Consider the following 138,149-nt stretch of genomic DNA (forward strand, 5'->3'; position numbering starts at 1 on the left):
ACAGAACTTCCTTATCCGAGCTTTTGACCTGAGACAGAAGATTTTGTTTGCCTCCCAAGAAGCTGAGTCAGGTCTCAAATATGATCCATGCTTAGTGCAGAACATGTTCCTTCACACTGTGTTAACTGGTCTCCAGAGTGATAATGTAAAACGTGATCTCCAACCATACCTTGAGCAGACAGTTCTCTGATGAACTGTTACTAGAGCGGATGAATGCAGCTTGTGAGCAAGAGACGCAGAGTAAAAGAAAATTGTTAGGACAACAACGCCCTGTCATGATACATGCAGCTCAGTCCAATGATGCTCCTGTTGAAAAGATAGAAAAGCAGTGTGCTCAGAAAAACATAGATACAATTCCCCCAATGGTACTCTCCCAGCTTAAAGAGATAAGATCTGAGATGGCTCTACTGAAAGATCTTAGAGCAGAAGTGTCTCAAATCAGAGAGTCTATACAGCAACAGCCACCAGCACAAGGGCCAGATCCCACATCAGTTCAGCAATTTCCAGGTCAGCAGAGGCAGGGACTGCCACAGGGACATTGGTTCACTCCTGGTCCGGGACACAGAGAAGAAAATGCACAATATCATCAGAGCTTTGACACACAGCGCAGCGTTCCACCACCAAACCGTGGGCGTATGAGGAGATGTTTTGGCTGTCAACAGCGTGGAACTGAACATTACTGCACGCACTGTTACAGATGTGGCAGCAGCGTACACTTTCTTGCTGGCTGTCGAGCTCCAGGGCAGAGACAGGTTGGATATAATCCTTTAAACGGGGAAGGGTCGCTCGCACAGGACAGGGAGTGACCACTGACACAGTAATGTCTCAACAATGCACACATTGTGGGAAAAAGGATGAAAAAGTTACATTTAAACAATGTGCCTCATGTAAATATGTACTTTACTGTTCTAAACTATGTCAAGTGAATGACTGGGCTGTGCATCGAGAAAAATGTGCCCCGTCCCATTGCATGACCATGAACTCCGCCCCTAAAAGAGAAAAACAGACTAAAATGATTCCGTTAGTTGGAAAAAAATACCTGATCGACTGCTACATCCAAGGTAAATTGGTTCAAGCCTTATGGGACTCAGGCTCCCAGGTCACAATTATTGATGAGATGTGGAAAGAAGTACACTTACCTGACATGAGACTAAGAGACATTTCTGAGATTTTGGATACGGCAGACAAACTTGACATAGTGGCAGCAAATGGGGAGAACATGCCATATGCAGGTTGGGTGGAAGTCACCTTTAAACTAGCTCCAGAGAATGCACCTTCATTAGAAGTTGCTGTCCCCACACTGGTAATGAGAGGTAACAAGCTTGTTCGACCAATAATAGGCTCCAATGTCATTGAGCTCATCATAGGCAGCGAGCTGAAACAGTCAAACACTACTGACAGTGAACAGCTAGGTGATGCAGTAAGGGCAGTATTCCCTGACCTGGAGCCAACTCAAGCAAAAGCCTTTGTGAAACAGATCAGTGCTGAACAAACAGATGAATATGTTGTCAAGACAAAGAAACAGAGGATCAGCATACCAAAACATACATCTGTCCAAGTTCAGTGCCAGGTGCAGATGCAGTCACCACAAGATGATATAACGCTAGTGTTTGAGCCGGATGTGAACCCCTCGCTGGGCAGAAGGGCTCGAATTCTGCGACACGCTCGTAAAGGTGAGAAAAGGCACCAAACCATCCATTATTGTGAGTGTGCAGAACCCTACTGACCATGAAATAGTGTTGGCAGGTAGAACTGTGATTGGAACTGTCCAGCAAATTCAGGCAGTGTACCCAGCCTCAATACTAGAGGGGTCTCGCCCTGCACCAAGCACGATAAATCACATCAGAGTTGAAGAGAACCAAGTTGCTAATGATGTATGGGATCCGCCTGTGAAGCTGAGCCACCTTAGTGAGCTAGAGCAAGAGAAAGTCCACCAGATGTTGAGAGAGGAGTCTTCCTCCTTTTCACAAACAGATGATGACATTGGCTGCATCGAGAACCTGCAACTAAGTATATCGCTGAAAGACACTGAACCTGTGGCAAAAAGATACATTTCTGTGCCTAAGCCATTATACAGAGAAATGAAGGACTACTTGCATGATCTGATTGCACAAGGCTGGGTTAAGAAGTCCAACTCGCCATATGCATCACCAGTCGTTTGTGTTCGGAAAAAAGATGGGAGTTTGAGACTCTGTATTGACTTCCGGGAACTGAACAGAAAAACTCTCCCCGACCGCCAACCTATTCCCAGAGTGCAGGACATCATGGATGGCCTTGGAGGAAACTCCTGGTTTTCGCTATTGGATCAAGGGAAAGCCTATCATCAGGGCTTCATGGCCAAAGAGAGCAGACCCATGACTGCTTTTGTGACTCCCTGGGGTCTTTATGAATGGATCAGGATTCCCTTCGGACTAATGAACGCCCCAGCTGCCTTCCAGCGCTGCATGGAAGAATGTTTGGTAGGGCTGAGAGATGAGATATGTATCCCGTATCTGGATGACACCCTAGTCTTTAGCAGATCATTCGACGACCATGTAGAACATGTGAGGACAGTGCTACAACGACTACGGCAGCATGGAATAAAACTGAAGCCCAGTAAGTGCGAAGTGTTCAAGAATGAGGTTCGCTACCTCGGGCGAATTGTGTCTGCTGAGGGAAGTAAAATGGACCCTGCTGATACGCTTGCTGTGAGAGTTTTAAAGGAGAAGAGACCAAAGACTGTGGGAGAGCTGAGGGCAGTCATGGGACTACTGAGTTACTATCAACAGTATACTAGGGACTTCTCTCAAATAGCTGGACCCCTCTATGCCCTACTTGAAGCAGGCCCTGGAACGGCTCACAAAAAAGACAACAACACGAGAACAAAGACAGGAAAAATGAAGAACGGAGGAGCCAGCTCACATTAGCTGATAACGTGGACTGACAAACATCAGCAGATACTGGAACAATTGATTGACTGTCTGATTGAGCCACCAATACTTGGATTCCCAGACTTCAACAAACCTTTTATCTTGCACACGGATGCGTCAAACCAAGGGTTAGGTGCAGTGTTGTATCAAGAACAGGGGGGGAAGCTATGTGTAATAGCTTATGCATCTCGCACACTGACCAGAGCTGAGAAAAACTACCATCTTCATTCAGGGAAATTAGAATTCCTCGCTTTAAAGTGGGCGGTCACTGAGAGATTTCGAGACTACCTGATCAGCTCACCTTGCACTGTGTTCACGGATAACAATCCCCTTATCTATGTGTTGTCAACAGCCAAACTCAACGCCACAGGATATAGGTGGGTCGCTGAGCTAGCAGATTTCCATCTTACCCTCAGATATCGTCCGGGCAGAGAAAATAGTGATGCTGATGGCCTTTCAAGAATGCCTTGTGACATTGAAACGATGATGCAAGAATGTACAGAGGAAATGTTGTCTCCTTCAATCGAAGCTACAGTGCAAGGAGTGGAAGCAAGAGATACGAACACAGTGTGGTCCGTGATGGCTATTGAGTGTGAGACAGATGAGAGGACACCGACACCTCTTCCAAAGTCAACCATATGTCAAGCTCAACAGGATGATCAAAACATTGGCCCTGTGATACAGTCCAAACAGCTAGGTAAGAGGCCTGCAGGACAAGAGCTGAAATCATTCAATGCTCAGAGTAAATGCTTACTCCGCGACTGGGAAAAACTCAGCCTTGATGAAGATGGCATACTTCACAGAAAGACTGCTTTCAGGACACAACTGGTCCTACCAGAAAAGTACAAAAAAACTGTTCTGAGACAACTCCACGATGAAATGGGGCATCAAGGTGGGGAACGCACAACATCACTTGTACGAGACCGTTTCTTCTGGCCACATATGCAGCAGGAAATAGAGCACTACGTGTCTCAGAGCTGTGCTTGTCTCAAACAGAAGAAGCCCTACAGAGAGACAAGAGCTCCTCTCACCTCCATTGTCACCACACAGCCATTCGAATTGGTATCAATTGACTTTCTGCATTTAGATAAATGTAAGGGTGGATATGAATACATTTTGGTAATAGTCGATCATTACACACGCTTTGCACAAGCCTACGCCACAATGTCAAAATCCGCCAAGACAGTGGCAGATAAGGTGTTCAATGATTATGCACTGAAGTTCGGATTTCCTCTGAGAATCCACCACGATCAGGGAGGTGAATTTGAAAATCAATTATTTGCACAGCTGAAGAAAAACTGTGGAGTGATGGGCTCAAGAACCACGCCCTACCACCCGCAAGGGAATGGTCAAGTTGAAAGGTTCAACAGAACGCTGCTGCAAATGCTAAAGACGCTTCCTGAAAGGCAGAAGTCAAATTGGAAAGAGTCACTGCCTAAGCTCATTTATGCATACAACAGCACTCGCTGTGATGTTACAGGCTTCTCCCCATTCTATCTCCTGTTTGGGAGGTCACCAAGACTGCCTGTTGACTTATTGTTTGGCTTGACCCCTGAGACAGGAAATGCAGACCACCAAGAGTATATGAGAAAATGGAAACAACAGATGCAAGAGGCATATGAGATCACAGCAGAAAATGCAAAGAAATGTGCTGAGAGGAGCAAGAGAACCTACGACAGCAAAGTAAGGAGTTCTGTTCTACACGAGGGTGATCGTGTCCTCGTCAGGAATCTGACACCCAGAGGGGGAACAGGTAAACTTCGGAGCCACTGGGAAGATTGTATCCACAGAGTCATCCGTCAGGTTGGGAAAGACATGCCCATCTATGAAGTTCTGCCGGAGCAAGGGAATGGTAGAGGAAGCCGGATACTACACCGTAATCTCCTGTTGCCATGTGACCATCTGCCCTTAGAGATACAGCTACAACCTGCAAAGTCAAAAAGAGAAATTACAACTAGGACAAGTAGGGACAAAGAACAACCACATCAGGACGACGATGGAAGTGACAGCGATGATGACTGTGAATATTATCACATGCCCAGGGTCCAACCTCTGCCTGTAATGCAGCCTCAGGTAAATACCCACAGAGAGGATCCCGAAGTGGAAATTACAGAAACCTCCCAGGATGTAGAACATCGGCAACAAGGCATACCCCAGCTACAAGAGGCTCAGGGCGGAGGTGATGTTCTGAATGAGGAGGACATGTCAGGCAAAGGGGCTCAAGAGGAGATTGCTTTGGGAGAGAGAACACCGGCACCACTTTCACCTGTTCAAAATGAAGATAACAATGACACTGACATTGGATTTCAGCGACCTGTGAGAGACAGACGACCTACGACATTCTTCACATACGATCAGCTAGGTAATCCAGTTTGTTGCAGTGCTAACATCGTATACTGGTACCCGCCACTGCCCTATGCTACAGTGCCAGCCATAGGTACATGGATGACGCAGTTTAACTACCAGCCTGTTGTTCCTGGGTACTGAAAGATATGCCTATACACAGACACACACACACCAGACATACTCATGGACTTTTGAAGAGGCTGAGTGATCACATACACACATATACACTTCAGACACCTATGGACTGAGGAAGGAAAGCTTGGTAGACACAACCATATACACCACACACAATGATGAACTTTTGAAGAAGTAGAGTGCTCACACACACAACATACATTCATGGACTGTAAAGAAAAAAACGGAGAGCTTATGAACATATGTTTGTCATACAATGATGGACTTTCTACTAAGCCAAGGGCTTAAATGTGTAAATTGAGTGTGTACACTTTTGCCAAACTGAGCAGTGAGCGTGGTATGTGTTTAATAAATGTTTATAGGTGTTGCTGACATGTAGGCCTAATATTGTGGATTATAATGTCGGGACGACATCTGTTTTGAAGGGGAGTGTGTAATAGATATGACAAGTCATGGTTGATGACCTTCCGGGTCTGTCCAGCAGAGGGCGCTTGTTGTTTGCCACTGGTGCATAATACATTAGACTTGAAGCAAACGAACAACGTCTCTGTTTCCTTGTCTGATATTTTCCCCATATTAGGTGAGTTCATCCGTGATAAATGTTATATATGTAGACTGACTGTGTGTAATATTAATGTGAAAAGCACACTGTTGGTGTGATAGTTGTTAGAGGGTATTTTTGGAGGGTTTTTCTGGGTTCTGTAATTGTTGAAGCTAGCGCCATTAGCTTTGCTGGCGCCATTAGCTATGCTAGCGCCGCTAGCTATGATAGTGCAGTTTAGCTCCAAGAAGGGGATTTTGTGTGTTAATTTGGATATGTATGTTTGTAGTGTGCATTTAAAAAGGGACATTTTGTGTGTTAAATTGGATGTATGTTTGCAGTACGTGCATTGTTAGTGTTTGTTTTATGTCAAGAATCTATGTTTTGTATTATACAGTGTGCTATGTGTACCATGTGGTTGGTTGCATAATACATTAGACTTGAAGCAAACGAACAACGTCTCTGTTTCCTTGTCTGATATTTTCCCCATATTAGGGGCTTAACATTAAGCGTTAAGTGGGATAATACTGTAGAACAAAAGGCTTCTGTTTGAGGTTGATAAAATAAGGTCATCCTTGTAACTTAGAGAGATATTTTATTATGTAGGTAGGAACTTTATGCATCGCTAAGGTTAATTTAAATTGGCTATGCTCGAGTATGTCGACAAGCTAATGTCGAAGTAGTGTATGTGAAATTAACCTTACAATAAGATGTGTGTATATTACAATTATTAATGTCATATTTCAAGATGATTACTTAGATATTACAATATGGTTGGTTGAGCTGGAGTTCATTATTGAGCTTACACGTTAACGTCAGTCATATCTGAAGAACGAACCCAAATCTTGTTGTTTTTATTAATTGTATTACCAAATTGGTATCAAATGAACAGTAAGCATTGGTAACACAACTTCCAAAGTTACAGTAAAATAAAAAGGACCCTGACTCGGACAATACACAATCCAACATGTTCAACAGAAGAGAATAAGTTATATTGTTTGTACACATGGTACTTACATATATATCTGTTTATTTAAAGTGTCCAGGTGATGCAGACAGACTGGACTCCTCACAGCAGTGAACTTCAGCACAGGTATAAAGACTATTTTTTTCATACTGTACAAAGAATCAAGAAAGAAATTGGTTTAAATAAATGAAGTATTGACTTTAATACACTGATATACATTCCATTGAACAATACTAAATACTAGATCACCTACACATCAGTTAAAGGTGGGGTAGGTAAGTTTGAGAAACCGGCTCGAGATACACTTTTTGTTATATTCCATGGAATGCTCTTAACATCCCGATAGCAATGAATATCGTAAGTGCTTTGACAAAAAATCCATAAAAAAATGTCATCTGTGGAAGCTGTAGTACTGTAAAAAGCACGACCAATCATTTTAGCCGGCCCGGCTAAAATAACTGGATGGCCTACCTGCCTGTCAGCCTTCCATCTGTGCACAAACTTATCTCGTGCCCTCATTGGTCATGTGCGCGTTTCTGTGTGTTGGAGGAGGGGCTCTGTAAGGAAGTGGCAGATTTTTTCCGGCTGTGTGTTTTCAAATTCTAGCGATCTCGAGCTGGTTTCTCCAAAATGACCTACCCCACCTTTAAGTTGAGGGTTTTTTCCATGCAAAAGGTTACATTTAGATGTTAACAAGCAATATGACTTTGTCAGCTTTCTAATTTAATGTATTGAAGGCAAAGCTATTTAACTCATAGTGAGAACTGCTACTATTTATCTCTCAATATTGTCTGTAAAAAACGTGGTAAAAGTGATTCTTTCAGTGAGACAACAGAGCAAGCTTCTACAGTTGCACTACGTTTTGATAACAGTTAAATATTATTTTGATAATAAAATATATTTAAATGTTGATGAATTTCATACTGTTCATTCATAATCTGATTGTCTTTGTAGCTCACTGTTGAAATAAAAAAAAAACATACAAAACATATAAAATAATTATATCTACAGCCCCTAAACACACAAACACACCGCTTTCATAAATAACACAATCATGTTTTGTTTCCTGTAATTTTTGTTAGGAAAGGACATGCCTGAAAGACACGACTCAACATTTTCTCCTTCTCTGAGGGTCAAGAAGAACATCAAAGAGGGAAATTAAAAGCTGATGTTATGAGATTTTAAGACCAGTACAGGACATTCACTAAGAAACTACTTTTATTGTGAAAACACAGTCAGCTGATTGAAGGCACCCATTTCCACATCTACACTCCATCAGTTGATTATTTCTATTTGCCTCACTTTATGAGCTTCACAACACCTGTGCCTTGTACCGCAGAGTTTGCAACGTCACAAATAAATGGGGCCAATCTTCAGTCAGATGTGAATGTGTAATCTAACATTTTCAGTAAGAATAATGGACAAAAGGAGTGCAAATACAAATACAATTTATTGAAATGTGAACCAAAAGTTAATCAAACATGTTTTAAATAAAAAAGCACATATGGACAGAAGGTGTAAACCTATTAAATGTATAAGTAAACACATTTAGTCAAATAAAGTGACAGACTAGGCCTGTGCATGGGCTCCTCCATCAGGCCTGGTCCTCCTCGCAGAGGAAAGACCCTCAGTCCTCTCCCAACCAACAGACAGGACGTCCATCACACAGAGGTTTCTCCCAGAAGTCTCTGCAGCTCTCGAGTCTCAATCCGTCCACACTGAATATGAGAGGAAAAATGAAAATAATTAATGCTTTAGACCAGCGGTTTTCAAAGTGTGAGGCGCGCCTCCCTGGGGGGGCGCCAGAGAGCTTCAGGGGAGGCGCAGCATGAGAAAAAAATAACAAGAACAAGATGAGTAAAGTGTCACTTGCACACTTTTGGCTGTCTGTGGAGACCGAGTTCCCCCACCTCGCCAAAAAGGTTGTAAAAGTGCTCATTCCCTTCACCTCCACCTACCTGTGTGAGTGCGGGTTTTCCGCATTGACTTTGATCAAAAGCAAGTACCGGTCAAGGCTGCAGCCAGAGGATGATCTGCGTTTATTCCTGTCTACATTGCATCCCCGCCAGAGTCCTGCACGGGTCTGATTTTCAAGACCCGCTCACGCCCCGCACCTGCAACGTGCAATACCGAACCCGCCCCGCCACCCGCACATATTGCCAATTAGTTCCGCAAACCGACCCGACCCGTCGGCACAAGATCAGCAAACCGACCCGAACCCGCATATCCTAGGAGCACTGAAAACATGCAATTATTAACACACGCAGTTGCGTATTTGGCTCAAAAAGCGTGGGATGTTGCTGGTTATTTTCTCTATCCAGGATGACACCAAAAGCCTCCTAGATGTTGGATTTCGCTCTTGAGGAAGAGTTATTTACAATGCTGTATTCTCCGCTAGAGCTTCACCTCAGCCATTTCGAATGTGGCGCGCTCAGCAGCAGATTGATGCGGTGCAGAGGTTATGATTATGTGCGGTCCCGCGGGGAGAGGTCTGAGGAATCTTACCACCCGCGAATCACTTTTTTTGCGGGTCACCCGTCGGGTACCGACCCAATGCAGGACTCTGATCCCCGCAGGACTCTGATCCCCGCATCATCCACCTGTGCGCATCAAAGACGCAGACTAATTGTTCCCAGCACTAAAGTAGGGGTGAGTGTAATAAGGAGGCAAAGTTGATGTTCAGTGTGTTGCCGGGAGCATATAAGGATTCATCCACGATGTTGAAAATGTAAAAAATGTTTAAAACAAATATTTAAAACAAAAAGATAAAAAGGTTTTAAAAAGTTATTTTTTAATGTTTTTAGGAGGTGATGCTACTCAGCCAATCAAATCGGTGCTGTCAGTGAGTCAGCACGATAGATTCAAACACACAGAGACGAGACAAGAAGAGAGAAACAGTTGGAGTAACTTCAAAGGGCGTGCTCAAAAAAGAGAAAGGTAGACAGCGAAAACAGAGCATTTAATGACATTTGCTCTTACTGGACCTCTTTGAAATGCAATTGAATACCCCTGCATTATAGCAACAACAACAATAATAATAGCAATAATAATTGGGAGGGGGGGGCGCGGCTGTTCTCATGTTCTCTGAGGGGAGGCTCACCTTCCCAGACTTTGAAAACCCCTGCTTTAGACAATAGGAAATATAAAGTTGACTGTTGAGTTGCTCAGTTTTTGTAGATTGTCAATACTATTACTGTATAACTAATATCTCAGGTTAAGAGGCACATTCAAATAAAGATTGGTCTTTAAATACATTTTGTCTTTTGAATTGTTTGTCTAAAGTCAAGGATCTAGAACTGGTACTTATAGTTTTAATGATACAGTCTGGTTATAATGCTGTTTGGAGGAGGCCTCACAGGTAAGAGCACTAACTAGCTACCATCACATGTACCTTAGCTTGACTTAAATGTATTAAACGTATAATTAAGTGATTATTTGGAGCAGGCTGGAGCAGGCGGGAGTTAGACTCTGACGTCAATGTCGAGCCGTTAGTGGCCGACAGGCTTCTCGGCAACTCTGCAGAATCCTATGGGTGACGTCACGGACCCTACGTCCATTTATATATACAGTCTATGGTTCAAGCGTATTATGAGTATGATCCCGAATCTGACACTGAAGAAGACGAGGTTTCGGTGGAAGTGCAAACATCTCGGTTGCAGCAGGACATTTCTGAATGGTTAGTTGACAAGCTGTTGTCCCTATTTATTTTACGTTAACTCTGTTTGTTGTTACGATGCTTGCTACTTATTCCGTTTCCGTTCATATTTTGGCTAATTAGCAAGAATGAAATGTGTTTGTAACGTAGAGTTTGTAATGCAAAAACAGCGGTACATATATATATTTATATAGGGGGACATTAATCTTTTCAGCATATATACAATGCAGTGGCGGCCGGCCCATAGGGGCGCTAGGGGCGCCGCCCCCCCTCTTCCCACATTAAAAAAAAAATATATATATATATATATATTTAACCTGTTAAGCACCAAGCCTGTTTTTCATGTTTCAGGCTCGAAAATGACATGCCCAAAACAAATGACTACAACTTAACTTCTAAAAGGGTTATATGAATAATTTCTTTTATCAAAGCAAGGTTACATCTGTGAGTTGGATGTAGAAGTGTCAGAATCAATATAAATGTTTTTTATTTTAAAGAAAATTCAGATTTTACATAGTAAAAAACTGTAAATTATAGTGTCCGTCCAAAAATTATTTTTTACAGATAGTGAAAACTACCCTTGGATGATGGGTTAGTAGACTAAAAGCTTTAGGAATCCAAAGTACAACATATAATAAGTACCCTGTATCAAGATTGATGCAAAACAAGTGACATTTGACCTTTTTAGAGAGCCAAAACCACCCCACCTCTGAGGTGATTTGGGTGAAAATGTTTTTTTTTCCATATCTCTGGCCCCCCTTGCTCAATTTTGATGGTTGACACCTCTTTCTGACCGTTAGAGCCAATAGAATCGAAGGGGGAAGCTCACACACACACACATTGTGAAGAGAAAAGGTGGGGGCTGCGCGCATGTAAATGTAAAGCAGAGTGGAGCTACATTCTAGCTCTGGCATTTGGAAACGAAAAAGCAGTTTTATTGCTTATGGATTATCAGAAATAATTTCAAAGAGGGCACAGATACATTGGATGAACCTATGGATTAACTGCAGCATCGTTTTTTTATCGTTTTAATGCCATTGAAGACCAGTTTTGACCAAGGTAAGCCATGTTAGCGTTTCTAGCTACCTAGCTCCACATGTTATGATGTACGCTTTCGTTTATAGCGTCGCAAATGTTTATCACTGAGTGTTGAGGTTTTTTACACAGATTCTGTGTCTCCAGGACACCAAAAACGAGTGGTTGGCTGTGCATCTAGGATAAGTAATAAGGGAGTTATTGTGAGTTTAAGTGCCGTTTTAGGTTACATTTTTTAGCTCGTGACTAATTCAGAGGCTGAGTGTTAGCAGTGTGGTTTTTTTTTGGAAAAGAAAATAAAAAAGATCAGTTAGCTGAGTTTCTTCCCGTTACATGGATATAAAACATTCATAGTTTATTAAATATTAAGATCCCTTAGACGTTGTTTCCTGCAAATGACGCGTTTATCCGCCCGGTACCGGGGGGATGGTGCGTAACAGGTTAAAAAAAATATTTTTTATTTTTATTTTTATTTTTAATAAACAAGGTAAATATTATATAATCGGTATCAGTAAAATGTATAATCTACAATAAAATCTCGTTTAAAATTGTGTTACGATGTCTAAAGTTACTGATAAGTCACATGTTTCCTGCCTGGCCTTGCCCGTGAATCATTACTCCCTCTCGTCTGGGCGGTATGCACAGCGCCCAGACGAGAGTGCAGCAAGTGCAGCAGAAGCCAACTGTTGCTATCTTTAAACTATGCCGCCGAAACATAATTTCAGCCAATCAGCGTCGTCAAATCTGATGGTCACAGGGCTCCTACGTGAGCGCCCGGCGCAATCTGTGAGTTGTTTGGACTCGTATCCAAGGAGACAAAACAGGAAGCTGTCATACACTCTGGAAGCTACCATTAGCAGCTAATGAAAACTCAGTTTTTGACATAAAAATGGAATTATGGATCATCAATCATTTTTCAAAGTGACAGACAGATTGGATTAACCTTCAGCTGCGTTTTTCTCGTTTTTGATCAGAATTGTTATTCTGCAAAAGGTGAGCATATCTCCGTGTTTTGCTACCTAAAGCTACATCGTGTGATGTCTGTATTTGCTTCCCCTGTCGCGAGTTCTGATCGCTCAGTGATGATACTTATATTTCTAGAATCTGTGGAATCTCAGTTTGTAAGCTTGTTTGTGCATATCCGATAAGTATATCGATTGAATTATACCTAGAGTGCGTTAGCATTTTTTCGCTCAGGGCTCATTTATGGCGCGTTTCCACTACAGCCCGCAGCCCGGTTTAAGAGGGCTGTGACGTCAGCGGCCCGTCTTTGGTTGCGTTTCCACTTGGCCTAGTACCGGCCGGCGGGTCCTAATTCACAGTTTTTCTGGCCTCATAAAATCGTGGGGCCAGGGCCAGAGACAACGAGGCTGAGTCGGGCTGAGTATGCTAAACTAGAGAGAGCGTCGCTGGCAAGGGGGCAACAACTACAACAAGATGGACATATTTGACCGTGATTTAATTGTAATACACGTTTCAAAGTGATGCCGAAGTAACAACATACTGATACCGGTTAGTAAAAACCATGAATTAATGCTTTGTCAAGTCTGCAGACAGACGGCAGGGGAAAAACCTTTTAAAATGCTTGTTTTCTAAATGGAGATTGGCTAAGCTAACGCAGTATATGCCCCGACCGTCCACACTCACAACAACGGCCTATACAGACATAAATAAAGCAGCGACTGTATTCACCATGACACAGGCAGTCTGTGGTTTGTACTTGTTTAACTTTTGTCTAGTTTCTGAACATATATGAGGAGCTGTGAGCTCTGAGTGCTAACAGCTAACGGCTGTGTTGTTTTTCTGGGGTCCTCTGAAGATCACGTCACGGCTCCGCCTACACTGCGTTACTATAGATACTGCCCCAGTTCCTAAACTGTAATGGAAATGCGCCATAAAGTGAGCCAGTCCTAACGAGGCCCAGCCATACCGAGCGGGGCCGAGCGAGGCCGTGTAGTGGAAACGCGGCATTAGACGCTTCTTGTGAGACTTGTGTTTTGTTTCGGTAAACATGCTTCATATCATCAGTTAGATGCGTTTCCTCTGAGTAGGACACATGAATAGTTTATTACATTTTAAGAAGCCCTGAGACACAGTTTCGTGAGAAAAAAAACGGGGGAAAAAAGCCCCTTAACAGGTTAAATGGGAATTAAATCAGTGTTCCCAAAGCCCCGGTGTTCTGCAGTTTGTGTGGGCCTACTGTACTGTTGCACAGTTTATGCTGTAGAAACTATTTCCAGGACAAGGTGTTTGGAAGTTTTGGAAGATTCATAGCTAACCACACTGAAGTTATGGAGGTATTGATCAGTCTTCTCATATTTTTAAGCCTCAAATTGTCCTTCCCCCCACCCCCCCCCTCTAACATCACCAGAAGTCATAATTTAAGGGGTCTTTTCTCAAAAAATGTTACCGGGGGAGCATCCCCCCGGACCCCCCTAGTATTGTTTGATCACCATTTCCACAGCCCCACCTAAAATATTTTCCACCAGCCGCCACTGATACAATGGCCGCATTGCGTTGATTAGTTTACAGTCCTTTTCTTCCAACATTCCAAGTGTTACTGTTGGAAAGTTCAATAATTTTGGGTCATAAAAAGTATGACTCCAGATGCTTAACCTGTTAAGCACCAAGCCTGTTTTTCATGTTTCAGGCTCGAAAATGACATGCCCAAAACAAATGACTACAACTTAACTTCTAAAAGGGTTATATGAATAATTTCTTTTATCAAAGCAAGCAGTGGCGGCTGGTGGAAAATATTTTTGGTGGGGCTATGGAAGTGGTGACCAAACCATACTAGGGCGGTCCGGGGGGATCCTCCCCCGGAAGACATTTTTGAGAAATGACCCCTTAAATGATGACTTCTGGTGATGTTAGAGCCCCCCTCTAGGACAAATTGAGGCTTAAAAATACGAGATAATCCATAATCTTCAGTGTGGTTAGCTATGAATCTTCCAAAACTCTGCAACAGTACAGTAGGCCCTAGGGCTGTGCATCTTCACTGGTCTCACGATTCGATTCGATTACGATTATCCTGTCAACGATTCGATTCAATTCGATATCCCGATGCATCACGATGCATCACGATTCATACCAATGCGTTGCATCCTCAATTTTCTATATTACTGCACATGGCTTATTTTTCATCAATGCATACATGCAGTAAATACATATGAACTCTCTTTTTATTATTTAGAAAGTGCTTCAGAAATCAATAACATAAATGTCTTGACATTAATTTATAAACCAAAATAAATTAATTGTATATGTCTAGCCTCCCTATATCTGTGTGTGAAGTTGTTCCATCCTCAAAAACAAAAAACTAATGCTTCTGCAGTCTAGCTGCAGTTTCTAGCAACGGTCTTCTGTTAAAGAAAGGACACTGAATGTCCTGAATGTGGCATCACACACAGGACTTGAGTCTGAACACAGCAGACAACAGGAGTATTTACAATAGCATATACAAACAAAATTACTGCATGTGGGTGCACACTTACATTCTCTGTCTTACTGTTACATAAATCCCATGAATGTATGAGATTAAGTTAGCTTCATTATATCTCAATCAGTGATTAACGGACCGTCTCCACAGCAGCGTTAAAAAAATCTTGGAGGTGGGTGTATCTGAGGCTTGGGGATTTTTTTGCGATCAACCAATCACATGAATCTCCCGCCCGCGACATACGAAGCCAAAAAGCCCGAAGTAAACTGGATATAAACTCCCCAAAACAGGCGAAAACATACCACTGTCTCTGCCACCTCCCTCCATGCCTGGCTCCTCCGGTTTATATCCCGGTAGGTCTGGTCATAAAGCACCGGGTGATTGATTCGCTACCGCTAATTTCTCCTCCATTTTTTGGAATATGAGGAAATGATCTGCGGTATGTCTCTCCCAGCATACACGCCGTTTGATTGGCTAGAGCTTGAACTGCCAGATTTGCGTACACGGGATTTGATTGGCTGCCGCTTCCACCTCAGCTTCAAAAGTTGAACATTGTTCAACTTTGAATCTTGAAAATCCTGAGAATCTCCGCTCGCCTGCCCACAATGCATTCCGGCGAAAAGTGAGGGAAAGTGACGTCACCCCATTCAAAGTGAATGGGCAGAAGCGTTTCAAGATTTTTTAACGCTGCTGTGGAGACGGCCCGTAAGTGAATAATAAAGTTTCTATCGGGTCACTATCAGCCTGTCACTCATTATTTTCAGGGAGGGGGCGGGGTTTGGAGGAACGGAGAGGAGACGGTGATCGCGGAAGCTTTTTTCCTCCTGCCTTCACAAACTTTACACACGTATATAATAATATCGTCTGAAAATTGCTAGAGGACATTCATACTCTGCAATCCAAGACTTAATTAAATCCACCAAAAACCTGACATGATTGTAGCGCGATTATTTTTGAAAAACATAAATCCTTGTGTCTCTGAGCCGCAGCGACACGGAGTGATTCAGAGCGGGTCCTTCTGCTGTTGGTTCTGGACTGGTGTTCTTCTGTTGGTGGATAAAGCAGACTGCTCCGTGTTTGGTGCTGCTGTGCCGCTGTCACGTCTGTTCCCTGATCTCTGCGTCACCGACCGATTTGATATTAAAGTGACAGAAAAAAAAACATTATAGTAAAGCCGCGGCCGGAAAATCAGGAAGCAACGTTACTACGCTATAACCGGTTATCTTCCGTCACTGCATCGAGACCGAATCGTCCACGTCCGCATCGCAATGCATCGTAGAAACGATTATTTTCAACACCCCTAGTAGGCCCACACAAACTGCAGAACACTGGTGCTTTGGGAACACTCAAATTATTTAATTCCCATTTAAAATCAGGAGACTAAATACGAACATTGTCTGTGTGTGTGTGTGTGTGTGTGTGTGTGTGTGTGTGTGTGTGTGTGTGTGTGTGTGTGTGTCATACTCGCCAACCCTCCCGATTTTCGCGGGAGACTCCCGATTTCATTGCCCTCTCCCGGTTTCCTCCCGGGGTCATATTTCTCCCGCATTTCTCCCGATTTCTCACAAAATCTGATTTACTCACAACTGTTTCCACTCGGACTTTAATACAGCTACACCATTGTTTGGTTTCCATGGTAGCACGTCTCTTTAGCAGCGCGCGCAACTCAAAGTCTGAGAGGGTGAGGAAGATGAAAACTGAACAAGAATCGACAACTCAACCCTCTGCTCACTCCTTTCCTGTAAAATACAGGTCCAGCCCACACATATGCTCCATGGTGCTACAGGCATTGCCCTTACAACTACAATAAGCATGTAAATGTTAATCTACAGCTCCGGCGATTCACTAGCACCGGAGTCTCCACCTGCAGACGCAGCCATCCTCGACAACTACTGTAGCGTCACCTTGGAGACGAGTCCAAACAACTCACAGACACACAGGCCAGGGAGCTGACAGGGCGCCCTATGACCATCAGATCTGACCTCGCTGATTGGCTGAAATTATGTTTCGGTGGCATAGTTTACAGATAGCAACAGTCAGCTTGTTGGCTGCTGATGCTCTGGCTGAGGGCTCCTTTCTTACCGCCCGGACGAGAGAGGGTAATGATACACGCTGCGGACAGGCACGAAACATGTGACTTATCAGTAACTTTAGACATTGTAAAACAATTTTAAACGAGATTTTATTGTAGATTATACATTTGACTGATACCAACTATATAATATTTACCTTGTTCATTAAAAAGAAAAAGAAAAAGAAAAAGAATATATATTTTTTTAAATATATTTTTTTATTTATTTTTCATTTTTAATGACAATCAAACATGTGGGAAGAGGGGGGGCGGCGCCCCTAGCGCCCCTAAGGGCCGACCGCCACTGAAAGCAAGGTTACATCTGTGAGTTGGATGTAGAAGTGTCAGAATCAATATAGATGTTTTTTATTTTAAAGAAAATTCAGATTTTACATAGTAAAAAACTGTAAATTATAGTGTCCATCCAAAAATTATTTTTTACAGATAGTGAAAACTACCCTTTGATGATGGGTTAGTAGACTAAAAGCTTTAGGAATCCAAAGTACAACATATAATAAGTACCCTGTATCAAGATTGATGCAAAACAAGTGACAGTTGACCTTTTTAGAGAGGTTTAGCCAAAACCACCCCACCTCTGAGGTGATTTGGGTGAAAATGTTTTTTTTTCCATATCTCTGGCCCTCCTTGGTCGATTTGGATGGTTGACACCTCTTTCTGACCGTTAGAGCCAATAGAATCGAAGGGGGAGGCCCCCACACACCCACAAAGAGAAGAGGTGGAGGCTTCGCGCATGTAATTTTGCAGCAGAGTGGACCGATCTCTCGCTCTGACATTTGGAAACGAAAAAGCAGTTTTATTGCTTATGGATTATCAGAAATCATTTCAAAGAGGACACAGACACATTGGATTAACCTATGGATTAACTGCAGCATCGTTTTTTTATCGTTTTAATGCCATTGAAGACCAGTTTTGACCAAGGTAAGCCATGTTAGCGTTTCTAGCTACCTAGCTCCACATGTTATGATGTACGCTTTCGTTTATAGCGTCGCAAATGTTTATCACTGAGTGTTGAGGTGGGCACCCCCAGATTCTGTGTCTCCAGGAGATGCAAAACGAGGGGTTGGCTGTGCATCTAGGATAAGTAATAAGGGAGTTAGGAGTGAGTTTAGGTGCAGAGATAGGTTACATTTTTTCGCTCGTGGCTAATTCAGAGGCTGAATTATGTTTTTTTTTGTGTTTTTTTTGGAAAGAAAAATTAAAAAGAGTTTCTTCCCGTTACATGGATATAAAACATTCATAGTTTATTAAATATTAAGATTCCTTAGACGTTGTTTCCTGCAAATGACGCGTTTATCCGCCCGGTACCGGGGGGGCGGTGCGTAACAGGTTAAACACCTCAGGTGCCTAAATGTGTTCTCCCTGAAGAATGCATTAACCTGTTTAGCCCCGAGCCTGTTTTTCAGGTCTCAGGCTCGAAAATGACATTTCCAGAACAAATGACCATATCTTCCCTTCTAAAAGGGGAAAATTAATAATCTTTTTTCTCAAAGTAATGATAAACCTGTGAGTTGGATGTAGAAAAGTCAGAATCAATATAGATGTTTTTTATTTAAAAAAAAAATTCAGATTGAACATAGTAAAAAACTGTAAATTATAGTGTCCGTCCAAAAATTCTTTTTTACTTATAGTGAAAACTACCCTTGGATGATGGGTTAGTAGACTAAAAGCTTTAGGAATCCAAAGTACAACATATAATAAGTACCCTGTATCAAGTTCGATGCAAAACAAGTGACATGTGACCTTTTTAGAGAGGTTTAGCAAAAAAACTCCACCTCTGGGGTGATTTGGGTGGAAATGGGCGTTTTTGCCGTTTCTCTGGAACCCATTGGTCGATTTTGATGATTGACATCTCTTTTGAACCGTTAGAGCCAATATAATCGAAGGGGAATCTCCACATACACACCAACGTTACCAAAAAAAAGTGGGGGCTATGCGCATGCAGTTTGCCTAAAGCGAAACCTATCTCACGCTCTGAAATCTGAAAATGGAACAGTAGGTTTATTTCTTATGGATTATCAGAAATAATTTCAAAGTGACACAGACACATTGGATTAACCTATGGATTAACTTCAGCAGCGTTTTTATCGTTTTAATGCCATTGAAGACAACTTTTGTGAGTTGGGATCTATTTTGTCGTACTTACAGTTATTGGTGGACAGAGGGCTTGCTCATTCCACAGTGAAAGTATGGCCCAATCCCAAACTGCCCCCTACACCCTACCCCTACACACTACCCCTCCGTTTGCGCGTTAAGTGCTGTCCCAAACCAACGAGTGTGGAGCGGTGTGGAGGGGGAGTGGGCTATCAAGCCCTCAAACAGCGAGTCTGCAGCAGTGCTGACTGGAGACCGGTCTCTACCTGACCGGTCTCAACGCTGTGTGTGTCCGTCAGGAAACACGCTGTTTACAAGTAGTTCCAGCAAACATCCACTGATAAATTGCGATGTTAACAACCTCATGATAACCTCATATTTTTTTAACTTAGGATCATACCTGTGTTTAGTCTAGAAAAAGGTAAATGTGTGCATTTTATTATAAAGTTGTGTATATTTACAGACTGTTGCAAAAACTAAGAAGCTTATAAACATCAGGTTTAAAACTAAACCTGATGTGGGCCCATTTTAATTATATTCATTTTCTTCAAATGTGCAGAGGACTCCCCAAGTGCTGTGTTGATTTATTAGTAGGCCTGTGTATTTTTTTTAATTCTCCTTATAAGAGTTCTTTGTTTATTATTAGAGGTAGGCCTAAACAGTTTTCTATATTGTAATACATAATAAATGCAAAAAAACTGTAGTTTTTGTTAATGATGTAACAATATATACAACTTTATAAGCTATCAAGCTATCAAATATGTTTTGCGGCTCCAGACAAAAAAAATTGGTGGAAAAGGGGGCAAAATGGCTCTTTTGGTCAAAAAGGTTGCAGACCCCTGTACTAGGGGGTGGGTTTTCTTCGTGTTGTTTTTTATGTAAACTAAAGCTGAGCCTGATATACTCTTGCAGACACTCTCAGGACGAGGTGTCATGTATGCACACATCAAAGATCTTGTTAAGGACTTTAGTACGAATATTGTGTTTCTTTGCCTAAGCAACAACAGCTGATGTTAAGTTGCGACAACAAAAGGAAATGGAAATTAAAACTAAATGAGAAAAATGAACATCACCAGTATCACTAAATGTGTCCATTTAATAATATTCTGTTGAGTGTTTGACATATTTAAATGTAAACATACCTGCAGGATTTGCCTCCTCAACTTCTACTGCCTCAGTCAGGAGTGTGCTGTCATCGACCTCACTGGACACAGCCGGGTGTGTGAGGGTGGATGCTGGAGGCGGGTGTGTGAGGGTGGATGCTGGAGGCGGGTGTGTGAGGGTGGATGCTGGAGGCGGGTGTGTGAGGGTGGATGCTGGAGGCGGGTGTGTGAGGGTGGATGCTGGGGCCTGTGTTGCCTCGAAGGACACAGGCAGTTGGATGAGGTGGGGTGTTGGCCGTGCACGTGCATGGACCAAAGCTAAGGACAAATTAAGGACAAACAGGTAAACATAAAAAGTATTGAAGATGACTAAACATAAAATAAAAGTGTTATTGAATAAATGTTTGCTTACAAGGTTTGGTTTTGAGAGGGGAAACCAGCTGTTTCACTGCGTTGGTCAGGCTCCTACTGACCAACGCAGTGAAACGGCTGGTTTCGGCTGGTTTCCCAACAAAATGTGATTCAAACACAGCAGTAATCTAGCTACCAGTACACAACAGAGAGCTGTCACCATATATAATGTATAGTATGTGCTAATGCAGGCAATGCAAATCTGTTTAATATGTAATTACATATTGAATCAAAGAAAAACTGATGACCACATACAATACAAATTAAAAATGAATAAAAACAAGTATAAATGCAGATTATGCATTGAAATGTAAATCAATCAATCAAAATGTAAAAACAGCATATATTTTTGTATGAAAAACTCGACCTTCATAGTAACTATTTAATAATTTCGTATCAATTGTAGTGTATTAAAGTACCTTACAAGGAAACAGGCCTGCCTACTCAAGTAGAGTACAAGTATTTCATAATAAAAGGTGGTGTTAACTGCATTGTAACTTCCCTTCACTGTCCCCCCCAGACTTTCATTGTTTACAAGTGAGGTTTGTATTTAAATGAATGGTAAAATAAAAACGGGTGTCCGGTTACAGTCAAGGGCAAGATTTGTTTTGCTCTTGTTTTATTTGTATCTCATGCTGTTAAAGCTCGCTTAAAGACTAAATTAACTCCGTCAGTCGCTGCACCGCTGACGGAGAAAAAAAAGACAAGCTCCGCTCGCTCCCATCCGAGATTCTCTCTAGCTCATACCGTAGTTATGTTAGTCCTAAACTTTAGCTGGGTAATGTCATAAACAGGCATGTTATTTAGCCAGATATGTCAACATTAAATTGTACATAATAATCCGCTACCGGTAAACAAGCATACAGTGATGTTGACGGGACATGTCCGGTTCGCTAGTCATTAGTAAAATGTCCCTGTGCAACATGTTGTTTACTTAAAATATATCTATACATCTATTATGACAGTTTATAAGCGTTGACAACATAGTTAAAGGATGATGTACTTACTTTCGTGATGTTTGGAAGAAGTGAATCTCTTGCTCGCGGTGTCCGCAGAGTAAACCCCGCCTACGGAGACGCTGATTGGTCAATTCTTGGTTGCTGCGGGGACAATTCTTGGTAGCAATACGGGCGCTGATTGGCCAGAGCTCTCAAATCTTGGTAGAATCTTGGTAGCAGACGTGAACGTGATTGGCTGTCACTACCAAGAATGAGCTCGACTCACAAGTGACAGGGAGCGCCATCCAGGCTTCGAGAAGACCACCTCCTTGAGGAACTGATCAAGTGAGTCCCAAACTGAGTGGAATCCGGAAGACTCAGTTCATCATTAGACCTGTTTGTGTCAAGACATCTGTGGCTAAGTTTAAATGAAGGTGTCCCAATAGAGAGGGCCTTAAGAACTTTTAAATTATGTGGATATTCCCATGGATTCTAGTTACAAACAGGCTTGAACCAAATGCCTGTCTCATTAAGGGCAGAAGGAGACTGTGGAGCTCCCTCAGACCACTGTTAGCCTTTGGTGAACAGAGGATTTCAATGAAGATGTAAGTAACATTACACAATAGACTTCTCGCCTGAACAGGAACTTGAACCCTGGACCCTCAGATCAAAAGTCTGATGGTCTACCGTCTGAGCTATCCAGGCTTCAAAAAGTCCACCTCCTGGAGGAACCGTTCATGTGAGGCCCAACCGGATTGGAATCCCGAAGACCCTGATTTTCATGTAACATTTGAGATAATGACAGATTATCATTAAACCTGTTTGTGTCAGGAACTGATCAAGTGAGTCCCAAACTGAGTGGAATCCTGAAGACTAATTTTATCATTATACCTGTTTGTATAACAGATATCTGTGGCTAAGTTTAAATGAAGATATCCCAATTAAGAGGGCCCTAAGAACTTTTAAAGTAACGTGGAAGTTCCCAGGGATTCGAGTTACAAACAGGCTTGAGCAAATGCCTGTCTCATTAAGGGCAGAAGGAGACTGTGGAGCTCCCTCAGCCCACCGTTGCCTTTGGTGCAGTGAGGATTTCAATGAAGATGTCAGTAACATTACTCAATAGACTTTTCGCTTGAACAGGGACTTGAACCCTGGACCCTCAGATTAAAAGTCTGATGCTCTACCGACTGAGCTATCCAGGCTTCGAGAAGACCACCTCCTTGAGTGGACTGAGTGGAATCCCGAAGACTCAGTTCATCATTACACCTGTTTGTGTAAAGACATCTGTGGCTACATTTAAACAAAGGTGTCCCAATAGAGGGGGCCTTAAGAACTTTTAAATAATGTGGATATAAATGCCTGTCTCAGTAAGGGCAGAAGGAGACTGTGGAGCTCCCTCAGACCACCGTTAGCCTTTGGTGAAGGGAGGATTTCAATGAAGACTTCTGTCACTTTAGACAATTGACTTTTCGCCTGAACAGGGACTTGAACCCTGGACCCTCAGATTAAAAGTCTGATGCTCTACCATCTGAGCTATCCAGGCATTAAAAAGACAACTTCCTGGAGGAACCGTTCATGTGAAGTCCAACCGGATTGGAATCCCGAAGACCCTGATTTTCCTGTAGCATTTGAGATAATGACAGATTATCATTAGACCTGTTTGTGTCAGGAACTGATCAAGTGACTCCCAAACTGAGTGGAATCTCGAAGACTACGTTTGTCATTATACCTGTTTGTATAACAGATATCTGTGGCTAAGTTTAAATGAAGATATCCCAATTAAGAGGGCCCTAAGAACTTTTAAAGTAACGTGGAAGTTCCCAGGGATTCGAGTTACAAACTGGCTTGAGCAAATGCCTGTCTCATTAAGGGCAGAAGGAGACTGTGGAGCTCCCTCAGACCACCGTTAGCCTTTGGTGCAGTGAGGATTTCAATGAAGATGTCAGTCACTTTAGACAATTGACTTTTCGCCTGAACAGGGACTTGAACCCTGGACCCTCAGATTAAAAGTCTGATGCTCTACCATCTGAGCTATCCAGGCTTCGAGAAGACCACCTCCTTGAGTGGACTGAGTGGAATCCCGAAGACTCAGTTCATCATTACACCTGTTTGTGTAAAGACATCTGTGGCTAGATTTAAACAAAGGTGTCCCAATAGAGGGGGCCTTAAGAACTTTTAAATAATGTGGATATAAATGCCTGTCTCATTAAGGGCAAAAGGAGACTGTGGAGCTCCCTCAGACCACCGTTAGCCTTTGGTGAAGGGAGGATTTCAATGAAGACTTCAGTCTCTTTACACAATTGACTTTTCACCTGAACAGGGACTTAAACCCTGGACCCTCAGATTAAAAGTCTGATGCTCTACCGACTGAGCTATCCAGGCTTTGAGAAGACCACCTCCTTGAGGAACTGATGAAGTGAGTTCCAAACTGAGTGGAATCCGGAAGACTCAGTTCATCATTAGACCTGTTTGTGTCAAGACATCTGTGGCTAAGTTTAAACGAAGGTGTCCCAATAGAGGGGGCCTTAAGAACTTTTAAATTATGTGGATATTCCCAGGGATTCTAGTTACAAACAGGCTTGAACCAAATGCCTGTCTCATTAAGGGCAGAAGGAGACTGTGGAGCTCCCTCAGACCACCGTTAGCCTTTGGTGAAGGGAGGATTTCAATGAAGACTTCAGTCTCTTTACACAATTGACTTTTCGCCTGAACAGGGACTTGAACCCTGGACCCTCAGATTAAAAGTCTGATGCTCTACCATCTGAGCTATCCAGGCTTCGAGAAGACCACCTCCTTGAGTGGACTGAGTGGAATCCCGAAGACTCAGTTCATCATTACACCTGTTTGTGTAAAGACATCTGTGCCAAAACTTAAACGATGGTGTCCGAATAGAGGGGGCCTTAAGAACTTTTAAATAATGTGGATATAAATGCCTGTCTCATTAAGGGCAAAAGGAGACTGTGGAGCTCCCTCAGACCACCGTTAGCCTTTGGTGAAGGGAGGATTTCAATGAAGACTTCAGTCTCTTTACTCAATAGACTTTTTGCTTGAACAGGGACTTGAACCCTGGACCCTCAGATTAAAAGTCTGATGCTCTACCGACTGAGCTATCCAGGCTTCGAGAAGACCACCTCCTTGAGTGGACTGAGTGGAATCCCGAAGACTCAGTTCATCATTACACCTGTTTGTGTAAAGACATCTGTGGCTACATTTAAACAAAGGTGTCCCAATAGAGGGGGCCTTAAGAACTTTTAAATAATGTGGATATAAATGCCTGTCTCATTAAGGGCAAAAGGAGACTGTGGAGCTCCCTCAGACCACCGTTAGCCTTTGGTGCAGTGAGGATTTCAATGAAGATGTCAGTCACTTTAGACAATTGACTTTTCGCCTGAACAGGGACTTGAACCCTGGACCCTCAGATTAAAAGTCTGATGCTCTACCATCTGAGCTATCCAGGCTTCGAGAAGACCACCTCCTTGAGTGGACTGAGTGGAATCCCGAAGACTCAGTTCATCATTACACCTGTTTGTGTAAAGACATCTGTGGCTAGATTTAAACAAAGGTGTCCCAATAGAGGGGGCCTTAAGAACTTTTAAATAATGTGGATATAAATGCCTGTCTCATTAAGGGCAAAAGGAGACTGTGGAGCTCCCTCAGACCACCGTTAGCCTTTGGTGAAGGGAGGATTTCAATGAAGACTTCAGTCTCTTTACACAATTGACTTTTCACCTGAACAGGGACTTAAACCCTGGACCCTCAGATTAAAAGTCTGATGCTCTACCGACTGAGCTATCCAGGCTTTGAGAAGACCACCTCCTTGAGGAACTGATGAAGTGAGTTCCAAACTGAGTGGAATCCGGAAGACTCAGTTCATCATTAGACCTGTTTGTGTCAAGACATCTGTGGCTAAGTTTAAACGAAGGTGTCCCAATAGAGGGGGCCTTAAGAACTTTTAAATTATGTGGATATTCCCAGGGATTCTAGTTACAAACAGGCTTGAACCAAATGCCTGTCTCATTAAGGGCAGAAGGAGACTGTGGAGCTCCCTCAGACCACCGTTAGCCTTTGGTGAAGGGAGGATTTCAATGAAGACTTCAGTCTCTTTACACAATTGACTTTTCACCTGAACAGGGACTTGAACCCTGGACCCTCAGATTAAAAGTCTGATGCTCTACCATCTGAGCTATCCAGGCTTCGAGAAGACCACCTCCTTGAGTGGACTGAGTGGAATCCCGAAGACTCAGTTCATCATTACACCTGTTTGTGTAAAGACATCTGTGCCAAAACTTAAACGATGGTGTCCGAATAGAGGGGGCCTTAAGAACTTTTAAATAATGTGGATATAAATGCCTGTCTCATTAAGGGCAAAAGGAGACTGTGGAGCTCCCTCAGACCACCGTTAGCCTTTGGTGAAGGGAGGATTTCAATGAAGACTTCAGTCTCTTTACTCAATAGACTTTTTGCTTGAACAGGGACTTGAACCCTGGACCCTCAGATTAAAAGTCTGATGCTCTACCGACTGAGCTATCCAGGCTTCGAGAAGACCACCTCCTTGAGTGGACTGAGTGGAATCCCGAAGACTCAGTTCATCATTACACCTGTTTGTGTAAAGACATCTGTGGCTACATTTAAACAAAGGTGTCCCAATAGAGGGGGCCTTAAGAACTTTTAAATAATGTGGATATAAATGCCTGTCTCATTAAGGGCAAAAGGAGACTGTGGAGCTCCCTCAGACCACTGTTAGCCTTTGGTGAAGGGAGGATTTCAATGAAGACTTCAGTCTCTTTACTCAATAGACTTTTCGCTTGAACAGGGACTTGAACCCTGGACCCTCAGATTAAAAGTCTGATGCTCTACCGACTGAGCTATCCAGGCTTCGAGAAGACCACCTCCTTGAATGGACTGAGTGGAATCCCGAAGACTCAGTTCATCATTACACCTGTTTGTGTAAAGACATCTGTGGCTAGATTTAAACAAAGGTGTCCCAATAGAGGGGGCCTTAAGAACTTTTAAATAATGTGGATATAAATGCCTGTCTCAGTAAAGGCAGAAGGAGACTGTGGAGCTCCCTCAGACCACCGTTAGCCTTTGGTGAAGGGAGGATTTCAATGAAGACTTCAGTCACTTTAGACAATTGACTTTTCGCCTGAACAGGGACTTGAACCCTGGACCCTCAGATTCAAAGTCTGATGCTCGACCGACTGAGCTATCCAGGCTTTGAGAAGACCACCTTGAGGAACTGATGAAGTGAGTTCCAAACTGAGTGGAATCTGGAAGACTCAGTTCATCATTGGACCTGTTTGTGTCAAGACATCTGTGGCTGAGTTTAAACGAAGGTGTCCCAATAGAGGGGGCCTTAAGAACTTTTAAATTATGTGGATATTCCCAGGGATTCTAGTTACAAACAGGCTTGAACTTAACTCAAAGTCTGATGCTCTACCGTCTGAGCTATCCAGGCATCAAAAAGACCACCTCCTGGAGGAACCGTTCATGTGAGGTCCAACCGGATTGGAATCCCGAAGACCCTGATTTTCCTGTAGCATTTGAGATAATGACAGATTAGGCGCGTTCACACGAAGTACTTTTCCCACAGTAGTTCCTGAGAACTTTAGTTCATGAGAGTTCTTTTAGTTCTGATGAACTAAAGCAGATCGCGTTCACACCAAAATGAGTTCCTGGGGGTGGATTAGGCAAATGAGCCGCTGACGTCACTTCTTCTGCTTAGCTTTTCCTGGCAGGCCGCAAACAACTTCACGGCGAGTACAGTAGATGGCGGTATGCACCTTAAAGTTGCAATCCGCCAAAAAACCGAGAGAAGAAGAAAAAAAACTTCCGCTTCCGCTGTATGCTTGTGTTTACCTTCCGACCTCAGTCAGACACGCTATGGAGTTGACTGAAGTTGTGGTTTTGGTGCTGAGTTATTTAAGCCAATAACTCAGCCACAAATACAGATCGCGGTTAAGAAGCCTTAACAAAAGGACTGGACGGCGACAAGCACACGCTATGGACATGTTTCGTCAGCTGAGGATGATGACCGTTATCACGCCCAAAGAACAGCAATGGTACGTTCAGTAAATCACATTAATACTATCTAATGTAGGATTTATGGAGTTATGTCGGGCTAATTTGTGTCTTTGTATGTGTTCCAGATATGCGGTGCTTGAAGCGAAACGACTGCATCATGGACAATATCAAAATCCAGGTGGCAGCATGTTGCGTATTGCATAACCTGTGTGAGCGTCGTGGTGATGAGTACAGGGAGGAATGGACTGCCTTACCGGCGACCCAGCTTGATGACAACCATTCATATTTTTTTGTTTATTACAAATTAAAGTAAAATATACACAAGTGTCTTGATTAAATGATTGTAGAATAAGGATTTTGGACGTTTGCCCTGCAGCCATGAATTGCATTAAAAGCAGCAAGAAACTTTGAATTGATTTCATTTTATACACATTTATATCTGAGTAGGCAATATCAATATAATCAATTACTGTAGTACATGTCATTCATTTATTTGTGATATAAAGTCTGTGCCTAGGTGGTGCATATTCTGGAAAATCAATTGAGAAACAAAAAGAACAATCTGAAATTGTTTAAATGACTTCTGATTTGTCTGACCATAGGAAAGAGTTAGATAAGAAATAATACCACTAACATGTCTGTAGTATTGCACAGTAAATAGGCTCAGCAGTTAACACCTTTATTATATATCCTCCTATGTTCCCTTACTATAATTAATTAAAATATTGAACTCACAACACTGTTAATTACAAACTTAACCATTTCTCTTTCTATAAATAGTGTTTGTGTTGATGGACGCCATTTTGAAATACAATTGAATGATCTTTTTCAAAGACACATATGGGGTGGGACACAATAAATAAAGCTTCGCCAGTTTCATGGTGTCATGATGGTATCAGAATAATCACTTACATGTGATGTATAGGATGCTACACAGGTCACCATAAAGTGTCAGGAGAAATAAGCAAGATACATTTTCTGTTTAATCGCAATGTAGGTTCTCTTTTATTTATCAGCAGCAGATCAATAAGTGTCAGTAGTATCAAAACAATATAATAACAGGGACACAACGACATCCTGACTGCAGTGGGGCTTGAACCTGTGCTCCCCTGATCCGAACACCAACGCACCAGACCACTGCACCACACGCCTCCCAACAAGTCATTGTACAGTTTATCAACGACGACAAGTTTTTCTTAATTTTTGTATTGAAGGCCTGTTGGATTTAATCAGCTCGCTTAGCACTGCCAGAAGCCCAGCCTGAAAGGTATTTTGTTGCTCCACCTGGCGCGCCGACACCTCCACCTGGCGCCGCCGAGTCAGCATGGCGCTGCATCAACATGAGCAGCTGGTCGTCCGATTCCTGGGCCTTGTGTGAATGCAGCAGCCGTTCGTCGTGCATCTCCTTGGCACGCAGGTCCTCATTCTCCTTGCTGACCATGGCACGGCAGTCCATGGTGTCAAGGAAGCTGTCATCGCGTGCCCACTTTCCTAAGGTGAAATATGCAAGATACAAGATCAGTTTAATCGCAACAACGACACAACATTGTCCAAATACCAGAAGGGGAGCAGCCCATAACAGAGAGCCCCCCACGTCAGAGTCATCACTGTGGGCGATCTCCACCTCTGAGGCCCAATCCCAAACCAGTGAACTCCGTCTGTAGCCACACTCGCAGCTCAACGAGGCTCCCTCCTGTCAGATGGAGGGAGTAAATACAGCGGCAAGCTTTGGGACAGACTCCCCTCTCTCCGGCAGAAACAGGAAATGCCGTAACTGTATGTAACAACGGTTTCAAATCAGCTTCTCTTAGACAAAAAATGTAAATTAATAACTCAAATAAAACTCCAAACATCTTTCATTGTGTTACTTTTTTGTAAAGCTCTTTTAGTTTTAAACCTGATGTTTATAAGCTTCTTAGTTTTTGCAACAGTCTGTAAATATACACAACTTTATAATAAAATGCACACATTTACCTTTTTCTAGACTAAACACAGGTATGATCCTAAGTTAAAAAAATATGAGGTTATCATGAGGTTGTTAACATCGCAATTTATCAGTGGATGTTTGCTGGAACTACTTTTTAACAGCGTGTTTCCTGACGGACACACACAGCGTGACTCCGGTCAGGTAGAGACCGGTCTCAAGTCAGCACCGATGCAGACTCGCTGTTTGAGGGCTTGATAGCCCACTCCCCCTCCACACTCGTTGGTTTGGAACAGCACTTAATGTGGCGGACCCTCCGCGCGAACGTGCAAACGGAGGGGTAGTGTGTAGGGGTAGGGTGTAGCATGTCGTTGTGTCCCCGAGACACTTCACCCCAAAGTGCTCCTGTGGGGATTGCCCACAGTATTGAGTAGGTAAACTTTGGATAAAAGCGTCTAACAAGTGACATGTAATGATTCAAAAAGCTTTTGGTGGCCATATTGAATAACAAACCAATGTGGTTTACTTGTTATCCACAGTTTAGCTGCTAAATGTTACCTTTACAAAGCTACGCTGAAAACACAGCAAAGTTCATATAACGGTATTAGGTTAGTTGAAACTAATATTTTTATAGTTAAACTCAACACTTTTCTTTGTGCTCCACATATCTAAATGTATAAAGTGTGTTTTCACCTCCGTTCCCTCCTGTTTGCTGCAGTATGGCAGCAGCGGTCAGGATGGGATCCTCTGTGATCAGATAGTGGTCCTGATGGTGTCCGCTGACCGGGCGCAGGCTGCCTACTCTCAGCGGGGGGGAACTGAACGTGGAAACTGTGTTTCTCTGAGGGATCCTCCATGTAGTCTGAGAAGCCTTCTGAGGAAACAAGGTCAAACTATTTAGGATAATACTATGAGAAGGAACAATGTTAAGCCAGTAAATAGAATTTCAATTACATTTCTACTTAAATGTGCAAAAATATTAGAACATCAGTCTTTGTGGCATGCAGGTAATCAACTGTTTAAGCTTTTACCATTAACATGTAGAATGAATGTTGCAAATTACTTGAAATTACTTCAACTACAATCTATTGTTTACCTCTATGCATTAGCCACAGAGGTAGCATTATGTCCAGCTAGCATGCTAATTGCTAACGATATATTCTCGTTTTATCCCGGAAGGGAAAACTAGTTTCTAATCCTGAGAGAAACACCTCGCCTGAAACACACGATTAGTGCCATGAGTTAGTGAAGCAAATTACAGAACATTGCACTTATTCACAAGTCAAAACGTGTTCATAGCGGGCATGGATGAGAATAGCTAGCTAGCTAGATGTTATTAGCCAGCTTGGACCTAACGTTAGCTAGTTCTACCATGGCTAGCTCGATCTACTGAGCAAATAAAAGTACATCTAAGACCAGTATTGTGCAGATTAAAACAGTGCAGTGCATGTATTTTATTTTACTTTGGTAGTCGTCCCGACATGACTTTGCCAGGTCTGCTAACTTTGCAGAGCCAGAGAAACTGCATTCAGTAGAAGCTTCGGAATGTGGCGCTTCGCGTCCTCCGAGTCAATCGCCAGAAGCGCAGACACATCCTCATCCTCATCACTCCACCGCTCCAATTGATTTATTTAGTGTTGCTATAATAACTGCTTTCACAAAAGGAATCTCTTCGTGTGTGCTGCGAAGCGAGGAAATACAATGGCCGCTTACAACAAAAAATTCTGAGTCAAACGGGCGTGGTTTGCATTCCGCACAGCCAATCAGACGTAGGAACTACTTTCTCCCACGAGAGACCCTGCTCTGTAGCAGGGACTGAAAAGCGAGTCTCGCGAACTAAGTTGAGCTACTTTAGTTCCTGGGGCTTTTTGGTGTGAACGCAAATATATCGTAGTTCTGATGAACTATTGTGGGAAAAGTACACCAAAGTACTCCGGTGTGAACGCACCTATTATCATTAGACCTGTTTGTGTCAGGAACTGATCAAGTGACTCCCAAACTGAGTGGAATCCCGAAGACTACGTTTATCATTATACCTGTTTGTATAACAGATATCTGTGGCTAAGTTTAAATGAAGATATCCCAATTAAGAGGGCCCTAAGAAATGTTAAAGTAACGTGGAAGTTCCCAGGGATTCGAGTTACAAACAGGCTTGAGCAAATGCCTGTCTCATTAAGGGCAGAAGGAGACTGTGGAGCTCCCTCAGCCCACCGTTGCCTTTGGTGCAGTGAGGATTTCAAAGAAGATGTCAGTAACATTACTCAATAGACTTTTCGCCTGAACAGGGACTTGAACCCTTGACCCTCAGATTAAAAGTCTGATGCTCTACCGATTGAGCTATCCAGGCTTTGAGAATACCACCTCCTTGAGGAACTGATGAAGTGAGTTCCAAACTGAGTGGAATCCGGAAGACTCAGTTCATCATTTGACCTGTTTGTGTCAAGACATCTGTGGCTAAGTTTAAACGAAGGTGTCCCAATAGAGGGGGCCTTAAGAACTTTTAAATTATGTGGATATTCCCAGGGATTCTAGTTACAAACAGGCTTGAACCAAATGCCTGTCTCATTAAGGGCAGAAGGAGACTGTGGAGCACCCTCAGACCACCGTTAGACTTTGGTGAAGGGAGGATTTCAATGAAGACTTCAGCCACTTTAGACAATTGACTTTTCGCCTGGACCCTCAAATTAAAAGTCTGATGCTCTACCGACTGAGCTATCCAGGCTTCGAGAAGACCACCTCCTTGAGTGGACTGAGTGGAATCCCAAAGACTCAGTTCATCATTACACCTGTTTGTGTAAAGACATCTGTGGCTACATTTAAACAAAGGTGTCCCAATAGAGGGGGCCTTAAGAACTTTTAAATAATGTGGATATAAATGCCTGTCTCATTAAGGGCAAAAGGAGACTGTGGAGCTCCCTCAGACCACCGTTAGCCTTTGGTGAAGGGTGGATTTCAATGAAGACTTCAGTCACTTTAGACAATTGACTTTTCGCCTGAAGAGGGACTTGAACCCTGGACCCTCAGATTAAAAGTCTGTTGCTCTACCGTCTGAGCTATCCAGGCATCAAAAAGACCACCTCCTGGAGGAACCGTTCATGTGAGGTCCAACCGGATTGGAATCCCGAAGACCCTGATTTTCCTGTAGCATTTGAGATGATGACAGATTATCATTAGACCTGTTTGTGTCAGGAACTGATCAAGTGACTCCCAAACTGAGTGGAATCCCGAAGACTACGTTTATCAGTATACCTGTTTGTATAACAGATATCTGTGGCTAAGTTTAAATGAAGATATCCCAATTAAGAGGGCCCTAAGAACTTTTAAAGTAACGTGGAAGTTCCCAGGGATTCGAGTTACAAACAGGCTTGAACCAAATGCCTGTCTCAGTAAGGGCAGAAGGAGACTGTGGAGCTCCCTCAGCCCACCGTTGCCTTTGGTGCAGTGAGGATTTCAATGAAGATGTCAGTAACATTACTCAATAGACTTTTCGCCTGAACAGGGACTTGAACCCTTGACCCTCAGATTAAAAGTCTGATGCTCTAACGACTGAGCTATCCAGGCTTTGAGAATACCACCTCCTTGAGGAACTGATGAAGTGAGTTCCAAACTGAGTGGAATCCGGAAGACTCAGTTTATCATTTGACCTGTTTGTGTCAAGACATCTGTGGCTAAGTTTAAACGAAGGTGTCCCAATAGAGGGGGCCTTAAGAACTTTTAAATTATGTGGATATTCCCAGGGATTCTAGTTACAAACAGGCTTGAACCAAATGCCTGTCTCATTAAGGGCAGAAGGAGACTGTGGAGCTCCCTCAGACCACCGTTAGCCTTTGGTGAAGGGAGGATTTCAATGAAGACTTCAGTCACTTTAGACAATTGACTTTTCGCCTGAACAGGGACTTGAACCCTGGACCCTCAGATTAAAAGTCTGATGCTCTACCGACTGAGCTATCCAGGCTTCGAGAAGACCACCTCCTTGAGTGGACTGAGTGGAATCCCAAAGACTCAGTTCATCATTAGACCTGTTTGTGTCAAGACATCTGTGGCTAAGTTTAAACAAAGGTGTCCGAATAGAGGGGGCCTTAAGAACTTTTAAATAATGTGGATATAAATGCCTGTCTCAGTAAGGGCAGAAGGAGACTGTGGAGCTCCCTCAGACTACCGTTAGCCTTTGGTGAAGGGAGGATTTCAATGAAGACTTCAGTCTCTTTACTCAATAGACTTTTCGCCTGAACAGGGACTTGAACCCTGGACCCTCAGATTAAAAGTCTGATGCTCTACCGACTGAGCTATCCAGGCTTTGAGAAGACCACCTCCTTGAGGAACTGATTAAGTGAGTTTCAAACTGAGTGGAATCCGGAAGACTCAGTTCATCATTAGACCTGTTTGTGTCAAGACTTCTGTGGCTAAGTTTAAACGAAGGTGTCCCAATAGAGGGGGCCTTAAGAACTTTTAAATTATGTGGATATTCCCAGGGATTCTAGTTACAAACGGGCTTGAACCAAATGCCTGTCTCATTAAGGGCAGAAGGAGACTGTGGAGCTCCCTCAGACCACCGTTAGCCTTTGGTGAAGGGAGGATTTCAATGAAGACTTCAGTCACTTTAGACAATTGACTTTTCACCTGAACAGGGACTTGAACCCTGGACCCTCAGATTAAAAGTCTGATGCTCTAACGACTGAGCTATCCAGGCTTCGAGAAGACCTCCTCCTTGAGTGGACTGAGTGGAATCCCGAAGACTCAGTTCATCATTAGACCTGTTTGTGTAAAGACATCTGTGCCAAAACTTAAACGATGGTGTCCGAATAGATGGGGCCTTAAGAACTTTTAAATAATGTGGATATAATGCCTGTCTCATTAAGGGCAAAAGGAGACTGTGGAGCTCCCTCAGACTACCGTTAGCCTTTGGTGAAGGGAGGATTTCAATGAAGACTTCAGTCTCTTTACTCAATAGACTTTTCGCCTGAACAGGGACTTGAACCCTGGACCCTCAGATTAAAAGTCTGATGCTCTACCGACTGCGCTATCCAGGCTTCGAGAAGACCACCTCCTTGAGTGGACTGAGTGGAATCCCGAAGACTCAGTTCATCATTACACCTGTTTGTGTCAAGACATCTGTGGCTACATTTAAACAAATGTGTCCCAATAGAGGGGGCCTTAAGAACTTTTAAATAATGTGGATATAAATGCCTGTCTCAGTAAGGGCAGAAGGAGACTGTGGAGCTCCCCAGACCACCGTTAGCCTTTGGTGAAGGGAGGATTTCAATGAAGACTTCAGTCACTTTAGACAATTGACTTTTCGCCTGAACAGGGACTTGAACCCTGGACCCTCAGATTAAAAGTCTGATGCTCTACCGTCTGAGCTATCCAGGCTTCAAAAAGACCACCTCCTGGAGGAACCGTTCATGTAAGGTCCAACCGGATTGGAATCCCGAAGACCCTGATTTTTCTGTAGCATTTGAGATAATGACAGATTATCATTAGACCTGTTTGTGTCAGGAACTGATCAAGTGACTCCCAAACTGAGTGGAATCCCGAAGACTACGTTTATCATTATACCTGTTTGTGTAACAGATATCTGTGGCTATGTTTAAATGAAGATATCCCAATTAAGAGGGCCCTAAGAACTTTTAAAGTAACGTGGAAGTTCCCAGGGATTCGAGTTACAAACAGGCTTGAACCAAATGCCTGTCTCATTAAGGGCAGAAGGAGACTGTGGAGCTCCCTCAGCCCACCGTTGCCTTTGGTGCAGTGAGGATTTCAATGAAGATGTCAGTAACATTACTCAATAGACTTTTCGCCTGAACAGGGACTTGAACCCTGGACCCTGAGATTAAAAGTCTGATGCTCTACCGACTGAGCTATCCAGGCTTCGAGAAGACCACCTCCTTGAGTGGACTGAGTGGAATCCCGAAGACTCAGTTCATCATTACACCTGTTTGTGTAAAGACATCTGTGGCTACATTTAAACAAAGGTGTCCGAATAGAGGGGGCCTTAAGAACTTTTAAATAATGTGGATATAAATGCCTGTCTCATTAAGGGCAAAAGGAGACTGTGGAGCTCCCTCAGACTACCGTTAGCCTTTGGTGAAGGGAGGATTTCAATGAAGACTTCAGTCTCTTTACTCAATAGACTTTTCGCCTGAACAGGGACTTGAACCCTGGACCCTCAGATTAAAAGTCTGATGCTCTACCGACTGAGCTATCCAGGCTTTGAGAAGACCACCTCCTTGAGGAACTGATTAAGTGAGTTTCAAACTGAGTGGAATCCGGAAGACTCAGTTCATCATTAGACCTGTTTGTGTCAAGACTTCTGTGGCTAAGTTTAAACGAAGGTGTCCCAATAGAGGGGGCCTTAAGAACTTTTAAATTATGTGGATATTCCCAGGGATTCTAGTTACAAACGGGCTTGAACCAAATGCCTGTCTCATTAAGGGCAGAAGGAGACTGTGGAGCTCCCTCAGACCACCGTTAGCCTTTGGTGAAGGGAGGATTTCAATGAAGACTTCAGTCACTTTAGACAATTGACTTTTCGCCTGAACAGGGACTTGAACCCTGGACCCTCAGATTAAAAGTCTGATGCTCTAACGACTGAGCTATCCAGGCTTCGAGAAGACCTCCTCCTTGAGTGGACTGAGTGGAATCCCGAAGACTCAGTTCATCATTAGACCTGTTTGTGTAAAGACATCTGTGCCAAAACTTAAACGATGGTGTCCGAATAGATGGGGCCTTAAGAACTTTTAAATAATGTGGATATAAATGCCTGTCTCATTAAGGGCAAAAGGAGACTGTGGAGCTCCCTCAGACTACCGTTAGCCTTTGGTGAAGGGAGGATTTCAATGAAGACTTCAGTCTCTTTACTCAATAGACTTATCGCCTGAACAGGGACTTGAACCCTGGACCCTCAGATTAAAAGTCTGATGCTCTACCGACTGCGCTATCCAGGCTTCGAGAAGACCACCTCCTTGAGTGGACTGAGTGGAATCCCGAAGACTCAGTTCATCATTACACCTGTTTGTGTCAAGACATCTGTGGCTACATTTAACAAATGTGTCCCAATAGAGGGGGCCTTAAGAACTTTTAAATAATGTGGATATAAATGCCTGTCTCAGTAAGGGCAGAAGGAGACTGTGGAGCTCCCCAGACCACCGTTAGCCTTTGGTGAAGGGTGGATTTCAATGAAGACTTCAGTCACTTTAGACAATTGACTTTTCGCCTGAACAGGGACTTGAACCCTGGACCCTCAGATTAAAAGTCTGATGCTCTACCGTCTGAGCTATCCAGGCTTCAAAAAGACCACCTCCTGGAGGAACCGTTCATGTGAGGTCCAACCGGATTGGAATCCCGAAGACCCTGATTTTCTGTAGCATTTGAGATAATGACAGATTATCATTAGACCTGTTTGTGTCAGGAACTGATCAAGTGACTCCCAAACTGAGTGGAATCCCGAAGACTACGTTTATCATTATACCTGTTTGTATAACAGATATCTGTGGCTATGTTTAAATGAAGATATCCCAATTAAGAGGGCCCTAAGAACTTTTAAAGTAACGTGGAAGTTCCCAGGGATTCGAGTTACAAACAGGCTTGAACCAAATGCCTGTCTCATTAAGGGCAGAAGGAGACTGTGGAGCTCCCTCAGCCCACCGTTGCCTTTGGTGCAGTGAGGATTTCAATGAAGATGTCAGTAACATTACTCAATAGACTTTTCGCCTGAACAGGGACTTGAACCCTGGACCCTCAGATTAAAAGTCTGATGCTCTACCGACTGAGCTATCCAGGCTTCGAGAAGACCACCTCCTTGAGTGGACTGAGTGGAATCCCGAAGACTCAGTTCATCATTACACCTGTTTGTGTAAAGACATCTGTGGCTAAGTTTAAACGAAGGTGTCCCAATAGAGGGGGCCTTAAGAACTTTTAAATAATGTGGATATAAATGCCTGTCTCATTAAGGGCAAAAGGAGACTGTGGAGCTCCCTCAGACTACCGTTAGCCTTTGGTGAAGGGAGGATTTCAATGAAGACTTCAGTCTCTTTACTCAATAGACTTTTCGCCTGAACAGGGACTTGAACCCTGGACCCTCAGATTAAAAGTCTGATGCTCTACCGACTGAGCTATCCAGGCTTCGAGAAGACCACCTCCTTGAGTGGACTGAGTGGAATCCCGAAGACTCAGTTCATCATTACACCTGTTTGTGTAAAGACATCTGTGGCTACATTTAAACAAAGGTGTCCGAATAGAGGGGGCCTTAAGAACTTTTAAATAATGTGGATATAAATGCCTGTCTCATTAAGGGCAAAAGGAGACTGTGGAGCTCCCTCAGACTACCGTTAGCCTTTGGTGAAGGGAGGATTTCAATGAAGACTTCAGTCTCTTTACTCAATAGACTTTTCGCCTGAACAGGGACTTGAACCCTGGACCCTCAGATTAAAAGTCTGATGCTCTACCGACTGAGCTATCCAGGCTTTGAGAAGACCACCTCCTTGAGGAACTGATTAAGTGAGTTTCAAACTGAGTGGAATCCGGAAGACTCAGTTCATCATTAGACCTGTTTGTGTCAAGACTTCTGTGGCTAAGTTTAAACGAAGGTGTCCCAATAGAGGGGGCCTTAAGAACTTTTAAATTATGTGGATATTCCCAGGGATTCTAGTTACAAACGGGCTTGAACCAAATGCCTGTCTCATTAAGGGCAGAAGGAGACTGTGGAGCTCCCTCAGACCACCGTTAGCCTTTGGTGAAGGGAGGATTTCAATGAAGACTTCAGTCACTTTAGACAATTGACTTTTCGCCTGAACAGGGACTTGAACCCTGGACCCTCAGATTAAAAGTCTGATGCTCTAACGACTGAGCTATCCAGGCTTCGAGAAGACCTCCTCCTTGAGTGGACTGAGTGGAATCCCGAAGACTCAGTTCATCATTAGACTTGTTTGTGTAAAGACATCTGTGGCTACATTTAAACAAATGTGTCCCAATAGAGGGGGCCTTAAGAACTTTTAAATAATGTGGATATAAATGCCTGTCTCAGTAAGGGCAGAAGGAGACTGTGGAGCTCCCCAGACCACCGTTAGCCTTTGGTGAAGGGTGGATTTCAATGAAGACTTCAGTCACTTTAGACAATAGACTTTTCGCCTGAACAGGGACTTGAACCCTGGACCCTCAGATTAAAAGTCTGATGCTCTACCGTCTGAACTATCCAGGCTTCAAAAAGACCACCTCCTGGAGGAACCGTTCATGTGAGGTCCAACCGGATTGGAATCCCGAAGACCCTGATTTTCCTGTAGCATTTGAGATAATGACAGATTATCATTAGACCTGTTTGTGTCAGGAACTGATCAAGTGACTCCCAAACTGAGTGGAATCCCGAAGACTACGTTTATCATTATACCTGTTTGTATAACAGATATCTGTGGCTAAGTTTAAATGAAGATATCCCAATTAAGAGGGCCCTAAGAACTTTTAAAGTAACGTGGAAGTTCCCAGGGATTCGAGTTACAAACAGGCTTGAACCAAATGCCTGTCTCATTAAGGGCAGAAGGAGACTGTGGAGCTCCCTCAGCCCACCGTTGCCTTTGGTGCAGTGAGGATTTCAATGAAGATGTCAGTAACATTACTCAATAGACTTTTCGCCTGAACAGGGACTTGAACCCTGGACCCTGAGATTAAAAGTCTGATGCTCTACCGACTGAGCTATCCAGGCTTCGAGAAGACCACCTCCTTGAGTGGACTGAGTGGAATCCCGAAGACTCAGTTCATCATTACACCTGTTTGTGTAAAGACATCTGTGGCTACATTTAAACAAAGGTGTCCGAATAGAGGGGGCCTTAAGAACTTTTAAATAATGTGGATATAAATGCCTGTCTCATTAAGGGCAAAAGGAGACTGTGGAGCTCCCTCAGACTACCGTTAGCCTTTGGTGAAGGGAGGATTTCAATGAAGACTTCAGTCTCTTTACTCAATAGACTTTTCGCCTGAACAGGGACTTGAACCCTGGACCCTCAGATTAAAAGTCTGATGCTCTACCGACTGAGCTATCCAGGCTTTGAGAAGACCACCTCCTTGAGGAACTGATTAAGTGAGTTTCAAACTGAGTGGAATCCGGAAGACTCAGTTCATCATTAGACCTGTTTGTGTCAAGACTTCTGTGGCTAAGTTTAAACGAAGGTGTCCCAATAGAGGGGGCCTTAAGAACTTTTAAATTATGTGGATATTCCCAGGGATTCTAGTTACAAACGGGCTTGAACCAAATGCCTGTCTCATTAAGGGCAGAAGGAGACTGTGGAGCTCCCTCAGACCACCGTTAGCCTTTGGTGAAGGGAGGATTTCAATGAAGACTTCAGTCACTTTAGACAATTGACTTTTCGCCTGAACAGGGACTTGAACCCTGGACCCTCAGATTAAAAGTCTGATGCTCTAACGACTGAGCTATCCAGGCTTCGAGAAGACCTCCTCCTTGAGTGGACTGAGTGGAATCCCGAAGACTCAGTTCATCATTAGACCTGTTTGTGTAAAGACATCTGTGCCAAAACTTAAACGATGGTGTCCGAATAGATGGGGCCTTAAGAACTTTTAAATAATGTGGATATAAATGCCTGTCTCATTAAGGGCAAAAGGAGACTGTGGAGCTCCCTCAGACTACCGTTAGCCTTTGGTGAAGGGAGGATTTCAATGAAGACTTCAGTCTCTTTACTCAATAGACTTTTCGCCTGAACAGGGACTTGAACCCTGGACCCTCAGATTAAAAGTCTGATGCTCTACCGACTGCGCTATCCAGGCTTCGAGAAGACCACCTCCTTGAGTGGACTGAGTGGAATCCCGAAGACTCAGTTCATCATTACACCTGTTTGTGTCAAGACATCTGTGGCTACATTTAACAAATGTGTCCCAATAGAGGGGGCCTTAAGAACTTTTAAATAATGTGGATATAAATGCCTGTCTCAGTAAGGGCAGAAGGAGACTGTGGAGCTCCCCAGACCACCGTTAGCCTTTGGTGAAGGGTGGATTTCAATGAAGACTTCAGTCACTTTAGACAATTGACTTTTCGCCTGAACAGGGACTTGAACCCTGGACCCTCAGATTAAAAGTCTGATGCTCTACCGTCTGAGCTATCCAGGCTTCAAAAAGACCACCTCCTGGAGGAACCGTTCATGTGAGGTCCAACCGGATTGGAATCCCGAAGACCCTGATTTTTCTGTAGCATTTGAGATAATGACAGATTATCATTAGACCTGTTTGTGTCAGGAACTGATCAAGTGACTCCCAAACTGAGTGGAATCCCGAAGACTACGTTTATCATTATACCTGTTTGTATAACAGATATCTGTGGCTATGTTTAAATGAAGATATCCCAATTAAGAGGGCCCTAAGAACTTTTAAAGTAACGTGGAAGTTCCCAGGGATTCGAGTTACAAACAGGCTTGAACCAAATGCCTGTCTCATTAAGGGCAGAAGGAGACTGTGGAGCTCCCTCAGCCCACCGTTGCCTTTGGTGCAGTGAGGATTTCAATGAAGATGTCAGTAACATTACTCAATAGACTTTTCGCCTGAACAGGGACTTGAACCCTGGACCCTCAGATTAAAAGTCTGATGCTCTACCGACTGAGCTATCCAGGCTTCGAGAAGACCACCTCCTTGAGTGGACTGAGTGGAATCCCGAAGACTCAGTTCATCATTACACCTGTTTGTGTAAAGACATCTGTGGCTAAGTTTAAACGAAGGTGTCCCAATAGAGGGGGCCTTAAGAACTTTTAAATAATGTGGATATAAATGCCTGTCTCATTAAGGGCAAAAGGAGACTGTGGAGCTCCCTCAGACTACCGTTAGCCTTTGGTGAAGGGAGGATTTCAATGAAGACTTCAGTCTCTTTACTCAATAGAGTTTTCGCCTGAACAGGGACTTGAACCCTGGACCCTCAGATTAAAAGTCTGATGCTCTACCGACTGAGCTATCCAGGCTTTGAGAAGACCACCTCCTTGAGGAACTGATTAAGTGAGTTTCAAACTGAGTGCAATCCGGAAGACTCAGTTCATCATTAGACCTGTTTGTGTCAAGACTTCTGTGGCTAAGTTTAAACGAAGGTGTCCCAATAGAGGGGGCCTTAAGAACTTTTAAATTATGTGGATATTCCCAGGGATTCTAGTTACAAACAGGGCTTGAACCAAATGCCTGTCTCATTAAGGGCAGAAGGAGACTGTGGAGCTCCCTCAGACCACCGTTAGCCTTTGGTGAAGGGAGGATTTCAATGAAGACTTCAGTCACTTTAGACAATTGACTTTTCGCCTGAACAGGGACTTGAACCCTGGACCCTCAGATTAAAAGTCTGATGCTCTAACGACTGAGCTATCCAGGCTTCGAGAAGACCTCCTCCTTGAGTGGACTGAGTGGAATCCCGAAGACTCAGTTCATCATTAGACCTGTTTGTGTAAAGACATCTGTGCCAAAACTTAAACGATGGTGTCCGAATAGATGGGGCCTTAAGAACTTTTAAATAATGTGGATATAAATGCCTGTCTCATTAAGGGCAGAAGGAGACTGTGGAGCTCCCTCAGACCACCGTTAGCCTTTGGTGAAGGGAGGATTTCAATGAAGACTTCAGTCACTTTAGACAATTGACTTTTCGCCTGAACAGGGACTTGAACCCTGGACCCTCAGATTAAAAGTCTGATGCTCTAACGACTGAGCTATCCAGGCTTCGAGAAGACCTCCTCCTTGAGTGGACTGAGTGGAATCCCGAAGACTCAGTTCATCATTAGACTTGTTTGTGTAAAGACATCTGTGGCTACATTTAAACAAATGTGTCCCAATAGAGGGGGCCTTAAGAACTTTTAAATAATGTGGATATAAATGCCTGTCTCATTAAGGGCAGAAGGAGACTGTGGAGCTCCCCAGACCACCGTTAGCCTTTGGTGAAGGGTGGATTTCAATGAAGACTTCAGTCACTTTAGACAATAGACTTTTCACCTGAACAGGGACTTGAACCCTGGACCCTCAGATTAAAAGTCTGATGCTCTACCGTCTGAACTATCCAGGCTTCAAAAAGACCACCTCCTGGAGGAACAGTTCATGTGAGGTCCAACCGGATTGGAATCCCGAAGACCCTGATTTTCCTGTAGCATTTGAGATAATGACAGATTATCATTAGACCTGTTTGTGTCAGGAACTGATCAAGTGACTCCCAAACTGAGTGGAATCCCGAAGACTACGTTTATCATTATACCTGTTTGTGTAACAGATATCTGTGGCTATGTTTAAATGAAGATATCCCAATTAAGAGGGCCCTAAGAACTTTTAAAGTAACGTGGAAGTTCCCAGGGATTCGAGTTACAAACAGGCTTGAACCAAATGCCTGTCTCATTAAGGGCAGAAGGAGACTGTGGAGCTCCCTCAGCTCACCGTTGCCTTTGGTACAGTGAGGATTTCAATGAAGATGTCAGTAACATTACTCAATAGACTTTTCGCCTGAACAGGGACTTGAACCCTGGACCCTCAGATTAAAAGTCTGATGCTCTACCAACTGAGCTATCCAGGCTTCGAGAAGACCACCTCCTTGAGTGGACTGAGTGAATCCCGAAGACTCAGTTCATCATTAGACCTGTTTGTGTAAAGACATCTGTGGCTAAGTTTAAACAAAGGTGTCCCAATAGAGGGGGCCTTAAGAACTTTTAAATAATGTGGATATAAATGCCTGTCTCATTAAGGGCAAAAGGAGACTGTGGAGCTCCCTCAGACTACCGTTAGCCTTTGGTGAAGGGAGGATTTCAATGAAGACTTCAGTCACTTTAGACAATAGACTTTTCGCCTGAACAGGGACTTGAACCCTGGACCCTCAGATTAAAAGTCTGATGCTCTACCGACTGAGCTATCCAGGCATCAAAAAGACCGCCTCCTGGAGGAACCGTTCATGTGAGGTCCAACCGGATTGGAATCCCGAAGACCCTGATTTTCCTGTAGCATTTGAGATAATGACAGATTATCATTATACCTGTTTGTGTCAGGAACTGATCAAGTGAGTCCCAAACTGAGTGGAATCCCGAAGACTAAGTTTATCATTATACCTGTTTGTATAACAGATATCTGTGGCTAAGTTTAAATGAAGATATCCCAATTAAGAGGGCCCTAAGAACTTTTAAAGTAACGTGGAAGTTCCCAGGGATTCGAGTTACAAACAGGCTTGAACAAAATGCCTGTCTCATTAAGGGCAGAAGGAGACTGTGGAGCTCCCTCAGCCCACCGTTGCCTTTGGTGCAGTGAGGATTTCAATGAAGATGTCAGTAACATTACTCAATAGACTTTTTGCCTGAACAGGGACTTGAACCCTGGACCCTCAGATTAAAAGTCTGATGCTCTACCGACTGAGCTATCCAGGCTTCGAGAAGACCACCTCCTTGAGTGGACTGAGTGGAATCCCGAAGACTCAGTTCATCATTACACCTGTTTGTGTAAAGACATCTGTGGCTAAGTTTAAACGAAGGGTGTCCCAATAGAGGGGGCCTTAAGAACTTTTAAATAATGTGGATATAAATGCCTGTCTCATTAAGGGCAAAAGGAGACTGTGGAGCTCCCTCAGACTACCGTTAGCCTTTGGTGAAGGGAGGATTTCAATGAAGACTTCAGTCTCTTTACTCAATAGACTTTTCGCCTGAACAGGGACTTGAACCCTGGACCCTCAGATTAAAAGTCTGATGCTCTACCGACTGAGCTATCCAGGCTTCGAGAAGACCACCTCCTTGAGGAACTGATTAAGTGAGTTTCAAACTGAGTGGAATCCGGAAGACTCAGTTCATCATTAGACCTGTTTGTGTCAAGACATCTGTGCCTAAGTTTAAACGAAGGTGTCCCAATAGAGGGGGCCTTAAGAACTTTTAAATTAATGTGGATATTCCCAGGGATTCTAGTTACAAACGGGCTTGAAAACCAAATGCCTGTCTCATTAAGGGCAAAAGGAGACTGTGGAGCTCCCTCAGACCACCGTTAGCCTTTGGTGAAGGGAAGGATTTCAATGAAGACTTCAGTCACTTTAGACAATTGACTTTTCGCCTGAACAGGGACTTGAACCCTGGACCCTCAGATTAAAAGTCTGATGCTCTAACGACTGAGCTATCCAGGCTTCGAGAAGACCTCCTCCTTGAGTGGACTGAGTGGAATCCCGAAGACTCAGTTCATCATTAGACCTGTTTGTGTAAAGACATCTGTGCCAAAACTTAAACGATGGTGTCCGAATAGATGGGGCCTTAAGAACTTTTAAATAATGTGGATATAAATGCCTGTCTCATTAAGGGCAAAAGGAGACTGTGGAGCTCCCTCAGACTACCGTTAGCCTTTGGTGAAGGGAGGATTTCAATGAAGACTTTTGTCACTTTAGACAATTGACTTTTCGCCTGAACAGGGACTTGAACCCTGGACCCTCAGATTAAAATTCTGATGCTCTACCGACTGAGCTATCCAGGCTTCGAGAAGACCACCTCCTTGAGGAACTGATTAAGTGAGTTTCAAACTGAGTGGAATCCGGAAGACTCAGTTCATCATTAGACCTGTTTGTGTCAAGACTTCTGTGGCTAAGTTTAAACGAAGGTGTCCCAATAGAGGGGGCCTTAAGAACTTTTAAATAATGTGGATATAAATGCCTGTCTCATTAAGGGCAAAAGGAGACTGTGGAGCTCCCTCAGACTACCGTTAGCCTTTGGTGAAGGGAGGATTTCAATGAAGACTTCAGTCTCTTTACTCAATAGACTTTTCGCCTGAACAGGGACTTGAACCCTGGACCCTCAGATTAAAAGTCTGATGCTCTACCGACTGCGCTATACAGGCTTCGAGAAGACCACCTCCTTGAGTGGACTGAGTGGAATCCCGAAGACTCAGTTCATCATTAGACCTGTTTGTGTCAAGACATCTGTGGCTACATTTAAACAAATGTGTCCCAATAGAGGGGGCCTTAAGAACTTTTAAATAATGTGGATATAAATGCCTGTCTCAGTAAGGGCAGAAGGAGACTGTGGAGCTCCCTCAGACCACCGTTAGCCTTTGGTGAAGGGTGGATTTCAATGAAGACTTCAGTCACTTTAGACAATTGACTTTTCGCCTGAACTGGGACTTGAACCCTGGACCCTCAGATTAAAAGTCTGATGCTCTACCGACTGAGCTATCCAGGCACCACAAAGACCACCTCCTGGAGGAACCGTTCATGTGAGGTCCAACCGGATTGGAATCCCGAAGACCCTGATTTTCCTGTAGCATTTGAGATAATGACAGATTATCATTAGACCTGTTTGTGTCAGGAACTGATCAAGTGACTCCCAAACTGAGTGGAATCCCGAAGACTACGTTTATCATTATACCTGTTTGTATAACAGATATCTGTGGCTAAGTTTAAATGAAGATATCCCAATTAAGAGGGCCCTAAGAACTTTTAAAGTAACGTGGAAGTTCCCAGGGATTCGAGTTACAAACAGGCTTGAACCAAATGCCTGTCTCATTAAGGGCAGAAGGAGACTGTGGAGCTCCCTCAGACCACCGTTAGCCTTTGGTGAAGGGAGGATTTCAATGAAGACTTCAGTCACTTTAGACAATTGACTTTTCGCCTGAACTGGGACTTGAACCCTGGACCCTCAGATTAAAAGTCTGATGCTCTACCGACTGAGCTATCCAGGCATCAAAAAGACCACCTCCTGGAGGAACCATTCATGTGAGGTCCAACCGGATTGGAATCCCGAAGACCCTGATTTTCCTGTAGCATTTGAGATAATGACAGATTATCATTATACCTGTTTGTGTCAGGAACTGATCAAGTGAGTCCCAAACTGAGTGGAATCCCGAAGACTAAGTTTATCATTATACCTGTTTGTATAACAGATATCTGTGGCTAAGTTTAAATGAAGATATCCCAATTAAGAGGGCCCTAAGAACTTTTAAAGTAACGTGGAAGTTCCCAGGGATTCGAGTTACAAACAGGCTTGAACAAAATGCCTGTCTCATTAAGGGCAGAAGGAGACTGTGGAGCTCCCTCAGCCCACCGTTGCCTTTGGTGCAGTGAGGATTTCAATGAAGATGTCAGTAACATTACTCAATAGACTTTTCGCCTGAACAGGGACTTGAACCCTGGACCCTCAGATTAAAAGTCTGATGCTCTACCGACTGAGCTATCCAGGCTTCGAGAAGACCACCTCCTTGAGTGGACTGAGTGGAATCCCGAAGACTCAGTTCATCATTACACCTGTTTGTGTAAAGACATCTGTGGCTAAGTTTAAACGAAGGTGTCCCAATAGAGGGGGCCTTAAGAACTTTTAAATAATGTGGATATAAATGCCTGTCTCATTAAGGGCAAAAGGAGACTGTGGAGCTCCCTCAGACTACCGTTAGCCTTTGGTGAAGGGAGGATTTCAATGAAGACTTCAGTCTCTTTACTCAATAGACTTTTCGCCTGAACAGGGACTTGAACCCTGGACCCTCAGATTAAAAGTCTGATGCTCTACCGACTGAGCTATCCAGGCTTTGAGAAGATCACCTCCTTGAGGAACTGATTAAGTGAGTTTCAAACTGAGTGGAATCCGGAAGACTCAGTTCATCATTAGACCTGTTTGTGTCAAGACTTCTGTGGCTAAGTTTAAACGAAGGTGTCCCAATAGAGGGGGCCTTAAGAACTTTTAAATTATGTGGATATTCCCAGGGATTCTAGTTACAAACGGGCTTGAACCAAATGCCTGTCTCATTAAGGGCAGAAGGAGACTGTGGAGCTCCCTCAGACCACCGTTAGCCTTTGGTGAAGGGAGGATTTCAATGAAGACTTCAGTCACTTTAGACAATTGACTTTTCGCCTGAACAGGGACTTGAACCCTGGACCCTCAGATTAAAAGTCTGATGCTCTAACGACTGAGCTATCCAGGCTTCGAGAAGACCTCCTCCTTGAGTGGACTGAGTGGAATCCCGAAGACTCAGTTCATCATTAGACCTGTTTGTGTAAAGACATCTGTGCCAAAACTTAAACGATGGTGTCCGAATAGATGGGGCCTTAAGAACTTTTAAATAATGTGGATATAAATGCCTGTCTCATTAAGGGCAAAAGGAGACTGTGGAGCTCCCTCAGACCACCGTTAGCCTTTGGTGAAGGGAGGATTTCAATGAAGACTTTTGTCACTTTAGACAATTGACTTTTCGCCTGAACAGGGACTTGAACCCTGGACCCTCAGATTAAAAGTCTGATGCTCTACCGACTGAGCTATCCAGGCTTCGAGAAGACCACCTCCTTGAGGAACTGATTAAGTGAGTTTCAAACTGAGTGGAATCCGGAAGACTCAGTTCATCATTAGACCTGTTTGTGTCAAGACATCTGTGCCAAAACTTAAACGATGGTGTCCGAATAGATGGGGCCTTAAGAACTTTTAAATAATGTGGATATAAATGCCTGTCTCATTAAGGGCAAAAGGAGACTGTGGAGCTCCCTCAGACTACCGTTAGCCTTTGGTGAAGGGAGGATTTCAATGAAGACTTCAGTCTCTTTACTCAAAAGACTTTTCGCCTGAACAGGGACTTGAACCCTGGACCCTCAGATTAAAAGTCTGATGCTCTAACGACTGAGCTATCCAGGCTTCGAGAAGACCTCCTCCTTGAGTGGACTGAGTGGAATCCCGAAGACTCAGTTCATCATTAGACCTGTTTGTGTAAAGACATCTGTGCCAAAACTTAAACGATGGTGTGCGAATAGATGGGGCCTTAAGAACTTTTAAATAATGTGGATATAAATGCCTGTCTCATTAAGGGCAAAAGGAGACTGTGGAGCTCCCTCAGACTACCGTTAGCCTTTGGTGAAGGGAGGATTTCAATGAAGACTTTTGTCACTTTAGACAATTGACTTTTCACCTGAACAGGGACTTGAACCCTGGACCCTCAGATTAAAATTCTGATGCTCTACCGACTGAGCTATCCAGGCTTCGAGAAGACCACCTCCTTGAGGAACTGATTAAGTGAGTTTCAAACTGAGTGGAATCCGGAAGACTCAGTTCATCATTAGACCTGTTTGTGTCAAGACTTCTGTGGCTAAGTTTAAACGAAGGTGTCCCAATAGAGGGGGCCTTAAGAACTTTTAAATAATGTGGATATAAATGCCTGTCTCATTAAGGGCAAAAGGAGACTGTGGAGCTCCCTCAGACTACCGTTAGCCTTTGGTGAAGGGAGGATTTCAATGAAGACTTCAGTCTCTTTACTCAATAGACTTTTCGCCCTGAACAGGGACTTGAACCCTGGACCCTCAGATTAAAAGTCTGATGCTCTACCGACTGCGCTATACAGGCTTCGAGAAGACCACCTCCTTGAGTGGACTGAGTGGAATCCCGAAGACTCAGTTCATCATTAGACCTGTTTGTGTCAAGACATCTGTGGCTACATTTAAACAAATGTGTCCCAATAGAGGGGGCCTTAAGAACTTTTAAATAATGTGGATATAAATGCCTGTCTCAGTAAGGGCAGAAGGAGACTGTGGAGCTCCCTCAGACCACCGTTAGCCTTTGGTGAAGGGTGGATTTCAATGAAGACTTCAGTCACTTTAGACAATTGACTTTTCGCCTGAACTGGGACTTGAACCCTGGACCCTCAGATTAAAAGTCTGATGCTCTACCGACTGAGCTATCCAGGCACCACAAAGACCACCTCCTGGAGGAACCGTTCATGTGAGGTCCAACCGGATTGGAATCCCGAAGACCCTGATTTTCCTGTAGCATTTGAGATAATGACAGATTATCATTATACCTGTTTGTGTCAGGAACTGATCAAGTGAGTCCCAAACTGAGTGGAATCCCGAAGACTAAGTTTATCATTATACCTGTTTGTATAACAGATATCTGTGGCTAAGTTTAAATGAAGATATCCCAATTAAGAGGGCCCTAAGAACTTTTAAAGTAACGTGGAAGTTGCCAGGGATTTGAGTTACAAACAGGCTTGAACCAAATGCCTGTCTCATTAAGGGCAGAAGGAGACTGTGGAGCTCCCTCAGCCCACCGTTGCCTTTGGTGCAGTGAGGATTTCAATGAAGATTTCAGTAACATTACTCAATAGACTTTTCGCCTGAACAGGGACTTGAACCCTGGACCCTCAGATTAAAAGTCTGGTGCTCTACCGACTGAGCTATCCAGGCTTCGAGAAGACCACCTCCTTGAGGAACTGATTAAGTGAGTTTCAAACTGAGTGGAATCCGGAAGACTCAGTTCATCATTAGACCTGTTTGTGTCAAGACTTCTGTGGCTAAGTTTAAACGAAGGTGTCCCAATAGAGGGGGCCTTAAGAACTTTTAAATAATGTGGATATAAATGCCTGTCTCATTAAGGGCAGAAGGAGACTGTGGAGCTCCCTCAGACTACCGTTAGCCTTTGGTGAAGGGAGGATTTCAATGAAGACTTCAGTCTCTTTACTCAATAGACTTTTCACCTGAACAGGGACTTGAACCCTGGACCCTCAGATTAAAAGTCTGATGCTCTACCGACTGCGCTATACAGGCTTCGAGAAGACCACCTCCTTGAGTGGACTGAGTGGAATCCCGAAGACTCAGTTCATCATTACACCTGTTTGTGTCAAGACATCTGTGGCTACATTTAAACAAATGTGTCCCAATAGAGGGGGCCTTAAGAACTTTTAAATAATGTGGATATAAATGCCTGTCTCAGTAAGGGCAGAAGGAGACTGTGGAGCTCCCTCAGACCACCGTTAGCCTTTGGTGAAGGGTGGATTTCAATGAAGACTTCAGTCACTTTAGACAATTGACTTTTCGCCTGAACTGGGACTTGAACCCTGGACCCTCAGATTAAAAGTCTGATGCTCTACCGACTGAGCTATCCAGGCACCACAAAGACCACCTCCTGGAGGAACCGTTCATGTGAGGTCCAACCGGATTGGAATCCCGAAGACCCTGATTTTCCTGTAGCATTTGAGATAATGACAGATTATCATTATACCTGTTTGTGTCAGGAACTGATCAAGTGAGTCCCAAACTGAGTGGAATCCCGAAGACTAAGTTTATCATTATACCTGTTTGTATAACAGATATCTGTGGCTAAGTTTAAATGAAGATATCCCAATTAAGAGGGCCCTAAGAACTTTTAAAGTAACGTGGAAGTTCCCAGGGATTCGAGTTACAAACAGGCTTGAACCAAATGCCTGTCTCATTAAGGGCAGAAGGAGACTGTGGAGCTCCCTCAGACCACCGTTAGCCTTTGGTGAAGGGAGGATTTCAATGAAGACTTCAGTCACTTTAGACAATTGACTTTTCGCCTGAACTGGGACTTGAACCCTGGACCCTCAGATTAAAAGTCTGATGCTCTACCGACTGAGCTATCCAGGCATCACAAAGACCACCTCCTGGAGGAACCGTTCATGTGAGGTCCAACCGGATTGGAATCCCGAAGACCCTGATTTTCCTGTAGCATTTGAGATAATGACAGATTATCATTATACCTGTTTGTGTCAGGAACTGATCAAGTGAGTCCCAAACTGAGTGGAATCCCGAAGACTAAGTTTATCATTATACCTGTTTGTATAACAGATATCTGTGGCTAAGTTTAAATGAAGATATCCCAATTAAGAGGGCCCTAAGAACTTTTAAAGTAACGTGGAAGTTCCCAGGGATTCGAGTTACAAACAGCCTTGAACTAAATGCCTGTCTCATTAAGGGCAGAAGGAGACTATGGAGCTCCCTCAGCCCACCGTTGCCTTTGGTGCAGTGAGGATTTCAATGAAGATGTCAGTAACATTACTCAATAGACTTTTCGCCTGAACAGGGACTTGAACCCTGGACCCTCAGATTAAAAGTCTGATGCTCTACCGACTGAGCTATCCAGGCTTCGAGAAGACCACCTCCTTGAGTGGACTGAGTGGAATCCCGAATACTCAGTTCATCATTACACCTGTTTGTGTAAAGACATCTGTGGCTAAGTTTAAACGAAGGTGTCCCAATAGAGGGGGCCTTAAGAACTTTTAAATAATGTGGATATAAATGCCTGTCTCATTAAGGGCAAAAGGAGACTGTGGAGCTCCCTCAGACCACCATTAGCCTTTGGTGAAGGGAGGATTTCAATGAAGACTTTTGTCACTTTAGACAATTGACTTTTCGCCTGAACAGGGACTTGAACCCTGGACCCTCAGATTAAAATTCTGATGCTCTACCGACTGAGCTATCCAGGCTTCGAGAAGACCACCTCCTTGAGTGGACTGAGTGGAATCCCGAAGACTCAGTTCATCATTACACCTGTTTGTGTAAAGACATCTGTGGCTAAGTTTAAACGAAGGTGTCCCAATAGAGGGGGCCTTAAGAACTTTTAAATAATGTGGATATAAATGCCTGTCTCATTAAGGGCAAAAGGAGACTGTGGATCTCCCTCAGACTACCGTTAGCCTTTGGTGAAGGGAGGATTTCAATGAAGACTTCAGTCTCTTTACTCAATAGACTTTTCGCCTGAACAGGGACTTGAACCCTGGACCCTCAGATTAAAAGTCTGATGCTCTACCGACTGAGCTATCCAGGCTTTGAGAAGACCACCTCCTTGAGGAACTGATTAAGTGAGTTTCAAACTGAGTGGAATCCGGAAGACTCAGTTCATCATTAGACCTGTTTGTGTCAAGACTTCTGTGGCTAAGTTTAAACGAAGGTGTCCCAATAGAGGGGGCCTTAAGAAATTTTAAATTATGTGGATATTCCCAGGGATTCTAGTTACAAACGGGCTTGAACCAAATGCCTGTCTCATTAAGGGCAGAAGGAGACTGTGGAGCTCCCTCAGACCACCGTTAGCCTTTGGTGAAGGGAGGATTTCAATGAAGACTTCAGTCACTTTAGACAATTGACTTTTCGCCTGAACAGGGACTTGAACCCTGGACCCTCAGATTAAAAGTCTGATGCTCTAACGACTGAGCTATCCAGGCTTCGAGAAGACCTCCTCCTTGAGTGGACTGAGTGGAATCCCGAAGACTCAGTTCATCATTAGACCTGTTTGTGTAAAGACATCTGTGCCAAAACTTAAACGATGGTGTCCGAATAGATGGGGCCTTAAGAACTTTTAAATAATGTGGATATAAATGCCTGTCTCATTAAGGGCAAAAGGAGACTGTGGAGCTCCCTCAGACCACCGTTAGCCTTTGGTGAAGGGAGGATTTCAATGAAGACTTTTGTCACTTTAGACAATTGACTTTTCGCCTGAACAGGGACTTGAACCCTGGACCCTCAGATTAAAAGTCTGATGCTCTACTGACTGAGCTATCCAGGCTTCGAGAAGACCACCTCCTTGAGGAACTGATTAAGTGAGTTTCAAACTGAGTGGAATCCGGAAGACTCAGTTCATCATTAGACCTGTTTGTGTCAAGACTTCTGTGGCTAAGTTTAAACGAAGGTGTCCCAATAGAGGGGGCCTTAAGAACTTTTAAATAATGTGGATATAAATGCCTGTCTCATTAAGGGCAAAAGGAGACTGTGGAGCTCCCTCAGACTACCGTTAGCCTTTGGTGAAGGGAGGATTTCAATGAAGACTTCAGTCTCTTTACTCAATAGACTTTTCGCCTGAACAGGGACTTGAACCCTGGACCCTCAGATTAAAAGTCTGATGCTCTACCGACTGCGCTATACAGGCTTCGAGAAGACCACCTCCTTGAGTGGACTGAGTGGAATCCTGAAGACTCAGTTCATCATTACACCTGTTTGTGTCAAGACATCTGTGGCTACATTTAAACAAATGTGTCCCAATAGAGGGGGCCTTAAGAACTTTTAAATAATGTGGATATAAATGCCTGTCTCAGTAAGGGCAGAAGGAGACTGTGGAGCTCCCTCAGACCACCGTTAGCCTTTGGTGAAGGGTGGATTTCAATGAAGACTTCAGTCACTTTAGACAATTGACTTTTCGCCTGAACTGGGACTTGAACCCTGGACCCTCAGATTAAAAGTCTGATGCTCTACCGACTGAGCTATCCAGGCACCACAAAGACCACCTCCTGGAGGAACCGTTCATGTGAGGTCCAACCGGATTGGAATCCCGAAGACCCTGATTTTCCTGTAGCATTTGAGATAATGACAGATTATCATTATACCTGTTTGTGTCAGGAACTGATCAAGTGAGTCCCAAACTGAGTGGAATCCCGAAGACTAAGTTTATCATTATACCTGTTTGTATAACAGATATCTGTGGCTAAGTTTAAATGAAGATATCCCAATTAAGAGGGCCCTAAGAACTTTTAAAGTAACGTGGAAGTTCCCAGGGATTCGAGTTACAAACAGGCTTGAACCAAATGCCTGTCTCATTAAGGGCAGAAGGAGACTGTGGAGCTCCCTCAGCCCACCGTTGCCTTTGGTGCAGTGAGGATTTCAATGAAGATGTCAGTAACATTACTCAATAGACTTTTCGCCTGAACAGGGACTTGAACCCTGGACCCTCAGATTAAAAGTCTGATGCTCTACCGACTGAGCTATCCAGGCTTCGAGAAGACCACCTCCTTGAGTGGACTGAGTGGAATCCCGAATACTCAGTTCATCATTACACCTGTTTGTGTAAAGACATCTGTGGCTAAGTTTAAACGAAGGTGTCCCAATAGAGGGGGCCTTAAGAACTTTTAAATAATGTGGATATAAATGCCTGTCTCATTAAGGGCAAAAGGAGACTGTGGAGCTCCCTCAGACCACCATTAGCCTTTGGTGAAGGGAGGATTTCAATGAAGACTTTTGTCACTTTAGACAATTGACTTTTCGCCTGAACAGGGACTTGAACCCTGGACCCTCAGATTAAAATTCTGATGCTCTACCGACTGAGCTATCCAGGCTTCGAGAAGACCACCTCCTTGAGTGGACTGAGTGGAATCCCGAAGACTCAGTTCATCATTACACCTGTTTGTGTAAAGACATCTGTGGCTAAGTTTAAACGAAGGTGTCCCAATAGAGGGGGCCTTAAGAACTTTTAAATAATGTGGATATAAATGCCTGTCTCATTAAGGGCAAAAGGAGACTGTGGATCTCCCTCAGACTACCGTTAGCCTTTGGTGAAGGGAGGATTTCAATGAAGACTTCAGTCTCTTTACTCAATAGACTTTTCGCCTGAACAGGGACTTGAACCCTGGACCCTCAGATTAAAAGTCTGATGCTCTACCGACTGAGCTATCCAGGCTTTGAGAAGACCACCTCCTTGAGGAACTGATTAAGTGAGTTTCAAACTGAGTGGAATCCGGAAGACTCAGTTCATCATTAGACCTGTTTGTGTCAAGACTTCTGTGGCTAAGTTTAAACGAAGGTGTCCCAATAGAGGGGGCCTTAAGAAATTTTAAATTATGTGGATATTCCCAGGGATTCTAGTTACAAACGGGCTTGAACCAAATGCCTGTCTCATTAAGGGCAGAAGGAGACTGTGGAGCTCCCTCAGACCACCGTTAGCCTTTGGTGAAGGGAGGATTTCAATGAAGACTTCAGTCACTTTAGACAATTGACTTTTCGCCTGAACAGGGACTTGAACCCTGGACCCTCAGATTAAAAGTCTGATGCTCTAACGACTGAGCTATCCAGGCTTCGAGAAGACCTCCTCCTTGAGTGGACTGAGTGGAATCCCGAAGACTCAGTTCATCATTAGACCTGTTTGTGTAAAGACATCTGTGCCAAAACTTAAACGATGGTGTCCGAATAGATGGGGCCTTAAGAACTTTTAAATAATGTGGATATAAATGCCTGTCTCATTAAGGGCAAAAGGAGACTGTGGAGCTCCCTCAGACCACCGTTAGCCTTTGGTGAAGGGAGGATTTCAATGAAGACTTTTGTCACTTTAGACAATTGACTTTTCGCCTGAACAGGGACTTGAACCCTGGACCCTCAGATTAAAAGTCTGATGCTCTACTGACTGAGCTATCCAGGCTTCGAGAAGACCACCTCCTTGAGGAACTGATTAAGTGAGTTTCAAACTGAGTGGAATCCGGAAGACTCAGTTCATCATTAGACCTGTTTGTGTCAAGACTTCTGTGGCTAAGTTTAAACGAAGGTGTCCCAATAGAGGGGGCCTTAAGAACTTTTAAATAATGTGGATATAAATGCCTGTCTCATTAAGGGCAAAAGGAGACTGTGGAGCTCCCTCAGACTACCGTTAGCCTTTGGTGAAGGGAGGATTTCAATGAAGACTTCAGTCTCTTTACTCAATAGACTTTTCGCCTGAACAGGGACTTGAACACTGGACCCTCAGATTAAAAGTCTGATGCTCTACCGACTGCGCTATACAGGCTTCGAGAAGACCACCTCCTTGAGTGGACTGAGTGGAATCCCGAAGACTCAGTTCATCATTACACCTGTTTGTGTCAAGACATCTGTGGCTACATTTAAACAAATGTGTCCCAATAGAGGGGGCCTTAAGAACTTTTAAATAATGTGGATATAAATGCCTGTCTCAGTAAGGGCAGAAGGAGACTGTGGAGCTCCCTCAGACCACCGTTAGCCTTTGGTGAAGGGTGGATTTCAATGAAGACTTCAGTCACTTTAGACAATTGACTTTTCGCCTGAACTGGGACTTGAACCCTGGACCCTCAGATTAAAAGTCTGATGCTCTACCGACTGAGCTATCCAGGCACCACAAAGACCACCTCCTGGAGGAACCGTTCATGTGAGGTCCAACCGGATTGGAATCCCGAAGACCCTGATTTTCCTGTAGCATTTGAGATAATGACAGATTATCATTATACCTGTTTGTGTCAGGAACTGATCAAGTGAGTCCCAAACTGAGTGGAATCCCGAAGACTAAGTTTATCATTATACCTGTTTGTATAACAGATATCTGTGGCTAAGTTTAAATGAAGATATCCCAATTAAGAGGGCCCTAAGAACTTTTAAAGTAACGTGGAAGTTCCCAGGGATTCGAGTTACAAACAGGCTTGAACCAAATGCCTGTCTCATTAAGGGCAGAAGGAGACTGTGGAGCTCCCTCAGCCCACCGTTGCCTTTGGTGCAGTGAGGATTTCAATGAAGATTTCAGTAACATTACTCAATAGACTTTTCGCCTGAACAGGGACTTGAACCCTGGACCCTCAGATTACAAGTCTGATGCTCTACCGACTGAGCTATCCAGGCTTCGAGAAGACCACCTCCTTGAGGAATTGATTAAGTGAGTTTCAAACTGAGTGGAATCCGGAAGACTCAGTTCATCATTAGACCTGTTTGTGTCAAGACTTCTGTGGCTAAGTTTAAACGAAGGTGTCCCAATAGAGGGGGCCTTAAGAACTTTTAAATAATGTGGATATAAATGCCTGTCTCATTAAGGGCAAAAGGAGACTGTGGAGCTCCCTCAGACTACCGTTAGCCTTTGGTGAAGGGAGGATTTCAATGAAGACTTCAGTCTCTTTACTCAATAGACTTTTCGCCTGAACAGGGACTTGAACCCTGGACCCTCAGATTAAAAGTCTGATGCTCTACCGACTGCGCTATACAGGCTTCGAGAAGACCACCTCCTTGAGTGGACTGAGTGGAATCCCGAAGACTCAGTTCATCATTACACCTGTTTGTGTCAAGACATCTGTGGCTACATTTAAACAAATGTGTCCCAATAGAGGGGGCCTTAAGAACTTTTAAATAATGTGGATATAAATGCCTGTCTCAGTAAGGGCAGAAGGAGACTGTGGAGCTCCCTCAGACCACCGTTAGCCTTTGGTGAAGGGTGGATTTCAATGAAGACTTCAGTCACTTTAGACAATTGACTTTTCGCCTGAACTGGGACTTGAACCCTGGACCCTCAGATTAAAAGTCTGATGCTCTACCGACTGAGCTATCCAGGCACCACAAAGACCACCTCCTGGAGGAACCGTTCATGTGAGGTCCAACCGGATTGGAATCCCGAAGACCCTGATTTTCCTGTAGCATTTGAGATAATGACAGATTATCATTATACCTGTTTGTGTCAGGAACTGATCAAGTGAGTCCCAAACTGAGTGGAATCCCGAAGACTAAGTTTATCATTATACCTGTTTGTATAACAGATATCTGTGGCTAAGTTTAAATGAAGATATCCCAATTAAGAGGGCCCTAAGAACTTTTAAAGTAACGTGGAAGTTGCCAGGGATTTGAGTTACAAACAGGCTTGAACCAAATGCCTGTCTCATTAAGGGCAGAAGGAGACTGTGGAGCTCCCTCAGCCCACCGTTGCCTTTGGTGCAGTGAGGATTTCAATGAAGATTTCAGTAACATTACTCAATAGACTTTTCGCCTGAACAGGGACTTGAACCCTGGACCCTCAGATTAAAAGTCTGATGCTCTACCGACTGCGCTATACAGGCTTCGAGAAGACCACCTCCTTGAGTGGACTGAGTGGAATCCCGAATACTCAGTTCATCATTACACCTGTTTGTGTAAAGACATCTGTGGCTAAGTTTAAACGAAGGTGTCCCAATAGAGGGGGCCTTAAGAACTTTTAAATAATGTGGATATAAATGCCTGTCTCATTAAGGGCAAAAGGAGACTGTGGAGCTCCCTCAGACCACCATTAGCCTTTGGTGAAGGGAGGATTTCAATGAAGACTTTTGTCACTTTAGACAATTGACTTTTCGCCTGAACAGGGACTTGAACCCTGGACCCTCAGATTAAAATTCTGATGCTCTACCGACTGAGCTATCCAGGCTTCGAGAAGACCACCTCCTTGAGTGGACTGAGTGGAATCCCGAAGACTCAGTTCATCATTACACCTGTTTGTGTAAAGACATCTGTGGCTAAGTTTAAACGAAGGTGTCCCAATAGAGGGGGCCTTAAGAACTTTTAAATAATGTGGATATAAATGCCTGTCTCATTAAGGGCAAAAGGAGACTGTGGAGCTCCCTCAGACTACCGTTAGCCTTTGGTGAAGGGAGGATTTCAATGAAGACTTCAGTCTCTTTACTCAATAGACTTTTCGCCTGAACAGGGACTTGAACCCTGGACCCTCACATTAAAAGTCTGATGCTCTACCGACTGAGCTATCCAGGCTTTGAGAAGACCACCTCCTTGAGGAACTGATTAAGTGAGTTTCAAACTGAGTGGAATCCGGAAGACTCAGTTCATCATTAGACCTGTTTGTGTCAAGACTTCTGTGGCTAAGTTTAAACGAAGGTGTCCCAATAGAGGGGGCCTTAAGAACTTTTAAATTATGTGGATATTCCCAGGGATTCTAGTTACAAACGGGCTTGAACCAAATGCCTGTCTCATTAAGGGCAGAAGGAGACTGTGGAGCTCCCTCAGACCACCGTTAGCCTTTGGTGAAGGGAGGATTTCAATGAAGACTTCAGTCACTTTAGACAATTGACTTTTCGCCTGAACAGGGACTTGAACCCTGGACCCTCAGATTAAAAGTCTGATGCTCTAACGACTGAGCTATCCAGGCTTCGAGAAGACCTCCTCCTTGAGTGGACTGAGTGGAATCCCGAAGACTCAGTTCATCATTAGACCTGTTTGTGTAAAGACATCTGTGCCAAAACTTAAACGATGGTGTCCGAATAGATGGGGCCTTAAGAACTTTTAAATAATGTGGATATAAATGCCTGTCTCATTAAGGGCAAAAGGAGACTGTGGAGCTCCCTCAGACTACCGTTAGCCTTTGGTGAAGGGAGGATTTCAATGAAGACTTCGGTCTCTTTACTCAATAGACTTTTCGCCTGAACAGGGACTTGAACCCTGGACCCTCAGATTAAAAGTCTGATGCTCTACCGTCTGAGCTATCCAGGCTTCAAAAAGACCACCTCCTGGAGGAACCGTTCATGTGAGGTCCAACCGGATTGGAATCCCGAAGACCCTGATTTTCCTGTAGCATTTGAGATAATGACAGATTATCATTAGACCTGTTTGTGTCAGGAACTGATCAAGTGACTCCCAAACTGAGTGGAATCCCGAAGACTACGTTTATCATTATACCTGTTTGTATAACAGATATCTGTGGCTAAGTTTAAATGAAGATATCCCAATTAAGAGGGCCCTAAGAACTTTTAAAGTAACGTGGAAGTTCCCAGGGATTCGAGTTACAAACAGGCTTGAACCAAATGCCTGTCTCATTAAGGGCAGAAGGACACTGTGGAGCTCCCTCAGCCCACCATTGCCTTTGGTGCAGTGAGGATTTCAATGAAGATGTCAGTAACATTACTCAATAGACTTTTCGCCTGAACAGGGACTTGAACCCTGGACCCTCAGATTAAAAGTCTGATGCTCTACCGACTGAGCTATCCAGGCTTCGAGAAGACCACCTCCTTGAGTGGACTGAGTGGAATCCCGAAGACTCAGTTCATCATTACACCTGTTTGTGTAAAGACATCTGTGGCTAAGTTTAAACGAAGGTGTCCCAATAGAGGGGGCCTTAAGAACTTTTAAATAATGTGGATATAAATGCCTGTCTCATTAAGGGCAAAAGGAGACTGTGGAGCTCCCTCAGACTACCGTTAGCCTTTGGTGAAGGGAGGATTTCAATGAAGACTTCAGTCTCTTTACTCAATAGACTTTTTGCCTGAACAGGGACTTGAACCCTGGACCCTCAGATTAAAAGTCTGATGCTCTACCGTCTGAGCTATCCAGGCTTCAAAAAGACCACCTCCTGGAGGAACCGTTCATGTGAGGTCCAACCAGATTGGAATCCCGAAGACCCTGATTTTCCTGTAGCATTTGAGATAATGACAGATTATCATTAGACCTGTTTGTGTCAGGAACTGATCAAGTGACTCCCAAACTGAGTGGAATCCCGAAGACTACGTTTATCATTATACCTGTTTGTATAACAGATATCTGTGGCTAAGTTTAAATGAAGATATCCCAATTAAGAGGGCCCTAAGAACTTTTAAAGTAACGTGGAAGTTCCCAGGGATTCGAGTTACAAACAGGCTTGAACCAAATGCCTGTCTCATTAAGGGCAGAAGGAGACTGTGGAGCTCCCTCAGACCACCGTTAGCCTTTGGTGAAGGGAGGTTTTCAATGACGACTTCAGTCACTTTAGACAATTGACTTTTCGCCTGAACTGGGACTTGAACCCTGGACCCTCAGATTAAAAGTCTGATGCTCTACCGACTGAGCTATCCAGGCATCACAAAGACCATCTCCTGGAGGAACCGTTCATGTGAGGTCCAACCGGATTGGAATCCCGAAGACCCTGATTTTCCTGTAGCATTTGAGATAATGACAGATTATCATTATACCTGTTTGTGTCAGGAACTGATCAAGTGAGTCCCAAACTGAGTGGAATCCCGAAGACTAAGTTTATCATTATACCTGTTTGTATAACAGATATCTGTGGCTAAGTTTAAATGAAGATATCCCAATTAAGAGGGCCCTAAGAACTTTTAAAGTAACGTGGAAGTTCCCAGGGATTCGAGTTACAAACAGGCTTGAACCAAATGCCTGTCTCATTAAGGGCAGAAGGAGACTGTGGAGCTCCCTCAGCCCACCGTTGCCTTTGGTGCAGTGAGGATTTCAATGAAGATGTCAGTAACATTACTCAATAGACTCTTCGCCTGAACAGGGACTTGAACCCTGGACCCTCAGATTAAAAGTCTGATGCTCTACCGACTGAGCTATCCAGGCTTCGAGAAGACCACCTCCTTGAGTGGACTGAGTGGAATCCCGAAGACTCAGTTCATCATTAGACCTGTTTGTGTAAAGACATCTGTGCCAAAACTTAAACGATGGTGTCCGAATAGATGGGGCCTTAAGAACTTTTAAATAATGTGGATATAAATGCCTGTCTCATTAAGGGCAAAAGGAGACTGTGGAGCTCCCTCAGACCACCGTTAGCCTTTGGTGAAGGGAGGATTTCAATGAAGACTTTTGTCACTTTAGACAATTGACTTTTCGCCTGAACAGGGACTTGAACCCTGGACCCTCAGATTAAAAGTCTGATGCTCTACCGACTGAGCTATCCAGGCTTCGAGAAGGCCACCTCCTTGAGGAACTGATTAAGTGAGTTTCAAACTGAGTGGAATCCGGAAGACTCAGTTCATCATTAGACCTGTTTGTGTCAAGACTTCTGTGGCTAAGTTTAAACGAAGGTGTCCCAATAGAGGGGGCCTTAAGAACTTTTAAATAATGTGGATATAAATGCCTGTCTCATTAAGGGCAAAAGGAGACTGTGGAGCTCCCTCAGACTACCGTTAGCCTTTGGTGAAGGGAGGATTTCAATGAAGACTTCAGTCTCTTTACTCAATAGTCTTTTCGCCTGAACAGGGACTTGAACCCTGGACCCTCAGATTAAAAGTCTGATGCTCTACCGACTGCGCTATACAGGCTTCGAGAAGACCACCTCCTTGAGTGGACTGAGTGGAATCCCGAAGACTCAGTTCATCATTACACCTGTTTGTGTCAAGACATCTGTGGCTACATTTAAACAAATGTGTCCCAATAGAGGGGGCCTTAAGAACTTTTAAATAATGTGGATATAAATGCCTGTCTCAGTAAGGGCAGAAGGAGACTGTGGAGCTCCCTCAGACCACCGTTAGCCTTTGGTGAAGGGTGGATTTCAATGAAGACTTCAGTCACTTTAGACAATTGACTTTTCGCCTGAACAGGGACTTGAACCCTGGACCCTCAGATTAAAAGTCTGATGCTCTACCGTCTGAGCTATCCAGGCTTCAAAAAGACCACCTCCTGGAGGAACCGTTCATGTGAGGTCCAACCGGATTGGAATCCCGAAGACCCTGATTTTCCTGTAGCATTTGAGATAATGACAGATTATCATTAGACCTGTTTGTGTCAGGAACTGATCAAGTGACTCCCAAACTGAGTGGAATCCCGAAGACTACGTTTATCATTATACCTGTTTGTATAACAGATATCTGTGGCTAAGTTTAAATGAAGATATCCCAATTAAGAGGGCCCTAAGAACTTTTAAAGTAACGTGGAAGTTCCCAGGGATTCGAGTTACAAACAGGCTTGAACCAAATGCCTGTCTCATTAAGGGCAGAAGGAGACTGTGGAGCTCCCTCAGCCCACCGTTGCCTTTGGTGCAGTGAGGATTTCAATGAAGATGTCAGTAACATTACTCAATAGACTTTTCGCCTGAACAGGGACTTGAACCCTGGACCCTCAGATTAAAAGTCTGATGCTCTACCGACTGAGCTATCCAGGCTTCGAGAAGACCACCTCCTTGAGTGGACTGAGTGGAATCCCGAAGACTCAGTTCATCATTACACCTGTTTGTGTAAAGACATCTGTGGCTAAGTTTAAACGAAGGTGTCCCAATAGAGGGGGCCTTAAGAACTTTTAAATAATGTGGATATAAATGCCTGTCTCATTAAGGGCAAAAGGAGACTGTGGAGCTCCCTCAGACTACCGTTAGCCTTTGGTGAAGGGAGGATTTCAATGAAGACTTCAGTCTCTTTACTCAATAGACTTTTCGCCTGAACAGGGACTTGAACCCTGGACCCTCAGATTAAAAGTCTGATGCTCTACCGTCTGAGCTATCCAGGCTTCAAAAAGACCACCTCCTGGAGGAACCGTTCATGTGAGGTCCAACCGGATTGGAATCCTGAAGACCCTGATTTTCCTGTAGCATTTGAGATAATGACAGATTATCATTAGACCTGTTTGTGTCAGGAACTGATCAAGTGACTCCCAAACTGAGTGGAATCCCGAAGACTACGTTTATCATTATACCTGTTTGTATAACAGATATCTGTGGCTAAGTTTAAATGAAGATATCCCAATTAAGAGGGCCCTAAGAACTTTTAAAGTAACGTGGAAGTTCCTAGGGATTCGAGTTACAAACAGGCTTGAACCAAATGCCTGTCTCATTAAGGGCAGAAGGAGACTGTGGAGCTCCCTCAGACCACCGTTAGCCTTTGGTGAAGGGAGGATTTCATTGAAGACTTCAGTCACTTTAGACAATTGACTTTTCGCCTGAACTGGGACTTGAACCCTGGACCCTCAGATTAAAAGTCTGATGCTCTACCGACTGAGCTATCCAGGCATCACAAAGACCACCTCCTGGAGGAACCGTTCATGTGAGGTCCAACCGGATTGGAATCCCGAAGACCCTGATTTTCCTGTAGCATTTGAGATAATGACAGATTATCATTATACCTGTTTGTGTCAGGAACTGATCAAGTGAGTCCCAAACTGAGTGGAATCCCGAAGACTAAGTTTATCATTATACCTGTTTGTATAACAGATATCTGTGGCTAAGTTTAAATGAAGATATCCCAATTAAGAGGGCCCTAAGAACTTTTAAAGTAACGTGGAAGTTCCCAGGGATTCGAGTTACAAACAGGCTTGAACCAAATGCCTGTCTCATTAAGGGCAGAAGGAGACTGTGGAGCTCCCTCAGCCCACCGTTGCCTTTGGTGCAGTGAGGATTTCAATGAAGATGTCAGTAACATTACTCAATAGACTTTTCGCCTGAACAGGGACTTGAACCCTGGACCCTCAGATTAAAAGTCTGATGCTCTACCGACTGAGCTATCCAGGCTTCGAGAAGACCACCTCCTTGAGTGGACTGAGTGGAATCCCGAAGACTCAGTTCATCATTAGACCTGTTTGTGTAAAGACATCTGTGCCAAAACTTAAACGATGGTGTGCGAATAGATGGGGCCTTAAGAACTTTTAAATAATGTGGATATAAATGCCTGTCTCATTAAGGGCAAAAGGAGACTGTGGAGCTCCCTCAGACCACCATTAGCCTTTGGTGAAGGGAGGATTTCAATGAAGACTTTTGTCACTTTAGACAATTGACTTTTCACCTGAACAGGGACTTGAACCCTGGACCCTCAGATTAAAATTCTGATGCTCTACCGACTGAGCTATCCAGGCTTCGAGAAGACCACCTCCTTGAGTGGACTGAGTGGAATCCCGAAGACTCAGTTCATCATTACACCTGTTTGTGTAAAGACATCTGTGGCTAAGTTTAAACGAAGGTGTCCCAATAGAGGGGGCCTTAAGAACTTTTAAATAATGTGGATATAAATGCCTGTCTCATTAAGGGCAAAAGGAGACTGTGGAGCTCCCTCAGACTACCGTTAGCCTTTGGTGAAGGGAGGATTTCAATGAAGACTTCAGTCTCTTTACTCAATAGACTTTTCGCCTGAACAGGGACTTGAACCCTGGACCCTCAGATTAAAAGTCTGATGCTCTACCGACTGAGCTATCCAGGCTTTGAGAAGACCACCTCCTTGAGGAACTGATTAAGTGAGTTTCAAACTGAGTGGAATCCGGAAGACTCAGTTCATCATTAGACCTGTTTGTGTCAAGACTTCTGTGGCTAAGTTTAAACGAAGGTGTCCCAATAGAGGGGGCCTTAAGAACTTTTAAATTATGTGGATATTCCCAGGGATTCTAGTTACAAACGGGCTTGAACCAAATGCCTGTCTCATTAAGGGCAGAAGGAGACTGTGGAGCTCCCTCAGACCACCGTTAGCCTTTGGTGAAGGGAGGATTTCAATGAAGACTTCAGTCACTGTAGACAATTGACTTTTCGCCTGAACAGGGACTTGAACCCTGGACCCTCAGATTAAAAGTCTGATACTCTAACGACTGAGCTATCCAGGCTTCGAGAAGACCTCCTCCTTGAGTGGACTGAGTGGAATCCCGAAGACTCAGTTCATCATTAGACCTGTTTGTGTAACGACATCTGTGCCAAAACTTAAACGATGGTGTCCGAATAGATGGGGCCTTAAGAACTTTTAAATAATGTGGATATAAATGCCTGTCTCATTAAGGGCAAAAGGAGACTGTGGAGCTCCCTCAGACCACCGTTAGCCTTTGGTGAAGGGAGGATTTCAATGAAGACTTTTGTCACTTTAGACAATTGACTTTTCGCCTGAACAGGGACTTGAACCCTGGACCCTCAGATTAAAAGTCTGATGCTCTACCGACTGAGCTATCCAGGCTTCGAGAAGGCCACCTCCTTGAGGAACTGATTAAGTGAGTTTCAAACTGAGTGGAATCCGGAAGACTCAGTTCATCATTAGACCTGTTTGTGTCAAGACTTCTGTGGCTAAGTTTAAACGAAGGTGTCCCAATAGAGGGGGCCTTAAGAACTTTTAAATAATGTGGATATAAATGCCTGTCTCATTAAGGGCAAAAGGAGACTGTGGAGCTCCCTCAGACTACCGTTAGCCTTTGGTGAAGGGAGGATTTCAATGAAGACTTCAGTCTCTTTACTCAATAGTCTTTTCGCCTGAACAGGGACTTGAACCCTGGACCCTCAGATTAAAAGTCTGATGCTCTACCGACTGCGCTATACAGGCTTCGAGAAGACCACCTCCTTGAGTGTACTGAGTGGAATCCCGAAGACTCAGTTCATCATTACACCTGTTTGTGTCAAGACATCTGTGGCTACATTTAAACAAATGTGTCCCAATAGAGGGGGCCTTAAGAACTTTTAAATAATGTGGATATAAATGCCTGTCTCAGTAAGGGCAGAAGGAGACTGTGGAGCTCCCTCAGACCACCGTTAGCCTTTGGTGAAGGGTGGATTTCAATGAAGACTTCAGTCACTTTAGACAATTGACTTTTCGCCTGAACAGGGACTTGAACCCTGGACCCTCAGATTAAAAGTCTGATGCTCTACCGTCTGAGCTATCCAGGCTTCAAAAAGACCACCTCCTGGAGGAACCGTTCATGTGAGGTCCAACCGGATTGGAATCCCGAAGACCCTGATTTTCCTGTAGCATTTGAGATAATGACAGATTATCATTAGACCTGTTTGTGTCAGGAACTGATCAAGTGACTCCCAAACTGAGTGGAATCCCGAAGACTACGTTTATCATTATACCTGTTTGTATAACAGATATCTGTGGCTAAGTTTAAATGAAGATATCCCAATTAAGAGGGCCCTAAGAACTTTTAAAGTAACGTGGAAGTTCCCAGGGATTCGAGTTACAAACAGGCTTGAACCAAATGCCTGTCTCATTAAGGGCAGAAGGAGACTGTGGAGCTCCCTCAGACCACCGTTAGCCTTTGGTGAAGGGAGGATTTCAATGAAGACTTCAGTCACTTTAGACAATTGACTTTTCGCCTGAACTGGGACTTGAACCCTGGACCCTCAGATTAAAAGTCTGATGCTCTACCGACTGAGCTATCCAGGCACCACAAAGACCACCTCCTGGAGGAACCGTTCATGTGAGGTCCAACCGGATTGGAATCCCGAAGACCCTGATTTTCCTGTAGCATTTGAGATAATGACAGATTATCATTATACCTGTTTGTGTCAGGAACTGATCAAGTGAGTCCCAAACTGAGTGGAATCCCGAAGACTAAGTTTATCATTATACCTGTTTGTATAACAGATATCTGTGGCTAAGTTTAAATGAAGATATCCCAATTAAGAGGGCCCTAAGAACTTTTAAAGTAACGTGGAAGTTCCCAGGGATTCGAGTTACAAACAGGCTTGAACCAAATGCCTGTCTCATTAAGGGCAGAAGGAGACTGTGGAGCTCCCTCAGCCCACCGTTGCCTTTGGTGCAGTGAGGATTTCAATGAAGATGTCAGTAACATTACTCAATAGACTTTTCGCCTGAACAGGGACTTGAACCCTGGACCCTCAGATTAAAAGTCTGATGCTCTACCGACTGAGCTATCCAGGCTTCGAGAAGACCACCTCCTTGAGTGGACTGAGTGGAATCCCGAAGACTCAGTTCATCATTACACCTGTTTGTGTAAAGACATCTGTGGCTAAGTTTAAACGAAGGTGTCCCAATAGAGGGGGCCTTAAGAACTTTTAAATAATGTGGATATAAATGCCTGTCTCATTAAGGGCAAAAGGAGACTGTGGAGCTCCCTCAGACTACCGTTAGCCTTTGGTGAAGGGAGGATTTCAATGAAGACTTCAGTCTCTTTACTCAATAGACTTTTCGCCTGAACAGGGACTTGAACCCTGGACCCTCAGATTAAAAGTCTGATGCTCTACCGACTGAGCTATCCAGGCTTTGAGAAGACCACCTCCTTGAGGAACTGATTAAGTGAGTTTCAAACTGAGTGGAATCCGGAAGACTCAGTTCATCATTAGACCTGTTTGTGTCAAGACTTCTGTGGCTAAGTTTAAACGAAGGTGTCCCAATAGAGGGGGCCTTAAGAACTTTTAAATTATGTGGATATTCCCAGGGATTCTAGTTACAAACGGGCTTGAACCAAATGCCTGTCTCATTAAGGGCAGAAGGAGACTGTGGAGCTCCCTCAGACCACCGTTAGCCTTTGGTGAAGGGAGGATTTCAATGAAGACTTCAGTCACTGTAGACAATTGACTTTTCGCCTGAACAGGGACTTGAACCCTGGACCCTCAGATTAAAAGTCTGATGCTCTAACGACTGAGCTATCCAGGCTTCGAGAAGACCTCCTCCTTGAGTGGACTGAGTGGAATCCCGAAGACTCAGTTCATCATTAGACCTGTTTGTGTAAAGACATCTGTGCCAAAACTTAAACGATGGTGTCCGAATAGATGGGGCCTTAAGAACTTTTAAATAATGTGGATATAAATGCCTGTCTCATTAAGGGCAAAAGGAGACTGTGGAGCTCCCTCAGACCACCGTTAGCCTTTGGTGAAGGGAGGATTTCAATGAAGACTTTTGTCACTTTAGACAATTGACTTTTCGCCTGAACAGGGACTTGAACCCTGGACCCTCAGATTAAAAGTCTGATGCTCTACCGACTGAGCTATCCAGGCTTCGAGAAGGCCACCTCCTTGAGGAACTGATTAAGTGAGTTTCAAACTGAGTGGAATCCGGAAGACTCAGTTCATCATTAGACCTGTTTGTGTCAAGACTTCTGTGGCTAAGTTTAAACGAAGGTGTCCCAATAGAGGGGGCCTTAAGAACTTTTAAATAATGTGGATATAAATGCCTGTCTCATTAAGGGCAAAAGGAGACTGTGGAGCTCCCTCAGACCACCATTAGCCTTTGGTGAAGGGAGGATTTCAATGAAGACTTTTGTCACTTTAGACAATTGACTTTTCACCTGAACAGGGACTTGAACCCTGGACCCTCAGACTAAAATTCTGATGCTCTACCGACTGAGCTATCCAGGCTTCGAGAAGACCACCTCCTTGAGTGGACTGAGTGGAATCCCGAAGACTCAGTTCATCATTACACCTGTTTGTGTCAAGACTTCTGTGGCTAAGTTTAAACGAAGGTGTCCCAATAGAGGGGGCCTTAAGAACTTTTAAATTATGTGGATATAAATGCCTGTCTCATTAAGGACAGAAGGAGACTGTGGAGCTCCCTCAGACCACCGTTAGCCTTTGGTGAAGGGAGGATTTCAATGAAGACTTCAGTCACTTTAGACAATTGACTTTTCGCCTGAACAGGGACTTGAACCCTGGACCCTCAGATTAAAAGTCTGATGCTCTAACGACTGAGCTATCCAGGCTTCGAGAAGACCTCCTCCTTGAGTGGACTGAGTGGAATCCCGAAGACTCAGTTCATCATTACACCTGTTTGTGTAAAGACATCTGTGGCTACATTTAAACAAAGGTGTCCGAATAGAGGGGGCCTTAAGAACTTTTAAATAATGTGGATATAAATGCCTGTCTCATTAAGGGCAAAAGGAGACTGTGGAGCTCCCTCAGACTACCGTTAGCCTTTGGTGAAGGGAGGATTTCAATGAAGACTTCAGTCTCTTTACTCAATAGACTTTTCGCCTGAACAGGGACTTGAACCCTGGACCCTCAGATTAAAAGTCTGATGCTCTACCGACTGCGCTATCCAGGCTTCGAGAAGACCACCTCCTTGAGTGGACTGAGTGGAATCCCGAAGACTCAGTTCATCATTACACCTGTTTGTGTAAAGACATCTGTGGCTACATTTAAACAAAGGTGTCTGAATAGAGGGGGCCTTAAGAACTTTTAAATAATGTGGATATAAATGCCTGTCTCAGTAAGGGCAGAAGGAGACTGTGGATCTCCCTCAGACCACCGTTAGCCTTTGGTGAAGGGTGGATTTCAATGAAGACTTCAGTCACTTTAGACAATTGACTTTTCGCCTGAACAGGGACTTGAACCCTGGACCCTCAGATTAAAAGTCTGATGCTCTACCGACTGAGCTATCCAGGCTTCGAGAAGACCACCTCCTTGAGTGGACTGAGTGGAATCCCGAAGACTGAGTTCATCATTACACCTGTTTGTGTAAAGACATCTGTGGCTACATTTAAACAAAGGTGTCCGAATAGAGGGGGCCTTAAGAACTTTTAAATAATGTGGATATAAATGCCTGTCTCATTAAGGGCAAAAGGAGACTGTGGAGCTCCCTCAGACTACCGTTAGCCTTTGGTGAAGGGAGGATTTCAATGAAGACTTCAGTCTCTTTACTCAATAGTCTTTTCGCCTGAACAGGGACTTGAACCCTGGACCCTCAGATTAAAAGTCTGATGCTCTACCGACTGCGCTATACAGGCTTCGAGAAGACCACCTCCTGGAGGAACCGTTCATGTGAGGTCCAACCGGATTGGAATCCCGAAGACCCTGATTTTCCTGTAGCATTTGAGATAATGACAGATTATCATTAGACCTGTTTGTGTCAGGAACTGATCAAGTGACTCCCAAACTGAGTGGAATCCCGAAGACTACGTTTATCATTATACCTGTTTGTATAACAGATATCTGTGGCTAAGTTTAAATGAAGATATCCCAATTAAGAGGGCCCTAAGAACTTTTAAAGTAACGTGGAAGTTCCCAGGGATTCGAGTTACAAACAGGCTTGAACCAAATGCCTGTCTCATTAAGGGCAGAAGGAGACTGTGGAGCTCCCTCAGACCACCGTTGCCTTTGGTGCAGTGAGGATTTCAATGAAGATGTCAGTAACATTACTCAATAGACTTTTCGCCTGAACAGGGACTTGAACCCTGGACCCTCAGATTAAAAGTCTGATGCTCTACCGACTGAGCTATCCAGGCTTCGAGAAGACCACCTCCTTGAGTGGACTGAGTGGAATCCCGAAGACTCAGTTCATCATTACACCTGTTTGTGTAAAGACATCTGTGGCTACATTTAAACAAAGGTGTCCGAATAGAGGGGGCCTTAAGAACTTTTAAATAATGTGGATATAAATGCCTGTCTCATTAAGGGCAAAAGGAGACTGTGGAGCTCCCTCAGACTACCGTTAGCCTTTGGTGAAGGGAGGATTTCAATGAAGACTTCAGTCTCTTTACTCAATAGACTTTTCGCCTGAACAGGGACTTGAACCCTGGACCCTCAGATTAAAAGTCTGATGCTCTACCGACTGAGCTATCCAGGCTTTGAGAAGACCACCTCCTTGAGGAACTGATTAAGTGAGTTTCAAACTGAGTGGAATCCGGAAGACTCAGTTCATCATTAGACCTGTTTGTGTCAAGACTTCTGTGGCTAAGTTTAAACGAAGGTGTCCCAATAGAGGGGGCCTTAAGAACTTTTAAATTATGTGGATATTCCCAGGGATTCTAGTTACAAACGGGCTTGAACCAAATGCCTGTCTCATTAAGGGCAGAAGGAGACTGTGGAGCTCCCTCAGACCACCGTTAGCCTTTGGTGAAGGGAGGATTTCAATGAAGACTTCAGTCACTTTAGACAATTGACTTTTCGCCTGAACAGGGACTTGAACCCTGGACCCTCAGATTAAAAGTCTGATGCTCTAACGACTGAGCTATCCAGGCTTCGAGAAGACCTCCTCCTTGAGTGGACTGAGTGGAATCCCGAAGACTCAGTTCATCATTACACCTGTTTGTGTAAAGACATCTGTGGCTACATTTAAACAAAGGTGTCCGAATAGAGGGGGCCTTAAGAACTTTTAAATAATGTGGATATAAATGCCTGTCTCATTAAGGGCAGAAGGAGACTGTGGAGCTCCCTCAGACCACCGTTAGCCTTTGGTGAAGGGTGGATTTCAATGAAGACTTCAGTCACTTTAGACAATTGACTTTTCGCCTGAACAGGGACTTGAACCCTGGACCCTCAGATTAAAAGTCTGATGCTCTACCGACTGAGCTATCCAGGCTTCGAGAAGACCTCCTCCTTGAGTGGACTGAGTGGAATCCCGCAGACTCAGTTCATCATTAGACCTGTTTGTGTAAAGACATCTGTGCCAAAACTTAAACGATGGTGTCCGAATAGATGGGGCCTTAAGAACTTTTAAATAATGTGGATATAAATGCCTGTCTCATTAAGGGCAAAAGGAGACTGTGGAGCTCCCTCAGACCACCGTTAGCCTTTGGTAAAGGGAGGATTTCAATGAAGACTTTTGTCACTTTAGACAATTGACTTTTCGCCTGAACAGGGACTTGAACCCTGGACCCTCAGATTAAAAGTCTGATGCTCTACCGACTGAGCTATCCAGGCTTCGAGAAGACCACCTCCTTGAGTGGACTGAGTGGAATCCCGAAGACTCAGTTCATCATTACACCTGTTTGTGTAAAGACATCTGTGGCTACATTTAAACAAAGGTGTCCGAATAGAGGGGGCCTTAAGAACTTTTAAATAATGTGGATATAAATGCCTGTCTCATTAAGGGCAAAAGGAGACTGTGGAGCTCCCTCAGACTACCGTTAGCCTTTGATGAAGGGAGGATTTCAATGAAGACTTCAGTCTCTTTACTCAATAGACTTTTTGCCTGAACAGGGACTTGAACCCTGGACCCTCAGATTGAAAGTCTGACGCTCTACCGACTGCGCTATCCAGGCTTCGAGAAGACCACCACCTTGAGTGGACTGAGTGGAATCCCGAAGACTCAGTTCATCATTACACCTGTTTGTGTCAAGACATCTGTGGCTACATTTAAACAAATGTGTCCCAATAGAGGGGGCCTTAAGAACTTTTAAATAATGTGGATATAAATGCCTGTCTCAGTAAGGGCAGAAGGAGACTGTGGAGCTCCCTCAGACCACCGTTAGCCTTTGGTGAAGGGTGGATTTCAATGAAGACTTCAGTCACTTTAGACAATTGACTTTTCGCCTGAACAGGGACTTGAACCCTGGACCCCCAGATTAAAAGTCTGATGCTCTACCGTCTGAGCTATCCAGGCTTCAATAAGACCACCTCCTGGAGGAACCGTTCATGTGAGGTCCAACCGGATTGGAATCCCGAAGACCCTGATTTTCCTGTAGCATTTGAGATAATGACAGATTATCATTAGACCTGTTTGTGTCAGGAACTGATCAAGTGACTCCCAAACTGAGTGGAATCCCGAAGACTACGTTTATCATTATACCTGTTTGTATAACAGATATCTGTGGCTAAGTTTAAATGAAGATATCCCAATTAAGAGGGCCCTAAGAACTTTTAAAGTAACGTGGAAGTTCCCAGGGATTCGAGTTACAAACAGGCTTGAACCAAATGCCTGTCTCATTAAGGGCAGAAGGAGACTGTGGAGCTCCCTCAGACCACCGTTAGCCTTTGGTGCAGTGAGGATTTCAATGAAGACTTCAGTCTCTTTACACAATTGACTTTTCGCCTGAACAGGGACTTGAACCCAGGACCCTCAGATTAAAAGTCTGATGCTCTACCGACTGAGCTATCCAGGCTTCGAGAAGACCACCTCCTTGAGTGGACTGAGTGGAATCCCGAAGACTCAGTTCATCATTACACCTGTTTCTGTAAAGACATCTGTGCCAAAATGTAAACGATGGTGTCCCAATAGAGGGGGCCTTAAGAACTTTTAAATCATGTGGATATTCCCAGGGATTCTAGTTACAAACAGGCTTGAACCAAATGCCTGTCTCATTAAGGGCAGAAGGAGACTGTGGAACTGTGGGACTCACTGTGGAACTGATCAAGTGAGTCCCAAACTGAGTGGAATCCGGAAGACTCAGTTCATCATTAGACCAGGGGGGTATACTACGAATCTAGTTCAACATATCCTGGATATGTTTTGAGTTATCCGGCTGACTAAATCCAAAAAAAAAAAACGCTCTCGCTAAACTGTCCTACGACGCTGGCTATCACCTCGACCGCAAGCCAGCCGTGTCCTATCTAGTTAGGTGCGCGTTCACATAAAGGGGTGGTATTTGGAGCATTCGACCAATCACAAACATGGACAAGCCGTGTACTGACAGCGCAGCGCGTCATATATTTCCTGAATGAAAAGTCAACTAATATTAGACAAATATGAAGACGTTAAACTTTAAACATCCATGACTTAAACACTTTATCCAGGATAAAAGCCACATAGTTGCAGCTGCAAGGTGAATACTGCTGGTAAAAGAAAAAGTGTTTGAATACGTTCATTAACAGTTTTATGATATCACTGCTGTCCCGTCCAAGACACGAGTGGATCTGACTTTAATTACATTTGACTCGAGTGTCAACTTAATGTGTTGCTTAAAATAATACTTCTGCATACAGTATGTGACACTGTGAGTGTTGCACGGCCAGATACGGCTCAAGAAGCTGACTCAGATCAGGAAATATATGATACATTATGATGTGATATCATGTGATATGAATGATAATGGGGTACGTCTGCACTCACAGTGCCGCGGACTGTAGGTTACTTATGTTGTGGCAGATATTTAAGTAAGCTTTCTTAACGCTAATGTTATAATAGTCAGATTGCTCTGAAGATGGGAGGTGATATTCTATTCATTTTCACGTTCACACAGTCGGTGATTTTGGCCGGCTGTCTTTCCTGCAACGGCAGTTTAAACTGTATTTCCTTTCTCCTCCTGTCATATGAATTGATCGCTTTAAACTCTGCACACTGAGCTCTGATTGGTCAGCAGGCAGTGCTTTTATCCTGGAACCTATCCTGCTCCGGAGGATAGCCGTTCAGAATAAGTTATCTAGCCCGCTAAAAAGTGAACCAGCTTCGTAGGACCGGAAACCCCTGAAGTTAGCTTGCTAAACGAAAATCTTGATTCGTAGTATAGCCCCCTGTTTGTGTCAAGACATCTGTGGCTAAGTTTAAACAAAGGTGTCCCACTAGAGGGCGGGACTTAAGAACTTTTAAATCATGTGGATATTCCCAGTGATTCTAGTTACAAACAGACTTGAACCAAATGCCTGTCTCATTAAGGGCAGAAGGAGACTGTGGAGCTCCCTCAGACCACCGTTAGCCGTTATTGTAATTCAATAATATATAGTCTTTATATATTAAATAATCATAATAATGTAAATGTTTACACTTCTTTATTTTTTATGCTCATACTTTTACCTTTACAATAGTTTGCTTTATGCAGTATATTTTTTGTAATATTGTTTTGGTGTTTTTACACAGTACAGTCGATCGAAGTAAATCAACTTATACATTAAAGTGGACCTATCATGCAAAATGCACTTTTGTACGTCTTTTATACATGAATATGTGTCCCCGGTGTTCCAGGGAACTCACCAAGTGTCAGAAAACACAACCCTCTCTATTTTCCTCCATACCCAAATCTCTAAAAAAGGGCCTGCAACGGATCTGATAAAAACTGATCCAGATTTGCGCTACGGCTATTGGGGCAACTCCACCAATCAGGAGGAGACAGCCACGGCCATTGCCGTTCGAAAGCGCTGGAGACGCTGTAGTACATATGCCAGGCCAGTAGATGGTGCTGTTCTCACAGAATCAGCCCTTGCAAAAACAGAGCTAACATTTTTCAAATTGAGCGAAATGAGGCATGGCTAAAATGCATGATCTGTTTGGTATTTTGAAAAAAAAAAAGTATAAATATGCCTTATATAGGTATATAGTGGTAGGTCCTACACTATATTATTCAAATATAGCATGATAGGTCCACTTTAAGATAAGATAAGATAAGATGGACCTTTATTAATCCCCGTGGTGAAATTCAGTAGTTCAAACAGGATAGCACAGATTCACACAGATTAATAAAATCAAAAATAAGATCAGCGATAAAAATAAAAATAATAATAATAATAATGAGAAACTATGAAATAAGAAATTAATACAATTAAAATGTAATTATCATATCATATATTATAATGTATTGTATTATTAAGTAATATCATACATTAACCCCATTATAACACTTTGCTCAGCGCTACTGCTTGTAGGCAGGCATGACGAGACTCTTCAGTCAACCCATGTTGAGGGGAGGTGGGCTTAGTTTCCTGCACGCCTCGACGTAAGAGAGACGTAAGTGACGCCGCCTCTTAGCTCCGGAGTCTTGCTTCTAGACCGACAATTTTTTGGAGCTGGAAACTAACTGGATTCCGGAACTAAGAGGCGGCGCCGCTGCGGTGTGAAGAGGAAAAACCGGTACTTTTCAGGCTCTAGCTCCGAGCCGGCCCTGAAAACGCGTTGGTATGAAAGGGGCATCAGACTGTTTAAAAAAAAACAACGGACTGATTTTAACAACTCAATGTGTGATTGTTATAGCAGTAATATTAAACACTAATAATACAGTAAACTATTAACACTGTACATATTATTGTTTGCCCGTGGGGAGATGACGAGGCTCCATTAAAATATAAACCTATTTTTAGTGAATTACTGAGTTTAGGCACGTTAATAACGTTTTAATGAAGTTGACTACAGTATATTCATATTTGTCAGTGCTTTCTTGTCAATTCGGCAAACATAAACATTATTTGATCGTGGTGAAGATGATGATTAAATTAGGATTATCGGTAGTGAGAGCCGTGCTGCATTTTCCTCCGGTCGGATGTGATATAAAAACAAACCGATTATTTTTGTAGTTGTAAACTCAAGTGGATTAAACTACATGTATTAGTGCTTTCATGTCAATTCGGCGAACATATGATACATTAAATGATCGTGAGGATGATGATTAAAAATCGTTTGTATAAGCCGGTCTGCATTTCCTGATGAAAAAACATAGCGATGGTTTTGTATTTACGCCAACGTGGATTAAACAACATTATTTTGTTAAATAAAAACATGGTGATATTTTGTAAATGATTACATGTCTCTTATTTTGCACAGAATATGATCCTATCCGTGACATATGGATCTTAACAAATATCCGCTATATCAGATACCTCTACTGCAGTGACGTGCGGTGAGGTTCATGGCTTGTGAGGCACTGACTCTTTCAGAGTCAGATTTACAAATATTATAGCCTATTTTGACCTTAATCGAAATATTCTGTTATTTTCAAAAGCTTTTTTAGTCTGATGCTATGATTAATTTTAAACAGACCGATCAACAAAAGGATACCCAAAATCTAAATATTGGATTGTTCTTTCTAAGTAAGATCCCATTTTCATTACAGTTGTGGTCTTACCTTGACTTGAAGATGAATATAAGTCCATGCTATCCTTCTGGACAACAATCTCTATTACTGTTTTGTAAAAGTCCTCCTTATCTTCCTGTAGTTTCAAAAGTCTAGTTTGTTGTTTGCGGTAGAATAACAGTAGCAACAAGAACCTGTGGGCTCACGTGCGCCCCCTTCAGTGCAGCAGAGGTTATGGCTGCCTCTCCTGGTGATTTTTTCATTGCCGTTGTACGATGAGACCAGCGAGCCTAAATATCATATATACGTGAAATAAGTTATTTAGAGACTATGGATGGCGAGGATAAATGTAATAAAGGGATCTACAAACATTACATTGGTGACCTACAGTGAGATGGGAACAGGCATGCGCTTAGGACCCGCTTTCCAGCCAATTTCTGTGGGGTGACGCATTCTGAAGTGAGGCAGAGCTGATCTGTGCCTCACCTCACCCCACAGTAAATGGCTTGAGCACGCTCACAAAATAAGTGGCCGCGCTAAATTAGTGCCCGTGCTCCAGCAAGTTACTGTGGGCTTACGTGAGGCAGTGCTCGTCCCTGCCTCACTTCTCATCGCTCCCGTAGCGGAGCTCGGCAAATTTGCTGATTTTGACAATAAAATGCGATTGGAATCATACAGAAATCACATTTACACAAGATCAGTGGAGACATTTTATTATTATTATTATTTAGTTTTTCTTTAATTGTTTTTCCGTTACATTGGAGTATGACAGGTGAGGCTCTGCCTCCCCTGCCTCCACTGACTGCATGTCGCTGCTCTACTGTAGATCTATCAGCTGTTTATTTTTTATTTCACAAGAGTTCCACTGTGGCAGCTTTTTAATCACTGCACCCCCTGGTGGATCCATGATCCATTGCAGGGGGGCGTATCAAGTCCTGCGGGGGGTTTTCCTTTTCAGCAGGGGCCCGCCCCGTGCAGATCACGGACCCGCACGGGACTTGAACGGGTCTTGCTAACCCTAACCTGACTTTAACTGGTGACCTTCCAGTTGCTAAGCCAACTCCCTATCGACTTCGCCACCCTGCAATAATAATAATGTATAGTTAATCTACTATAATTAGTTTGTTTAATATCAAATCATATCAATTTGTTTTAAAGCTCAATAAATAACAAAGAAGACCTTTGACGGGCACTTTTCTAATTTTGTCCGGAAGATTTAAACTTTAACGGACATTTTGACCGGCAAAATAATATTCTAACGGGAACTCTGTAGCACACGTACCCCCCACTTACACAGCAGCCCATGCACCATCACCCCCACCTACACAGCAGCCAGACCCACTGTCTTGGGAGACAGACAAAGACCTTGACACTGTCTTTACATTTATAATGAATAGTTGGTTGAAAGTTCTGATGTTCAATATTCAAAATAGAGAGATTTTCCAGTTTCTTATATTTATATAAATAGTTGGTTGAAAAAAACATATTTATAATAAATTGTTGGTTGAAAAAAAAAGTTTGATTGCTCAATTTGTATTTGTACACATCACATGAACCTTGGTATGTAATATGAAGTCATTATTCAGTCCTAACGTATCTCAGTCCCTGCTGTGGTGAAATAACATATACATAACATAATAATAAGTGATAAACACAACCTGGTCTCACCAGAATGCGTGACTCCACCACGACTCCTTAACACCGCAGTGCTTGGTGGAGTCACGAACTTTGCTACATTTACGTGTCTGCACCACGCAAACAACCCCAATGTAAAGTGAATGAGGCTCCTTTGTCGTGGTGCACACACGCATTTCTACAACGTCCAGCAGTGAGCTTTTATTCTATAAAACGTCTTTAAAAAACAGTGCATTGTGTGTAATACAACTGTGATTTTTATTAAATTAGTTAGTTTTTAAGGAAGGCCAGAGCTTCAGCTGTGTCAAATAGATTGTTCCCTTTAGTAAACGTTATTTAAAAGATAATTATATTCCTATTTGATCATGTCCCCTTTATTGTATTACGGACGCAGAGAGCAATGTGAGCGTCCATTCCCGCTTACCCGGAAGTAAGTATTCTCCTTACTGTCGATTGATTTTACAGTGATATCTGCACTACTCATCAACTCAAAAACACCAGATTATCCTTGTTAATTACACAACATTGATTGGTTTAAATTGTGTACAATGCTTTTGTATTTTCCCCTTTCGATTCGGAGAAACAAATATTTTTTCGGAGTTTTTGGATGGCAGAAGACACTACACTACCCAGAATCCTCAGCTATGGGACTACACCATGTGCTTAGAACGTGTCCTACCCCCCCCCCTTAGGTCACAAGCTCCTCCAACAGTGCAACACAATAAAACAGATACACAGAAAAAATAGTGCAAGTAAATACAAAAAGAAAAATAGTAAAATAGCAAAAAGTGAAATAGTGCAATAAGAGTCTATATACAAGTGATTGGAATATGATATATTAGATAAATAATTTCTAAGTAGCAGCCAGATGAATGTTATGGATGTTGTTTCTAAATTCAGGTGTTTAATAGTCTTGTGGCCTGTGGGATGAAACTGTCCCTGAGTCTGGTGGTTTTAGTCCGGATACTGCGGTACCCAGTTGCGGCTCCAGAGTATTTTTGTTGGGTAATCTATGGTAGGGCTAACCCATACAGTGGTGGGGCTCAAGTCAGTATTTGCAATGTAATTACATACACGCTACTGTATATCGCCCCCCTTGACAGTGAAACGCCACGCGTGAGGTTTAGATTATTTCCCTGTCCCTGAAAAATAAATAAATCTATTACTACACATTTAAAAAAATGAATGCCATTTTTGTTTTGTGTTACTTTGTTCTGAAAGCTGAACCTGCTGCTCCTCACAGAGAGAAGAGGGAAGAGGCTGTGTGAATTACTTTACATTGTGGATAAGGGTGGATAGCCCCCATTGTTCTGTGTGTCAAAATGAAAGACAGCCCACACACCTATCAATCATCAAACCGTGGGGTCTTATTTCATTACGTGTTGATTTCTATCAACACGTAATGTTGTATCGATGTAGCCAGATGTACTACAGCAAAAGTATTCTCCGTCGGGACTTCCTGCAACAACACCACATCGTTATCGTGATTCTGATTGGCCAGAAGACATTATCAAAGATGTTTTATTGAGAAGACGATCACTACGTGACAAAAGTTTTCAAAACCGTTTCTAGTCTTCGGTATTTCCAGACAAGTGGCTACTGAAATCAATCTTACTAACTGCTGTCTGTGCAATTTACTCCGCGCGAGTTGGCGGACTTTATTTTGCTTACTTTAAAGGGCCCATGTCATGGCCATTTCCACTGATCATAATTACATTGTTGAGGTATACTAAAATAGATTTATACTGTGCAATTTTCCAAACTCACATTGGTTTCGCATACAGCATCTCTGTCAAGCATGTGTATTCAGCAGTCATTTCATTTCATTTCAAACCTTTATTTATCCAGGTTGTATCCCATTGAGATCATTGACCTCTTTTTCAAGGGAGACCTGCTCAAGTAGGTTCCACATGAAACATTAAAAACATAAACAGAACAACAAAAGGACATCATACATTAGCATTACAGGGATTACAATTTACATAACTATCCACATGCACAGGTACCAACAGCTTCCGATTCAGTAGCATCCAACCGAGCTTTAAAAACATTTAGTGGCACCAGATTGCTCAGTTTCCATTTTAATTGCAGACTATTCCAGGACAGTGGAGCTGCGCATCTAAATGCTATCTTCCCTAAGACAGTCCTAGCAGTTGGCACATTTAATAAAACCACAGCATGCGATCTCAGGCAGTAGCCACTTACAATTCGCCGTGAGATCAGGGAGCAGATGTAGGATGGAAGTTTCCCTAACATGGCTTTATATATAAAAATGTACCAGTGACTGAGCCTCCGTGCAGTTAGTGAAGGCAGACCAGTCCTTGCATACAGGGTACAGTGATGGGTTAATGCTTTACAGTTTGTCACAAATCTCAGTGCACTGTGATACGCAGCATCTAACTTGACCAGGCAATTGGCAGGTGCATTCATATAAATCAAATCACCATAGTCCAGCACAGGTAAAAAGGTCACAGTGACTAGCCTTTTTCTGGCCTCGAGCGAGAAACAGGACTTGTTCCTGTAGAAGAAACCTAGCCTAACCCTCAGTTTTTTAAGCAGGTTATTGACATGACATTTAAAAGTGAGACAATCATCAAGCCAGATACCAAGGTATTTGTAACAGGCAACCACTTCAAGTTTTATTCCTTGCGTAGTTAAAATATCTAAAACAGGCTCTGGTGTCTTTTTAGCTTTTGAAAAGAGCATTACCTTGGTTTTATCCACATTTAAAAGAAGCTTAAGCGCTGAGAGCTGAGTCTGAATAATGTTAAAAGCAGCTTGCAATTCAACAACAGCCTCCTTAATGGAGGGACGTGCACAGTACATAACGGTATCGTCCGCATAAAAATGTAAGGTTGCTCCATCGACATTTTCACCTAAACTATTGATGTAGATGGAGAATAAAAGTGGACCTAAAACAGAACCTTGAGGAACACCATTAGTAATGTTTAACCACTCAGAAGACAGCCCATCAAAATGAACACATTGGGACCTTTCAGAGAGGTAGTTCACAAACCACCCCACTGCATGGCTGGATATGCCAATACTGAGTAGCCTCTGCTTTAAGATGCGATGATCGACGGTATCAAACGCTTTGGAAAGGTCAATAAATAGAGCTGCACAACTCTGCTTATTATCTAAAATACTCGCCACATCATTCACCACTTTCATTGTGGCAGTGATGGTGCTATGTTGCTTTCTGAAGCCTGACTGATGTTTAGACAGGATGTCATTTGTACATAAAAACACCTTTACCTGCTCACTCACTAGGCGTTCAAGAACCTTAGCCAGAACTGATAATTTCGAGATGGGCCTATAATTATTTAAAACAGTTGCCTCCCCTCCTTTCAGCAAAGGCAGGACATACGCTGACTTCCACAATTTTGGAATTGTGTTTGTGCTGAGGGAGAGGTTAAAAAGAGTAGTGAGAGGTGGAGCAATAAAATCTGCAGCTATCTTTAAAAAGAAAGGTTCTACGTTGTCCGGGCCAGCCGGTTTCTTAGGATCTAACTTGGTTAAAGCTTCACGAACAACATCAACAGTAAAAGGAGTAAAACTAAAAGGGTTTTCCAAAACACGTTTTTCAGAGTCACAGACTGTGGTGTTCACAGAAGCAGAGTTTGTCACAGAATCAAACAGAGAGCCACAGGACACAAAATGCTCATTAAAACAATTTAACATAGTTTGCCCTGTCCGATATAGTGCCAGATGCTGTGGTAATGCACGGAGGTAGCTCATTACGGATATCACCGGTGGATATCGATTTTATGGCTTTCCAAAATTTTCCAGGATTATTCAGGTTCTTTGTGGTAACTGACAGATAATACTTAGACTTAGCACTTTTTATTTGTGATGTGAAGCTATTTCTGAGCTGCCTAAAGCGTAGCCATTTTAGTAGCAGTATTCACTCTCTCCACTAAACGACTCGTTGGAGCTCTTGCCCCCCCCTCCCTGTGAGCCTAGTGTGCTCCGATTGGTCAGCTCGGCCACTCTGTTCTGATTAGTCAACCACCAGAGAGGCTGCGCCCATGTCTAAACGGCTGCTCTCAGCCGAACATCAGTCTTATCATGGCGTCGGTACAGCCGTATATTTTATATACATATATTTTTAACTGTTGTTATAGAAGAGTGTGACGGCCCCAGGGCCTTTGTCTTACGATGGGGTGGAGCTGAAGAGGCTAATCAGCGCGATCACGGACACCTGGCCGGAGCCGAGGTGCTAGCCAGCTGCCCGGAGTCAAACTGCAGCCCCTCTCTCCCTCCATGCAGCACAGCGATCCTCTTCCCTGACCACGTATCTCTGCATTTACCACAATAAATGTGCCGTGGTTTTGTAAACTCGTGTATGTCTCCTTGTCTTTCCGTTGTGGCCTACGAGCCGGTCATAACAAAGAGTAAGTTATTTTTACCCGTTATAAACTACTACTGTTTGATGAGAAATCAAATCATGGTTTGCTATATATGAATGATAAGTTATAGGAGCAAATAATTCAGGGAAGAAAGGATAGGCCTACTAAGTATTTCCATTAAACTTTATTTTTAGAAATGTACAAAATGAACGTAAATATACATATATACACGGTATATCGTCAATTACTCCCCGTTGTCGGCATCTTGCTTATAGCAGCCGGGGCTTTTTGAGACGATGCCTCAGTGTGGTCGTCCAGTCATGTATTGTCCGGCAGGATCTACCTGGACGAAATAAAATGCAAATCACAAAATATTAGAGAAACGTAGTTGTTTTAGATTTGTTAGTAGTAGTTGTGGTAGGAGTGTGGATCTATATAATGAACAGCTTGCCTGCTAATATGCTAACCTAGCTTTGTTTACCTTGGTAGCTAACACGATATGAACGTTAGCTTGGAGGAAGCAACTATAATGTAGTGTAATAAAACTACTATGAACAAAAGCTAGTGGTTCATATTAGGCTAGCAATAACGTGTTTATAATTGCAATATTATACGGGTATTCTGCTACGTTCGGTCATACATTGTAACTTGCATGAATACACTGTTTTGCGCTAGCATACAGCTAGCCTCGTTAGCTATACATGCAGTATGTACTGTCACAATGTACGGTAAATCACCCGGAGTATACTGTATGAGTATTCCGTGTGTGTGACTGCAGACATTCTCCTGCCATGACAAACATGTAAGGCCATCTGCTGACATTGTAGTTGATATATTTAAACGCTAGCAACGTAGCATAACAAAAATGTTTTTCCTACCAAACCTAGGTCTAGCTCCGTGGGTTAGATCGGTAGCATACACGCTACGCCAGCTATAATGTAATTACGTTTCGCGACTGACCGCACGGCAAATCACCCGGAGTATACTGTCAATAGGTATTTTGTGTGTGAATGCAGACATTCTCCTGCTATGAGATACATGTATGCAAGGCCATCTGCTGATATTAGAGTTGATATATGGAAACGCTAGCAACTTAGTTAGCACAGTTAGCACTGTGTCAATGGCTTAGCAGTCCAACACAGTTTATACATTTAAACAGTCTTGTTTGATAAATACACAAATAACAATGCAAACTTACAGGTTGTGTACCCAAATCTTCCCCTGCTCCAAACGGTCCAAACAAGCTGTGCATATCCGGCCTCAAACTGGGCAATGTTTTGGAAGCTTTCGTCTGTGAAATGCCGGTTCTTCGAACCTCTGAAGGAACAGTGTTAAAAAGAAATTTCAACCACTGACTTCGTCGTGGTTCTTCCGTCGGTAGGACAAACAGCTCAGATTTCTCCTCACATTTCAGGAAACAGGTCCTTGGCAGTGGCATGACTGGATCGATTGTGAACTGAACCAGAGCTTCCAACAGTAAATGTTAGGCTGGCAGAGGGTGCGGCCAGCGCCGCTGGGTGTGGCCATAGCTCTTCGGGATTGGTCCATTTCGTTCCGGGTACCGCATGACATCAGGCGGTACCCGGAAGAATCAAATGGGCAGTGACGTATCTCCAACGAGGCGTTTTGGGGAGGTATTTTCTGTGTTAGAGTTTTACTCGCTACAGGGTGTACTTTGAGGGTTTTGACTCTGCACACCGTTTACATGCATAAAAACCTTCATAACACACAAGGGGACGGGTAATAACCGGAAAAGCATGACATGGGAGCTTTAACATCATTTTTCATGGTGGGGCTAAGGTGGGGCTAAGCCATTTCTTGGTATGGCTGTAGCCTACCCCAGCCATACCCTGGCGGTACCGCCTGCCAGACGGCAACAGACAGAACAGTTTGTGGCTGGGGTGATGGGGGTCTTTTATAATCCTGAGGGCTTTCTTTAAGGTTAACCTGGTATTTTTACTCCACTACATTTATTTTAGTTACTTTACAGATTTGGATTAAAGCTCCCATGTCATGCTTTTCCGGTTATTACCCGTCCCCTTGTGTGTTATGAAGGTTTTTATGCATGTAAACGGTGTGCAGAGTCAAAACCCTCAAAGTACACCCTGTAGCGAGTAAAACTCTAACACAGAAAATACCTCCCCAAAACGCCTCGTTGGAGATACGTCACTGCCCATTTGAGTCTTCCATTTAGTTCCGGGTACCGCCTGATGTCATGCGGTACCCGGAACGAAATGGACCAATCCCGAAGAGCTATGGCCACACCAGCAGCGTCGTGTTCCTCCTCCAGAGGTTCGAAGAACCGGCATTTCACAGACGAAAGCTTCCAAAACATTGCCCAGTTTGAGGCCGGATATGCACAGCTTGTTTGGACCGTTTGGAGCAGGGGAAGATCTGGGTATACAACCTGTAAGTTTGCATTGTTATTTGTGTATTTATCAAACAAGACTGTTTAAATGTGTAAACTGTGTTGGACTGCTAAGCCATTGACACAGTGCTAACTAAGTTGCTAGAGTTTCCATATATCAACTCTAATATCAGCAGATGGCCTTGCATACATGTATCTCATAGCAGGAGAATGTCTGCATTCACACACAAAATACCTATTGACAGTATACTCCGGGTGATTTGCCGGTCAGTCGCGAAACGTAATTACATTATAGCTGGCGTAGCGATCTAACACACGGAGCTAGAGCTAGTTTCGGTCAGAAAAACATTTTTGTGATGCTACGTTGCTAGCGTTTAAATATATCAACTACAATGTCAGCAGATGGCCTTACATGTTTGTCATGGCAGGAGAATGTCTGCAGTCACACACACGGAATACTCATACAGTATACTGTACTGTGATTTACCGTACATTGTGACCGTACATATACTGCATGTAGCTAACGAGGCTAGCTGTATGCTAGCGCAAAACAATGTATTCATGCAAGTTACATTGTATGACCGAACGTAGCAGAATAGCCGTATACGATTGCAATTATAAACACGTTATTGCTAGCCTAATATGAACCACTAGCTTTTGTTCATAGTAGTTTTATTACACTGCATTATAGTTGCCTTTCCTCCAAGCTAACGTTCATATCGTGTTAGCTACCAAGGTAAACAAAGCTAGGTTAGCATATTAGCAGGCAAGCTGTTCATTACACAACTACTACTAACGAATCTAAAACAACTAAGTTTCTCTAATATTTTGTGATTTGCATTTGATTTCGTCCAGCCAGATCCTGGCGGACAATCCATGACGGGGAAGGGATTCTACTACTACTGAGGGTGCTAAAAGGCACCGCACCGACTGTGCGCAGGCAAGATGCGAGGAGGAGGAATGGATGATATACCGTGTATATATGTATATTTATGTTCATTTTGTACATTTCTAAAAATAAAGTTTAATGGAAATACTTAGTAGGCCTATCCTTTCTTCCCTGAATTCATATATAGCAAACCATGATTTGATTTCTCATCAAACAGTAGTAGTTTATAACGGGTAAAAATAACTTACTCTTTGTTATGAGAGTAGCTCGTAGGCCACAACGGAAATACAAGGAGACATACACGAGTTTACAAAACCACGGCACATTTATTGTAGTAAATGCAGAGACAGGTGGTCGAGGGGAGAGGGTCGCTCAGTTCGTCCTTCTGCAGCCGCTTTGGAGAGAGACTCCGGGCCGCTGGGATTAATAGCACCGGCTACGGAGGTGTCCGTGATCGCGCTGATTACCCTCTTCAGCTCCACCCCACCGTAAGACAAAGGCCCTGAGGCCGTCACACTCTTCTATAACAACAGTTAAAAATATATATGTATATAAAATATACCGCTGTACCGACGCCATGATAAGACTGATGTTACGCTGAGAGCAGCCGGGAAAAGCACTGACATGGGCGCAGCCTCTCTGGTGGTTGACTAATCAGAACGAGTGGCCGAGCTGACCAATCGGAGCACACTAGGCTCACAGGGAGGGGGGGGCAAGAGCTCCAACGAGTCGTTTAGTGGAGAAAGTGAATACTGCTGAATACACATGCTTGACAGAGATGCTGTATGCGAAACCAATGTGAGTTTGGAAAATTGCACAGTATAAATCTATTTTAGTATACCTCAACAATGTAATTATGATCAGTGGAAATGGCCATGACATGGGCCCTTTAATGATGTAAAATATAAACAACCCTTAAATCAGACTTTAGTTACACCTGAGTAAAATTCAGTGAAGGTGATTGTCAAGTGCCAACAATCAGGCGAGATATTTGGTAGTGGGTGCTTGAGAAGACTAAATATTTATCTGCAGATCCCTATAAAGTATATTCATTACTCGTTATTCTCTACTAATAGTTAATTAAAGACTGTATATAATGGCTATTTTGCACATCCCTTTCAAGATTTCAACATTTTCTAAGGTTTATTGACATATCATATACACAACTACGGTGTAGTTATGCAATGAATGAAAAACTTAGGTCACAGGTTCCTCAACAGTGCATTAAAAGACATCTATCGATATCTGTGTACCTCCACCATTAAACATATTCTGCACATTTCTTATACTATCTACATACATCTTATAAGAGTATAATTAATATGTATAATATCAGTTAAAATAAGTGCTTCAACATAGTTAACATTGCAGGAAAGTTGTTTGTCAAGTTCCAAAACAAACCATGTAATATATTAGACGTTAAGTACTTTGTCAGGCTTAATATCTGTAGATACCCCCAAAGCTTTTTTCTTATTTAAAAGAAGACCTTAACCTAAAGTATTCTTTAATGTTTAAATAAAGCCTTATTAGTTTGTCTGTTTTGCACATCCTCCTATCAGGCACTAAACTGTTTTATTGTAGAGATCACTTACAGTATCTTCTTGATATTTTCTATTCTATATTATTTATATCATTGACCTTCCACTTTCCCACCATATTAAGAGTATGTACTCTTAATATTTAAATGTTTTCATCAAATATAACACATTCAAAAGTGCTTTACAAAAATGAAAGACATTAAGAAAAAGGCATTTTAAAACAGTCATTAAAAAGCAACACAATCTACCTGCATTGCAATTACTCTAAACGTGTAATAACGTGCTTTAACCAGTAGGAGGTGCGGGTTAAAAAGCTGTCAAGTTTACAGTGTTAACAAAATAAAATATACTGCTGTTTCTGGTTTAGTTTACGACGGATATATTCTGTTATTGTTTTGATATTTGTAACACAAAAGCGATGTAAAAAACCCACAGCAACACAGAAAAGATGGTCTTAACATGACCCAGCGGTCTAGTAGTTAATAAAAAACAATAATATCAAAACAAATTATTACTACTAACTTTATTGTGAAATTAAATCAGAACGGTAAAAGAATAGTTTCCGGTCTATTCTGAGGCCCGATCTCTGTAGATAAATAAAGAACTACGACAGATGTGTAATGTTTAATGCAGCCAAACCATTCATTACAATGCATTCATGTGATGACTTTTAACCTCTTAAGCCCTGAGCCTGTTTTTCAGGTCTCAGGCTCGAAAATGACATTCCCAGAACAAATGACCATATCTTCCCTTCTAAAAGGGTTAAATTAATAATCTTTATTCTCAAAGTAATGATAAACCTGTGAGTTGGATGTAGAAAAGTCAGAATCAATATAGATGTTTTTTATTTTAAAGAAAATTCAGATTTTACATAGTAAAAAACTGTAAATTATAGTGTCCGTCCAAAAATAATTTTTTACTTATAGTGAAAACTACCCTTGGATGATGGGTTAGTAGACTAAAAGCTTTAGGAATCCAAAGTACAACATATAATAAGTACCCTGTATCAAGATTGATGCAAAACAAGTGAAATTTGACCTTTTTAGAGAGATTTAGCCAAAAACCCCCACTTCTGGAGTCATTAGCCGCGTTCACACCAAGTACTTTCCTGTACTTAGTTCCGGCACTAAGAGCCCTGGCGCTTTTAACCCCAGGGCACTTAGTACAGATCGCGTTCACACCGGAGTACTTTTCCCTGAGGGAAGATTACAAGTACAGTAGGTGGCGGTAAGCACCTTAAAGTTGTTTGCAATCCGCTACAAAACAAGAGAAGAAGAAGAAGAAAAACTTCCCGCGTATACTGTCTGTTGTTTACCTTCCGACCTCAGACATGATGGAGATGGAGTCGACTGAAGTTGTGCTGTTTGTGCTCATGTTATACAGCTTTGTAACTTCGTTAATGCGGCCAGAGCCTGAGCCTATTAGGCGTCCGACAAAAATCCGGAGCCGCCACACGTCGAATGCTATAATCGCAAAGTTTCTTCAGCATCAAAGGCAGTTCAAAAGCTTTAGGAAAAGGATTGGCCGACGGAAAGCACACATGATTGCCATTATTGCACTCTCAAGACATAACATTAAATAGAAATATTTTAAATGTAACTAAAGTGTCAGTTGTACATGTCAGTAAACATTGTCAATATAAAATAAAGTGTCAGTTGTACTATATAATAACAGTAATAACAATATAAAATAAACTCCCAGGTGTAGGGATAGTCTCAGCAGCAAACCCACCTTTATTATATATCTTCCTGAGACCCACTGCATCCGTCTGCCATAAACACTATGCAAACATACATGTTAGTTTTGGCCCATAGTGGACTCCATGTTGTGTTGTGTGAAATGGGGGGGAATTAAAAGTTTAGGTCAAATAATATTTAAAATGATATAAATTGTCATATTTGTGTATGCCATTCCCCCACAAGGTTGCAACATTGATGATAAATAAATGACAAATAAAGCTTTGCCAGTTTATAACCGATGAAACATGATGGTATCAGAATAATCACTTACATGTGATGTATAGGATGCTACACAGGTCACAAAAGATAAAGTGTCAGGAGAAATAAGCTTAATCGCCATGTCGGTTTTCTTTATTGCACTCTCAAGACATAACATTAAATAGAACAATTTTAAATGTAAATAAAGTGTCAGTTGTACATGTCAGTAAACATTATATATAAAATAAAGTCATAACAGTAATAACAATATAAAATAAACTGTCCCAGGTGTAGGGATATTCTCAGCAGCATACACACCTTAGTGCAACGTTGTGTGTCGTGTGTCAGTATTTACAAAAACTATACCAAATAAACTGTTATTAAATGCAGTTTGTCGCTCATCCTGCCGCTGCGCCGACGCTTCCTCATGGCGCAGCGCCCACACTTCATCCTGGTGCTGCTGGCGCTCCATCTGCTGCTTGAACACTTCTGCCTGGCGCTCCATCGAGGTGAGCATCTTGTCCTCCGTTTCCTGGGCCTTGGTGAACAGCACCATCTGATCTCCACGCAGCGACTCATTCACCACGGCACGCCGGTCCTCCAACGCCTGGGCGGTGTCAAAGAAATTCGCATCCCGTGTCCGCTTTCCTAAGAGGGGAAAATAAGCAATATACAAGATCTGTTTAGTCGCCATGTAGTTTTACAACATACTAGGAATGTGTTTTTTGTATTTTCACAAATAGAATTAAGGTTTCACAAACCTGAAACTGTGTTATAAAGAATCTTTTGACTCTCTGGGATAATCCAGTCCAGATTTGATGAGTCTAGGTATAGTGGTTTTAGATCAGGACCTGGTCTAATGTGGTCTACATGTAAAAAAAGCACTGAAATCTCCCTTTTTTGTATTTTCACAAATAGAATTAAGGTTTCACAAATCTGAAACTGTGTTATAAAGAATGTTTGGCCTCTCTGGGATAATCCAGTCCAAATAAATCGGCTATGCAGCGATTTAAGAGGTTCAAACACGGAGGATTGTTCCTTTTTGAAGAGTGCTTCATGTATGCTTGAACTTTGTTTAATGTTGTTGAGGCAAGTTAAACATAAAATATGATGAATATTATGAAATAAACATGATTGTGAACATCAGTTCGATGCGTAACGTTCTTTCAAGACAAAGTTACAGTGTGTGTACCTTTTGCGTTTGGTTGCTGGTAAGGAGGCCGGGGCCGGTGTTAGCCTATTATGGCTAGCAAGCATGGCTAGCTTGATCTACTGAGCAAATAAAAGTACATCTGAGACCATTATTGTGCAGATTAAAACCCCAGTGCATGTAGTTGATTTTACCTTCGTCGTGGTAGTCATCGTTGGCCACTGAATCCGCCGTTTGTAGTCCTGAGTTTCTTTATATTTAGCCGGCTGTGCACAATTCCCAGGTCGAGTGAAAGCTACCGAACTGGCTTCAGTAGCATTCCCTGGGTCGCCTCCTCGGCGTAGATCTCCAGAAGCGCCGACACCTCCTCATCATTTCTTGATGCTTGCCATAACTGCTTTCAAAAACAAACACAACGCACGGAGCGTTGTGTTTTTGTAGCGAGGAAAAACAATGGCGTCTCCACACAACATTTTCAGAGTTGTACGGGCGTGGTTTGCAATTCGCCCAGCCAATCAGCACTGGGGCACTTTTGCAGCACTTTTCACCCACAGAAAAGTACGCTCTCTGAGCTGGCTCTAAAAATGGGGGTAAAAGTACCCGAGATTAAGTACGATTTTTGGTGTGAACGCGACATAAGGGGTACTCACGGAACTAAAACGCGAAAAGTACGGTGAAAGTACTCCGGTGTGAACGCGGCTATTTGGGTGGATTTGACCTATCTCTGGCCCCCCTTGCTCAATTTTCATGAATGAAATCTCTTTATAACCGCTAGAGCCAATGGAATCGAGGGAAAGTTATATACACACCAACACGTTAACAAATAAGGAGTGAGAGTGACGCGTTACCAAAACCGGAAGCTGCATACACTCTGGTGGCTACCATTAGCAGCTAACTTTTCCGCTCCGATTTTTACATAAAAAATGGAATTATGGATTATAAATAATTTTTTAAAAGGTACAGGTACATTATCAACCTATGGATCAACAGTTGTAGACATTTTCTTTTTCGTTTTAATGCCATTGAACACGTCTTTTGACCTAATTGACAGCTACGGTGAGACGATCTGCCGTAAAAGCTCCGTAAAGGTACGTGTTGTGATGTCTGTGTTTGCTTCCCCTGTCGCAAGTTCGGATCGCTCAGTGATGATACTATACCTAAATTATCAGTGGAGTCTCAGCTTTAATAGGCTATATTGTATGTGCAGCTACGATAAGTAATAAGGGTATCTTTATCTTGAATTGTGTGCCGCAGTGCGTTAGAATTTTTTCGCTCAGGGGTCATTTAGACCCTTCTTATGAGACTTGTGTTTTGTTTTGGTAAAAATGGTTCATATCTTCAGTTAGCTGAGATTCTTCCCGTTAATCTGGTGCTACACATTAATAGTTTCATAAATGTTAAGAAGCCCTGAGACATTATCTTGAAAACAAAAAGGTGGGAGGGGTCCAATGGGGGGACCGCCGTGCTTAAGACGTTAAAGAGTAAAGCAAGCACTGCTGAATAAAGTATGATTTTATCTTTTACGAAACGTTTTTTTTCATATGGAATGAAGTTGGAGGTCAACCAATCACAGAGCTTGAGGCAAAGCGGAACAATAGCTGAGGATTCTGGGTAGTGTAGTGTCTTCGGCCAACCTAAACTCTGAACAAATATTTGTTTCTCCGAATCGAAGGGGAAAATTACAAAAGCATTGTACACAATTTAAACCAATCAATGTTGTGTAATTAACAAGGATAATCTGGTGTTTTTGAGTTGATGAGTAGTGCAGATATCACTGTAAAATCAATCGACAGTAAGGAGAATACTTACTTCCGGGTGTAAAATCCTCCGTTATCCAATGGGAATGGACGCTCACATTGCTCTCTGCGTCCGTAATACAATAAAGGGGACATGATCAAATAGGAATATAATTATCTTTTCAATAACGTTAACTAAAGGGAACAATCTATTTGACACAGCTGAAGCTCTGGCCTTCCTTAAAAACTAACTAATTTAATAAAAATCACAGTTGTATTACACACAATGCACTGTTTTTTGAGAACAAAAATTCGTAACTAATGCACCATAATACATTCTGACGAAAAATAAAAATGATTATGAATACAAATAAAATAAAAGAAGCCTCCCGTGAGTTACTACAAGCTATAAAGTAGATTTTAAAAACGTTTTATAGAATAAAAGCTCACTGCGGGACGTTGTAGAAATGTGTGTGTGCACCACGACAAAGGAGCCTCATTCACTTTACATTGGGGTTGTATTTTACTCAAAATTCGAATTTAATTTGTTTCATTTTATTCATGAATTACACATTTATATACAGTGTAATTCAAATATTTCACTACTTTTGTGATCCTAAGACTTTGGTAACCAAATCTAAAACACCAAAACATTTGGATGACATGAGTACATTTGTGTTTTCACAAGAGTTTTGAAGATTTTCCGAATATCGAATGTCAAATGTTAAGCTTTAGAGCTACTTATCTCATCACACAGTGCTCTAAACTGAGTAATTTGCATTAATAGCAAGACCAGAGATTGTCCAGGACATTTTGATATGTAACACATGGGGTGCCATGTTATAAGAAGTACATTTAAAAGGTGATTTAAGGAAACATCTACAAATCGAGAAAATACCCTTACGGAGCGTCCACACAGCAGCGTTAAAAAAATCTTGAAACGCTTCTGCCCATTCACTTTGAATGGGGTGACGTCACTTTCCCTCACTTTTCGCCGAACTGCATTGTGGGCAGGCGAGCGGAGATTTTCAGGATTTTCAGGATTCAAAGTTGAGCAATGTTCAACTTTTGAGGCTGAGGTGGAAGCGTCAGCCAATCAAATCCCGTGTACGCAAATCTGACAGTTCAAGCTCTAGCCAATCAAACGGCGTGTATGCTGGGAGAGACATACCGCAGGTCATTTCCTCATATTCCAAAAAATGGAGGAGAAATTAGCGGTAGGGAATCACCCGGTGCTTTATGACCAGTCCCTATTTACCTACCGGGATATAAACCGGAGGAGCCAGACATGGAGGGAGGTGGCAGAGACAGTGGTATGTTTTCGCCTGTTTGGGGAGTTTATATCCAGTTTACTTCAAACTTTTTTGCTTCGTATGTCGCGGGCGGGAGATTCATGTGATTGGTTGTTGGTGCCTTGCTCGCAAAAAATCCCCAAGCTTCAGATACGCCCACCTCCAAGATTTTTTGAACGCTGCTGTGTGGACGGTCCGTTACGGCCCGTCCGTTACGGCCCGTCCACACGGCGGCGTGCGTTGAAGCTTCAACGCTTCTGCCCATTCACTTTGAATGGGGTGACGTCATGTTTCGCCGAACTGCATTGTGGGAGCGAAGCGTAGATTTGCTCGCGTTGCTCGAGACGAAAGTTGAGCAATATTCAACTTTTGAAGCTTCGGCGGAAGCGTCAGCCAATCGAATCATATGCCAGTACAAGCTCTAGCCAATCAAACCGCGTGCTTGTGTGTCCGGGGCGGGAGATTCATGTGATTGGTTGCTGGTCGAGTTTCAGCCCCCCCCGTCGACAAGCTTCAACGCACGCCGCCGTGTGGACGGGCCGTTAGACATTCCAGAGGGTTGAGTACATTCTTAGAATAAGTGAGAAATTGATTTAAAGGACATTGTGTGTTTGTTGTCCTCAGAATAAATGCTAGATGACATAGGAGATGCTTCGCTGTCCATCCTTCCACATAATATAGTGATAACGAGTCAGCTGCCGTTGTGACCCGGTACACAAGGTTGTTAAGAAGGGGGTATTAGCTTTAGAGAGAATAATTAGTTTTGAGTCAGGCTGTAAACACAGAGCCGTCCCTCCCTACAGGCCGATCACGCAGACTGCGTGGGGCCTCACCTTGCGGAGGGGGCCTCATCTTGCGGAGGGGGCCTGATCTTGCAGAGGGTGCCTCAACTGAGCCAAAAATGCAGCGCAATTAGTGTGGTGTGGCACGGTTTCGCCGCTGCGAGGCTCCCCCCCCCCGTCGACGCTCGCGAAACAGAGGGCCTCATCATATAACTTTGCGTGGGGCCTCATGTTGACCAGGGACTGCCCTGTGTAAACACGTTTATTTCTGCTGTAAAAGTGAGCATTTTAACATTGGGGTCTATGGAAATTGCTCCGTCCTGCAGCCAGCCTCAAGCACCCTCAAGCAGCCTCTCGATTTTCAGCAGCTTTTTGGCCCTCTGGTCTCACTGACCTGCAGGAGATTACAACTTGCTAAAATATTCTGCAGCCTCTAGACAAGCAGAGGGATACTGAGTATCACTTCTTTCTAACTCCATAACTCATACATTTTTTTATTTAAGTGATCCATTCCTGTGAGTGAAATGCATTTCACACAACTCCCGCCCAGTAACACCAAAGACGTTATAATAATTAAAAAACATATGCATTACAAATACCTTATCCCTAATGGAAACACGTGCTGATGAGAAAAAATGTCTATTCATGTCAGGCTTTAATTTCTTGTGAAAATATTTTCAGCAGTTATGTTTTATTATTTTTCTGTAATATCGTCATGATACAGTGGTTTTAATTATTTAGGCACTTTGAGAGATAAAGTTACTTTTGAAAATTGAAGAGGGTGGAATCAGGGCCGGCGAACCGCCCTCTGATTGGCTGCAGAGGTACTATGATAATGAGGAGGGCGTGGCGTGGGACCGAGCCGCGGTGCTGCTCAGACGCCTCATTGTGTCGTCTGGAGCCTGAGCGGACACTCAGACTGTTTCTGTCTGTCCCGGTCTGTCCGTCCAGGACTGTCTCTCTGTCTCGCTGTGGATTTATAACGGAGCGGTGCCGGAGGAGGCTTTATTCCCGTTTGGTCCCATCTTTATGGAAATAAAAGAAGCTGTTGTGGATTCATGTGTGTTCGGGCGGCACATCCTGTCTGGTGTTCTGGAGGAGCAGCAGAGCCACAAAGGTGAGTGTGTTCTTCTGCCGTTTAATGCAGGAAACCCCGAGTGTCTGCTCCTCCCGGTTTGACTGTGTGCGCGTGCAGCTCCTCCCGGTGATGACTGTGTGCGCGCGTGCAGGTCCTCCCGGTGTTGACTGTGTGCGCATGCAGCTCCTCCCGGTGATGACTGTGTGTGCGCGTGCAGCTCCTCCCGTTGATGACTTTGTGTGCGCGTGCAGCTCCTCCCGGTGATGACTGTGTGTGCGCGTGCTTGCAGTTTAATGTACGCCCGTGCGTCCACGAAGTGTGCGCGTGTGAATGGGTTAAGATGCATCGAGCATCTGTTTGATGATTGTGCTTTTTTTCATGCGTCATGGGACGCAGGTTGACTGATCTGATTGATGGCTGTCAATCACCCGGTCATCAGCACGCGCAGCAACAACAACAAACTGGTGTGTGTGTGTGTGTGTGTGTGTGTGTGTGTGTGTGTGTGTGTGTGTGTGTGTGTGTGTGTGTGTGTGTGTGTGTGTGTGTGTGTGTGTGTGTGTGTGTGTGTGTGTGTGTGTGTGTGTGTGTGTGTGTGTGTGTGTGTGTGTGTGTGTGAGGCTTCATTAACTCCAGTCACCTTCCTCCCTTCATCCTATGCTCGAGCTTTCTGAATGGGATGACGGGGGTCTGCAGAGGGATCAGGGTCTGCAGACACAAAATGAGCCCTCTAAATATCCTAAGCTTAAAAAAAGAGGCATTTCCTATTTGAAATGGAAGTTGATATGTATGGATTGTTCAGTAAATCGAGGTTTCCGGTTAGTCAATCCTGATCCTTCAAATTCAGTATTTGGGTTTATCCAGTATTTGGGTTACACAATTTGTGTTTTACTTGTTAACCTGTTAAGCCCAGCGGCTGCGGGCTTTTTTTCTTCATGAAACTGTGTCTCAGGGCTTCTTAACATTTAACAACCTATTAATGTGTCATACCCACTTAACGGGAAGAAACTCAGCTAACTGACGATACGAATCATTTTTACCGAAACAAAACAAGTCTCACAAGAAGCGTCTAAATGAGCCCTGAGCGTAAAAATGCTAACGCACTTGGCACAGAACTCATGGTAGAAATTAGGGCTGTGCGATTATGGCAAAAATCATAATCACGATTATTTGGGTCAATAATTGATATCACGATTATTAAATACGATTATTCATTGACTTTGAAAAAATCAATTTATTGAACTTTAAAACAAATACAAATAATAATTTGAACAGTATCTTTTTAACTGTTGATTACCCTGAACGTATAATTCAACTGAAAAACCAATACAAAAATAAATGATACATTTAAATAAATAATATCAAAATAATAAATACTAATAAACAAGATCAACAACATTTTTTGGAGCGCACTTCCACAAGCTACTAAACATATATAAATATGATAAATACAAATAAATGAGACCAAAATTAATTAGATCAAATATGTTGCAGTGCACTGTCACAACCTAGCAAAGCAAAATAATTGTTTTTTTCGATTATGTTGTTTTCGTAATTGTGGCAGGCCAAAATCGTAATTGCGATTAAAATACGATTAATTGCCCAGCCCTAGTAGAAATACTTTATTACTTATCGGATCTGCACAAAGAAGATATCAGCTATATAGCTGAGATTCCACAGATTCTAGAGGTATAAGTATCATCACTGTGCGACCAAAACTCACGGCAGCTCAGGCAAACGCAGACAACACACAACGTAGCTTTACGGAGCAAAAACTGTAAATAGTCTTACCTTTGCTGTTTTTCTGATCAAAAGTTGTGTTCAATGGCATTACAACGATAAAAACGCTGTTGAAGGTTAATCCATAGGTTAATCCAGTGGTTCTCAAACCTTTTCTGTCAGGCCCCCCCCTTTGGGGGTGCTGTGGGGTAGCTTGACGTTTCATAGAGGGTGCTCAAACATTTAGGGTTTCCCATTAATGTACCGGTCGCTACAGTGGAATTTTCTACTGCAACACTCCCCAGGCATATACACAATGTACCCGCGACCCGTTACAATGAAGGCTCGATAATCAGCTCACGGCATATAGGTGTAAGCAGGGGTAAAGTGCTATATCTATAGGTGGTGTGTGGACCTCACATAGGGGGGTCCGGGGGCAAGCTCCCCCGGGAAGATTTATTTTTAAATATTGAAGTTAAAAGCATCAATCTGGTGCACTTTGAGAGCAAAATGAAGAGATCTATGGATACCTCTCTCAACACCCATATGAAACAGAACTGTAAACAGATTTACTTTTTCTTTATGGATATTTTACAAATCACCCTTTTAAACTTTATTCTTTTTTTACTGTCATATAGTATTTCATACCTGTTTTTCATTTATTTTTTATAACTATAATGATCATATAAACGTGTGCCTCGGAAATAATTGTTTACATTAATCGTGACCAAAACGTTTGAGACCCACTGAGATAACTTAGACTAAAGTTAACTATCTAAACACTGAGAGAGTCCTTTAGCTCACTGAGTCTCTCAGCCTGACAGGAGAGGACTCTCCTCCACTTTGTTGTTGAAAAAACTCAGAGAGTGTATGACAGCTTCCGGTTTTGGGCATTCTGGCTACGCATCACTCATTCACCAATGGGTAATGTTTAGATGGATTTGAGGAACTTCCCTCTCGATTCTATTGGCTCTAATGGTTAAAAAGAGGTGTCAATCATCAAAATCGACCGATCGTTTTTCTTTTGGACGGACACTATAATCTATGTTCAATCTGAATTTACTTTAAAATAAAAAAATTCTATATTGATTCTGACTTTTCTACATCCAACTCACAGGTTTATCATTACTTTGAGAAAAAAGATTATTAATTGACCCCTTTTAGAAGTGAAGATAATAGTCATTTGTTCTGGGAATGTCATTTTCGAGCCTGAGACCTGAAAAACAGGCTCAGGGCTTAACAGGTTAACACAGTTGGGAGATTGTTACAGCTGGTGTACTCGTGAGTAGGGCTTTGTTCATTTTTGATTAATTTGGTATTTCTGCAGAGGTGGAAGAAGTACTCAGATCCATGGGCGTAGGAAGCATCCTGAATGTGGGGGGGACATTTTTAACGGGGGGTGTGAGGGCGAAAAAAAATATAGATTTCCTGTATTCTGGTGCATTTTAACAGGTGGTTTGATACTTTTATGTGGCTATACTAGCATGAGGAAAATGATGGGTACATTTTGTAATTTCATCCAGTAGTAAAGAAAGGAAACATATTTGATTATTAATTCAGAGCCGTCTTTGAATTAATAAAAAGCAGTTTAAATGCCCATTTTTTGTACATTTATATACAACAATAATTATTTGTGAGTGCATTGAGAGATATTGTTGTGGAGAGTCATTTATATATAAATCGCAAAATACATTTGTGAATCCTTCTGTGAGCATTTATTAATATTGAGACTGATCTGACTCCATATGGATGTTAAGTTCACCTAGGAATGGTATCATTGACTTAAATGTTCAAATAAATGTTGCTCTTCTGTCTATATTGGTCATATGATGCCCCTTGACTGAAATGTTTCCTGTTCAATATCCCCACTGATTTCCTTAAAATCCTGGGATGAGAGTCCACATCACAATTTACTCTCAACTGTCATTTCCCTTTCATCACTCACCTCAGCAATGGACCTCTCTCCACTGTCCCTGTATTCTGCCTCTGACTCACTCTCAAGCGCCTAGATGTCAAGAGAGGTGGTGAAGTGATAATTATTTATTGAGCAGTATACTCTTTCACATTGAATCATAACAAGTCATACTGAATGTAAATACAACTGACTCTAAAGTAAGTCCCAGTCTGTGACATTGGACATTTTGAAGACTCAAAGTCCCAAGCAGTAGGTAGATTATTAGCTAGTCTATGTAATGTGCACAGAAAATAAATAGTTAACTGAATACTAGGATGGAAATAGCCTATAAGCACTCAGTAAAACATAAACACACACAAAAAGCTTCTGAATGATAAGAAGTATAATTAAAACATAATGCACATTACCATTTTGAGAGAGAGTACCTAAGTTAAAGAACTCAGAAAATAATCTCTTATCGAACTGAGGCTCCAGTAAAACACACTGACTGCGTCTCTACATGGACATCAGTAAGCCGTTTATGAGTATTATCCTGGTTATGATCATATTGGGGATATGGTGTTTACATGAGCACAGAGAGATCGGGTTATTCATGTTCCCTGTTTACATGATAAATACTAGTAACCTGGCATTTCGATGCCTTTTTCTCATCTAAACTATTCAGTATTTGTATTTCTCTATCATGACATAAAGACGAAACTCCTCTCCAGAATTGAGACGCCGCCATCACTGTTAACTGATTAACTGCTACCAGCTGATGACTTATTTTCCTCTTCTTTGAAAAAAATGTTCTTATGTCCATGTTGTCTGGGGGAGAAAACATATCAAACCAAGAGATCGTCAGCTTTGATTTTCGCTGTATTAACCATTTCCTGAACATTTGGTGTGTGTGCCTTACCTCCGCTACCGGCATCGCTTCATACAACAGATCTGAGCTGTCCAACTATGACAACACTCCTTGAACATGCGCGCGCTATGTGAGAATCTGCCTTGGAACAAAGTAGCAGTGAAAACATGGTACGGAGTTTCATTGATTTGGGCATTCTCTCAATAAGCAAGTGGAATGGATTTCATTTGATAGTGAAGCACTGACACAGCGCTCTACAAAGTGCGGCGAGTGGATAGACCGATTCACGGACTTTCCGCATAGTAGAAGTGGGGGGGTCTAAACTAACCATTTGAAAAAGTGGGGGGGACTTGTCCCACCCTCATATAATGGCTGCGACGCCCATGCTCAGATCTAGTACTTAAAGGTGGGGTAGGTCATTTTGGAGAAACCAGCTCGAGTGCGCTAGAATTTGAAAATACACAGCCGGAAGAAATCTGCTACTTCCTTAGAGAGCCCCTCCTCCAACACACACAAACGCGCACATGACCAATGAGGGCACGAGATAAGTTTGTGCACAGATGGAAGGCTGACAGGCAGGTAGGCCATCCAGTTATTTTAGCCGGGCCGGCTAAAATGATTGGTCGTGCTTTTTACAGTACTACGGCTTCCACAGATGACATTTTTTAATGGATTTTTTGTCAAAGCACTTAAGATATTCATTGCTATCGGGATGTTAAGAGCATTCCATGGAATATAACAAAAAGTGTATCTCGAGCCGATTTCTCAAACTTACCTACCCCACCTTTAAAGGAAACCTATCATGCTATATTTAAATGATATATTGTAGGGCCATACCTATATAAGGTATATTTATTAGGGCTGTCAAGTTAACGCGTTAATAACGCGTTAACGCAACAAAAAAAACGCCACTAATTATTTTAACGCGATTAACGCATGTGTATTTTTTGTCCTCGGCCGCCGTAGTTTCAGAGCGCATCGAGTGTAAAATACCATCGACAAGCTGATGCTGACAGCCCCGCTCCTGCTGCCCGCTTGTGGCAGACCACACTTCCACGCTCACTGGCAGGCCCGGACTGGCCATCGGGAGGACCGGGAGGGAGTGTGTATGTGTGGCGCGACTCGCGCGAGCGAGGCACACCTTACGTGTTGTTGTTGTTAGCATCTGGGGCTAGCTAGCTGCGCTAACGGATATAAGGAGCTGTTTCAATGACATTTCGCCGACAACTGCGCCGAGCACTTGACTTTATGCAGGTAGCCAGACAGTGGGACATTGTACGAAAAGTCAGCACACTCAGCACGGATAGTACGCGCAACATGATTGCAGCGTCCAGGCAGCTCCCATTCGAGCATATATGCCTTGAGCTGCACATAGCTCCAACGCTCCAACGAGCCATCACAGTGTCCACACACACACACACACACACACACACACACACACACACACACACACACACACACACACACACACACACACACACACACACACACACACACACACACACACACACACACACACACACACACACACACACACACAGTATTATTGTATGAGAGGTTCCAGGTTGAATTGAGGCGAATATTTGTAATGTTCAGAGGTTGTTGTGTTTAATATTCATGAGAATATTTGTCATTGTTCAAATGATAATAAACAAACATATAAAGCATATTTGTCCACTCATATGTTGATAAGAGTATTAAAAACTTGAAAGATATCCCTCTAAGGTACATTTAGAACAGATAAAAAATGTGCGATTAATTTGCAATTAATCGCGATTAACTATGGACAATCATGCGATTAATCGCGATTAAATATTTTAATCGACTGACAGCCCTAATATTTATATGTTTCTGTTTTCGAAATACCAAACAGATCATGCATTTTAGCCATGCCTCATTTCGCTCTATGTGTTGTTTGCTGTCTACGGGTCTGATTTTGTGAGCTGCATTTGACCACGCCCCCCTGCAGGAGAGGGGAGCCGCTCTGATCAGCTGCTGGGCTGTCAGAAGAGGGGGAGAAAAAGAGATCTCCGTCCTCCATGTTTTATTATAGCCTATATAGAGTCGTTATTCATTTGTTTTAAAGCTCAATAAATAACAAAGAAGACCTTTGACTGGCACTTTTCTAATTTTGTCCGGAAGATTTAAACTTTAACGGACATCTTGACCGGCGAAAGAAACTGAAACTGAAACTCTGCCGCACGGTCCCCTCGTTCCTTGGAAGAGGCGGAGAGGTGGGTGTTTGTCATCTGCTGGTGGACTAACCGGAGATAATTACAGTGCTTGCCTCGACGGGGAGGGATTGCATTGAATTAAAGCAGAAGGAGCAAACGCTTGCCTCGGGGAGGGAGAAAGAAAGCCACAGCGGAGAATAAACAGAAGGGTAACCATGGTAACCAAGTCTTCTTCGCTGCTTTTGTGGCAGACTACAGCACTACTTACAGGCCTGGCATATGTACTACAGCGTCTCCAGCGCTTTCGAGCGGCAATGGCCGGCCGTGGCCCAACCCCACATTCCCCTGATAGGTGGAGAGTTGGCCCAATAGCCGTAGCGCCACTTTCCTGACGTCAGGACAGTGTTCAAATCTGGATCAGTTTTTATCAGATCCGTTGCAGCCCCTTTGTAGAGATTTGGGTATGGAGGAAAATAGAGAGGGTTGTGTTTTCTGACACTTCGTGAGTTCCCTGGAACACCGGGGACACATATTCATGTATAAAAGACGTACAAAAGTGCATTTTACATGATAGGTCCCCTTTAAAGGGGACCGATCATGCAAAAAAGGGGCTAGACTTCACGTGCATGGTTGCCATGGTTACCCTTCTGTTTATTCTCCGCTGTGGCTTTTTTTCTCCCTCCCCGAGGCAAGCGTTTGCTCCTTCTGCTGCTTTAATTCAATGCAATCCCTCCCCGTCGAGGCAAGCACTGTAATTCTCTCCGGTTAGTCCACCAGCAGATGACAAACACCCACCTCTCCGCCTCTGTGTGTTCGGGTTGCACATCCTGTCTGGTGTTCTGGAGGAGCAGCAGAGCCACAAAGGTGAGTGTGTTCTTCTGGAACTCCCAAGGAACATTCAAAATGTTACTAGAGTAAAAGTAGAAAAGTATTATCATCAAAATATAGTTAAAATAGCAAAAGTAAAAGTATTCATTTTCAGAATAATATATATGATATCTTTTATAATTATTGATCATTAAAGTGTTATACAAACTGTGAAGTCCACTGAGACAAATGTAACATTTGTGATATTGGGCTATATAAATAAACATTGATTGATTGATTGATCAAAGCTGGTAAAGGTGCAGCTAGTTTCAATGACTTTGTATACTACAGGGTAGCTTGTGAATTTACTCCAGGTGGAACTAAAGTCTGATTTAAGAGTTGATTATATTTTACATTACATTACATGTTACTTGTTAGACGCTTTTATCCAAAGCGACTCACATACTTAATACTGTGGACAATCCCCACAGGAGCAATTTGGGGTGAAGTGTCTTGCCCAGGGACACAACGACATGCTGACTGCAGTGGGACTCGAACCTGCTACCCCCTGATTCGAAGTCCAGCATTCATCCAAATCTGTAAAGTAACTAAAGGTATTAAATAAATGTAGTGGAGTAAAAGTACACCATTTACCTCTGAATTGTAGTGGAGTAGAAGTAAGTGTAAAACTTGAAATACTCAAGTAAAGTACAATTACCTCAAAATTGTACTTAAAGGTGGGGTATGTAATTTATTTCAGAAACACTTTTTGTTATATTGCATGGAATGCTCTTAACATCCTGATAGCAATGAATATATGAAATGCTTTGACAATAAATACATAAAAAAATTTCATCTGTGGAAGCCGTAGCGCTGTAAAAAGCACGACCAATCATTTTAGCCGGCCCGGCCAAAATAACTGGATGGCCTACCTGCCTGTCAGCCTTCCATCTGTGCACAAACTTATCTCGTGCCCTCATTGGTCATGTGCGCGTTCGTGTGTGTTGGAGGAGGGGCTCTGTAAGGAAGTGGCAGATTTTTTCCGGCTGTGTATTTTCAAATTCTAGCGCACTCGAGCTGGTTTCTCCAAAATTACATACCCCACCTTTAAGAGTACTTGAGTAAGTGTACTTAATTACTTTACACCACATTTACTTTACAACACTGTATTTCTGATCAGTCAACCATTAAATGTATGAAAACACTGCAAAAAAACTAAAGTCTTAAATTGCTCTTCAAAGTTCCTAAAGTCCAAATGATGCCTCCAGGTTGCTTATTTTGTATGACCAGGGGCCTCATTTATAAAGCCTTGCGTAGGATTGACGTGGGAAGGTTGCTTACGTAGGACAAAGCAAATAAATACGCACAGACATTTTCGCATTCATAAAAGACCGGCGCAGGACTTGCGTGCGGCACTTCCTCCGCCTGTTTCCCTTTATAAATCACAATCAACTCAAAATGCGGCGCAGCTTTTACGGGCTTCACGTAACGCCCATATTTGCCTATAAAAAGTCAAAGAAACGCCCATTCATTCATTCATTTTGACTGACTGCATGAAGAAGATCGCAGGAAATGACGACAGAACAGCTAAAAAAGACATCTCACACCGTGTCAGATTTTGGTTATTTTGGGGAGGTGGAGATAAATCATATTGTTTGGTGGATGCAGTTTGAACCAGAGTAGCAGCATGGAGGTCGGATCGTCACCAAAATAAATAAATAAGTGGTCCGAAAAAAGTTAATGACAAAAAAAATACACATAGCCTAACCTTCCCCAGGCAGTGTGTTTGCACCGGGGACAGGAGACCCCCCCTTGATGAGAAACTGCAAGAAATGATCGGGGAATCCCTCCGGAGTGGAGTCATGACGACTGGATCTGAATAATTTTTTTGTATTTGGTGGTTTGTGTTCCAGCTGTCGATCAGCAACTATATATCCATAATCCACCAGTTAAAGGAAATACAACTAATGTGTTGTGTTATATTAGCTGTACAATTTACCACATATGGTGTTCTTAGTTTCCATACCTCCTGTGTTTTACGAGTGACTTATCAAGTATTGGCGAACGGCATAAAACATGATTAAACATGATAGTATATAAAACCATGCTCGTATCTACAACCTATAGAATGCAAAACGGCGTCAGTTTAAAGTAATTCTGTCCTTCTGTTTACCGCATCATTTATGAGAATACATTTCTTAACAAGAGAACATAATCGAGGGATGATCAATAACATTTGCGTATTTATTTATTTCTCCAAGTTATGTTTTTGTGTGCACTGAGGAGTCTCAAACAGGCGTTTGTTTAATCATTTTAAAATTGGCTTTAATCAATTTGTGAAAATTAATTCTTCATACAGTATATGATACATGAGAGGTAACATTTTATTTATGGTATTATTTCAACATATTTCTCTCCATTCTTCCTTCTGCCAACGGTCTCGCAGTTTCTCGTCTCCAGTTTTTGTGCGTAGTGCGTACGAATGGGTCAGAGTTTGCGTGGAGGACCGCACATTTCAGGGCTGCACGATTAATCGAATCGCAATCGCGATATCAGCTTGTGTGATAACATAACCGCAATAGGCTGTGATTTAATTAAATAAAAAAATGTGCGTGGTGTAGAGCCGATGAATGGGAGTCGGAGGCGGTGTGTTTAATATGGAACTCCACACTTTATTTTTCATTTAACTAAACACACAAGAACGTACTAGCTGCATGCTACTGTGAAGCTGGAATGCTAACAACAGGAAACCGGAACACCAAGTTTAGCATATCCTGCCGAAAGATGGTCGTACACTTGTGGCGCTTTTCCACTGCAGGACCTAGCACGGCTTAGCTTAGTTTGGCCTTGGTAGGCCAGGCTCACTTTAAGCTCCATTACAGTTAGTAACTGGGGTAGTAACTATAGTAACGACGCAGTGTAGGCGGAGCGACGCTGCGTAAAACTGCCGTGATGTCCTCTTCAATGCGACACAACTCACAAACACCATAACAATGGAGGATATGGAAGCTTTTTTCTTGATTTTTATCACAGCAAGGAGGCAAACTTTGTTTCGGAAAAAGCTGCGTATAGCAAGACGAAATACAGAAGAAGCTAACGGGAGAGTTTGGGCAATCATACAACGCAGCAGAGACGACAAGACGACTGATCACTACAAAACGACAACACTACTTGGTAAGCTAACGTTCGCTAACTAGCAATTTGTTTAGGGTCACGCTCACTATACGACCAGTGTTTCAAGTATTTAATACATTTTAGCTACCACTTATACGTATTAAAATATTTTTTATGTGTATTTCAGAAGTTATACCATTTGCAAAGTCGCCGCCGCAGACAATGTGTTTGGACGTTCAACCGAGCTACCGAGTGGTGGGGTGTGATTATTCCATCTTTCACACACACTCAGTGGGTGCAGAACTTCAGGACGTCTGAAGAAACCTACACCTATCTGTGAAACACATTCATTGTACTGATTGTAAATTGTATTGAACATAAATAAATATTTTTTACTCTTTCACATATACATATTTGTCAAATGATTTACATTTTTTTTTATCAGAATTGACTATTTAGTAAATATTTGAATTTCAAGCACCTGTAAGTACTGCCCCATAATAAGAACATTTGAGAAAATAACAGATCATGAAAAGAAAATCTTTCTAATAAATTAAGAAAGTTGTTTTGTGGTCTGTTTTGTTTGTTTAGATCTAATATTTACTCAGAGGAAATCACGATAAAAATACTTGTTACAAACAAACAGTTTAATCATCAAACAAGTGCAAATAACAAAGCAAACTATAAACATAAGTACAAAAGTGTAAAACACAGCAAAACTATATACATAAATGCAAGTGTAAAAGGCCACTACGGCCAGCTGCAGGTGCCGTTCCTGCTGGGCCAGATCTGCACTGTGCATCTCCCTCAGGACTGTGAGGTGCTCCTCTCCTCGTTTCCTCTTGCCTGGAAGACAATAAGATAAGATAAACCTTTTTTAATCACCGTAGGGAAATTCAGGTGTTATAGCAGCAACAGCAATAAGAATGAAAAACACAGGACAGGTACAGGTCACATAAGGATATAAGAATACAATAAGTATAAACAGAACAACAGTAAGGATGAACTGAAGACAGTTCTGGCCCTAGATGTTTACAATGATTGTGAACGTGAATTACTCTATGTCCAGCCTGTTGGTAATGAATATAAATATATGTATACATATGTATGTACAAATATACAGTCATGAAGTAAATGGATAATTACAAATGAATATAAGTATGAATAAATATGAGACGAGTTTAAAGTGCAAAAATCAAAACAAAGCACAGTCCAAAATAAGTGGAAAGCAGTGCAGGTCCATGTGTCTGCTGCACAATACTTAACAATGAACAATATACAAGAATATATTAGGATGTCAAACACAATTTTACTAGCTGCAACATTAATAGTGATTCTTACTACTTTTACTTTTGGTACGTTACTTTACTTGTAACAGAGCATTTCCACACAGTGGTATTGCTTATTTTACTTACTGACGATGATCTTACAGATGTAGCACTCCAGATAGGACTCCAGCTTACAGCTTCCTGCCTGCTTCCTGCCTAAGACCTGCCTAAAACCAGCATCTGGGAATGTTAAGCCCTCCCACTATTTTCCAAGAGGGCGTTGCCAGATTTTCAATTTCAGGATTTAACCAGGAGATGGCGCTTCATTCACAAATACAGAAAGACAACTTTTCATGGACTTTCAGTTTTGTTTAGAAGAGCATTTGAACACATCAATATTTTAGATCAAATAAAGTATATCTAATCTTGTAATTCAATAATATATAGTCTTTATATATTAAATAATCATAATAATAATGTAAATGTTTACATTACACTTCTTTATTTGTCATGCGGTCTACCTACGCTGTAAAATGTATTATCTCTTCGATTTACACACGGCATCTATTGCACTTCTGTCCATCCTGGGAGAGGGATCCCTCCTCTGTTGCTCTCCCCGAGGTTTCTCCCATTTTTCCCTTTGAACTGTGGGTTTTTCTCTGGAAGTCTTTCCTTGTACGATGTGAGGGTCTAAGGACAGAGGGTGTCGTTTTCTCATACTGATATTCTGAACAAACTGTGCTGTTGTATTTTTATTATATGTACAGCACTTTGGCTCGACCAAAAATCGTTTAAAAATGTGCTATATAAATAAAACTTGATTTGATTTGATGCTCATACTTTTACCTTTACAATCGTTTGCTTTAATATGCAGTATATTTTTTGTATGTGTTTGCTTCCTCCTGCTCCCTTTCGGACACATATTGTATGATTTATTATTATTATTAATATGAAGATATTATTAAGATAAGATAAGATGTTACTTTATTGATTGAACATTTTAGTTTAGAATGTGCTATCCCACGGTAATTCAGAAGGCTCACAGGTCACATTCCGACCATTATTTAAAACAATAGGTGCTTTCATAATAATGATGAGAAACTATGAAATAAGAAATTAATCAAATTCAAATGTAATTATCATATCATATATTATATAGTGTATTGTATTATTAAGTAATATCATGCATTAACCCCATTATAGCAGATGCCACATTGAATGGATGAACACATTTATGCATCAATAATTACAACAGAGTATTTTAAAGTTGTAATCTAATCCTCTTATTTTACACAATTGACAGACAGTGTTATTTGTCCGTCAATAGTCATATATTGTCATAACCTTTTTGTGTGAAATAATTAATATTATTATTATTTCCGCCCACTGTTTGGCGAGCTGCATGAGAAACTTACGGGCTGTCAGGAGAGAGAGAGGAAAAGAGAGGATCCGTTTCTCCCGTGTTATTATCCAAAGTTAATGTAAACTTTTGAATAATGTACTTATTATTATAGTGATGAACATTAAAAACAAAGCACGTTGGCTGATTTTGGACCCCCTCACTATTTGTTTTCACTACTTTAATTAAATGTTTGATAAGTGCATGCAGATCACAGTACAGTATGCTCGTTCAGTGAAACACGTACACAGATAAATTATTTTGTATTCCAAAAATCAGGAAGTAAAGTCCCCTGGTTTGTGACATTAGCCGCGTTCACACCGGAGTACTTTCACCGTACTTTTCGCGTTTTAGTTCCGTGAGTACCCCTTATGTCGCGTTCACACCAAAAATCGTACTTAATCTCGGGTACTTTTACCCCCATTTTTAGAGCCAGCTCAGAGAGCGTACTTTTCTGTGGGTGAAAAGAGCTCCAAAAGTGCCCCAGTGCTGATTGGCTGGGCGAATTGCAAACCACGCCCGTACAACTCTGAAAATGTTGTGTGAAGACGCCATTGTTTTTCCTCGCTACAAAAACACAACGCTCCGTGCGTTGTGTTTGTTTTTGAAAGCAGTTATGGCAAGCATCAAGAAATGATGAGGAGGTGTCGGCGCTTCTGGAGATCTACGCAGAGGACGCGACCCAGGGAATGCACTGAAGCCAGTTCAGTAGCTTTCACTCGACCTGGGAATGTGCACAGCCCCACGGCACACACCGGCTAAAAATAAAGAAACTCGGGCAGGACTACAAACGGCGGATTCAGTGGCCAACGATGACGACCACGACGAAGGTAAAATCAACTACATGCACTGGGGTTTTAATCTGCACAATAATGGTCTCAGATGTACTTTTATTTGCTCAGTAGATCAAGCTAGCCATGCTAGCCATAATAGGCTAACACCGGCCCCGAGCACACAGTACACACACACTGTAACTTTGTCTTGAAAGAACGTTACGCATCGAACTGATGTTCACAATCATGTTTATTTCATAATATTCATCATATTTTATGTTTAACTTGCCTCAACAACATTAAACAAAGTTCAAGCATACATGAAGCACTCTTCAAAAAGGAACAATCCTCCGTGTTTGAACCTCTTAAATCGCTGCATAGCCGATTTATTTGGACTGGATTATCCCAGAGAGGCCAAACATTCTTTATAACACAGTTTCAGATTTGTGAAACCTTAATTCTATTTGTGAAAATACAAAAAACACATTCCTAGTATGTTGTAAAACTACATGGCGACTAAACTTGTATATTGTATATTGCTTATTTTCCCCTCTTAGGAAAGCGGACACGGGATGCGAATTTCTTTGACACCGCCCAGGCGTTGGAGGACCGGCGTGCCGTGGTGAATGAGTCGCTGCGTGGAGATCAGATGGTGCTGTTCACCAAGGCCCAGGAAACGGAGGACAAGATGCTCACCTCGATGGAGCGCCAGGCAGAAGTGTTCAAGCAGCAGATGGAGCGCCAGCAGCACCAGGATGAAGTGTGGGCGCTGCGCCATGAGGAAGCGTCGGCGCAGCGGCAGGATGAGCGACAAACTGCATTTAATAACAGTTTATTTGGTATAGTTTTTGTAAATACTGACACACGACACACAACGTTGCACTAAGGTGTGCATGCTGCTGAGAATATCCCTACACCTGGGACAGTTTATTTTATATTGTTATTACTGTTATGACTTTATTTTATATATAATGTTTACTGACATGTACAACTGACACTTTATTTACATTTAAAATTGTTCTATTTAATGTTATGTCTTGAGAGTGCAATAAAGAAAACCGACATGGCGATTAAGCTTATTTCTCCTGACACTTTATCTTTTGTGACCTGTGTAGCATCCTATACATCACATGTAAGTGATTATTCTGATACCATCATGTTTCATCGGTTATAAACTGGCAAAGCTTTATTTGTCATTTATTTATCATCAATGTTGCAACCTTGTGGGGGAATGGCAGGGGCACATACACAAATATGACAATTTATATCATTTTAAATATTATTTGACCTAAACTTTTAATTCCCCCCCATTTCACACAACACAACATGGAGTCCACTATGGGCCAAAACTAACATGTATGTTTGCATAGTGTTTATGGCAGACGGATGCAGTGGGTCTCAGGAAGATATATAATAAAGGTGGGTTTGCTGCTGAGACTCCCTACACCTGGGAGTTTATTTTATATTGTTATTACTGTTATTATATAGTACAACTGACACTTTATTTTATATTGACAATGTTTACTGACATGTACAACTGACACTTTAGTTACATTTAAAATATTTCTATTTAATGTTATGTCTTGAGAGTGCAATAAAGAAAACCGACATGGCGATTAAACAGATCCTGTATCAGTTTTTCTTCTTCTCTTGTTTTGTAGCGGGTTGCAAACAACTTTAAGGTGCTTACCGCCACCTACTGTACTTGTAATCTTCCCTCAGGGAAAAGTACTCCGGTGTGAACGCGATCTGTACTAAGTACCCTGGGGTTAAAAGCGCCAGGGCTCTTAGTGCCGGAACTAAGTACAGGAAAGTACTTGGTGTGAACGCGGCTAAGATGTGAAGTCAACAGAGGGGGGTACTATTTATTTTCAAATGCATATAGGCTATGCCACCATTTACCCCTTCCAGTCAAGAATTTGAATTTGAATGGGATGGGGAGACGTGTGTGATTAAAAATGAGTGGCCAAACTAAGATTTAGTTTTTCAAAAGAGAAAATGCAGATATTACACTCAGAAAAGAAATGGTACACATATCAGTACTCTAATGGCGCATTTCCATTGCAGCGCGTAGCTCGCTTTAAGCGTGCCGTGTCGTGCCGTCCCCTTTTTTGGTTGTGCTTCCACTAGGCCTCGTTCCGGCGCGGCACGGCGCGGGGCCACTTTTTCCCCTCTTTTCTGGCCCTAGAAAATTGTGGTTCTATCGGGGCCAACAAACAGGGCTGAGTCGGGCTGAGTATGCTAAACTAGAGAGAGGAGCGCTGGCAAGAGGGCTAGAACTACAACAAGATGGACATATTTGACCGTGATTTAATTGTAATACACGTTTCAAAATGATGCCGAAGTAACAACATACTGATACCGGTTAGTAAAAACCATGAATTAATGCTTTGTCAAGTCTGCAGACAGACGGCAGGCGAAAAACCTTTTAAAATTCGTGTTTTTCTAGATGGAGATTGGCTAAGCTAACGCAGTATATGCCCCGACCGTCCACACTCACAACAACGGCCTATACAGACATAAATAAAGCAGCGACTGTATTCACCATGACACAGGCAGTCTGTGGTGTGTACTTGTTTAACTTTTGTCGAGTTTCTGAACATATATAAGGAGCTGTGAGCTCTGAGTGCTCACAGCTAACGGCTGTGTTGTGTTTCTGGATTTCTCATTGAAGATGACGTCACGGCTCCGCCTACACTGCGTTACTATAGTAACTACCCCAGTTCCTAAACTGTAATGGAAGCGCAGCATGAAGTGAGTCGGCCCTGTTAAGGCCCAACGCGGCCAAGCCGTACCGAGCCGTACCGAGTGTGGCCGAGGCCGACCGTGTAGTGGAAATGCGCCATTAGTGCCAAGTTGAAAGAGAATTCACTGCTCTAAACAAAGTCAAAAATCAACATACAGTAGGGGGGTGGGGGATGGTGAACGGTATGGTCAATGTTTGTAAACACAATCCCCAGGATGTGTCCTAATCAAACCAAAAGAGAAAATGCAGATATTACACTCAGAAAAGAAATGGTAGACATATCAATACTCTTAGTGCCAAGTTGTCTCAGACAATCTGCATTTCCTAATGTGGGACAGTTCTGTGCAAAATGTGGGACACTGAAAAGTCTACGTTAAAAAGCCTCAGTCACCTTAATTCATGTAATAAAAACATCTCAGGTCAGTAACACTGAAAGCTAAATGTGCAATACCATGTTCAGCTATGTTACTATTTATAATGTTATTGTTGTTACAACAGAAGATGTTTTTCTTTATATTGAAGTTAAATGCATCAATCTGTGACACTTTTATTTTGTAAGATAGCAAGGAGGGGCATATTGTGATAACCAGGCCTGTCATAAAATGCACCCCCCCCCCCCAAAAGGTGTTTCTATTAATCCCACCCTCAAGCATCTTTCAGGGTATAGTTGTAGGACTAGTACCAATGAATGGAGCAAGTTTCATGAATGTGACACTTTTGTAAAATAGCAAGGGGTGCATAATGTGGCAAAAATATGCTGACAAAGACTATGTAACATTTGTAAACATATATTTTGATTATTATATGACAAATATGTAAAATTAAACAATACATTTTAAAGCACGTGTATACAGACAGGACGTAACAATAATAATAAAACAAAAACTGAAAAGGAAGTGACGAATGAATTTCGACACCACTACCATCAAATACGGAGCGAAAAGTTTAACCACAAGAATCAAGACTATATGAGCTACCACTAAACAACTCACAGTCTGAAAATTACCATTAATAAAAACCCTGAACGTTTACTTTTCGTTTTAAACATCGTTTTAAGGTGTAAACGTGTCATTTAGAAATGCGCGTTCCCGTGACAAGGGGGGCATTTCATTATGGGGGTGCATAATTTGACACAACACCGGCAATGCGCGATAGAAACAACAGGAACTGTGACAGCATAAATATGCGAACACAAACCTACAGACTGCTGGAGAAGAGATATCACAGGGGGGGGTTGGGACACACACATTCCGATGGCCAATTAGTTTTAAACAAAGAGTATACTCAACATAGGCCTACAGTAGGCATAGGGAGGTGGGGGCTGGTGAACGGTATAGTCAATGTTTGTAAACACTGTGACATTTTGACTTTATTTGATCATTTCAGTTAAAAACTAACGTTCATATTTCTCTTTTTGAGAAAAGAAATATGAATATGTTAGTGGCTGACCCAGCCCCATGGTCTGTCACAGTAGTGCGGGAAAGAGAAGTGCACTGTTTTGCCTGGCTGGACCTGTAATTTACAGGAAAGGAGTGCGCGCTACTAAAGAGGCGCGCTACCATGGAAACCAAACAATGGTGTAGCTGTATTGAAGTCCGAGTGGAAACAGTAGCATTTGGAGCGTTATGTTAGAATGAAACAGCCAGGTCGTGACTCACAAAAAAAAAGTGTTACTTCACTAACTGTAAGCTTGTCACTCAGAGTAACCTACAGTTAACTTAACTGCTGGAGAAGAAAGATCAGGGGGGGAGAGAGAGCTGTGGCTGATGGGCCATTAGGTGTGTAAACACACAGCTGAAAGCTGCCGTTTCATTCAGACTGTTTAACCTCTTAAGCCCCGAGCCTGTTTTTCAGGTCTCAGGCTCGAAAATGACATTCCCAGAACAAATGACCATATCTTCCCTTCTAAAAGGGTTAAATTAATAATCTTTATTCTCAAAGTAATGATAAACCTGTGAGTTGGATGTAGAAAAGTCAGAATCAATATAGATGTTTTTTATTTTAAAGAAAATTCAGATTTTACATAGTAAAAAACTGTAAATTATAGTGTCCGTCCAAATATTCTTTTTTACTTATCGTGAAAACTACCCTTGGATGATGGGTTAGTAGAATAAAAGCTTTAGGAATCCAAAGTACAACATATAATAAGTACCCTGTATCAAGATTGATGCAAAACAAGTGAAATTTGACTTTTTTAGAGAGATTTAGCCAAAAACCCCCACTTCTGGGGTCATTTGGGTGGATTTGACCTATCTCTGGCCCCCCTTGCTCGATTTTGATTAATGAAATCTCTTTATAACCGCTAGAGCCAATGGAATCGAGGGAAAGTTATATACACACCAAAACATTAACAAATAAAGAGTGAGAGTGACGCGTTACCAAAAACGGAAGCTGCATACACTCTGGTGGCTACCATTAGCAGCTAACTTTTCCGCTCCGATTTTTACATAAAAAATGGAATTATGGATTATAAATAATTTCTTCAAAGGCACAGGTACATTATCAACCTATGGATCAACAGTTGTAGCATTTTTCTTTTTCGTTTTAATGCCATTGAACACGTCTTTTGACCTAATTGACAGCTACGGTGAGACGATCTGCCGTAAAAGCTCCGTAAAGGTACGTGTTGTGATGTCTGTGTTTGCTTCCCCTGTCGCAAGTTCGGATCGCTCAGTGATGATACTATACCCAAATAATCAGTGGAGTCTCAGCTTTAATCGGCTATATTGTATGTGCAGCTACGATAAGTAATAAGGGTATTTTTATCTTGAATTGTGTGCCGCAGTGCGTTAGAATTTTTTCGCTCAGGGGTCATTTAGACGCTTCTTATGAGACTTGTGTTTTGTTTTGGTAAAAATGGTTCATATCTTCAGTTAGCTGAGATTCTTCCCGTTAATCTGGTGCTACACATTAATAGTTTCGTAAATGTTAAGAAGCCCTGAGACATTATCTCGAAAAAAAAGCCATGTAATAAGCGGGATAATTTGCAGCGACTTGGTCATTATGGGGAAAATAACACCCGTCAGGCTGATCAAGATCCCTCCGCTACGCGTCGGGATCCTGATCTGCCTGACAAGGCTCCATTCAAATATAAATATTTTTAGTGAATTACTGAGTTTAGGCACGTTAATAACGTTTTAATGAAGTTGAATACAGTATATTCATATTTGTCAGTGATTTCATGTCAATTCGGCGAACATAAACATAAACGATCGTGGTGAAGATGATGATTAAATTAGGATTAAAAATCGAGAGCCGGCTGCATTTCCTCGTTCATTTTCTTCGACTAAACAACATTATTTTGTTAAATAACAACATGGTGATGTTTTGTAAATGATTACATGTCTCTTATTTAGCACAGACTATGATCCTATCCGTGACATATGGATCTTAACAAAGATCCGCTATACAGTAGTACCAGACATACTGTACATCCAGCGTACTGTATCGAAGTTGATTTTACATGAGCTCCAGTGTGGAACCCCACTGCACCCCCTGGTGGATCAATGATCCATTGCAGCTGGCTTCACAATAATTAAATGTATTTATCACGGGGGCGGTCTCAAGTGAAACTGGAGGTTGGTCTCTTGATTGCGGGCAGATCACGGGCAGACCCGTGCCAACCACGGCCCTCGCGTTTCAAACTGTCCTAAATTAGCTGCTACATCTGTAAGTTTAAAAAAAGTCACAATTCCAGTCGTTTTGCCATGCCTATTTCTTACCTAGAACCACACGCTGGCTGTCTGCGTTGCTGGTGCTCGAGCTGAACGGTGCTATGGAACACTGCCATCACTCGTTGTTCGGGACTCCTCCTCACTAGTCACAACGACATCTAGAACAGCATACATGACTTGTTAATTCCACAAACTTCTGCAGCACAATACTAAATAGCAACAACAACTCTAGAAAACTGGACGTAAACAATGGTACATATGGTGTTAGCAAACAATAGCTCTAGCTAATGCTATCTGTGCTAACCGTAGCTCTTCGGGGCTCCATAAAAGCATGGGTTGTGGAACATAAATGTAAGGATAAAATAGGTTTGTTTGTTAGAAATGAGCTTTACAATAGATAGCGACACAGCGCTTTCAAGCAAAGAACAGAGCGTTAGCAAACACTTACCATCCTGCATGGCCGTTGCCGTTGCCAGGCGTCGTTTCGCGTTGCGCCGACGAGCTCCCGCTGTATTTTTTCATCCGCAACGAGATGGAGTAACGTCTGTACCTCGTCAAACGACCACGGGGGTTTTTTTTTTTGTTGCTGCCATTTCTTTATGGATTTGTTGATGGTAGCTCGTCTGTTTTAAAAATGGTGCTTATGCGACACTTGGAGACTGTCTCGCCGAAGAATTGTGACGATTCTCTCTGACCAATCAGCAGTCGGGAGTGTTTACGTCACTAGTTTAGCATATTCAGCTCGGTTGTTGGCTCGGTAAGAACCTCGATTTTGGAGGGCCAGAAAAAAAGTGAAAACTACCCCTAGTGGAAAAGCAAAAAAAAGCGGGCCAGGCCAAACTAAGCCTTGCTAAGCCGTGTTTAAATGTAGATATCTCCGTTAATGTCTTTACTTTATCTCCGTTCATCTCCGTCAAGTTTTTTTTTTGGGAACAGTAGCTTCCTGTTAATAGCGCAAAGTCACCTTAAAAATAAAAGCATGTCTAAATAAAACAGGAAGTTGAGTTAAATTACTTGGGTATCACTTTTATTTAACATATATGTTGTTCAAATTGTAGAGGTTACACAAAATATGCCCCATTTTGTCACTTGCTCTTTTTTCTGTTACATCCTCATTTGTTTGGGCATTCAGATGTCTTATTTTATGAAAATGTGTATGTTTTCTTATATTTCCTGTATGCAGATAGTATTTCCTGTATGCAGATAGTATGCAGAAAAAAACTTTTTCAAAGAAGATATATTTTGATATTTATTTTATTTTGTCAAATTCTAAGTTATTTTCAAAACAGTAGCCTACTATTAAGATATTTTTGTTATTGTATTTGTTTATGATTTTTTGAGAAATACAGATTTCAAAATGATAATTTGTCTTCAAGGTTCAAGGTTCTTTATTGTCAAACTAACATAGCTACAGAGTAATTATGTCGTTGAAAATCTTAACATAATACAACATAATAATACAGATACTAAAAGTAATACAAAAAGAAAAATAGTTCTAAAATAAAGTGAGAGAGAAAAAAAAGTGGGATAGTGCAGTACGAGTCTATATACAAGTTATTGGAATGATATATATTAGACAGTAGATATATATTACTAAGTAGCAGATGAATGTTATGAAATTGTTTCAGCAGTTCAATTGTTTAACAGCCTCACTGCCCGCGGGAAGAAACTGTCTCCGAATCTTTTTGTTTTTGCCAGGATGCTGCGGTAACGTCTGCCAGACGGCAACAGAAAGAACAGTTTGTGGCTGGGGTGATGGGGTTCTTTGATAATCCGTAGGGATTTCTTCCTGAGCCGCTGGGAGTAAAGGTCCTCCATGGATGGCAGCTCCGTCCTGGTGATGTTCTGTGCAGTTTTCACCACCCTCTGTAAAGCCTTACGATTGAGGTCGGTGCAGCTGCCGTACCAGGCCGTGATGCAGCCAGTCAGGATACTCTCTATGGTGCACCTGTAGGAGTTGCAGAGTATCCTGGAGTCCATTTTGAACCTCCTAAGCCTGCGGAGGAAGAAGAGCCGCTGTCAAGCTTTCTTGGTGATGGTGGTGGTGTGAAGAGTCCATGTCAGGTCCTCAGTGATGTGGACCCCAAGGAACCTGAAGCTGCTGACTCTCTCCACCGTAGTCCCATTGATGGCGATGGGGGCGTGTCCCTCTCCCTGCTGCTTCCTGTAATCCACAATCAGCTCCTTTGTTTTGCTGATGTTGAGATGGAGGTTGTTATCCTGGCACCAAGATGTCAGGTTTTCGACCTCCTCTCTGTACGCCGCCTCGTCGTCGTCTGTGATCTGGCCGATGACGGTCGTGTCATCAGCAAACTTCACGATGGTGTTGGAGCTGTGTGTGGCCACGCAGTCGTGAGTGAACAGGGAGTAGAGGAGAGGGCTGAACACGCAGCCTTGAGGGGCACCGGTGTTGAGAATCAGGGTGGAGGATGTGATGTTTCCCACCCGCACTGCCTGGGGTCTGCCCGTCAGGAAGTTCAGGATCCAGTCACAGAGGGCGCTGTTGAGCCCGAGGTCTCTGAGCTTGATGGCCAGCTTGGAGGGCACAATGGTATTGAATGCTGAACTGTAGTCAATGAACAGCATTCTCACATATGTGTTCCTGTTCTTCGGGTCCAGGTGTGAGAGGGCAGTGTGGATGGTGGGGGCTATGGCGTCGACTGTGGACCTGTTTGCTCTGTAGGCAAACTGCAGGGGGTCCAGAGAGTCAGGGAGGGAGGAGGTGATGAATGATTTGACTAACCGCTCAAAGCACTTCATTATGATGGAGGTGAGTGCTACTGGGCGGTAGTCGTTGGGGCTGGTGATTATTGTCTTTTTGGGGACAGGAACGATGATGGAGTGTTTAAGACATGTGGGGACTACAGACTGCAGCAGGGACCTGTTGAAGATGTCTGTGAACACCTCTGCCAGCTGAACTGCACACACCCTGAGAACACGGCCAGGGATTCCATCAGGTCCAGGAGCCTTGTGTGGGTTAACCCTTTTAAAGGATTTACACACATCTGCCCTGTTTAAAACCGGGTCCCTCTGTGCCTCCACAGCCTGGCTGCTCTCAAAGCGTGCAAAAAAACTGTTCAGCTCATCTGGGAGAGATGCGCACGCAGACACTCCCACAGCACCCCCCGCTGCTCCTTTGTAGTCTGTCATTGTTCTTAGTCCCGCCCACATGTTCCGGGTGTTACAGCCTGTGAAGTCAGATTCCACCTTCTCTTTGTACTGTCTCTTTGCATTGCTAATTGCTCTCCGGAGATCATATCTAGATTTCCTGTACTCCTCAAAATCTCCAGCTCTGTGAGCGATAGTGAGCGCTTTCAGCTTGCCGCGCACCTCGCCGTTTATCCAGGGCTTTTGAACCCTAACCCTTTGCTCTTTCCCTGACCAAGCAAGTACATATTACACTTTGTTGATTAAATCGCAATCGTAATCGCAAATCGCAATATTGTCCACAATAATCGCAATATTACTTTTTCACCAAATCGTGCAGCCCTAATATATATCCTGGAGTCCCTCCGCCGTTACTACTCTGTAAATCCTGGAGGTCAAATCACAGTAGGGTCACCAGGTAAGACCCTCTGATCAGACCCTGACCAGGGAGAGTACAGAGAGAACTTTCTTGGAGCAAAAATACCCACTTTGATGTGTCGGAACATTTCATTCACGACAGAGAAAAATAATGCAGTCACTCTGAAGGTCACCTGCGGGAATGTGTTTTTCTTATAGAGTGAAACATACCCGTCACTTCAGGAAGGAGATTGTTCTGCCAATTATTGGACAATTATGGGCAGGATATTGAGTTATTCATGTCTACGTTGATGCTTTCTCGCATCATAAGTAGAGTGAGGCTGCAGGATGGATCAGTGCTGCAGAGCTCACTTCAGAATGAGGATCAACAGGAAGTGACAGGGTGTAATGGAGGTTACTCACATTTACCAGCGTTCTACATGGAGAATAGATTTTACAGTTTGTTTTATCTGTTTTTAAAAGGCAGTCATAAACATTTATGTGCTGTTCATATCCAGCCGATGTAGAGTCATGCGAGATTAAACCATACAAGTATAATTTCTGTATAAATAAATCTGAGATCATAAGGTTATAAAAGTATCTGATGCACATAAATGTTTTTTACCTTAGAACGGACAAGGTATTTTTGTCTTTACTATGATCTTATACATATAGAGCTGAAACTATTTTCACTTCTTGGATCAGCTGTTATTAAAGTGCCTTGATGAATTATTGTATCCAAAATGACTGACAGGGGTAAATTGAATCTGAGGGAGCAGAGGAGGATTAGATTTTTTTATTTAAATGAATAGTTGATTTTCAAATAGATGATTATATTGTTTGTTAGTGGACTCATCACTTACACGTACTATTTATTTCAAAAAGTAACATTGATACAGTAAACAGCTGTACCGCAGTAAGTCACACTGCTCAGGGTCGCTGCTTTTGAGTGAAGGCAATTTTCATTTTAGAAACAAAATCATGACAGCCCTGGATGATTTTTCAATATTCTGTATTTCTTTAAAAATGTGTTTCACACACTAATGACAGTTTTGTGTGGAATATGAACATAAAAGACTTGTTTGTGTTTCCTTCTGTTATTTTACTATGTTTGATGTACAGCATTACACATCACCATATAGAAACATATTGCCGGGGCTCAACAGACATTGTCTACAGATTATCAGATTAATGTCCATCTGTTGTGTTGGACATTCCCTGTTAAATACATGATCCTGCCATGGAAGTCAAGGTTCACACCACTCTAAAATATAAACCAGGATTAACACCAAAACCAGAGTTTCCCATACCCCCCCCCCCCCCCCCCCCCAGTCTAGACTCTGTCCTCTATTGTTCCCTCTGACCATCTCTCCCGTCTCTGAACCTGTCAGCAGTCCTGTCTATTGTGTGTGTTAACCTTGATGCACAATAACCTGTGAGCCGCGTAGGGCGGGTGCTGAGGAGGAAGTGGAGAGAATCATGTTATCGCAGCAGGAAGATTAGCCGCGTGGCTGTGAAAGCCTCCAACCTGCCGCATGTCGCATTATGTTCTCCTTCAAATCCAAGCCTTTTGTTCTAATCCTGTGTGTGTGTGTGTGACTTGATTTTATTTGATAATTTCAGTAAAAAAGTAACTTTTGATTATTATAGTGTTGAAAGTGCAAAACAAAGTACTTTGGCAAGTTATGGCATAAGTTGTAAAATGCTGAATAAGCACCGTCACTTTTCCTGATAACATTTCTCGGTCATAATCGGTTGTTTCCGTGAACGGCCGAATGTTGTGTAATTAGATTAGATTAGATTAGAATCTTTAATGACCACACAGCCAGGCTGGTGGAATTCGTGTTCAGTGCAGATTATTACAGCTTGTTCCATACAATTCAACATACAATAAACAGACAATAAAAAGTACAACACACAGCACAGGGCAAAGACATACATCATGACATATATACATAAAGTTCAAGGTGTGGTGGATTGTGATTGTTCATTGGGGTTATTTAGAGTCCATTTAGTGTCCGTAATGGTAAATGTTGCGGCCGCAAGGTATTGTGGGACAGCATTTTCTCCTTTTCCTTTTGTAAAGGAAGGTCCCGTGTTCCCTAAGCTAAAGGAGGTTATTAAGGAAGTTTCTAAGCTCCTTTCCTATCATCTAGAGCAGCGGTTTTCAAAGTGTGAGGCGCGCCTCCCTTGGGGGGCGCCAGAGAGCTTCAGGGGGGGGAGAAACAAATAAAACGAGAAACAGTGAAATCTAGCTGGTTAATTTCAGCTAACTTTATGCGAGCGAGCGGCAACATGCAGTGTGCGAAAAAGCACACGTCCGATCGTCCGGGACGTGTTATTTATAATATCGGACAAATACATCTTTCCATTGACGTGTCCGACAGACAAGTGACGTTTTTAGCCCATAAATGTTAGTTTCGGTTCTGCTTGTCGATTCCTAAGGAAATGCATCTCGCCGCTTTATGTACTGTCACGGGGCGGGCGGGACGTGTAGCACAGTGGCAGGGTTGGGAAGCAAAACTCGGTTCCGAGTAAGAACAAATAACAATTGTCCGGTCCCGGGAATAATAAGTTGTGAGGACAGGAGGCGAGGCCGAGCCCCGCGGACCGCGGACCGCAGCTCTCTCTCTCTCTCTCTCTCTCTCTCTCTCTCTCTCTCTCTCTCTCTCCTCTCTCTATCTATCTCCTCTCTCTCTCTCTCTCTCTCTCTCTCTCTATCTCTCTCTCTCTCTCCTCTATCTCTCTCTCTCTCTCTCTCTCTCTCTCTCTCTCTCTCTCTCTCTCTCTCTCTCTCTCTCTCTCTCTCTCTCTCTCTCTCTCTCTCTCTCTCTCTGACATGTTCTCTTACTGGACCTTCTCTGAGGGGAGGCTCACCTTCCCACACTTTGAAAACCCCTGATCTAGAGAATTCCAACAGCTCTTATCATGGCTGCCACTGAGGTACTTCCGGGTCATTTCACTCCGTTAGGAAGGTTCCTAAGCTAAACTGACAATTCAAACCCAACCATGTATCCTAAGAAGGGTATATTGCAGGAATTGAACAAAAAGGCAGGAAGTGAACAGGGTTTCCTTGTCTGAGCGACAAAAGCAGCCCAACAGTAAATAGAACCATCCAGAACCTGCAAAAAGCAAATACAATGCATTTAAAGGCCAAGAGCATTGATATGATTGCCTAACCCATATTTTATAATCTATAACATAGTGTAAATATAAAGTAACATCATAAATACTGTGTGAGTGCAACTTTGAAATACATGTTACTTAAATGTTACCCCAAACTCAACTCCATCAGATTTTGCATTTAAGGAGTGAACACATTAAGTAAGGGTCTGAGCTCTCTTAATTCCATCGTGTCACCGGGCCCGGGTACAGGAGGGGTAATATGGTTCTTATACATCCATGGGTAATATGAGCGTTGTGGTTCAACCAATCTTAATCGCTTTCTGAAGCAGTCACGTGGTATCGACAGGCAGCGAGGCTTCGTTTGTCATCGATGACGTCACTAGCCCAAAACGATACAAGCCTCGATACAAGCTTCACAAAAAAGCTTCGGGGATTACTCGACACACACTCCGAAGCCTCAGCGCAATACGTAACATCACTAGTTTAAACCTGTGTTTTTGTTAAGTGTTAGTAGATGTGCTCCAGTGTATCTTTGTGTAATGTGTTAATTTAGTCACTTTCTTTTAGAAGAAAAGTGTTCATAGTTACCTTAAGTTTGCTTTGCAAATTGGGTGGTGAGCCTCTTTTTCTTTTGTCAATTAAAAGACCATATTGTGGCTTCAGCAATCAGTTTCCTCTTTTCTTTCTCTCTCCCGGTTGATCTAAAAGCAACTTCCTCTGCTCCATACCCTTAGCTTAAAGTCTGGATCTGACAGGACTGACCCTTAGGGATATCGGGCTAAAACTAACTGGTGCTGGAAAGGGGTCTGTGACAATGGAGCCGATTTATTTCATTATATTAAATCTGTATATGTGACCCGCTCTATCGAAATCAGTCGGAAGTCGCAACGGCTCATTTCAAAATAAACGTGGATTTGTTTTTCGGGGTTCGGGTGTTTTGTTTGATTTTAAATAAACAAAGTCTTGGCTTTCAGAATATGAAACTTTTATTTCCAAAATCACACGATAAATACATTTTTGAAGCTTGTAAGAAAGGGAAGATGACAGGCAGCTCTCACTCGCCACTCTGCTCTTCCTCAGCGCCGCCCCCCTCCCTCCGGCTGAAATTATGAATGTAAGCGTATAGTAATCATAGATAACACGGCAGGGTCCGTTACAGTTTGTTTTCATCTTATTTCAAATAAACAAAGTCTTGGCTTTCAGAATATTAAACTTGTTTCGGCAAATTCAGATGATAAATACAACTTTGAAGCTTTTAACGGCATAATTACAAGCGGATAACGGAGTAACTTAACATCACAGCAGGCATAACAACAGCCGGTGTTTCTCGTGAGTGTTTTCCCCGGGAAACAAACACAATAGGCACAAACGCAAAATTACACAAACACACACACGTATACACACACACTCGCGAGCTTCCCCCAGACCAGTAATCCAAACGAAAATATTTTCCCTCTGTAGTATTTTGATAATTTGCTCCGCTAATAATCAATCAGATCGATGGATTCCAGAGAAGAGGAAACTTTGAAGGCCTTTTTCTCAAAATGATGAAATGATGATAGTCATTATATAATGTGACATATTTCGCTTAATATTTGGAGTACAACAACAATCCTGATATCATTAGAAAGCTAGGAATCTCCTCTTTCCAACAGTGTATACAACTCAAAATGTGTCTTCGGGTCAATGTGACTGATTTCGATAGCGCAGGTCACATATAGAGGTCGGAACATGTCATAAGTATAAATAAATAAAAGTATAAATAAATGTAGGAATAAAAACATGAATAAATAAATAAATGAATAAATACAGGAATAAATAGGATGCAGTGTTTTCGGGTAGATTCAGTGTGTGTGGCTCAGCTGGAAAGCAGTTGACTCACAACCGCAGGGTCCCTGGTTCAACGACTCGTCAATAAGTCTTTTGTTTTGTTTATAAAAGCTACAGCTAAATGAGATAATTTAGTTAATAAATGTATTCTTTGATATGGTTTAGCCTTTCTCAGGCTACAACATGGTTAAGTTTACGAATATTATTAAGGAATACAAATCCCTCTGCAATGTTTACCAGCCTCCTTAGGCTTTTCAATCACAATCATTAAACTGGAATAAAAACAATATTGTTAACATGAAAATAGGATTTTATGTTCGTTGTTTTAGGCCTCACACAGAGACAGAGACACCATGCTGCACACATGCAGCCAGAGGAGAAGGAGAGACTAGGCTTGTTTGAGACAAGCGAGACCTGCGCAGACCTGCGCAATTGCGATCAACGTCTTGCTTGTGCGTTGCATGATGGTTAGTCATTTTGTCCGACTTGCTCTGGAGGCTCGCCTACATGAGACGTTGAAATCTCGCGGGACAAAGACGCCCGCAGACTTGAGAGCGAGGCGCGGCGAGGCGGCGCAGTTTCTCTCCACGGGCTGCGGAAGCGAAATGCTTGATGGGAAACGACTCGCTGATATCTCAAGCTGAGCGCTCATTGGTGGGTTTTACCCCGTGCTGGGGATGAAACTCTCCATTGGCTCGGCAAAAGTGTGTTGTTGTTTTGTGTCAGTTTTACGTCGCCACTTCCATTCACATTTTTCATCATTGTTCCACAATGTTTATCATTAAATTAATATCTATATATTTGTATACTATACTTGCACTGCTTACCGTTGTCATACTTTATATATCTTAGCATATTCATACAACACACTGTTCATACTAGGCTAGGCTACTGTGTATATAGTGTATTCATACCCCTCACTGTTTATTCATCATTCAATTCATTCTATATTTTATTCTGTAGATTGTGTACATTACTTTTCACTTTACTGCTTGTTGCACTCCTGGAGTGGAAAAAAACACTGACAAATGGTATTCCGTTGTTTTCTTTTACTGGAACGTGTACATGGTACAAAAGGGCTCTTCAGCCGGTTAAGGATTAGTCCTGCCGCCGAAAAACCCCTTTCCGAGGGCACAGAGCACTGCGGTGCCCCTCAGCTAAATTAACCGCACTCTTCATCTCCCATTCACTATCGATATAATGGCAGGTTATGGTAAGATAGGATTCAGTTGTAAGTGCCGTCCACCCGTCGGTGGTTATCGACACCTTTGAGACAGTTGATAAGAGTACGGCCCGGGACCCTGTAATCTGGTTCCACGCTTGCCATAAACTCAAGGAAACCGCCTCCTTCCACGACGGAGGGGGCGGGGCGGGGTCGGTGTGTACCAGGCTGCAGCAGCAGTCTGCACTCTGCGCTGCTGGCTTCCTCCAAGTTTACAGTAAAACAAACTGGTGGTGTGATCAATGGTCATTTACAATTATTAATACTATTACTATTATTAGCATTAGTCTATATTTTGGTTGAAACCAAACCAGGAAAAAAAAGAAAAACATAAATATTAATAAAAAAATATATTAATAAAATCGATTTTTAAAAATAATATTCGATTATGGAGACTGTAACGAATAATCGAATAATCGAATAATCGCTGGCATCCCTACTTGGTAGGACATGTCTTTCGAGTCACTTCCTTCAGAAGCTAGGCAAGAATCCTTCCTGGCATTCGGAAAACGAAGAGTGGAACAGGCGAGCAGGTGTGCGTCATATGAGAGGCCCCACCTTACATTTTCCGCCACAGATTTTGGGAAATTGGTCCGTGCGCAAAGCATTGTGGGGATTTTAAGACCGTGGAGGATACACATGTGCAGCCTCGAAATTTCTCGCTACGAAGGACGCCGGGCTCGGTAGAATTCCAAGGAGCCTGGACATTGGAACAGTCCTTCGGCGGGACTCGATGACGTAGCATCCTTGAAATAGTGGCTCTGGAGCATCCTTCCTTGACATTGAGAAACACCCGGAGACTGCATCCTTCCTCAGGTCCTTTATGGAGGCCCTGATTGGGGATTGGTAGAACCTGAGGGAGAGGCTGCACCTGGAGGGAGACAATCAGGGGAAGAGGGGGAGAGAGACACACACAAACACAACACGGCACGTAACAGCCGTAATGACATTAGGTAGTCCCATTTAGAAACTTGCTAGCAACGTTTTCTTCTAGTTGTAGAAGAAAATGTGAACACCTCTTCAGCTTTTGTTAGGCAGAGCCCTTATTTCAGGCATCTAATGTAAAAAAAAAAAAAACTGGAAGCAGTAAAATGCTAACTAATTTCTGGGTTTTAGGACTCATTCCTGAACCATTACATTACATGTTACACGCTAGACGCTTTTATCCAATGTGACTTACATACTCAATACTGTGGGCAATCCCCACAGGTGCAATTTGGGGTGAAGTGTCTTGCCCAGGGACACAACGACATGCTGACTGTAGTGGGACTCGAACTTGCTATCCTCTGAGTCGAAGATCATCGCACTAAACCACTGCGCCACCCTTTCACTCACATGGTTGTGTTGACCAATGCTGAAGCCTCTCCTTAGCTGTGTCTGAATCTGAACACACTGTAAAACCCGATTAGTTCCGAGTACTCAAATTTTATTTGGAAACTGATTACCACACCATTTTTAAGTCAACTAACTTAAGACTATAAAGTAAATGATTGATCAAAAATGATAAGTTACTTAAACTTAAAAGTTTACATTTGTTTATTTTTTTTAAATGTAAGTACACTGTACTTAAAGGAGAGGTGTCATGGCCATTTCCACTGATCATAATTCCATTGTTGAGGTATACTAAAATAGATTTATACTGTGCATTTTTCCAAACTCACATTGGTTTCTCACACAGCATCTCTGTAAACTACGTGTATTCACTGAATTTCACTCTCTGCCTTTAACGGCTCGTTGTAGTTCCAATAGCTCCAGCCCCCACCCTCCCTGTGAGCACAGTATGCTCTGATTGGTCGGGACGTTGTGAATCGCGCTGAGCTCCGTGGAGGTGTTGTTTCCTTGTTTAGGATACATAGCGAAACACAGCCAAACTCATCCTGAGCACACACAAACTCACAGCCGAAGTAAAAACAATAAGTGTGGCTTGATATTGAGTAAGAAAAAGGTTGATAAACGCTGTGAGAATGGGTCTGCAGAGAGAATTTCACCGCAATCCCAACTGTCTGTCATCAGCCTGTGAGGAAGTCTGTGGATTGGTCAATTTGGACCAATCAGCGGGGGCTTAACGTAACGGCTCCGCGGACGTAACGTAACGGCTCCACGGATTAGTCCATTTCGTTCCGGGTACCGCATGACCGTATCGCGTCATAGCTCTGGGCGTGGCTACTGGGTGTTCACACGTCACAATGTCCAGGAAGAACATGAGAAATCTCCAACGAGAAACCCGTCATTCACGTGAGGCAGTCGCAATTTTTACAGGCTCCCACTACCTGTTAGCATCTGGCATCTGTTAGCATCTAGCTCTCCTGCTTACAAACATTTAGCCATCCCTGCTTATATACCTGTCGAGTACGGCTGTGCTGAGGTGGTTTTCCCCTGGAGACGTCGCGAAGGGACGGAGCGGCTCCACCTGTTGCTGCCTGCTTCCACCTGTCTGGTGTCTGGTGTCTGCGATCTGCGATCTGCTGAGGCCTGCTCCCACCTGTAGAGTACGGCTGTGCTGAGGAGGTTTTTACCCCGGAGTTGTCGCGGAGAGACGGAGTGGCTCCACGCTTCGTGCTTGGCCTGCTTCCACCGGGCGTGTGCTGCTGTGCGGAGGAGGATTTTACCACGGCTGGGGCCTGCTTTCCACCTGTCCTGGTTCTGCTGTTGCGGAGGCCTGCTCCCAACTGTCGTGTGCTGCGGTGTCGTGTGCTGCTTGCTGAGGAGACCTTTCACCCCGGGTATACCACGGAGGGACCGGAGCGCTTCCACGCTGCTGCTTTCGCCTGTCCTTTGCTGCTGTGCTGATTTGCTCCAGGAACATCGCGGATACTGTGTGCTGGTCTGGGAAAATGGCCCATATCGGGATTCTGCTGTGCCTGTTAACTGTTTTGGACTATGAGAAGATCTCTAGTCATCCTGAGAAGTCTACTGGATTCAGGTCTGTTCTGCCACCCGCAGTGGGCATCCCCTGCAAAGGTTCGGATGTGTTACACAAACGGGGGGTTACGTATTGTACAATTCAAGGTATTGGTTTTCACATATAGAGCTGTCAATGGCCAAGCCCCAGCCTACATCAATGACCTGATCCTCCCTCACAGCACAACCCGGGCCCTGAGGTCCTCTGAGCAAGGCCTTCTAAGGGTGCCCCGAACCAGGCTAAAAACTAAGGGGGACCGTGCCTTTGAGGTGGTGGCCCCAAGGCTTTGGAACAAACTCCCCCAGACACTGATGCCCCTTTCACACCGGCGCTTATCCAGCTCCTGCTCGGAGCTGGAGCTGGAAAAGCGCCGGTTTTTCCTGTTCACACCGCAGCGGCGGCGCGTCATAGCTCCGGAATGCGGTTCACTTCCAGCTCCAAAAAATTGTCGGTCCAGAGGCAAGAGCTTCGGAGCTATGGTGCGGCGTCTCTTACGTCGAGGCGTGCAGGAAACCTTACTTTGACCATTCGTTCGCTGTTATTGATCATTGTGGAGAGCAGGCAGACGTTTTGTTTGTTATTATAGCAGCTATTGGAGGGAATTAATACATGGGCTGCACAGGTTGTCATGTCCGACTATCACAAGTAGAATCATAATGAAAAATACGCCGGTAAAATGTGCCTGTAGAAAACGGCTTAGCAAGTAGTCAGTTTAGCTTCGGTTGCTATGCTAACATCACCCATGTTATACCAGAGAAACTTTCATAACAGCGTTGTGATGCCAAACAGCGTCAATTCAGACTGACACACATTCACTTAAGGGGAACTGGGGATATGTATCAGCTGCTTGTGTGACAGTCAGACAGTGAATACTTTAGAGCCGTGTGAGCTAACCCGGAGCTAACGGGAGAATACACTCGTGGAAGAGCAGCAGCACTGCAGCGGTCGGTAAATGCCGCTGAAACACATTAATAAACAATGAACCACGGCACTCTGGAGAAAAGTATAAGGTTGGAGAAGTCGTTATTTAATTTAATCTGGCTTCGTATGATTAAAAGCAACACGATCATCCACCCGACGCAGTCCCTGGCCCGTTGTTGTTGTGGGAGAAAATCAGCGACGTAAACTGTGACATCATGACGCAGCAGCGGCAGCTCTGGGCGGTGTGAACAGAGCGGGAGCTGAAAAGGGAAACCGGAGCTGAACCAGAAAAGCTCTCGCTAGGAGCTAGAAAGGGAAAAGCGCTGGTGTGAAAGCCGCATAAGAGCCTCTGCCTCAGTAGAGATTTTTAAGGGGCAGTTAAAGACCCACCTCTTCCGTCAGGCCTTTGGGGCGTCGGAGGAGGTGAGTTAGTAGCTGTCTTTTATTGGTGTTTTATCGTATGTTTTATCCTATGTATTACCTGCTGTTGTTTTATGCCTTTTTATGCCTTTTATTCTACATTTTAGTTGTACTGTGAATTGTGTCTGTACTGTAAAGCACTTTGTACATTCGTGTTGAGAAGGGTGCTATATAAATAAAGTTTTACTTACTTACTTACTTACCTAGTTATATAAGCACAGGCGGAGCCCTCTACTGGACTCTATGGGTACTACTCTCTATCATGCTGTGCGTGCTTTCACCTACTGAATTTACGTAAACGTAGCCGGCCAATCGGGGCGAGCCTACCTGAATGCGCGCGCAGGCCCACAGAATATAAGGCGGCTACACCCGCCGCCCCACTATCCTATACACTCTTCAGCGAGCGGACTAGGAAAGACAGGGCCCCCAGGTAGAGGGCTCCGCCTGTGCTTATATAACTAGGGTTACAATACGTAATCCCCCGTTATATCTCACACAGCCCCGATGTATAAACGCCCTGTCGTCCGACAACATCGACCCACCACACCGTCCCTGACCGGCTTTTGGCTAACATCCACTGCATCCCCACTTCCTCCCATCCGGTTGTAACCATGGAGAAGTCGGGGCCGCAACTTGGATAAGGCACACTCACACACGCTTACCTCGTGTAGAGTGTGCATGGAAAAAATTGTGCGGAGACTCCGTCTGGAGCCTACCGCGCACCATGTTCCCCAGGTCCCTCAGGAGCATGGGAAAACATAAGTGCACCACGTCCCCCACACTCACACACGCTCCGTGTAGAGTGGGCATGGACAATAGTGAGGAAGGCTCTCCCAGCCTGCCCATAGGCAGGCGGGGAGAGTCCTCCAGCCCTGTATGTCCCTCTGTAGTCCCTCTTTAGTCTGATTGTAAGTGAAATAGTTGATCCGGTGCCATACGTGCTTCAGTAATAAAGAGGATGCACAAGGACATCAATAACTAAAGTGTTTGCCCCCCCCACACACAGTGTGACTGAGCATCGAAAAATGTAGCTATTACATTACATGTAATTTGTTAGATGCTTTTATTCAAAGCGTGGACAATCCCCACAGGAGCAATTTGGGGTGAAGTGTCTCAGGGACACAACGACATGCTGACTGCAGTGGGACTCGAACTTGCAATCCCCTGATTTGAAGTTCAGCAAACTACCCACTGAGCCACAGCCGCCGGCAGAACTCCTGCTGGAGACCTTCAGTCCTGGACTTCTTGCATCAGTCCACATACTTTGTTGTCTGCGTGCACCTGACAAGACATTTTGGCGTAAATACATGCAACGTTTCTGAAGGACACACAAGCTGCTTCAGACGTCTTGAGTGACACATTCATGGACACATATTGTCACATGTTCCTACTCACAAGCAGTCCACATGATGCTGTGAGTAGAAATGTGTAATGTAAACTGAAGGTAACCAGTCGGAATTAAAGCTAGCAGGTGTGTATGCAGAGTGTGTGCAGAGTGTGTGCAGATGTGCAGAGTTTGTGCAGAGTGTGAGGATGTCACACTGCTTCAGAAAATCTGCATGAGGTGATGGCTGTGACGGTATCCCTGCAGGAAGCAGCAGCACAGTGACACTTCTGAACCCGGAGAGGCTGCAGAGTGGAACTCAGGATCAGACTCGGTCTGCATCACACTGCATTGGATGTGTTTTATTTCCATATGTCAGATATTTCATGGGAATGCATGCTGTATGAGCAGTAGGCTGTGCATTTATAACTACCATGTTGATATGTGAAACATTCAAGTGTTCATTTCACTCGCCTTGAATAACTGGAAGATAAGAAAACCTTCAAACTTCAGCCGTACTTAACCTGTTAAGCCCCGTGCCCCCCAAAACGCAACATCTTGCAAGAAACAGCGTCTGAGGGCTTCTTAACATTTAACAAACTATGAATGTGTCATATCCACTCAACTCAGCTAACTGACGATATGAACCATTTTTAGCCAAACTAAACACAAGTCTAACGCCGAGCCTCTGAATTAGCCCTGAGCGAAAAAATGCTAACGCACTTAGCACAGAACTCACGGTAGAAACACTCCACCACTTATCGGATCTGCACAAACAAGACACCAGCTAGCAAGCTGAGATTCCACAGATTCCAGAAATATAAGTATCATCACTGAGCGACCAGAACTCGCGGCATGGGAAGCAAACCCAGACATCACACAACGTAGCTTTACGGAGCAAACACGCAAATAGTCTTACCTTTGCTGTTTTTATGATCAAAAGTTGTGTTCAATGGCATCAAAATGATGAAAACGCTGCTGAAGGTTAATCCAATGGTTAATCCAATGTGTCTGTGTCACTTTGAAATTATTACTGATAATCCATCTTCATATTTACTAGTTTGATCCTAGGTTTCAGTTTTCAGTTTTCAGAGCGTAACATAGCTTTCGACTGCGTGCGCGTCACTCTCACTCCTCAATGGTAACGTGTGTGTGTATGTGGAACTTCCCCTTCGATTCTATTGGCTCTAACGGTTCAAAAGAGATGTCAATCACCAAAATCGACCAATGGGTTCCAGATAAACGGCAAATCCACCCAAATGACCCCAAAGGTGTTTTTTTCTGCTGAACCTCTCCAAAAAGGTCAAATGTCACTTGTTTTGCATCAATCTTGATACAGGGTACTTATTATATGTTATATAAAGCTTTTAGTCTACTATCCCATCATTCAAGGGTGGTTTTCACTATAAGTAATGTGTTTTTTTTGGACGGACACTATAATTGACATTTTTTTACTATGTTCAATCTGAATTTACTTTAAAATAAAAACAATTCTCTATTGATTCTGACTTTTCTACAGCCAACTCACACTCACACACGAAAAAAGATTATTAATTTACCCCTTTTAGAAGTGAAGTTATAATAATTTGTCTAATAAATGTTTTTATTTTTTGAACATAGTAAAAAAATTAGGGCTGTCAGTCGATTAAAATATTTTATCGCGATTAATCGCATGATGTCCATAGTTAATCGCAAATTAATCATTTTTTATCTGTTCTAAATGTACCTTAGAGGGATATTTTTCAAGTTTTTAATACTCTTATCAACATATGAGTGGACAAATATGCTTTATGCAAATATTTGTTTATTATCATTTGAACAATGACAAATATTCTCATGAATATTAAGCACAACAACCTCAGAACATTACAAATATTCACCTCAAGTCAACCTGGAACCTCTCTCATACAATACATGAATACAATACAAAGTGTGTGTGTGTGTGTGTGTGTGTGGAGAGACACTGTGATGGATCGTTGGAGCTATGTGCAGCTCAAGGCATATGCTCGAACGGGACGCCTGGACGCTGCAATCATGTTGCGCGCACTATCCGTGGTGAGTGTGCTGACTTTTCGTACAGTGTCCCACTGTCTGGCTACCTGCATAAAGTGCTCGGCGCAGTTGTCGGCGAAATACCGCTCCTCTGTTTTCATAACTGTCAAAGCATGAGACTGAAGTTCCCACTGTGGGTCAAAATAATGCACTGTGACCGCGAGGTAACTGTCATTACTGAGTGAAGTCCAATAGTCTAGTGTAGAAATACACATGCGTTAATCGCGTTAAAATAATTACAGCCCTAAAAAAAATGTAAATTATAGTTTCCGTCCAAAAAAAACCCATTACTTATAGTGAAAACCACCCTTGAATGATGGGATAGTAGACAAAAGCTTTAGAAATCCAAACTATAACATATAATAAGTACCCTGTATCAAGATTGATGCAAAACAAGTGAAATTTGACCTTTTTAGAGAGGTTTAGAAAAAGAAAACCCACATCGTCATTTGGGTGTATTTGCCATATCTCTGGAACCCATTGGTCGACATTGATTGACACCTCTTTTGAACCGTTAGAGCCAATAGAATCGAGGGGAAGCATTACCATTGGTGAATGAGAGTGATGCGCAGCCAGCATGCCCAACCGAAAGCTACGTTACGCTCTGAAAACTGAAAACTAGGCTTATTGCCATAAATATTTCGATGGATTATCAGTAATCATTTCAAAGTGACACAGAGACATTGGATTAACCTTCAGCAGCGTTTATATGCGTTGTAATGCCATTAAACACAACTTTTGATCAGAAAAAAAGTCATATGTGACCTGGGGTGACGTAGGGCAGCCCCGCCTATATCAGCCCACGTCACCATCAGAAATGTCTCTATTATCTTCTCGCAGACGCGAACACAGGTTGAATACAGAGCTTGGAAAATAACATAGCCGGTGGCTCTTCGTTGGTAGCCCTGTAACCTTAGTGTTGGAGTCTCGGTTTCATCCTCTAAGGCAGGGGTGGGGAACCTTCGGCCCCCGGGCCGTATACAGCCCGCAAGACCATTCGGTACGGCCCTCGAGGTAATTTATAAACACACGCAAAAAAGAAAAAAATTAAAGAAATCTTGACCGCAAAAAAATGTAATAAGCGAGTGCCTGTTTTTCCTGGTCAGGGTCCTTGAACACAACATGAGCCTAACGTGTCATCATGTGGTATATGTCTCGTCTGACAGGGCTGTAGTGCTGACGGAGAGCACCAGAATGCGGCTCCGGGCCAGGACTTCATAAATTGCAGTACCCATAAGGAGCCGTACACATGCCGCAGTTTTTGTGTCTTAGTTGTAAGCCCAGTGGCGAGCTGTTCATCTGTCATACTGATTATACAGTCAATAACTTTGTTGTTATTAGAATCTGGTTAGCTAGCTATGCTAACGAATATCAGAAGCTTTTTCTCCAACCAGTGAGGTAAAGGCACATCTGTATATGATCATTATAGTTATAAAAAAATAAGAGAATAAAGTAAACAGGTATAAAATACTATATGGCAGTAAAAAAAGTTGTTATTAATAAACAAGAATACAGTTTGAAAGGGGAGTGATTTGGGGACCCCCCTAGAGGAGGTTAGGTCCCCCCCCACTTAAATCATGTCCACATGGATAGGAAAGTCATGGTAAGATATCTGGATTAAGAGGTTGCTTTTTCTTTGCACAGCATGAAAGAAAGGCGAAATGAATGGGCTGTGATTTTAGTATTTTTAAGCAGAGGTCAATAATTTGTACGGCCCTCGGAGGATGTTGAAAAAATTGAAATGGCCCTTGAGAGGAAAAAGGTTCCCCACCCCTGCTCTATGGTCACGAACGGCTGAACACATTACGCTGACAGACCGGTGTTTTTCGCCAGGTATGTTCGGCAAATTGCGGATGCCGCAAGGCTAACGCTGTGTCTTCCCGGCTGAGAGACTAAAGAGGTAAGTATCTCATATAGTTGGAATGCTGATACAGCATTCCAACTATATGTTATGCTACGGACAAAAAGTTTATTATTCCACCGACTTATTTTGGCCCTCTTCTCCTCCCACATTCAACATCGCAGAAACTCCGTTCAAACATCAAAATGTTCAGCTCGGTCGGGAATCGCAGGCTATTACTTTTCTCATTCATAACTTTCATAATTCCAGAGATACATCCCATAATTCATCACATTTTTAACATTTTAACTTTAACATTGCGCAGCTCGTTAAGGCAGAGTGCGTGATGTCACAGCTAGAGTGGAGCAAATCTTGAAATTTGCCTTCATATCTTTTTTTAAAACTGCCATAATTCCCAAACCCTACATTCCTGAGACATAATTGTTCATGACAAACGTAGGAAAACATCTCGTAGCTTGAAAAATAACAAATAATTAAGCAAAAATAATTAAACAAAATGCCTCTTGAGGGCATGAAGTGACAAAAACGTTCAACATGTCTCCATTAAAGCCCATTGTAATTTCAGGCTGATATTTCCTCACAGCAGCAGCCGCACACCTTTAGTTAAACTGCCAAAAAGGCCACATTATTAACCCGAAAGTACACAAATATTACACTTCAGATACTCAACTTCCTTGACATGCTTCACGTTTTGAAATTTCACAGATATCTGTTATCGTTCTTTCCACAAAACGTTCACATGTAAGAGGTTCATCTCTCATTCAGAACAATGGAAACCTTTGATCTCTGCACACCTCGTTAGCTCAAATATAAACACCTGTGTCATGGAACACGATGATGTCATAACACACAGGTGTTCGTGTTTGAGCTAACGACGTGGTCACTGGAGTTTAACAGACTGTCTGAGCCTATTCTTTTCTGTCTGATGGAGACTTCATACTGACTTCAACATGTTCCACCTATTTTATACATTATTGGTGACACACAGCTGTCGTCGTTAGCTCAAATATAAACACCTGTGTCATGGAACACGATGATGTCACATTGACAGGTTTGGTAACGATGCAGCCATCAACGCATCTAAGCGTATTATGGGGTGTCATCAAATACCGTTGCCATAGCGACAGACCACTTGCCATGAAGCACGATGTCGCTGTAAGTCCAATGGACACGGTCCGATCGTTCCCCAAACTTCGCTTGTATATCACCGGTCCAGCCCTCAACAGCTCTACGTCAATTATGGGGTTTCTTCAAATGCCGTTGCCATGGCAACACAATGCTCGCCATGAAACACGGTTTTCTCATAACTTCAGTGAAAATGCTCCAAATGGCCCAAAACTTCACAGGTTTGGTAACGATGCAGCCATCAACGCATCTAAGCGTATTATGGGATGTCATCAAATGCCGTTGGCATGGCGACAGATCATTCGCCATCAAGTTAGTTCAAAAGTTTGCAGTTAAAATATTCTGCTGCTTTTCCAAGCTTTTTTACTTTCTTTTCTTCTCTCATCACACATTCAAGCCCCCAGTGTTCATGTATCATTTCAATCTAAATTCTTCACTTTCTTCTTACACATTACATTTCAGCATAGCAATTCAGCATCAGATTTCAACATAAAGCATTCCCACTAGCAATTTCTTCAGGAATTGCATTCTCTAGTTATTTAAGTGGTCCTGTTTTCGGGTTCCCCTGAGGTTTACTGTAGCAGGGCAAGGTGATGCTCATACAGTTATCGGCAAGGCTGTGGTGGAATTTGCCGGTGCCTGCCGTCTCTTTTTGTTGTTAGCGACTTTAGCTGTAGTTGGTTAATTGCTCCCTGACGATTGCTTTCACTCATCAAAGCATGTTACTCCTTAGTTGTGATTAACCATGCTAGAACAAGAAAGCTAAGTGGCAAGGAGGAATGCCCTCCTTTTGTTTTTGAGTTCAAGTCGATTTAATAGTCCACTCAAGTTCGAGTCCGGGCATTTTCTTTACTGGTGCGCTTTCGCTCCAAAGTAATTACCTTAACAACTATATTGCAACTTTTGTTATATTTATAAACGGCCCCCTGACGATTGCCTTCGCTCATCAAAGCGTGTTATTCCTTAGTTGTGATTAACCATGCTAGAAAAGCCCCCTCGGGCTATCAAAGTTCTCTCATGGGACTTGCCAATGGTGCTGGAAGCCCTCCTTTCCCCACCCTTTGAACCCCTGGAGCAGGAAGAGCCTAAATGGCTTTCGGCAAAGGTTGCTTTTCTTTTAGCGATGGCATCAGCCAAGCGTGTGAGTGAGCTTCATGCCTTGTCAGTGAGTGAAACGTGCATACGCTGGTTCCCAGGTGGCACAGGGGTGGCACTTTGGCCTAACCCATCTTTTTTACCAAAGAGGCTGCCTTCGGCCCACTTAAATCAAGTCATAGAGCTAGCAGCTTATGATGCCTCAGGCTTGCAGAACGTAGAAGCTGCTTCGGCAGAGCTGCTCTGCCCAGTGAGAGCTTTGAAATATTATATATAGGCGACTGCTGGCTTTTGCCACTCTGATGCCCTGTTTGTCTGCTACGGGCGCCCTAAGAAAGGGCGCGCTCTGTCCAAACAGAGGCTTTCTAGGTGGATTGTTGAGGTGATTGAGGAGGCATACAGAACAAGAGGTCTGCCTTTGCCTTTTAATGTTAGGGGCCACTCCACCAGGAGTGTCTCAACCTCCTGGGCAGCACTACGAGGGCCACCTCTAAGTGAGATTTTTGCAGCGGCCTCCTGGGCTTCACCGTGCACCTTTGCCCGTTTTTACCGGATCAATGTTGCTGCCTCCCATGCAGTGGCGGCAGCTGTCTTTCAGGAACCCTCAGGCCGTTCCCGGTAAGGTGGGTACTGGATTCCTCATGACTATGTTGGTAATAATCATTCAGTGTTAAGCACTGCATCTGGCGGTCAGTAGGAATGAAATAGAACGATAGTTACGCATGTAACTACTGTTCTATGAATTCTGGATGACCGCCAGAGTTCTCTGTCACTCGGAATCTTGGCGAGAAGATTCCATTGAGACATTTCTGATGGTGAAGTGGGCTGATATAGGCAGGGCTGACCTACGTCACCCCAGGTCACATATTACTTTGTTGATATTATATAATAATATAATACTCGACCTGCGCATGCGCAAGATGGATAACATCCAGTGTTAAGTGTTAACTTAAGTGTTAAGTGTTAAC

The 138,149-nt window shown here is 42.9% G+C and overlaps 88 non-coding genes across 88 annotated transcripts; all 88 read right to left on the reverse strand.

Moving 5' to 3' along the window:
- Nucleotides 1–22,791: 22,791 nt before the first annotated feature.
- trnak-uuu lies at nt 22,792–22,864 on the reverse strand. The gene has a single exon. It is a non-coding gene; the product is annotated as a tRNA-Lys (tRNA).
- A 268-nt stretch (nt 22,865–23,132) lies between these two features.
- Nucleotides 23,133–23,205, reverse strand: trnak-uuu. The gene has a single exon. It is a non-coding gene; the product is annotated as a tRNA-Lys (tRNA).
- A 425-nt stretch (nt 23,206–23,630) lies between these two features.
- trnak-uuu lies at nt 23,631–23,703 on the reverse strand. Its single transcript has one exon. It is a non-coding gene; the product is annotated as a tRNA-Lys (tRNA).
- Nucleotides 23,704–24,365: 662 nt separating this feature from the next.
- Nucleotides 24,366–24,438, reverse strand: trnak-uuu. The gene has a single exon. It is a non-coding gene; the product is annotated as a tRNA-Lys (tRNA).
- Nucleotides 24,439–24,706: 268 nt separating this feature from the next.
- trnak-uuu lies at nt 24,707–24,779 on the reverse strand. Its single transcript has one exon. It is a non-coding gene; the product is annotated as a tRNA-Lys (tRNA).
- Nucleotides 24,780–25,047: 268 nt separating this feature from the next.
- On the reverse strand, nt 25,048–25,120 carry trnak-uuu. The gene has a single exon. It is a non-coding gene; the product is annotated as a tRNA-Lys (tRNA).
- Nucleotides 25,121–26,123: 1,003 nt separating this feature from the next.
- On the reverse strand, nt 26,124–26,196 carry trnak-uuu. The gene has a single exon. It is a non-coding gene; the product is annotated as a tRNA-Lys (tRNA).
- A 268-nt stretch (nt 26,197–26,464) lies between these two features.
- trnak-uuu lies at nt 26,465–26,537 on the reverse strand. Its single transcript has one exon. It is a non-coding gene; the product is annotated as a tRNA-Lys (tRNA).
- Nucleotides 26,538–26,805: 268 nt separating this feature from the next.
- On the reverse strand, nt 26,806–26,878 carry trnaq-uug. The gene has a single exon. It is a non-coding gene; the product is annotated as a tRNA-Gln (tRNA).
- A 6,614-nt stretch (nt 26,879–33,492) lies between these two features.
- On the reverse strand, nt 33,493–33,565 carry trnak-uuu. Its single transcript has one exon. It is a non-coding gene; the product is annotated as a tRNA-Lys (tRNA).
- Nucleotides 33,566–33,833: 268 nt separating this feature from the next.
- On the reverse strand, nt 33,834–33,906 carry trnak-uuu. The gene has a single exon. It is a non-coding gene; the product is annotated as a tRNA-Lys (tRNA).
- Nucleotides 33,907–34,567: 661 nt separating this feature from the next.
- On the reverse strand, nt 34,568–34,640 carry trnak-uuu. The gene has a single exon. It is a non-coding gene; the product is annotated as a tRNA-Lys (tRNA).
- A 267-nt stretch (nt 34,641–34,907) lies between these two features.
- On the reverse strand, nt 34,908–34,980 carry trnak-uuu. The gene has a single exon. It is a non-coding gene; the product is annotated as a tRNA-Lys (tRNA).
- Nucleotides 34,981–35,405: 425 nt separating this feature from the next.
- On the reverse strand, nt 35,406–35,478 carry trnak-uuu. Its single transcript has one exon. It is a non-coding gene; the product is annotated as a tRNA-Lys (tRNA).
- Nucleotides 35,479–35,746: 268 nt separating this feature from the next.
- Nucleotides 35,747–35,819, reverse strand: trnak-uuu. The gene has a single exon. It is a non-coding gene; the product is annotated as a tRNA-Lys (tRNA).
- Nucleotides 35,820–36,140: 321 nt separating this feature from the next.
- Nucleotides 36,141–36,213, reverse strand: trnak-uuu. The gene has a single exon. It is a non-coding gene; the product is annotated as a tRNA-Lys (tRNA).
- A 268-nt stretch (nt 36,214–36,481) lies between these two features.
- On the reverse strand, nt 36,482–36,554 carry trnak-uuu. The gene has a single exon. It is a non-coding gene; the product is annotated as a tRNA-Lys (tRNA).
- Nucleotides 36,555–36,820: 266 nt separating this feature from the next.
- Nucleotides 36,821–36,893, reverse strand: trnak-uuu. The gene has a single exon. It is a non-coding gene; the product is annotated as a tRNA-Lys (tRNA).
- Nucleotides 36,894–37,317: 424 nt separating this feature from the next.
- On the reverse strand, nt 37,318–37,390 carry trnak-uuu. Its single transcript has one exon. It is a non-coding gene; the product is annotated as a tRNA-Lys (tRNA).
- A 268-nt stretch (nt 37,391–37,658) lies between these two features.
- On the reverse strand, nt 37,659–37,731 carry trnak-uuu. The gene has a single exon. It is a non-coding gene; the product is annotated as a tRNA-Lys (tRNA).
- Nucleotides 37,732–37,999: 268 nt separating this feature from the next.
- trnak-uuu lies at nt 38,000–38,072 on the reverse strand. Its single transcript has one exon. It is a non-coding gene; the product is annotated as a tRNA-Lys (tRNA).
- A 321-nt stretch (nt 38,073–38,393) lies between these two features.
- trnak-uuu lies at nt 38,394–38,466 on the reverse strand. Its single transcript has one exon. It is a non-coding gene; the product is annotated as a tRNA-Lys (tRNA).
- Nucleotides 38,467–39,231: 765 nt separating this feature from the next.
- trnak-uuu lies at nt 39,232–39,304 on the reverse strand. The gene has a single exon. It is a non-coding gene; the product is annotated as a tRNA-Lys (tRNA).
- A 268-nt stretch (nt 39,305–39,572) lies between these two features.
- trnak-uuu lies at nt 39,573–39,645 on the reverse strand. Its single transcript has one exon. It is a non-coding gene; the product is annotated as a tRNA-Lys (tRNA).
- A 321-nt stretch (nt 39,646–39,966) lies between these two features.
- Nucleotides 39,967–40,039, reverse strand: trnak-uuu. The gene has a single exon. It is a non-coding gene; the product is annotated as a tRNA-Lys (tRNA).
- A 268-nt stretch (nt 40,040–40,307) lies between these two features.
- trnak-uuu lies at nt 40,308–40,380 on the reverse strand. The gene has a single exon. It is a non-coding gene; the product is annotated as a tRNA-Lys (tRNA).
- A 266-nt stretch (nt 40,381–40,646) lies between these two features.
- Nucleotides 40,647–40,719, reverse strand: trnak-uuu. The gene has a single exon. It is a non-coding gene; the product is annotated as a tRNA-Lys (tRNA).
- Nucleotides 40,720–41,144: 425 nt separating this feature from the next.
- Nucleotides 41,145–41,217, reverse strand: trnak-uuu. Its single transcript has one exon. It is a non-coding gene; the product is annotated as a tRNA-Lys (tRNA).
- Nucleotides 41,218–41,485: 268 nt separating this feature from the next.
- Nucleotides 41,486–41,558, reverse strand: trnak-uuu. The gene has a single exon. It is a non-coding gene; the product is annotated as a tRNA-Lys (tRNA).
- Nucleotides 41,559–41,880: 322 nt separating this feature from the next.
- Nucleotides 41,881–41,953, reverse strand: trnak-uuu. Its single transcript has one exon. It is a non-coding gene; the product is annotated as a tRNA-Lys (tRNA).
- Nucleotides 41,954–42,221: 268 nt separating this feature from the next.
- trnak-uuu lies at nt 42,222–42,294 on the reverse strand. The gene has a single exon. It is a non-coding gene; the product is annotated as a tRNA-Lys (tRNA).
- Nucleotides 42,295–43,059: 765 nt separating this feature from the next.
- Nucleotides 43,060–43,132, reverse strand: trnak-uuu. The gene has a single exon. It is a non-coding gene; the product is annotated as a tRNA-Lys (tRNA).
- Nucleotides 43,133–43,399: 267 nt separating this feature from the next.
- On the reverse strand, nt 43,400–43,472 carry trnak-uuu. The gene has a single exon. It is a non-coding gene; the product is annotated as a tRNA-Lys (tRNA).
- Nucleotides 43,473–43,897: 425 nt separating this feature from the next.
- Nucleotides 43,898–43,970, reverse strand: trnak-uuu. The gene has a single exon. It is a non-coding gene; the product is annotated as a tRNA-Lys (tRNA).
- Nucleotides 43,971–44,239: 269 nt separating this feature from the next.
- Nucleotides 44,240–44,312, reverse strand: trnak-uuu. Its single transcript has one exon. It is a non-coding gene; the product is annotated as a tRNA-Lys (tRNA).
- Nucleotides 44,313–44,637: 325 nt separating this feature from the next.
- On the reverse strand, nt 44,638–44,710 carry trnak-uuu. The gene has a single exon. It is a non-coding gene; the product is annotated as a tRNA-Lys (tRNA).
- Nucleotides 44,711–45,679: 969 nt separating this feature from the next.
- Nucleotides 45,680–45,752, reverse strand: trnak-uuu. The gene has a single exon. It is a non-coding gene; the product is annotated as a tRNA-Lys (tRNA).
- A 426-nt stretch (nt 45,753–46,178) lies between these two features.
- Nucleotides 46,179–46,251, reverse strand: trnak-uuu. Its single transcript has one exon. It is a non-coding gene; the product is annotated as a tRNA-Lys (tRNA).
- A 425-nt stretch (nt 46,252–46,676) lies between these two features.
- Nucleotides 46,677–46,749, reverse strand: trnak-uuu. The gene has a single exon. It is a non-coding gene; the product is annotated as a tRNA-Lys (tRNA).
- A 268-nt stretch (nt 46,750–47,017) lies between these two features.
- trnak-uuu lies at nt 47,018–47,090 on the reverse strand. The gene has a single exon. It is a non-coding gene; the product is annotated as a tRNA-Lys (tRNA).
- Nucleotides 47,091–47,411: 321 nt separating this feature from the next.
- On the reverse strand, nt 47,412–47,484 carry trnak-uuu. The gene has a single exon. It is a non-coding gene; the product is annotated as a tRNA-Lys (tRNA).
- Nucleotides 47,485–47,752: 268 nt separating this feature from the next.
- trnak-uuu lies at nt 47,753–47,825 on the reverse strand. The gene has a single exon. It is a non-coding gene; the product is annotated as a tRNA-Lys (tRNA).
- A 287-nt stretch (nt 47,826–48,112) lies between these two features.
- trnak-uuu lies at nt 48,113–48,185 on the reverse strand. Its single transcript has one exon. It is a non-coding gene; the product is annotated as a tRNA-Lys (tRNA).
- A 970-nt stretch (nt 48,186–49,155) lies between these two features.
- trnak-uuu lies at nt 49,156–49,228 on the reverse strand. The gene has a single exon. It is a non-coding gene; the product is annotated as a tRNA-Lys (tRNA).
- Nucleotides 49,229–49,653: 425 nt separating this feature from the next.
- On the reverse strand, nt 49,654–49,726 carry trnak-uuu. The gene has a single exon. It is a non-coding gene; the product is annotated as a tRNA-Lys (tRNA).
- A 628-nt stretch (nt 49,727–50,354) lies between these two features.
- On the reverse strand, nt 50,355–50,427 carry trnak-uuu. The gene has a single exon. It is a non-coding gene; the product is annotated as a tRNA-Lys (tRNA).
- A 426-nt stretch (nt 50,428–50,853) lies between these two features.
- trnak-uuu lies at nt 50,854–50,926 on the reverse strand. The gene has a single exon. It is a non-coding gene; the product is annotated as a tRNA-Lys (tRNA).
- Nucleotides 50,927–51,351: 425 nt separating this feature from the next.
- Nucleotides 51,352–51,424, reverse strand: trnak-uuu. The gene has a single exon. It is a non-coding gene; the product is annotated as a tRNA-Lys (tRNA).
- Nucleotides 51,425–52,033: 609 nt separating this feature from the next.
- Nucleotides 52,034–52,106, reverse strand: trnak-uuu. The gene has a single exon. It is a non-coding gene; the product is annotated as a tRNA-Lys (tRNA).
- A 321-nt stretch (nt 52,107–52,427) lies between these two features.
- Nucleotides 52,428–52,500, reverse strand: trnak-uuu. Its single transcript has one exon. It is a non-coding gene; the product is annotated as a tRNA-Lys (tRNA).
- Nucleotides 52,501–53,469: 969 nt separating this feature from the next.
- On the reverse strand, nt 53,470–53,542 carry trnak-uuu. Its single transcript has one exon. It is a non-coding gene; the product is annotated as a tRNA-Lys (tRNA).
- Nucleotides 53,543–53,967: 425 nt separating this feature from the next.
- Nucleotides 53,968–54,040, reverse strand: trnak-uuu. The gene has a single exon. It is a non-coding gene; the product is annotated as a tRNA-Lys (tRNA).
- A 609-nt stretch (nt 54,041–54,649) lies between these two features.
- On the reverse strand, nt 54,650–54,722 carry trnak-uuu. The gene has a single exon. It is a non-coding gene; the product is annotated as a tRNA-Lys (tRNA).
- Nucleotides 54,723–55,043: 321 nt separating this feature from the next.
- On the reverse strand, nt 55,044–55,116 carry trnak-uuu. The gene has a single exon. It is a non-coding gene; the product is annotated as a tRNA-Lys (tRNA).
- A 969-nt stretch (nt 55,117–56,085) lies between these two features.
- trnak-uuu lies at nt 56,086–56,158 on the reverse strand. The gene has a single exon. It is a non-coding gene; the product is annotated as a tRNA-Lys (tRNA).
- Nucleotides 56,159–56,583: 425 nt separating this feature from the next.
- On the reverse strand, nt 56,584–56,656 carry trnat-ugu. The gene has a single exon. It is a non-coding gene; the product is annotated as a tRNA-Thr (tRNA).
- A 628-nt stretch (nt 56,657–57,284) lies between these two features.
- On the reverse strand, nt 57,285–57,357 carry trnak-uuu. The gene has a single exon. It is a non-coding gene; the product is annotated as a tRNA-Lys (tRNA).
- Nucleotides 57,358–58,858: 1,501 nt separating this feature from the next.
- Nucleotides 58,859–58,931, reverse strand: trnak-uuu. The gene has a single exon. It is a non-coding gene; the product is annotated as a tRNA-Lys (tRNA).
- Nucleotides 58,932–59,199: 268 nt separating this feature from the next.
- On the reverse strand, nt 59,200–59,272 carry trnak-uuu. Its single transcript has one exon. It is a non-coding gene; the product is annotated as a tRNA-Lys (tRNA).
- Nucleotides 59,273–59,697: 425 nt separating this feature from the next.
- trnak-uuu lies at nt 59,698–59,770 on the reverse strand. Its single transcript has one exon. It is a non-coding gene; the product is annotated as a tRNA-Lys (tRNA).
- Nucleotides 59,771–60,038: 268 nt separating this feature from the next.
- Nucleotides 60,039–60,111, reverse strand: trnak-uuu. The gene has a single exon. It is a non-coding gene; the product is annotated as a tRNA-Lys (tRNA).
- Nucleotides 60,112–60,537: 426 nt separating this feature from the next.
- On the reverse strand, nt 60,538–60,610 carry trnak-uuu. Its single transcript has one exon. It is a non-coding gene; the product is annotated as a tRNA-Lys (tRNA).
- Nucleotides 60,611–61,035: 425 nt separating this feature from the next.
- trnak-uuu lies at nt 61,036–61,108 on the reverse strand. Its single transcript has one exon. It is a non-coding gene; the product is annotated as a tRNA-Lys (tRNA).
- Nucleotides 61,109–61,376: 268 nt separating this feature from the next.
- trnak-uuu lies at nt 61,377–61,449 on the reverse strand. The gene has a single exon. It is a non-coding gene; the product is annotated as a tRNA-Lys (tRNA).
- A 628-nt stretch (nt 61,450–62,077) lies between these two features.
- On the reverse strand, nt 62,078–62,150 carry trnak-uuu. Its single transcript has one exon. It is a non-coding gene; the product is annotated as a tRNA-Lys (tRNA).
- Nucleotides 62,151–62,575: 425 nt separating this feature from the next.
- On the reverse strand, nt 62,576–62,648 carry trnak-uuu. Its single transcript has one exon. It is a non-coding gene; the product is annotated as a tRNA-Lys (tRNA).
- A 268-nt stretch (nt 62,649–62,916) lies between these two features.
- Nucleotides 62,917–62,989, reverse strand: trnak-uuu. Its single transcript has one exon. It is a non-coding gene; the product is annotated as a tRNA-Lys (tRNA).
- Nucleotides 62,990–63,415: 426 nt separating this feature from the next.
- On the reverse strand, nt 63,416–63,488 carry trnak-uuu. The gene has a single exon. It is a non-coding gene; the product is annotated as a tRNA-Lys (tRNA).
- Nucleotides 63,489–63,913: 425 nt separating this feature from the next.
- trnak-uuu lies at nt 63,914–63,986 on the reverse strand. The gene has a single exon. It is a non-coding gene; the product is annotated as a tRNA-Lys (tRNA).
- Nucleotides 63,987–64,595: 609 nt separating this feature from the next.
- trnak-uuu lies at nt 64,596–64,668 on the reverse strand. Its single transcript has one exon. It is a non-coding gene; the product is annotated as a tRNA-Lys (tRNA).
- A 321-nt stretch (nt 64,669–64,989) lies between these two features.
- On the reverse strand, nt 64,990–65,062 carry trnak-uuu. Its single transcript has one exon. It is a non-coding gene; the product is annotated as a tRNA-Lys (tRNA).
- Nucleotides 65,063–65,330: 268 nt separating this feature from the next.
- Nucleotides 65,331–65,403, reverse strand: trnak-uuu. The gene has a single exon. It is a non-coding gene; the product is annotated as a tRNA-Lys (tRNA).
- A 628-nt stretch (nt 65,404–66,031) lies between these two features.
- Nucleotides 66,032–66,104, reverse strand: trnak-uuu. The gene has a single exon. It is a non-coding gene; the product is annotated as a tRNA-Lys (tRNA).
- A 426-nt stretch (nt 66,105–66,530) lies between these two features.
- On the reverse strand, nt 66,531–66,603 carry trnak-uuu. Its single transcript has one exon. It is a non-coding gene; the product is annotated as a tRNA-Lys (tRNA).
- A 425-nt stretch (nt 66,604–67,028) lies between these two features.
- On the reverse strand, nt 67,029–67,101 carry trnak-uuu. Its single transcript has one exon. It is a non-coding gene; the product is annotated as a tRNA-Lys (tRNA).
- Nucleotides 67,102–67,369: 268 nt separating this feature from the next.
- On the reverse strand, nt 67,370–67,442 carry trnak-uuu. The gene has a single exon. It is a non-coding gene; the product is annotated as a tRNA-Lys (tRNA).
- Nucleotides 67,443–67,763: 321 nt separating this feature from the next.
- On the reverse strand, nt 67,764–67,836 carry trnak-uuu. The gene has a single exon. It is a non-coding gene; the product is annotated as a tRNA-Lys (tRNA).
- A 268-nt stretch (nt 67,837–68,104) lies between these two features.
- trnak-uuu lies at nt 68,105–68,177 on the reverse strand. The gene has a single exon. It is a non-coding gene; the product is annotated as a tRNA-Lys (tRNA).
- Nucleotides 68,178–68,805: 628 nt separating this feature from the next.
- trnak-uuu lies at nt 68,806–68,878 on the reverse strand. Its single transcript has one exon. It is a non-coding gene; the product is annotated as a tRNA-Lys (tRNA).
- A 268-nt stretch (nt 68,879–69,146) lies between these two features.
- trnak-uuu lies at nt 69,147–69,219 on the reverse strand. The gene has a single exon. It is a non-coding gene; the product is annotated as a tRNA-Lys (tRNA).
- A 268-nt stretch (nt 69,220–69,487) lies between these two features.
- On the reverse strand, nt 69,488–69,560 carry trnak-uuu. The gene has a single exon. It is a non-coding gene; the product is annotated as a tRNA-Lys (tRNA).
- A 766-nt stretch (nt 69,561–70,326) lies between these two features.
- trnak-uuu lies at nt 70,327–70,399 on the reverse strand. Its single transcript has one exon. It is a non-coding gene; the product is annotated as a tRNA-Lys (tRNA).
- A 268-nt stretch (nt 70,400–70,667) lies between these two features.
- trnak-uuu lies at nt 70,668–70,740 on the reverse strand. Its single transcript has one exon. It is a non-coding gene; the product is annotated as a tRNA-Lys (tRNA).
- A 321-nt stretch (nt 70,741–71,061) lies between these two features.
- Nucleotides 71,062–71,134, reverse strand: trnak-uuu. The gene has a single exon. It is a non-coding gene; the product is annotated as a tRNA-Lys (tRNA).
- Nucleotides 71,135–71,402: 268 nt separating this feature from the next.
- trnak-uuu lies at nt 71,403–71,475 on the reverse strand. Its single transcript has one exon. It is a non-coding gene; the product is annotated as a tRNA-Lys (tRNA).
- A 268-nt stretch (nt 71,476–71,743) lies between these two features.
- On the reverse strand, nt 71,744–71,816 carry trnak-uuu. The gene has a single exon. It is a non-coding gene; the product is annotated as a tRNA-Lys (tRNA).
- A 268-nt stretch (nt 71,817–72,084) lies between these two features.
- Nucleotides 72,085–72,157, reverse strand: trnae-uuc. Its single transcript has one exon. It is a non-coding gene; the product is annotated as a tRNA-Glu (tRNA).
- A 767-nt stretch (nt 72,158–72,924) lies between these two features.
- Nucleotides 72,925–72,997, reverse strand: trnak-uuu. Its single transcript has one exon. It is a non-coding gene; the product is annotated as a tRNA-Lys (tRNA).
- Nucleotides 72,998–138,149: the final 65,152 nt, after the last annotated feature.

The sequence above is a fragment of the Trematomus bernacchii genome, unplaced genomic scaffold (assembly GCF_902827165.1).
Source record: "Trematomus bernacchii unplaced genomic scaffold, fTreBer1.1, whole genome shotgun sequence".
NCBI lineage: Eukaryota > Metazoa > Chordata > Actinopteri > Perciformes > Nototheniidae > Trematomus > Trematomus bernacchii.